General features: G+C 39.4%; 1 protein-coding gene and 1 long non-coding RNA gene across 2 annotated transcripts; one reads left to right on the forward strand and one right to left on the reverse strand.

The window, feature by feature from the left end:
* Positions 1-3,118: 3,118 nt before the first annotated feature.
* Positions 3,119-11,181, reverse strand: LOC136320507 (uncharacterized). The gene is made up of 3 exons (XR_010728349.1): positions 10,886-11,181; positions 5,583-5,718; positions 3,119-4,018 (listed from the first exon to the last, which is right to left on the reverse strand). It is a non-coding gene; the product is annotated as an uncharacterized lncRNA (long non-coding RNA).
* Positions 11,182-16,272: 5,091 nt separating this feature from the next.
* Positions 16,273-88,448, forward strand: SESN3 (sestrin 3). Its single transcript, XM_066248194.1, has 10 exons — positions 16,273-16,616; positions 60,170-60,235; positions 62,798-62,995; positions 64,422-64,604; positions 68,657-68,893; positions 69,559-69,733; positions 75,374-75,492; positions 76,741-76,931; positions 78,928-79,072; positions 80,687-88,448. Exons 1-10 carry the CDS (start codon positions 16,539-16,541, stop codon positions 80,771-80,773), a joined length of 1,479 nt encoding a protein of 492 aa, XP_066104291.1. The 5' UTR covers positions 16,273-16,538; the 3' UTR covers positions 80,774-88,448.
* Positions 88,449-130,444: the final 41,996 nt, after the last annotated feature.

Consider the following 130,444-nt stretch of genomic DNA (forward strand, 5'->3'; position numbering starts at 1 on the left):
TCTTTTGTTATTTTTATCACCAGGACTCACTACTTGGTAGGGGTCCAATAAATAAATGAGTGAATAAAAGAATATCTGGATAGTATATATTTCAAAGTGTATTCTTCCAAATTTGCAGCCTTCCAGAATCTCACAAATTGCTGTTGTGATTCCAAGCTTGCAATTCATGTAGGAATGCATTAACCCAAGCCAACATTTTATCTTTAAAATTACTGTCTTTGTTATACCACGCACATAAATACTGGAAGTTTCTTCTTGGTAACAAGGTACATTTTACATTTGCATAAAAATGTTTTTACAATTCTAAGACAATTTGGGAACTTCTGTTGGTAAAAACATGTTCACTTGCTTTCTAGTTAACAAAGTCTAATACTTCCAATCATTTCATCCAACAAGCTTTTGAGCACCTCCTTGGTTCCAAGTACTTGAAGTACTCAGATGAATAAGAGGTGTCCTGAAGATGCTCAAAGCCTGTGTGGACCACAGTCACATTCAAAGTGCTTGAAAGTTGAAGTATAGCCTGTTCTAAGGGTCCCATCACTCTCACCTCAGTCCTACAAGTTGATTCCTTGCAAAGCCCTCCCAATAGAAGAACACTACTTCATCTAAATTCTGAGTCTACAAGTTATACTCTTCTGTACTTCTGTAATGATATCCTACTCCCAAACTTTCTCTCATAAAGATTTTTTAATTTTATTCATCTACTTCCCCTTTTAACGCATAGACAGCCAACATATTTCACAATAATCTTTCTTTAACATATATGAAATATTTCTGTCTCAGTTTCCTCATCACCAAAAGAAGGCTATTGAGAATTTGGGAGAGTGAATTTGGAATATCAAGGAGAGAAACAAACAGGACAAATGATCCCTGAGGGAACACAGGAAAGCCAGTACAACTCCAGGGATTTTTGAGAATAGAGAGGCTTTTTCTTTCTCCCTGTCGACTTGAAATTCTCCTACCTCACCTACATCCTACTCATGCTAGTCTCTCATGAAAACACTAAGACAAAACCAATCCACAGAATTTTAAAGTTTTTAAAGATCTTCAAAACTCTCTACTCAGACATAGGTTAACCATGAATTTAATGAAGTTTAAACATTAGAATGAGTCTCTAGTATTGGTGTCTTTTAAGTCCCTGAGAGAGACCTCAGCAACATGTTCATAAATGGTCAGATTTTTAATTAAATTCCAAAAGTAAGATATTTTAACCATTGTTGGTAAATACAACAGTCTCTTTGCCCTCTAATTCACCTCCTTTAAACTCTCCCTCTTTCTGGAGAAATTGGGGAAGTGATGGGTATTTTTGTTGATCTGGCTAAGGGGAAGTTGAAATGGAGATACTTTGAGCTTGGGTTTAGTGAGTTATATAGATATGTGTGGTTCAGTCATTTCATAGTGTGGTTGTTATTTAGACTTGTCCCAATGTAAGAATGGGATCTAAAAATATTTCCACTGTCCAATAGGCCAATTCACCAGCATCATATCACAAAGACGTAGGCTGTTTCATGATGCTAATGTGTCCTGGGGCACTCAGTACTAAAAATGTATGCTAGGGGAAAGATCAAATAATCTTTTTATTCTCTCCAAAGAAGGTAATATTGCAAACATCATTGTCATATGAAGAGGAAATCAGATTATGCAAAACATAAGGGAAAAGTAATATAGGGTAGTGTCAGATAATTAATAAACATTTATTCATTGAGCAGCAAGGCGGTTGGCAGAGTTCTTCAAATAAAAAAATAAAAACTCTCACTTTAAGACTAAAAAAAAACCTCAACATTTATTTATTTGGATTTTTGTGGTGTTTTGGTATTTTCAGCTTTTAAAAAATTATTTTGATTTTGTTGTTGATCTTAAATAAGTATTCACTATCATAATTAATTTTACATCTCTAGTTTTATATGTTTTTCTTAAAGAAGGTTCTCATATTATATAAGCTTCAGGGCCCTTAAAACCTAAATCTGGCCCTGATTCTTAACTGTGTCACCCTCCATATTTAACAGATGAGGAAACTGAGGGTCAGTATCACATGGTTCACAGCAGTACTAAATTAAACCCTAGGTCCCCTGATCTTGTCTATTGCTATTTCTACTATCCCACATTATCTTACTTTTGAGAAGTACCTCAAAAATCAAAGATTTCCACTCTGGGGGGGGGGGGGGAAGAAGCAAATAAAAAGAATTCCCTGACCATGGTGTATAATAATAGCAAACACTTAAATAGCATTTCTTATATGGTAGGCATTATTTTAAAGTGCTTAATATATAACTCATTTAATCCTCTAACAACTCTATGATTAAGTAATATTAATACACTCATTTTTTTTTACTATCCTTATTTTTCAATGATGAAAACTGATACAGAGAAAAGTTCAGTGCATCAAGGTCACACAATGTGCGGAGAACATAACATCCTTTGTATTTTGGCAGCTAACAGCAACCATTTTTTTTTTTTTTTTTTTTTTTTTTTTTTTTTTTTTGTATTTTTCTGAAGCTGGAAACAGGGAGAGACAGTCAGACAGACTCCCGGATGCGCCCGACCGGGATCCACCCGGCACGCCCACCAGGGGGCGACGCTCTGCCCACCAGGGGGCAATGCTCTGCCCCTCCGGGGCGTCACTCTGTTGCGACCAGAGCCACTCTAGCGCCTAGGGCGGAGGCCAAGGAGCCATCCCCAGCGCCCGGGCCATCTTTGCTCCAATGGAGCCTTGGCTGCGGGAGGGGAAGAGAGAGACAGAGAGGAAGGAGATGGGGAGGGGTGGAGAAGCAGATGGGTGCTTCTCCTGTGTGCCCTGGCTGGGAATCGAACCCGGGACTTCTGCACGCCAGGCTGATGCTCTACCACTGAGCCAACCAGCCAGGGCCAACAGCAACCATTTTTTTGAGGACTTCCAATGTTCTAGTCACTTTGTTGAAAACTATAGTGTATTACTCATTAGCATTATTATTCCACTTAACAGATGAGAAAACTGAAGCATAAAAAAAATTAAGTTGCCCAAGGTCACGTATCTACTCAAATCCATGTCTGACTCCTGAGCCAGGGCTATTAGCCTGTACAGGATAATACCCATCACAGAGAACACCCTCTAGGTACTTCCTTCCAATATTGCCACATTTTCAGCTCCTTTCTCCTAAAGTCCCAATGAGAATGGAAATGTAGACAGAGTTAGAATAAGGAATGGGGATAAAGCATAAAGAACATAATAGTTCCTTTTTAAGAGATCTCTCTTTCTCTCTTATACACACACACATATGTGTGAGGGTGCCTAGTTCCACATCTTGATACTCCTTGCACCTGACCTGTCTTCAACTTTTGATGTCATCTGGAAATGACAAGTTTATTTTACATTCATATTCTACAATAAAGTTAAGTGACAATCAGCAGGTCAGTAATTTAGATGGTGGAACACATTTATAGAAGTGGCAAATCCTTACACATGTCAATAAATAATGTAAATAAAGTGGCAAAATGGGGTAAAGCGGCCAAGGGAGTGACAGAAATCTTGGTAAACTGGAAATACTTGTTTAAACCCAAACTGCAGGTGCCAGGCTCCCGTAGACAGTTTCCATGGGGCAGTGTGAGCCCAACATGACCACATCTCACAATTTTACAAAAGAAACTAGAAATCCAGATTTTTGGTGTGAAATCTCCTAAATTGCAAATATTTTAAAGTTACTTCATTTTTTTAAAAGCACTTTGTTGGATAACATTGTGCAGGCAGGTCAAACAACAACAAACCCTGTAGGCCTATCATTCACAATCTTCTTTCTATGAGAAAAAATCTGAAAACTCAGAGTTCCTATTCAGGAAACTCTGAAATGGGAAGTTGACAAAACTGGCAGAAACTTGGATCTTGATGGAATATTTGTCCTTTGAGAAATGAGCTATGGTAAGACTAATTTTCTTGGTGGAGGTGGGTGATTGAGGGGGTGGGGTGGGCGTGGGCACCAAAGCAGTGGCCTTTTGGTATCAGATCTTCGGTCATTCCTCCTTAGAGTAATACTGGTGTTGGGCCCTGGGAAGAAATAGCAGGACTTTAATTAATATCTCAGAGGGAGCAACAATTTACAATTGTGTAAAGTGCAAATTTCTTTGTGCACAAAACAAATATCTGTCTTTGTAAATTTGTAAATAATGTAGCACTTTGCCTGGAATTCAAGCCCTTCGGGTGTCCCAGGAGTGAGAAAAAGAAGTCTGAGGAAGCAGAATGTAAGAAAATGACCTATTGTCTCAAGAAATGGAATTTTAAAAATATCTTTAGTAATTTTTTTTTTCAATTGAATCCTTAGTTAGAACTATAAACGGGGCCCAGTTCTTAGGTCAGTAGAATGAAGATATCTAGAGAAGTAAACAATTTCAAGTCCAAAAGTCACAGCCTGCTGTTAACAGGGTAACTTTTTTCAAAAGTGCTGAACATAAAATTTTGCCCCCAACCCTGGGTTTGTGGCAAGAACTTTCATTCTATAAAAGAGATAGCAAGCTTGGTGCCACAGTAATTATTATATTCAATGTCAGAGAAGGAACTGGTAACAGAAAAGAACATTAATGTCTCTGCATCACAGCAATAGACATCACAGCAATGAATTGAACATTCACAAATGTTCAATTCACAAATATTGGGCCCCTTTTATAAACTTCTGTAGCTATTCTTGAAGAGATGCTTTGGACGACTAACGTATGGAAAGTAAGGGCCAAACTCATTATTTTCCCCTACCTTTCTCTGTGGGTTGAGCTAGGAGTTGAGAATACAAAGTGAATGTATCTGCCTTTAAGAGGTTCACAGTCTAATGACAAAAAATAGAATTTAAATCAATCATTTCAATACCGAGTTTGATGCCAAAGAAGAAATATGAGAAAGGCACCACAGACAATTTGACAAGTGCTTGACTATTCCAGGAGATCTTTCAACAGAGGGAAATCATCAGGAAGAAAACATTAAAGAAGAGGTGAGTGGATTATTGACAGGCCTAATGTAGGAGAATGACAGATCAGATTTGTGCTTTCAGATGCTCTCCAGTGTTCTTATGCATTGTGAGATGAGTGCAAATTGGCTAAACCTTTCCACGAGATATTTTAGCAAATTACATCAAGAGCCTTAACATTTATTCATGTCCTTTCTGTTAGAAGTTCCATGTCTAGGAATCAGAGATGCTGCCAGAAACTTACATATGAGGAAGCTTTCTAAAGCATTATTTATAACCATAAAAATATAAATAAATAAACCAAAAACAACCTACATGTTCAATAATAGAATAATGGTTAAATAAGTTATGATACATCCAAGCCACGTGATTTCATGAACTACTTGTAAGGGGGGGGGGGAATTTTTAAAAAATATTTCTTTCTTTCTTTTTTTAAAGCATTTACCATATTTTTCACTCCATAAGACACACTTTTTCCCCCCAAAAGTAAAGGGCAAAATGCCTATGGATCTCATGGAGTGAAAAATACAGTATTTTATTAAATATTTTAACATACCATTTGGTTCAGAATATTTTTTTTCTTATTTTCCTCCTTAAAACCCTAGGTGTGTCTTATGGTCAGGTGCGTCTTATGGAGCAAAAAAATACGGTACTTACTGATTTTTAGTGAGGGAGGAAGGGAGAGAGAGACAGGAACATTGAGCTGTTTCTGTATGTGTCCTGACCAGGGATCTAACCAGCAACCTCTGTGCTTCAGGATGAGGCTCTAACTAAGTGAGCTATCCAGTCAAGCCTAAAAAAAAATATTTCAAGACAAACAAAACTGATTTTTTTAAATGATGTAAACCATTTAATAAAATATTATCCTAACTTAGTAATAAAAAATAAATTAACAGGTAGTTCTCAACATTGGTTGCAATTTACACCCATATCCCACATTTGTGAAGCTCTTTCTTATTTCGACATACCAGACAACAAAGGGGTGGAGTTTCTCTTTGCTCTGTGTGAAATCAAGAGAATTGACTTTTGTTTCCTGTATGAGGAATAGAACCAAAAAATAAAATAAAATGAAGGTACTATAGCCAAGCGACTGAATTACTAAAATCAAGGAGTTTGAGGTATGAGAAAACAATTTTATTCTTGTTCTAACTAGCCTGGGAACTTAGACTTTTGAATTTTCCAGTCCTACATCAATGCCTGGATATACACCAAAGCCCTAGATAACCCTCCGATTGTACCCTGAAGGACTAAGGAAAGAATCTTCATGTATCCAGACCACCAGTCATGTAGAAGATTACCGTTTTGGACTAATCCAGAGGCTAAGATTGCAGGACTGATTCTTCTCCAGCATGTACTTTTCACTTATGTAGAACCCTCAGCTTTTCTTTCTACTTTGGAAAACTCTAGGCATTGCCTTGTTGTGTTTCTATAGTAGTTTGCAAATCCTAAACTAAGTTCCTTGAATAAATCTTTATCATTTATTGCTAGCAAAGTCTCCAGAGTTTTTTTTCAGTTCATTTGATATATATGGCATCAGTGTCATGGAATCTGAGGAAGGCTCTGCTTCAATTCTGGTGCCCTTAGACTGGATGGAGTAACGTAACTAACTGTTTGAGACCTTTGTGCTCCCTTTTGCCCCAACTGCTCTGGGACTACAGTGGCGAGTTCTCTCAGTTCCAAACCTTCCTGCTTCAGTTGAGATTCAGAGCTTTTATTCTTGGGTCCTCTGGTACTGATTTTTTTGCAACGGGGTGTCCTGTTTTTAAGTCTGTTATGAAGGGGTAACTCCATTCTGGATTGCTAGCTAGATTTATGGTTCATCCACTGCTTAGTATTTTTAGATGGATTTCTGATATGAGGGACAATTTGGAATCACAGTGACCACTCTGGGGATTTTTCAAAATCCCAAAATGAGTATATTTATGTACACAATTAGAGAATCTTAGAAATGTTAAACAAGCTGAATGAGAAGCATTTTTCAATTAGTACTTAGAGGCCTCTAAGAAATTAAATGCCTCTAAAATAGCCTTAACTGCTCTTTTATCTTCTTGTCTAATCCTGACAGATTTGGGGAAATTTTATCTTTCTTTCTTTTTTTTTGTATTTTTCTGAAGCTGGAAACGGGGAGGCAGTGAGACAGACTCCTGCATGCCCCCGACCGGGATCCACCCGGCATGCCCACCAGGGGGCGATGCTCTGCTCATCTGGGGTGTAGCTCTGTCGCAACCAGAGCCAGTCTAGTATCTGAGACAGAGGCCAAGGAGCCATCCCCAGCGCCCGAGCCATCCCCAGTGCTCGGGCCATCCTTTGCTCCAATGGAGCCTAGGCTGCGGGAGGGGAAGAGAGAGACAGAGAGGAAGGAGAGGGGGAGGGGTGGAGAAGCAGATGGGCGCCTCTCCTGTGTGCCCTGGCCAGGAATCGAACCCAGGACTTCCACACGCCAGGCCGATGCTCTACCACTGAGCCAACCGGCCAGGGCAGGGAAAATTTATCTTTAGCACAGAATCTTCACCCTTTAGTAGGAAAGTCTAGCTAGTTATATATACAAACATTTTAGTACTTTCTCTTGTGCCTTTTAAATAAAATGAACCAACTTAGCCAAAATAAGTTAAAATTCTACTGGCCATTTGGGAAAATCTTTGGCTCTATCCCTCAAAGGCCCTCCTTAAAACAGAATCCCAAACCTCTTAGGCACAAAAGAACACATTCTCTCATTGACAATTGCAGATTCTAAAAGGCAAATTGACTTTAAAATTAGTCCTACAGGGTCCCTAAAAGAAACGTTGGTCATCTGAGCAGGTGCTTTAAAATTTCTCACTATTTCTCCCTCATGAAATATAGTATTTCAAAAAATTTAATAACTCTATGACTAGAAATTTGGTGAAATGAGAAAATAAAAATTCAAAGCTTAATAGGAATTTTTTCCTCCCTTAAGCCAAAATAAAACTATATACCCAGAGGGAAAGAAGCAAATTAGGAAGATGTAGTTGGATGGGTAGATCCCCAAACTTCATGGTGGTTAAATTACAATCCAACTCTTTGGAGGAATTGAGGAGCAACAGTCTTAATCTTACAAATCTTTGTGAAACCAGAAATGCAACTCTAGAAGCAGTTCAAAGCCTATCTATCTTTACCAACCTCAATTCCTCAGACTACAGAAAAAGAAAAGAAAAAACAGAAAACAAGGGTTTTTTAAAGCACAAACTGCTGCTCCAGCTCCAAGACTCCTTGCCAAGGGCAAATACAAATCTTAATTGTCTACTCCACAAATATTAAGAAAAAGCCTTTAACCTTAACCATCTGAACAAATAAACTTTACTGTCATAAATTAGTGGATTTGGCCTTATTGTACCTACCTCATGGCTGAAATTTTAAAAACAAATCTCTTGGGTATCTGTTTATATCTGTCTGTATGTTCACAGGTGCTGTATGCTACTTTCTATTTTCGAATGATATTGCTAATCTGTAAAAGCTGTTTAATTGTCTTGTGTTTATATAAAAATTCTCAAAAATATCATAGAAATAACCCACATGGTTTTTCAGAATCACTTAATCTGAGAAAGTATTTCATAGTAAAGCTGGTCTGAGCTTGGATTGGTTAAATAATGTCTTTAGAGTTATCAGAATTAAGTATAATACTTTTATTTTACCTGGGATTACAAAAAGAAGTTCATATTAACTCTATTACAAAATTTGTCAGCAGGACAAACAGCTTCAGATAATAATTAGTCAATTACTATTATTGCCTGATATCTGATGGAGTTTTCATAGGTAATCTAAACATGATTATTAAGAATTAATAATCTAAGTAAATGTAAGATAAAAAGTTTTTCAGTTGGTATTTAGAGGCCTACAAGAAAGTAAATGACTCTAAAATAGCCTTAACTGCTCATTTTCTAACCATGACAGCTTTGGAGAAAATTTATCTTTAGCATGGAATCTTCATCCTTTAGATAAAAATGTTTTAGCAATAATTATATGTTATATATACTTAAAATAGTTTTCAAAAATCTTTTGTTAACTTGAAACTTTAGTTTTGCCAATTATGTTAAGTAAGTTAAATTCATTGAATATTAAGATCATTTCCAAATAAGGTAAAATACTGAAATACTAATTGTTGTGCTAAATAAGTCTATGTTTATCTACTTTTGACTTCTTATTACAGAGAAACTGTAAGATAAATTTGGATCTGTTCATAAACATGGTTTGTGTTTTGTGAGGAAGCATGTTTCTAAAAATCAGGAAATATATTTGCAAGTAAGAGACTTTGTTTCTAAAGGCTATAAAGTGTATTCCTAAATTTGCCAATCTAAAGAATGCTAATTGCCTACTTTTTAGTTGTCATTAGAAATGAGGCTTTTAAAGATTAGGAGTTCTAATTAATATGGAAGAAAATAATGTATTTCAAGTAGAAAAAGGTATAAAGCATGAAAATGCATTTTTGAGAAAAAGAAAAGAAAATGGTTTGTTCTAGGTGGAAGAGGGTACAGGGAAAATAAATGGTGGACAAACACTTGACTTGGGGGGCTGAACACAGTACAGTGTACAGAAGATGTGTTGTAGAATTGTGCGCCTGAAACCTGTATAATTTTGTTAACCAGTGTCACCCTAGTAAATTCAATTAAAAATAAATTAAATAAACTGGTTATTTCTAATGAGTAAGAAGACACAAACTAAGAGGGACAAGGAAAGGTGTAGATTGTGAAAAGAAATCTTGGACAAGAAATTTAATGTATGATCAAGCCAAGTAAGACTGAATGAATTTGTAAGAAGGATTTTTTAAAAATAAGCTTTAATAACAATAGCATACTAAAATAATATTTTTTCATCTGCCTAAAAAAAAAGTTTCTTGGACTATTGGTCTGTTTCTGATAAGATATTGTGAAAAGTTTTCTGCCAAGAAAGCAGAGTTTCTGTGTTTTATTAAAATAATCTTGTGTGTTTTATGTCACCTTAATCAGGCCTTCGATTAGTTAAGAAAACTGAATCTTCTCAATGGTAAGAACTAAGATTATTTCTTTGAAATCTGTTATTGTTACTTTGATCAAATAGGTAGTTAAGTATTTTATAATAATTTGAGATTCTGTTTAGCGAAATGTATAAACATTAAGCTTTCTCTATGTATGTTCATATAATGTATGTTATAAATGCTCCAGAAATTGTGTGAAATTTCTGGAATTCTGATATGTCCTGGCATAAGATGTTTGTCATCAAAACTGAGGCTCACATTAAAAGGACTGAACCTGAGTACCAAGGAAATCCCCTAGCTAACTTTCATGCAAAGGCAGCAGCAACAAAATCTATAAAGATCATAGTATATGTCCTGGCTAAGTAGTACAATTGATTAAAGCATCATCTGGATGGTTGCGGATTTGATCCCTAGTCAGAGTGCAAGAATCAAGGATACAAGAATCAACCAATGAATGCATAAATAAGTGGAACAACAAGTAAGTGTTTTCTCCCCCCCCCCACTCTAAAATCAATCAATAAAAGAATTTAAAAGAAAAAGATTGTGGCACATGTGGATGAAGTCCATCCCGCTTCTACAGAAACGACTGAGTGCCAGACTTTTGCTATCTTCATGTCCTTGTAACGTAGCAACAATCTGTTCCTAAATCAGAGAAATTAAGATGGGCAACTATGGCTGTAAATTAGAGAAACAGTTGGTGCTCTGGGAAACCCAAGGCAACTGCTTGGTTCCTTTGAGCTCCCTGGCATACCCCATTTTTAGTTTTGCATTCCTTCATCCAGCACAGTGCATTTAATCTCAGTGTGGGTTATCAATTTTTTCTTGTTGTTATGTGTATGTTTTCCAGATGGTTTGAAGTCTTCCTCTGCTGCAAGGCTGATGCCCTCACAGTGGCAAAGAAATTATTAAAAAATGTGTTTCCCACTTGGGACATATCGTCCACAATTCTTAGTGTTCAAGGCATCCAGTTGACAGAGAAAATCATACAAACCTTGGTGGAAAGCTTTGCAAACTTCCTGGAATTATCACTGGCCCTATCACCCTGAATCATCAGGCAAGGTCAGGAGAAGTAGTGGAAAAATTGATTTCACAAAACTGTTAACAAAAAGATCAAGATCAACAAGAATTAAAAACATGGGTCTGAATGAACTGATAAGGATAATTACACTTTTTATGACGTTTTGTTTGAAATATTTCTTTAATCTTGTTTTTCACATACAAGAAAACCTTTTCTCCTAAGCTACCTATAACTTAGAACAATTTTGTAAACTACACATTGTGAGCAAAATTGAAACATTTATCTTTTTCTCCTTACCTCCAAAATTCATAAACTTTCAGTGAGTCTTCTTATTTTTACAGCAATATTGTTATTTGTATAAGTTCAATAAGACTCTATTCTCCTTATAATAGGACATAATTGGAAACTGGTTATATTACCAAGGCTTTGACTGCAACGTCATATTTGAAAAAGACATGCACAGACTTAGATATGACCAGAGAGCTTTAAGAAGCTAAAACTGTCTTATGGAAGCCAATAAAACCCTTGGAAATATCAACCTGGTATCTTGTTTATTAAATTCTCAGCAGCCTTACAAAGTGAGTAAGATAGGTCAGTTCCTGGCAAGTGCAGGAATCTTAAGATATTTTGGAGACATTAAGCAAAAGGGAACTCGCCCAACTCTATAGATATTACAAGCAAAATGTGATGACAAATTCTTACCCTAGCTTTTCTGGCCTCAAGAAGCCTTTTAAAATTCAATCGAAAGATCCCTTATGGAAAATTCCAGCAGAGTAGACACTTAATAGAATCTATAAGGCTATTATTTTTGCAGTTCCTATGTAAATAGCAGGTTAAGCTTATTAAAATTAGACCTATTTTGCAAACAATTTAGTATTAATTTGGCTATCTTTGGTAAAAATGAGTGATTTTAGAGAGAAAATTTGTTTTAATAATATACCTTTGTGGATATTAGATTCCAGTGCTATTCATTACCTTTTAAGGCTTGCTCCTACCGGTAGATTAAGATAGAGATCCTGAATTCTTTTGGTTGTCCCCAACATCTGGCTGACTCTCCAAACTAAATTTCCAACCTTTCTCTCACCCTCCTGACTTGGAATCATTGACAACTAAAACTGTCCTTTTTCCAAAATCATGCCAGCTAAAGTGGAACAACTTCATATAAACTTTTCCTATATAGACAATATTTATGTCTGTTGCAGAAAGATCATCAGGGCCATTCAAACTGCAAACCAGGAGAATCTATAAGATTGTCACTGCCTGCTTTCACTCCATCTGAAGATGCTTCAAGCTAGATATCTAGAAATTTTCTCAACTTGTTGCTTTCAGAACTCAGAAACTAGAATTATAGATTACTTCAATCATTAAACATTCTTTTTCTTTTGTCTTTATAGAGGTGTCTTTTATTAAATACCTGATTGATTGTACCATAGGCCTCAGTTTGGGAGCCTACTGCATCATTGACTCCTGAGATGAGAAAAAAAAATGTTTAATTGAACTGACCTAGTCTCAAGACTGAGACAGGTTTTTAAAACTGGTATATAACAATAATGTCTTAACCGGTCCTTTCCCAATTCTTCAATCTAAAACGACACAAATACTGAGCCTGCTATAAATTCATATACAGCAAGCATGTCTCTAATCCATATACCCCCTCAAAGGTACATGATAAACTCAAGGAAGGTATTGCCACTTTGGCATCAAGTGACTTTAAAATGTTTTGTTTGACCTATGATGTTTTCTGAGAGAAAAATCCTGATCAAAAGGGGAAAATCAAGAAATAGAGTGAAGAAATAAAAGAGAGTACTATAGTCAAACTGCTAAATAACTAAAATCAGGAGGTTGAGGTATGAGGAAACAATTCTATTCTTGTTCGAACTAGCCTGAGAATATAAACATTTTTGAACTTTCCAGTCCTGCGTCAATGCCTGGATATATAGCAAATCTCCTGATAGCCCTCTGATTACCCCCTGAAGGACTCAGGAAAGAATGCTCACGTCTCCAAACCACTTCACGTCCAGTATCCAGACCAGTGGTCATCTAGATCAGTGGTTTTCAACCATCCATCTGCAGACCGGGGCTGGTCCACCAAAAATTTCATGCCAGTCTGTGAAAAAAGTTAACCACCCAGATGTTGTTTAAAGATTATGGACCCAATGATAATAAACTCTATAATCTTCATACAACATCAGGCTGGTTAACTCTTTTGTGGACGCACACAAAACTCCTGGTGGACTGGCGATTGAAAACCACTGATCTAGAGGATTACAATTTCACACCAATCCAGACCCTACGATTGCAGGCTGAGTCTTCTCAAGAATGTAGTTTTTACTATAAGGACCCTCAGTTTTTCTTTCTTCTTTGGAAAATTCTGGTTATTGCTTGTGTTTCCAGTTTGCAAACCCTAAGACCTTTAAATAAATCTTTATCATTTATTTCTAACAAAGCCTCCAGACTCTTTTTAAGTTGGTTTAATAAGTGTGATCCAGAATTTATTTGGAAGTCACTTATTCTCTAAGTCCCATTTCCTTGATGATATCCAGGCTAGCTAGGAAAAGAAGGGAGGCCAGGTGAGGAATGAAAGAGAAAGAAAGGGTCCAAGAGCTAAAAACTTGTCATTGAGAATGGAGAACAAGTATGATAGGGCCAAGAATGTGAGAACCAGAAGAAAGAGTTGGTTGCTGTGAATTGAGAATAAGTTACTGGATCAAACATTTCAGGGATGCAACATAAACATATATATAACAGTTCAATATAAGAAATATTGCAATGCAGTACATGGTTAACTGTCAGTAAATGGCATTATAGACAATTAATGACATAAAAACTTGGGGATGTTGGGTGGACAGAGCCATCAATAGGTCATATACATATATCTGACCATGTATCAATGAAGATAATCCTCTAAAACTTACCCTTAGCAATCTTTTTAGAGGGTATAATTGTATAGGGATGAACTCTCTTGGCCTTTCTTTCTGAGATATTTAGTTACTGAAGAACTTAAAGGGCTTCATTGTTAAAGGGTTTTACCTTTTCAGTAAAAGAAAATGTTATAAAAAAGAATGTGATAGAAAATAATTTGAAGTTAAGATACTATTTGAAAAATTTCAATCTCTTCACACACACAAAAAAACTCACTTCATCCTTCAATTTCTTCTCTTCTTTAAAATGTATTCACATAAAATCTGTTTTTCAAGACAGAACCAGTTGGGAGTATAGGCCAAGAAATGTACCACCAAATGGAGACATATATGTGTTTTAGTTCTGAAAACTTGGGCTTGCTAACTTTCTTCCTAAATTTCTTGGGGTTTTTTGTTTGTTTGTTTTTTGCATTGAAGAGTGTGTGATCATTTCTCTCTTTGCTGAAACTTTTTTGCTTTTACAGTTTCCCCTACCTAAATTTTAAGCACCTTGCCCACACTATTGCTATTCTAGGCCATATATTCTAGTCTACACAGCATTAAGCGACCTTTAGCTTTCACTAGTTTAATAGATCAACACATTTACCCAACCACATAACTTAGACCTTTTGGGGGTTTTCCAGTCTATTTTAATCTATTTCAACCCAACACTGGCAGGTTTCCACTTCCTTTGTTCCTTGTGTATACTTGGTTTATGCCTCTTGGTCTCTAAAACGGACAGAGAGGAGGCAGCTGCTGAAAAAACTGAAATTGGCAGTTTTACCCACACAATTTGGTCTAATAGCTTTGATATGCTAAACTTGCTAGCTCCTCCCAGTGTACCTTTCTGATTCTGCATCACAACATCACACTGAATTCCAAAGGAAATCAGGGTAGTTTTTTTTTTTTAAATTAAAAACAAAAGAGAGAAAAGCAAACCGTTCTTTTAAACCTTCACAGCTTCATTGTGCGAACTGCGTGCCTTCACAAATCTGCGTACACTAGAGACCTTTAAAACAGGAGAAGCCAAGAATACTGATCGTGTTCTAAAGAACGAAAACAGGTGATGTCATAACGCACAGTCCTGTGTGATTGCAGCCAAGGCCGAGCGAGGAGTTGGGGCTCCAGTGAGCCTACAGTTCCGTGGCAGTGGGTGAAGCAAATTATCTCCGGGGCCCCGAGGATACGGTGAGGACTGGGCACCAATCAGGCTCTAGCTCCGCGCCTGCCTTTGTTCTCACTAGGGAGCAGGTTTCGCGGCGTCTGGCGTCGGGAACCCGCATTCGACCCGAACGCGCGTTGCTGGCTCCCTCAGGAGAACTGGCTCCCCGACTAGCCTTGTCCCCCTCCCATCCTGTCAGCCAGAGCTTTCCCCAATTACATCTGCCTTTTCTCTCCGGAGCGTGAAGGCAAAAATCCTGACTCACCATTTTTAGCTTTGGAAGAGGCCGGTCCAGCCCAATAGTTTAAAAAAGGCAATTTGTTCTCTGAACCTTCCTTCCCAAGCAGGGCTGTGCATTCTGAATGTATCTGACTAGCTGCTCCAGAAAGCACTTTTGATGAGAAAACAAACCTGTCTCCTTGGCCCTTTAGTGCTAGCCAAATAAAAGAACTTTCATTACTGAGAGGACTGCGAGAAGGGGCTTCTCTGATAAAGACGAAACAGCGAAACCAGAGGTTTTGTATCTCACCCCCCCCAATAACTGATTAATGCTGTAAATATGCCTTAAATATCCCCTGATCTCCGACCAAGCCTCAGGTAACTGGTCTTTTGCAAAACGAGGCTCACGATAAATGATGCATAAAGTTCTTAGAGCTCCCTGGATGCAAAGTGCTACGTGACTGCAGTCTTTTTTACAGCTAAGCTAACATTTGGGCTGAGAGAAAGCTTAACCACTGACGTGATGGTATGAGCATTTTAGCTCCCCATCCCCCCGCCACCTTCCCAACCTTTCTCAAGAAATCAGGAAATATTTAGTTCAGTTGTAGATCCACCAGCGAGCTCTTGCTTTCACCTCACCATTTCTGCAGGGACCTAGAGGGGGCGTGGCTTGCCTCCGGGGAGGGGCTGGGCTTCCCGGGTAATTTGCATGCGGCACACCCCTTCCTCCTATTGGCAGAATCGCACAAACTGTATTCCCACCCACCCCACTACCTAACTAATCCGCCATCTCCCTTTAGTTCCGAGCCTCCGAGATAAACTTAACTTGCCCGGAGATTCGAGGCGTCCTCGGCCTCTGTGATTGGCCCACCACCTCCCAACCTAGCTCTAGTTTCTCATTGGCGGCGGGCTAGAGCCCCGGGGGTGTGGCCGGAGCTGTCCGATTGGCGGGAGGGGGCGGTACTGAAGCGTGGAGGTGGTGAAGGTGGTGGGCAGGCGGGGGCGGGGCCGCACTGAAGCGCTGCGGCGGCGGCGGAGGCAGCGGTGGCGGCTACTCGTCCTAGCCTGGCGGGGGCGGGGGTCTGGAGGATGGGGGCGGGAGGAACAACGGGCCGGTAAAGAGCAGCAGCCGCCGCCGTCTCCGCCGTCGCTTCGGCAGCCGCCGTGGTGGTCGCCTCGGACAGCTCGCTAGCGGGCCGTCGCCTCCGATCCCGATATCCCGCCGGAGGAGGCTGTGTGAAGCACGGCCGGCGGCGCGGGGACGGTCTGGCTCCGCAGCGGTGCGGGCGGCCGCAGTGACAGCCTGGTCCCGGCCCGCCTCCCGTCCTCGGTTCCTGCAGCCACGATGAACCGGGGCGGCAGCAGCCCGTCGGCCGCCGCCAACTACCTGCTCTGTACCAACTGCCGGAAAGTGCTGCGGAAGGTACGGGCTCGGCCTGGGGTCGGCTGCAGAGGGGCGCTTCCCGCCGGCCGAGGCTCGGGCTGCTCGTCCCGGGGTGCAGTCGTGGAGCGAGGCTCCGAGGGATCCCGGGGCACCTTCCCTACCCCGAGACCGAAAAAGGGGGCGTGGGTTGAGGGTGAAGGGATAAGACTTATGCTGCTGCTTTTTATCTCCGTTGGGACAGACCGTAGTCCCGAGGGGTTGAGGATATATTTTTTGTAAGGTGGGGGGCAGTGTACTGTTTTTTCGGCTCATCTTACCTAACCTGCTCCGGCGCAGGGAGCGAGGGACCTGTTCCATCCTCCTCCTCTTGCTGCTGATGGAGGTCGGTGTGAAGTCAGAACAGCCTGGTCTGGTCTGGAGGAACCTGGCTCCTTCTGCGCCGTGGCTATCTTCTTGCGGGTGTTTTTGTTTACTGGGCTGCATCTGCCTATCTTGCGCGCTCTCCTCTAACACCCCCTTTTTACAGTCTTTTGATGGTTGTGTAGTGTCTATAGCTCAGTCATGAAGGGAAAATGGTAAAACAGCTTGAACTTTATGTCCATGGGAAATACTATTCGTCCTTACAGTTCCTCAGGCTGGGATTGGGGAAAGAGGAGACTGAAGTGGACGTGAGTTACCCCTTTTTAGCAACCCCCCCCCCACCGTACCCCGTGCGTTTGTCCAGAAAAATCAGAAGCACCAATAGCATATTGCTTCTCAGAGTGACTGATAGAAAGTTTTCCCCAGTATTGTTTAGCTTACTTGGCTTAATCGCTCCGTTAAAGAGGGGTGGGGGTGGGGGAGAAGGAAGATGTTTCTTAACACCGAGAAAAGCTTTTAATCAGACTTTAACGCTAGCCACTGGATAATATTATAATCAGTGTATTCTTTTTCAAACTCTATTTTTACGTTTCATTAAATAGAAACATTAATTGAGGTGCGTCTGTTTGTCCAATACAAATGAATTAAAATTGCTGAGCTGTGCAAATGCGTCGGTACTGAAAGACTAAGATGAATAGGGCACCGTTTTTAGTGAATTTCTCTAAATACAGTTCAGTTGGGCTTGTTCTTTATATATTAAAGAAAGAAAGAAAGAAAGCATGTAAGTAAGCAAGCTCAAATATTTGCGCTCTTTGTCCAAAAACTGTTTTTCTTCCTCTGTGGGTCAGGCCAAGTGCCAATCAAAGTTGTTTTTCAAGCCTCTTTTCCCTGCAGTAGGGCTGCTGGGTGTTTTTTTTTTTTTTTTTTTTTTTTTTTCCTTCTTCTTTTTTTCTATTTCATTTGAGAGCATGAAGAAAGCAAAGGGATTGCAGATTTGAAGTTAATTGGACAGTTAAATGTGCCTTAAATTGTGTTTATTGGGTATGTTTTTCTTAAAGCAAATTTTTGTTAAATGTTCATGTTGAGTATGTGCAGTTATTTTTTTCCATAAACTCTGGGATCATATTACAGTTGATACTTGTTCAGCTCATTATAGGGCAGCTTGTGAGAAAAGTAATGGATCAGAAGTGCAGATCAGCTTAGTTGAATGTTAACTCTTTCACTTCAGGGCCCAATGTCATCTGAACTAGTAAGCTTTTTAAAAAATGGTAATTATTATTTTCTTACTTTAAGTAATAGGTTATGTCTTTAACATGAAAAAAAGTATTGTTTGATACACATTTGATTAAACTCAAGCCTGGTTAAAACAACTAGTTATTTTTTTAAAAAAAAACTAAGGGAAAGAAGAGCTATATTGATTTTGATTTTTTTTAATGGCTCTGGCAATTAGGTATGCTAATAAAGTGTTTGGAGGTGATATTAGACTTCAAAATTTATTTTATTTTTCTTTAGAGAGGACCATGGCTAGGGACCCTTCCTACTTTGCTAGCATTTTTTATCTCTTTCTTCTCTTAGCTTTTAAGAAACTATTTCTATTCACCTAGAAAGAACATCCTCATTTCTAAGTATTATTAAAAGAAAGAGGTAGGCTGACCAGGCGATGGCACAGTGGATAGAGCATCGGACTGGGATGCAGAAGACCCAGGTTCGAGACCTCGAGGTCGCCAGCTTGAGCGCGCGCTCATCTGGTTTGAGCAAAAGCTCACCAGCTTGGACCCAAGGTCGCTGGTTCGAGCAAGGGGTTACTCAGTCTGCTGAAGGCCTGCGGTCAAGACACAAATGAGAAAGCAATCAATGAACAACTAAGGTGTCACAATGAAAAAGTGGTGATTGATGCTTCTCACCTCTCTCTGTTCCTGTCTATCCCTCTCTCTGACTCTCTCTGTCTCTGTAAAAAGAAGAGAAAAAAAGAGGTATATGGAAAATGGGTATTCACCATTTTCATATTTAATAATTGCTATACCAATATTCCAGTTTTTAATAACTCCAAAGGGGTATTTAATATTGATGCATGCAGTAGCATGAAATAGCTTTAGATAGAAATGGCACTGTTTGATCCATTTATGACATGACTTGGCAACATTTGCAGCTTTTTAAGAGTACTATTCTTAAGGTATCAACTGTTTAGCATTTTAAATTTTTCATCATTCTAAAAATAACATGTAAGAGTTTATTTCTAATAAAGAGATGGTTTTCTTTTTGAAACAAAGTATGTAACTCTTAAGTAAAATTCATCTACAGCTCTCAAAATGTGATTCTGTGAATTTATACTGTTTTCCACTTGAAATAAAGTGCTCAGCAATAACCAAGTGAGTCATAGCACTTTGAGTTTTTGTCCAGTGTAGTTAATAATGGAGGAATGAAACTTATGCACACATAGTATGAAGTATACTGTATGCTATTATAATCCTTATTAATGATGAGGAAAGAGTCACCTTCATAGGTGCCTTGATGCCTTTTTTCTAAGTGGCTTAATTTGTTGCAATGTGTGGAATTTCGGGGAATCTTCAAAAGGAATTGCATTCACTTTCACATGAAGTCATTTGGCTTAACCCAGTATCTGAAAATTGAACTATATATTGTATGAGAATTACATTTGTTTTTAGTAGTGCCTCTATAATTTTGATTCTGTACTCCCAAATAAAGAGATTTCTTAAAATATAGAGTATATCTAACTTGATAATCTTAGGTCAGTAAAAAGAATGGAGAGGTAAACCACAGAGGGAAACAAACAAAACTGGCCTCAAATTTGTAACTCCTACTAAGTCGAACTTGCTCTGTTACCAGTGAAATAATTTAATAAAGTTTCTAATAAAAGAGGAAATGCCTGTATTTATTTTGGAAAAGGTAATGAGTTTTGATGTGGTAATACATTTTACTTGAAGAAATTTCAGGAACAACTAGATACATTTTAAAGTGGAGTGCCAAATTGCATTAAGAAAGGTAGGTAACTGCTTGACCTGTGGTGGTGCAGTGGATAATGTATCCAATTGGATAGCTGAGGTCACAGTTCAGAACCCTGGGCTTGTCCCCTACTATGTGTTGATCCTTCTCCTTCTTTCCCTCACCTCTCTCTCTCTCTCCATTTTCTAAAATCAATAAATAAATATGAAAAAAAAAAGAAGAAAAAAAGGTAAGTAACTATTAGTCCACTTTTTTCCCAAAAAATAAAAGATATTTCAATGGACTTTGAGTATTAAGCAGTTAATGCTATTGAAGTAAATAACATCTGCACTATAAATTAGGAGATTTAACTTAAAAATTTTTTTAATATATTCAGTAGTCCCAGCAGTATATGTTTGTTGATTATTGTACTTTTTTACTTTGCTTACTAGTTATTTATTTTGACAACTTTTTTTAAATCTTTTTTTTTTTTTATACAGAGAGAGAGAGAGAGAGAGGGATAGATAGGGACAGATAGACAGGAACGGAGAGAGATGAGAAGCATCACTCATCAGTTTTTCGTTGCGACACCTTAGTTGTTCATTGATTGCTTTCTCATATGTGCCATGACTGTGGGGCCACAGCAGACCGAGTAACCCCTTGCTCAAGCCAGCGACCTTGGGTCCAAGCTGGTGAGCTTTGCTCAAACCAGATGAGCCCGCGCTCAAGCTGGCGACCTCGGGGTCTCGAACCTGGGTCCTCCTTATCCCAGTCCGATGCTCTATCGTGCCACCGCCTGGTCAGGCTTGACAACTTTTTGATGGTTTTATAAGTGAAGAGACTGAAAATCAAATGAAAAATATTGATTTGAACGACATGAATCTCATTTTTCTAGTCACAATTGTTGGTTAGCAATTTTATATGGTTCAGCAAATAGAATGGAAAGCTTTGACTGGATAGATTAGTGGCTATGTTCTAACTTGATTAATCAGGTTTCTTATGTACATAATTTTGATTGTCAAAAGCAAGTTTTTACTTTATTTTATCTTAAGTGAACAAAGCAGAAATTGAGCAGTGTATTTATGGTAGCACTCCATTCTGCAGTGGTTTTCAAACTGAGCCCTAAAATGCTCGTGTTCAAAGATGCTTGAGTTAGATTATGTTTTTAAGTATATTCTAAATTATTTCAAAATTGTAATTTAAAATATAGCTACCCCAAAATATGTTTTATAAAATTTTTAAATTGTATAAAATTATCTTTTTGTTACAAGATGATTCTTGTACAGGACTTGAATTACACTTTGTTCTGCTACCTTTGTACATATATTTGAACATTTTTGTCACTAAGACATTAATGAGAAAGATTGTCATTGATTATGAAGGCACTGATCTTTAATTAAAATCCATTCCTGTGTATATCTACTTACGTTAAGTTTTTACTTGTGAGAACACAAACTTATCAGTAGTTGTTACTTTGTCATGAAAACACATAAAAATAATTGTTTGGTATATTTATGTATTTCCCAGTTCAGGGTCAGTATAAGATTTCATTTGTAAAAGGGATTCTGCTACTGTCCCTACTTCCCCCACCACAAAATAAATTACTAAAGCATTACTGCTAATGTCGTGATTCTGGAATCCACAAAATGTGCTCACAGGTCTTTCATAGACCCTTTAATTTGGGGCAGGTAAGTTAATCTCCTTGAAGCCTAGTTTTCTCAGTAAAATGTTGATAATTTCTACTTACCTTACAGGTAACTTAAGAGAAGTAATGCATGTTAAAATACTTTGTAAACCATAAAGTAAAACTATAAATATAAGAAAGAAAAAGATAAGCCTGTTTATCTTCTCTTTTCTCAAAAATCTTAATTCTTTGTATGTTGTGGCAATATACAGAGTGGGACAAAAGTAGTTTTACAGTTGTGAGTATGTGAAACAGTTTATTCTTGCATTATTATTTATTAATTACTATTTTATTTTCTATACAACCAACTGTAAACCTACTCTCACCCCACCCTGTATTTTCAGTACATACTAATTTGGTTAGTCATTTTTCTGTCCTGTTTAACTATTGCATGTAAGTCAGAGGTAACAATATTATACTTCTAGTTAGAATAATCAACATGCTAAATTTGCATATATGTATTTGTAGCCAACTCCCTCACCTGTAAATAGTAATCCCATGGGTAGCTTTTGGTTTTTCAGATAATTAAATAACATAAAATTGCCGTTTGGACACTTCATCAAATGAAGGAAAGTGGTACTTGGTTTGAAAGACTAAGAATTGAGGGTGATTGTGTTTAATAAAAGTTGGGACAAATCTAGAGTAAAGCAAAGATTTTTTTTTTTTTTAAGCGAGATGCAGGGGGAGAGGGACAGACAAAAGAAAGGAGGGAGATGAGAAGCATCAACTCCTAGTTGCAGCACTTTAGTTGTTCATTGATTGCTTTCTCATACATGTTTTGATTGGGGGGAGCTCCAGCTGAGCCAATGACCCCTAGCTCAAGCCACTGACCTTTGAGCTCAAGCCAGCGACCATGGTGTCTGGTTCTACGCTCAAGCCTGCAGGATGAGCCCAAGCTCAAGCCAGTGACTTCAGTGTTTCAAACCTGGGTCCTCAGCATCCCAGGCCTGTGCGCTAGCCTCTGCACCACTGCCTGGTCAGTCAGCAAAGAATTTTTAATTATATTAACTTAGGAGACCAGTTATGGAAGTAAAAGTCTCTCAGTCTTTTCCTCCCATCTCTTCGTTTTTTCCCTTTTGGAAGACCCCTGGGTAGACCCCTGGTCGGCAAACTGTGGCTCACAAGCCACGTGCTGCTCTTTGGCCCCTTGAGTGTGGCTCTTCCACAAGACACCATGTGCAGGCGCTACCTCGATAAGGAATGTACCTACTGATATAGTTTAAGTTTAAAAAATTTGGCTCTCAAAAGAAATTTCAATTGTTATACTGTTGCTATCTGGCTCTTTTAACGAATGAGTTTGCCGACTACTGACCGGTAGACCATCACAATTTTCAGAGTGTTTTTACATTATTTCAGTTGATTCTCACAAACTGAAAAAATTTAAGTGACATGGCCTTTGTTGTACAACTAGTGAGCTGTCCGTTTAATTCTCATTACTACCTGTATATAAATAAAACAGCATTTCAATTGCCTCCTGCCATATTCTGGTTGCCAGGGAATGTCCCCCAATCTCAACTTCAGCATCTGGGGAATGCCTGTAGTAATCTAAACTTTCCAGGTAATATCAGTTGGAAGTATGAATTTTAGCTACTCTTTGACACGTTATTGCAGACCAACTCAAGGGAAAGGAAGGGAGTTAGCTGGCTCTTTTTATTATATCTGTAACAGTTGTTTGTTAATTCCTTAATAAGATAAAACAGTACTTATCAATTTGATCTTCAGATCATGGAGGTGCCCAAGACCCTTTGGGGATTAAAGGGTCAAAACTATTTTTATAATCATACTAAGACTTTTTTGCCCTTTTTACTGTGTGTAAAAGCATTAGAGATAAAACTGTGCTGGCCTTTTAGTGTAAGTCATGGTAAATAGCGCTAAACAGTAATCATTGTATTCTTCACCACCATACGCTCAGCAGGGAAAAAAATCCTAGTTTCATTTAAATTTTTAAAATCTTGACCCGTGAATGTCTATCTTTTAAAAATATTATGTGTGACAAAATAAGTATATAAAACACTTCTATTATATGGCAAACTCGTCATCTGTAGGGAAAGAACCTATGTAGTTGTTTTAGTTACAAACTAAACTAGCCACTTTTTAAATGTAACTCCATTTTTTAAAATATTTATAGCAGTTTTATTCAAAATTGCCAAAAACTGGAAACTCAAATATCCTTCAACTGATGGTGAATATAAAACAAACTGGTACCTCCATACAATGAGTACTACTTAGCCATAAAAAGCATGAATCTCAAAGACATCACACTGAAAGAAGCCAGTCTCCAGGTATTCTCTGTGATTCTATATATGTGACATTCTGGAAAAGGCAAATCTAAAGGGACAGAGAACAGATCAGTTTTTGCCAGGGGTTAGGGTGGGGCAAATGTTTGACTAGAAAGGGGCAGCATAAGGGGATTTGTTTGGGTGATGAAACTTCTGTGTCCTGGTTGTGGAAGTAGGTGAACAAATGTGTTATAAAACTCATAGAACTGCACATATGAAAAAGTTAATTTTATGTTATGCTAACAAAATTTTTTGAAATGTAACCCCATTTTTATTTAAAAGGACACCTGACCGACAAACTTTGGGTATTTGATTAAAAGTTTCTTTAAAATGAATAATGTGACGCTAAAAGTTCAAGGAACAAAACTGACAATATTTATTGCCAGTGAAAAAATACTAACTTTCAAGGAAATATTAGCATTTTGGGAAATACGTATCTGCCATCATTAGCCTGAAAGCTTCTCAATTCTTAAGCTTTCTTTTTAGGTGGTATTAATGAATGTGATTTTTTGATGTTGTATAAATATGTCAACATTTGGAAGATCTGTATAATTCAGTAATCAGTATCTTCCAAATGACAAATGTATAAAGCCATTGCTATGAGGGCCTTTCATTTTCAGCCATGAGCCAATCAATTAAGCTCAATGGGCATAATCTTTGCCAACTGACCAGTCTTTTTATTACAGACAATAAATATTGTCAGTTGTTTTTCTTGAATTTTCAAGGTGAGTTTACTTACTTTTGAGAAAATGTTTATCAGAATCATACATGGGTAAAACATCTATTCAAAGTGCAAGACAGACAGATAGATTTTAATAAAATGGTAAGAAAGTTAAGTTTACTGATCGGTGTCAGATGCCACAGTGCAACTGACCTTTAAGAAGCTCTACTAGTCAAGTTTTGGTGTGTTATCAAAAATGAATTTTTATAATTATGTTTTTCATTTTCCAACTACATATCTGAGGCCATGTTTTTCTAACTTCAGTCAAAACATATCACAGGAAATTGAATGCAGAAGCACATGTCTTAAAGAGATTTGCAAAAAGTAAATGTCACTCCTTACTGTTTTTGTTTTAAAAAATTTTTATAAAAATATGTGACATATTAACATGTATTGATTATTATTTTTATTATTTTATTGTGTGTGTATTTTTCTGAAGTGAGAAGCAGAGAGACAGACTCCCGCATGCGCCCAACCAGGATCCACCTGGCATGCCCACTAGGGGGCGATGCTCTGCCCAGCTGAGGCGTTCCTCCGTTGCAACCAGAGCCGTTCTAGCACCTGAGGCAGAGGCCATGGAGCCATCCTCTGTGCCCAGGCCCACTTTGCTCCAATGGCGCCTTGGCTGCGAAAGGGGAAGATAAAAATAGAGAGAAAGGAGATGGGGAAGGGTGGAGATGGTCGCTTCTCCTGTGCGCCCTGGCGGGGAATTGAACCTGGGACTTCCACATGCCAGGCCAATGCTCTGCCACTGAGCCAGCTAGCTAGGGCTGATTATTATTTTTAAAAAAATTAAAGTTTTTCTCAGTTTTAGTTTCTAATACAGTAAATATTGACAGTATAAATATATAAACAAAAGCTCTTTAGGGTCTGATAATTTTTTAAGAGTGTAAAGGAGTTTCAAAACCAAAGTATTTGAAAACTGCTGAGCCAGAGTTCCTCACAGCAGTGAGTGGTACATATAAATTGTTCAGAACTCTTGTGACATCTCCAAAAAGTCTTTCCTAATCTTCAAGCTCTTGACTGTCTCCCTCTATTCCCAGGACTGCCGTGCTATCCAAGTACACTGCATCTATTGCACTTAGCATGTTGTATTAGAATAAACAGTATACATATATCGTTACCCTACAAGATTGCCTCTTATTTGGGATCTGGTTAATGGAAAACTTATTTTTAGCAAAAGAGGGTTTGATGTAATGATATATTACATTTATGTGTAGTAACAGTGTATTTACATTGGATACAATATAATCTAATACAATGAAACTTTTCTCGTTTTCGAAAATATGTCCTTCTGATAATGTCTGTTCTTTACAGCCATATTTTGTTCTCTTTATAAGAAACACTTTCAGAAGTTCAGTAGCAAGGATTATTTTGTCATCTTTATGACCATGGGAATGTTTCAAATAAATATTACACCAAATTTGGACAGAGTTTTGATAGGGAGCAAAAATATTGGTCCACTAAGAGGGCCAGGACACTGGCCTTAGCTGTTGGTTTTTTCAGAAATGTAAATTGGCTATTATTGCTTTGACACTCTACCTCCGGGAATCTGCTAGTGTTCTCTAAGGGATGGCTGTTTCAGAGTGTGTAAGGGCATACCTTCAAACTTCCAAGATTCTCTGCAGGCCATTTCCTAAGGTTTATTTCCCCATAGAATTTTGGTTAAGCCTTTTCTTCATCTACCCTTCTCCCCCCAAACCCTTTTCTTTGGAAGTCTCCCAGTGTGAGACCCTGGCTCCCTTGGTGACTGCATCAGAGAATTGTTCGTAGGCCTGGACTACCCATTAGCCTTTAGCTTTTAGATCCACCCAGAAGTGAGTCTTTCATTAGTCTATGGGCCAGGAAATTGACCGCCTCCTGAGGGACACATGAATATTATAGATGTTCATTGATGGGTTGAAATACCTTGTATTTTACTGTTCAAAACTTCTAATAAAGAATGACAGGCATTTAACTTTGTTTCGTAAAGAATGTGGTAAGCATATGAATAAGTATGACAAAGTACAAGAATTGTTGATTTATGACCATATTATTTTCTTGCACCAAAGATTTCTTAACAAGTATAAAATACATACTGAGTAAGACTTATTTTCTCTACTAATTAATAGCTACTTGTAATAGAAGTATAGGTTCTCATTTCTAGACATATATTTTGTTTTTACATTTTCTTCTATTGCAAAAATGGAACTAGTCAGTTGAAGAAATGAAATCTATCTTTTCAAATAATGGAGATATGTCATATTTATCTTATGGTTAACTAAAGCTAGATTTTGTGGAATATTGTAATTGGGACTGTAACTCTTAGTTTTTGAAATGCATTTTATGATACCAATAACAATAGCAGCTTCTCTACTGCCTGTATGCCATGACTGTGCTGAGTAGTTCAGCTCTACTTATATATCACATTTACTCCTCATTATGAACCTATTAAGAATTGTTATATTTTGTGGATAAAGAAACTAGGGCTCAGAGAACTTTAGTTACTTGCTTAAGGTCATAGTACCAATTACTGGCAGACTTTGAAACCTGAGTTTCAAAGCCTGGCTCCTTTTACAGGTATTTACATTGTATTGCTTTATATGATACATGTTTTTCTTTTATGCAAAAGACTTATAAAATGTAAAATTAATGAAACTTAATAGGACCGGATTATTTGAGGAATTAATAGGAGTAATTTCAGATCCAGATAGTTTCTATTTTATTTTTACATTAATGCAAAATTCTCTATCTATAATAAGTCAACTGAGAAACAAGTTGAAGTTCTTATTAAACAGTTTTTTGACCTCTTTAGCTCTCTCTTTTATCTGTATAATTCTGTTATTATGTGACCATTTTTTCCTAAACCCAAAATACACTCTTCCTAATTTCTCAGCAAATTTTGACTTCTTCCTATTGCCAACCAGTCATTCCTTATGTTGCCTTTCCTCTCTAAAATCAATAAATAAAATTTTAAAAGTGACATTGATTCAGTGTTGCTATAGTATCTGTGACATAAGACACTGTATAGAAACATTTTGAGTTAAGTATTATGCCTCTGGAATGGGAACTCTAAGAAAGATTCTGACTTTTTTTTTGCAACAAGAAGTCATATATTCAATATATATATGAATGAAGATAAGAAATAACATGAATGCTCATTTCCACCATTTTGGCTTTCTGTGTTAAAGGGAAAATAGTGGTAAAGGAAGCAAAGAAACCCTAGGACTGATATCCTTCCACAGGCCTTTCTCCACTGCAGCCCCTAAAATAAATACTACAACTGTAGGAGGGTTTCCAGTTTATAAAGGCTTTATGTTGTGGGAAGACATGGTTCTATTTGTAAATTAGAACTGAAAGTTTTCCATGGAAACCTAGAAAGCTATCTAGTTAAGTTCCAGAGTACAATTAATATGACAGATACAGTCAATAAACATTTACTGATTAGCCTGGAAACCTAACTAACCACTAGGTGTATATAACATTGTTTCCAGACGAAAATAAATCCTGAAATCTAAGTAACATTCACTGGTGGCGACCTTTCCTAATTTGTTATACTTCATGCTAAAAAGGGTAATGATTTTGATAAAAAATATTTTTAATATATTCACTCTGAGAATATGTTTGGTTCTTGTTGTGTCTAGTAACAAAACTGTTAATACAGTTGCATTCAGTATTCAGGTGGAAGTTTAAATCAAGAAAGGGATAGAAATTGAGTGATAATCAAGGTGTTAGGATAACCAGGAGCCATCATCAAGCTGGCTTACCCTTGGTTACCTGTACTACAGCTCTGGCCCAGCATTTTAAGGTAGGTGACACATTTTCTGCTTCCCATCATTGTCTTTACGATAACATAAATGAAAAAATAGTCAATTTTAACTCCCTAGGAAGTTTTCTTTTTATATCAAATTAGGAATTTAATGCATGTGAATTAATTTTTGGTATAAATTAATTAAGGAAAACAAGCTCAGAAAATTGACTCCACTCAAAAGGACAAAAAACAAAACAAAATCACCTAAGGTAAGGTACCTTAGCACTGAACCCCAGTAATGTTAAAATTCTTTTATCAAAACTTTTTTGTATACTATATTACATGGAAATAGAAAATTTTTAGTTAGGGTATAGAATACCTACTTTTAGTGTGTCTTTTTTTTTATGGAATATGCGCTATATAGTTAATCTTGAGATACTGTTTTATATTGCGTAGCTATTAAAATAACTACAAGTTCTAATATTCTTTAGGCAAAGTACATTTGTTTGTTGAACAGCCAAGATTAGCATAAACTCATATGTTCTTTTGATTGTGAAAGAGACCAATTTAGTATTTAATGCCCTTAAAATGAAGGAAAATATGTGTTTTGATAAGTGAGAATATAGCAACAGTTCTCACTTTTTTTGGTAAAAATATAGAGATTGCCATTTTATGCCAATTTATGTCTCAATGCTATTACCTTTTACTGGCCTTCATATTCTTAAGAAGTCAAAAAATGTAAAGGCTATCTACATTTATAAGCTAACTACTCACACACTATTTGAATATCTTTCATTCACTTATTCACTCAACAAACATTAAGTGCTTGTACCTGTTAGGCGCTGAAAGAACACAGAGTGCAGACATCAGGGTTCTTGCCTAAGCAGTGTAATGAGTTGCAACATCTGGATCTCACAAAGAGATCATCACGACTATGCCCCTCACTTGCCAGATAGTACAGAACAGGGTTTGGCAAACTTTATGCAAAAAGCTAGATAGTAAATTTTAGGCTTGCAGGCCTGAAATTTGGCCTAAAGTAGTCTCTGTGACATCTACTCAAATCTGCCTTTGTATCAACCATCATCAGTCATTAAAGAAAGGCTATGACTTTGTTCCAATAAAGTGTTATTTATGGACACTGAAATTTTAATTTTATGTAATTTTCATGAAAATTTTTCAGTTTTTTTTTAAATCACTTGAAAATATAAGACCTTTCTTATCTTTCAGGCAGTTAAAAAAAAAAAAAGAGGCAGTAGGCTGGATTTGGCCAGCAGTCCCTAATTTGCTGACCTCTTGGTATAGAAGAAAATGCAGTGAATTTGGCATCAGAGACCTAGGTTAGGAGAACTTTCTGAATTTTGTTTTGCTCATTATTAAAATATAGATAGTAAGAGTACTTATTTAAGAAGGTTTTCTGTGTCATTCTAACTGTACTTATATTGGTGTGCAAAATCAAAAGCTAACTGTATAATAAACACTGTCATTTGTAAAAACTTGCAGTTAGAATGATCTGTCTACATAGTACCTGGGAAAATGCCATATAATTTGGATGGATCCAAAGTAAAACTTTTAAAATCTGTAGATACTGAATATACTTGAAAGCACATGTCAGATCATTTAGCACCATAAATAGAACTCTTTTTACCTCTTTTGAAACTGTCAGACCTTATTTGATTTCAGTAGAAGTGCCATTATATATTATAGAGCCATTATGTATTATAGATTTTCATTAAAGTTACATCTTGACTGTTTTCCAAAACCTAATTTACATGAATGGTTTGGATTGATATGTCATAGTGCAGAATCAGTCCCTCAAAAATATGAATATTTTGTGTTGGTTGGAGTCCCCATGTTAGGATTTCAGAGCTATGTTATTCATATTGTCCTTGAGTCTCCAGTGAAGATAATATATGGTAGTGATGTAAACAGTCTTTGTGACCACAAATAGGCTTTGCAATAGGCATAGTAGTTTTTCTACCATAAATAATTTTGAAGTGTTGAACTCATTGTCTTTTCTGTTAAAGGTCTAATTCTGTAACTAATTTCCTCAGCCAACATTAACATAGTGGCACTCAAGAACTGTGCCATATAGTAAGTGAAACAAACACATACTTAGGAGCTGTCAAGGGTAGGACATACCTGAAGGCAGAGACATGAATGCTGATGTTGGGGAGTATGTATAAGTGGAGGTAATTCAGTGGAAACAGACACGTCTAATGAGCAGAAGTGATGGCTGTCAGTTATTTAAAATTGGAAAATCATTACTTATTCAAAATGTTTAGATGGAGATGAGCTTTAAAAAATTTCAAACTGAGCACTTAATAAGTAAGTACAATATGGAACCATTTACCTGGGTTGCACATTTGTAAAAGTGTCAGTATATGATGTTTCCCATGGTTGAAATCTAATGACACCCAGAACAATGACACAGCCAGGGCGATGTGCAAGATTCAAACCTTATTCAGTCAATCAGAATTTACATTAAAATGAGTATTGTTAACTATGCACTTTAATAATGTGTGGTTCAAAGTATATCTGGTAGGGAAGTCTTTTGACCAACTCTTGTTATGATTACATATATGATTATATATGGGAGAATTTAGTGTACATAACCCATTCATTGATATAATCATTCTTATCTTGTCCTCTTTAACCACTAATTTGATGCACTTGGTTTTAAGAAACAAATTCCCATGATGTATAAGCATCCATTAATGGAAAATAATCTCTTCATTAATGTTAAACTTTTAAAAGTAGTACATGACAGCTATGTGTTTTTCTCTTGTGTCCTTTACTGATGGTGTTTATTAAAGCTATTCCAGAGAACATATTTGTCACAATGGCAAATGGAAAGAATTGATCATTAATGTTTACCTGTATGATAACTCTGCTTAATTTCATATATTTAGAGAAACGGTTGGATTCTTTAAAATATTGATGAAGAAATTAACTTTGAATCCTGCCAACAATGTGCAACAAAAATTTGAACTTTGTTGTGGCAGTGCACATTTAGTAATTTTAGCTTTTCAAAAGACATTGTGTTACCATTAATGGAAGGTAGTCTGATGTCATAAAAATGAAGTAATTTGTCCTCTAGAACTCCCAGCATGCCTATCACTTTTTCAGCGGCAGATCTGCATTTCATGACCATAAAAGAAGAGGAACCTACCTTGTTATCATGCAATGCCATTTCCTTTTATTCTTTCCTTGTAATCATTTTAACGCATTTTATTGTTTATGGATAATTAACTATCTGACAGAGTTGTGGAGTACTTGAAAACTAAAATGTAACGTGATGTTTCCCGTGGTTGTAGATCAATCAATTCAAGATAAGGGATTTCTAAAATAAAGATGTAAATCAGTTGGAAAGTTTGATTGGATTTACAGAAACTTTATACATACTGTTTCTGGAACATATGCAATGTATAGTTGCTTTTCAGTTATTTCTAAGAAAAATTTACATTCAAATACTAAGTTTCTCCTCAAAATCTTATATTAGAGTCTGACCAGGTGGTGGTGCAGTGAATAGAGCATCAACCTGGGATCCTCGAACCCCAAGGTTGCTGGCTTGAGCACTGGCTCATCTGGCTTGATCACAGGCTCACCAGCTTTAGCATGGGGTCACAAGCTTGATCGTGGGTTCATAGACATGATGCCAAGATCGCTGGCTTGAGCCCATGGTCTCTGGCTTGAGCAAGGGTTCACTGGCTGGGCTGAAGCTGCCCCCTTGTCCCTTCCGAGCTCTGCTCAAGGCTTTTCAAGGCCAGTTGAATTCATAGGGGACACAGCCATTTACTGCTGGTCAGGGGTTTATTTTTCTGAATGTCATTGTAACTCACAGCAGTTATCTAACCATCAGATAGCAATTTTTAGGAATTAACTTGGTTTTGATTGAATTAACATCCTTTCGAAATTGTTCCCCAGAGTCTGGAGCTGTTGTTTTATTTAAAATGGTTCATTTTGGGAAAGATGAAAGTAATTTATTAACAGAGAATAACAATTCTGTAGGCTGATAAGTTTTATTATCAAGGACACTGGTTCTTGAAATGTCCTGGAACTAGTAGCATCAGCAAAACCTGGGTGTTTGTTTGAAATGCAGAATTTTGGGCCCATTTCACACCTGCCAAATCAAAAATTTTGGAGGCTAGGCCCAACAATATAAATTTTAACAAGGACTTCAAGTGATCCTGATGCACTGTAAGGATTGAGAGCACTGCTGTAGGGTTATTAACCAAATGCTTCTACAAGTCAAAATCGTATATATCTATTTTATATTCAGTATGCATTGTTAATTGTTTGAGGAAATATGATCAAAAGAGGAAATTGTTTCAAATTAACTAAATCCCTATTCTTTATAGATAATAATGGCAATACCAGCTCTAGAATCGGGGAGATTCAAGATTCTTGAGTCTGTTTTTAAAATATAATTATAAATTGGGACCTTCAAGGTATAATATGCTCTAATTGTAAGAAAAAAATAGTCTTATTTTATTGTTGCCAGATTCTAAACTTTAGCTTAAGGGAAAAAAGAATTGGGCTTGGAAAGCTTATTTATAACTGAAATCAAGTGAAAAGTAAGTGTTTGAGTGCTAATTGGTACACTCTAATAGGCCTTACTATCAGATTATTTTTACTTAAGGATGATTGATGTTTTAAGCTTTCATGGAAAAGAAAATTATCTTGGACTTTTTTTGTTTTTGTATTCCCATTTAAAAAATATTTTAAAATTATGGTTGAGATAGAATATTATATTAGTTTCAGGTGTACAACATAGTGATTAGACATTTATATACCTTACAAAGTGGCCACCCTGATAATAATACCCATCTGGCACTGTACATATGTAGTGATTGCAACATTATTGACTGTATTGTCTATGCTGTACTTGACATCCCCATGACTACCTAACTGGCAATTTGTACCTCTCAAGGATGTTTTTCCCTTAAACAGAAGAAATGATGATGTTGGTCCTAAAGATAGGTTTAGGATTGACACATTGTGGCGTGTTTTTTTTTTTTGTTTTGAGTCTTAGACAAGATTAAATATGCATGTAAATTATGCATGTTCCTTTTCATCTGTAAACTGGTAGCTTCTTTTATGTTACAGTTACAAATGGGGTGTCAGAAAGGCACATCAGGAAGCCTGAAAATTAAACCAAAGGAGCAGATATTATACATAGGCCTTACAGATATCAACGGGGTAAAAGATTACTCTCTGAAAAGAAGAGATTGTTTCAGTTAGTTGCAGTTTTGTCTAGAATAATATTACTATTTGGTTGCATTAATTTTGAGGTAATGGGAGTTTTCCTCATATTGCCTCTAGCTTTATATTAAAATTTAACCTGTGTTGATCTTACTCATGGAGGGTAATGACTGTACTACATCACACCCCCCAACCCCAATCTCACATTCCCTTATGTGTTAGGTGTCCCAGAAGCGTGTAGTTACTTAATTCTAAACCATGGAGAGTGGAGGTTTTCTATTGACCACTTTTCTACCCTCCTGTGAGGACAGAACTAATGTAGTACCTTAAATAGAACTGTCTCCATGGCAATGGGCAGTCAGCTTTTGACTTTGAGACTCATAAAAGGAAATTTTAAAATGCATTTTCATGGTCTAAAATAGCAGTATGGCAAAAGTAAGGTGTAAGAATATTTCCTGTCAGTTTTCACATGACTGATTAAGCTAGCATAATATGTTTTTTTTAACATAGCACTTTTTATCTGAGTATTTAAAAAGCTATACTATAATTCCTTTCCTTAATTAATGAATGGTAATTATTATCTTCAGATTAATAGAAAACGTGAGAAGCTCAGATATAAGTTGAGGATTGGGTCTCATGCCTGAGATAAAAGGCTGCCTAGCTCTGTTTTAATTTTATTCCCATAAAGAATAGAAATACTGACAAAATGATGGGTCATTCTTGATTTTACAGGGTGTGACAAACATAGGGTTATAGTTGTTCATATGAAAAAAAATACAATTATAAATAAACAACAATGCAAGAATAAACTTTCGCATACCCACAACTGTAAAACTACTTTTGCCCCACATAGTATTTAAACAGTTATCTCTGGAACACTGGAAGTAATGACAAGACTAAAAACAAAAGTTTAACAATTTATGCCTTTTTATTTTATATATATATATTATATATATATACATATATATATATTTTTTAATTTATTTTTTTTGCTAATCACTTCCTGCAGTTTGGGGTCTACAGATCACTTAAAAGGCTGCTGGCCACCCGCCTCCCTCGTCCCTCTTGCTTCTTCTACACCCACTTAAGAGGCAAAGCCCATGGCTTCTCCCTGCTGGGCCAGCAAGCCTTCAGTAAAGGTCAGTGCTGGTGCTGCAGATTAGGAGCTAAAACATTAGAACACATCCTTTGTAATCTTCTTTTGTTCTTTTATATATTCATGTCCTCCTTGGACTAAGCTTTATCTCAATATAAGGTTAATTTTCAGTTGAATCATCTCTCACCTTTAAAGTATCAGTAAATGCTTAATACTCTGATGTTACTGTTAATGAGGGAATTGGTTAAACAAACTATGTGACATAAATACAGTAGAGTACTGGATAACTCTTAGGATGTAGAACTATGTATAGAAGATAACAGATGTCCTTAATAGCTTTTTTCCCTAAAGGTGTAAGTTTTTTCATTTTCATGAAAAAAAATTTATAACAATAATTTCTAGGTAGTGAAATTTGTGGAGATTATTTTTACCATCTACTTCTCTTCATTGTCTTTTATTTGTTTTAACAATAAACATATATTTTACAAAAATGCAAGAGCTAGTTCTGTTTTGAATTAATAGAGTAGAATAAAGAAGTGAAGGATAGTGCACAGAGCAAATCCAAATGAGATGGTAATTGAGATGGTAAATTAAGGACACATGGAGATAAAAACAAAAGCTCGTAGATTTAATAGGCTATCCATAGATGCGGTGGGTAAATTGTCAAGGGGACAATAATGTCTGTGTAGGTGGCTAATGAGAGCTCAGATGTGTAGACAGAGATATATATATATAATCTGGAAATGAATGAAGATAGTATAGTTGTCTCTCTGTAAGATATTCCTTTATGTTATAGCAATCATTCCAGGATTTCTTTTTAGGAACTAGAGGTTCTTAATATTTAATTAGAAAATTACTTTTTTCTCTTTAATTTTGAATTTTAAAAAAGTTACAATTTATTTTTTTATTCTTATACTGTATGGTTGATCAGACTATAAATTTAAGGGAGTTGTCAAATATATAACTTGAACTTTATGTTAAGCTAGAGATAATATCAATTAGAACCTGCAGATAGGAAAAGATGGTTATTTTATGAAATAATGTTATTTTACAGTTAATATTCACTTTCAGGTATTTTTGAATAATGCAAAGGCATGCAGAATATGACCTAGCTTTTAGAGAGCTTACTGTGTGGTTGGAGAAAAAGATATTTTCTAAATAATTATGAAGGGAGGTCAAAATAGAAAGTGTATACCCTTTTGGTTTTTTATAGGTATTCATAGATTATTTGTTTTTAACAGTTGTGAAAGCCTGAATAAAATTTTAATCATGTAAGTATGCTACTTTATACATAAGTGGTCTGCTCCCCTCCCACCCGTTGTTTGTTCTTGTGAAGAGTATTAAGTCATAGAAGCCCCTCGGGGCCCTCCCTGTCCCCAGCACCTCTTATTTACTAAAGTTCTCTGTTTGCAAAAAACAAAAAAACAAAACTATGCAACTATCATATATAGAAAAGGATGGTTAAATATTAAATACTTGTTTTTTTAAGGCAAGAAGTGATATTTATTACTTCCTGCATTTATAATGTTTTTAAATCTAAATTTTAATTATCAAAAATGATTATTTATTAGAATATAGCCAATTAGTTTGTAAATGTGTTTCCCACTTCAGTAGCTTTATTTTCCAAATCTGCTTTCCATTCTAAATTGTCAGCATCATTTGTTCAGCAAAATATTGAATTAAGAGACTACTGTGAACCAACTAGTAGTTTTCTAAATCTAATCTCTATAACTCTTTTCTTTAACTTGTTGGATAATATTTAAACATTTTGACTAGTTACACTGTACTTTATGAACTCAGTGTTGCATAATTCTAGTACCAAATACCTATGTAGTAGGTAATACACTGCTGTTTTAAGAGCTTACAGGTTTTAACTGATAACATTCTCACTAGCCTCCTGTTCGTTCACCCCATTGGTAAGGGAAGTATTCCCAATTTGAGTCATGTGGATGGCCAAACACAACACCCAAAGACGGACAGATAAGATCAAGAGTTTATTAGTTACGTGGACTCACAGGAGAAGAAAAAACACTGCATGTCACACAGGGCTATGTTGAGGTTGCACTCAGGAGTGAACAATTGGGGGCTGTGGGAGGAGGCTTGGTAGCATCAAGAAGATGAGGTACCCCATGGTTCCTGTGGGAAGCTGTATTGACTTGTTTGGATAATTTTATGAGCTAGTAGGGGACTGAAACCTGATACTCAATTATAAACCTGGTTGTCCTAACAATAAGGAGGCTTGTTGACCAGGGGGGCTGGCCTTATCCACTTGGGCAGAGTGGGGAGGAGACTTCCAGTTAGATATTTTGAGATCTTCCCAGTTTTATCAGATGTCAAGGCAGAACATACAATGAGCCTGATTTGGGGGCTTTCTACCACACTCTACCCTATGAGGCAGATACTATTATTATCCCCATTTCCTACATGAAGATATCAGGTGCACAAGTGAACTTGCTTACAACTATGATGGCTGCTCCCTATTTTTTATGTGCTTGCTTTCCCTCAACTAGACAGACATTCTCAACATCCAGAAATAAAATGAAAGCATATAGAAATTCAATGTTTCACTTCCATTTCTGTTTCATAAATATGTAGAAGTAAACTACCTTACTGTTTTTATTACTAGTTGTTAGAAATTTTTACCCAAGTACCCTGATTTTATTTTCATTTTCTTTTATGAGGCTATAAACTATGCTACAGATAAATATATTTGCATTTCTTGACTGAGAGTTGCTAAATATAGTCATTATCAGGAGAGGTGGTAGATTCAGTTTTCCTGTTCTATGAGTCTTTTAAAGACTAAATGAATATTAAGATAATTTGGATTTTATTATGTCTAACATGGAGGGAATGGTCTATTGGTCTTTATTTCTAAAATTTCTATAAGTAACTTAGCTATTTTTTTTTTATAAATATATAAAATACTTTTTTGGGCCTGACCAGTGGTGGCACAGTGGATAGAGCAGTGACCTGGGACACAGGTCCCTAGTTCGAACCCTAAGGTTGCCAGCTTGAGTGCAGGCTTGTCAGCTTGAGCATGGGTTTGCCAACTTGAGCTCAGGATCATCATATGATTCCAGTGTCACTGACTTGAGCCCAAAGTCACAGGCTTGAGCAAGGGGTCACTAGCTTGGCTTGATTCTCCCAACCCCCGGTTAAGGCCCATATGAGAAGCAGTGAACAAAGAAAGTGAAGCAACTACAAGTTGATGCTTCTCATCTCTCTCCTCCCCCTCTTTTTCTTCCTCCCTCCACCCTTCCTTTCTTTGTGTCTCTAAAATAAATAAAAAATATTTTGCTTGTTTATTACAACTTTGGAATTTACACATTTGATTTGTCATTATGGTTTTTAAAACATACTTTATATTCTTGGAAGTAATTGATGATTATCTGAGATACTAATTTTTATTCTAATGATGTCAGAGCATCTCATTTTTCTTGATAAAATTGGTTATCTTTTTCTGCAAATTGGGTTTTTAGGTAAAATGCAAATCTAATTATAGACTGTTTAAATTAACTTTTTGGTTTTACTTTTTTTAATATGCCAAATCTTTAATATAAGGAAGATAAGAATTTATATACTGATATATAGAATATTATTTATCATGAATTATATGATAATTAAAAGCAGATTTTCTACAGTTTTTTCTCATACCCTTCATCTTGCCTGAGAACTTTGTCAAAATAACTTTTTAAAAATAAGAACAGTTTAACCTCTTTATTAAAAAGTCTTGAGTCTGGTACATAGGGATAACTTCTTCAGTCTTCTTTTCTGTCTTCATAAGAGCTGTGCTTAAATGATAGAGGGTTAGACTGCAGCGTGCTGTCAGCGCTGCTGTAACACTTATGCAAATTTGTTCCAACTGAGACATTAGAGAAGGATTTCAGCATAATGGTGAATTTTGCATTTGCTTATGCACAGTTTCATCCTGGAGAATTACTTGATGAATTCAGAAAAATGCGCCCAGCCCATCTGAGCTACCTAGGAAAACTCGAAAGATAAACATGTCCCTCAAACATCTACCCTCTACCTCAGTTCACACCAGTGTGTTATGAGCACCATCCAACCACATTGGTGTTACAACTTGCCATCCAATTTCAAATTATACTCTTTCCACTGCTTCATAACTCACAAGCTATAGCCTTTCCAATACCCACTTCCACAAGCAATGTTCAGGGTTTTTGCAAGGTAATATGCCATGTTTATTGTAATATATATGTATTTTTTAGCCATTTAATAGTATAAAACTGTGGTACCATTTCTTATTAGATTCCTTTAGTAAAATGTGAAACTGATGTAGCTTTTAAAGAGTTATGTCCTTAGTCTCATTTTTCCCTTAAGCCCTCTGGTTTCATTGCATGCTTTTGCATAGTGTAGTGATATTCTTAGGGGCACAAATGTTGTGTTATAACACAATGAGTGTAATTGAAAAGATTATCCTACTTTTCTAAATTAGCCTTGAATTTTAGTTACTTCATTGTAATAGTGTGATTGATTTAGTAAATGTACTAAAATTATATGTGATATATTGGGTACAGAATTCAGTGATTTTTTTTTTTTTAAATTAAGTCTTTACAAGTCTTAGATATCTTGAACATGTGCTGTCTGTGAGGGCTCTGATGGGGAATTGAAATGTAGATGAATTCGTCCTCTACATTAATAATTAAAAGCATTATTTATTGAGTTTTAAAATTATGTTTTGGGGTTAAGTTATGAGGCAAAGGAAATTACAAAAATGTGTAAAATTATGATCCCTAGTAAATTTGTATTTATGCAGATACATATATATGCTTAGAAAAACATGGCCTGACCTGTGGTGGCATAGAGGATGAAGTGTTGACTTAGAACACTGAGGTTGCCAGTTCAAAAGCCTTGCCTGGTCAAGGCACATATGGGAGTTAACGCTTCCTGCTCCTCCCTCCTTCTCGCTCTCCCTCTCCCTCTCTCTCTCTCTCTCTCTCTCTCTCTCTCTCTCTCTCTTCCCCCTAAAATGAATAAATTACAAAAACAAAAAACATTAGAAGAATAGAAACCACCGTTAACACTGTTTTTTGTATGGTAAAATTATAAAATAATTTTATTGCTTATTTATACTTTTCTTCATTTTCCACCTTGAGTATATATTATTTTTATAATCAGGAAAAAAACCACATAGACAGAAAACACAAGTGGGTATGTGGAGGTATATAGTACTAACAATAACAACACATTTCTTAATGAAGCTCTTAGGAAAATGTAATTCAGAATGGATAGAAATTAGTAAATCTTGCCAGGAATTTTATCTAAAACTTGACGAGGGGGCTACTTTTCATTTTGTGTGAATTATATTCTTAACATAGTACTAGATTTTTTTCTTCATACTTTAGTTTCTTACATTTTATGAAGTTGAGATGCCATCCTCACTTTATGAAAGAATAAGTTAGGCTTAAAGGAATTAAATATTTACCTGCTGTTTGGACACTATAATACACTATTACCTGTTTAACATATTACTTTTTTCTGTTTTTTACTTTTCCTGGGACTATGTGTTAGGAATAAATGTTACTTCAGTGCTTACCAATGAAATTAAACTGGGGCTTCTTTCCCATTTAGGATTCTTATGTGATGCTTAAGTGTTTCCTTTAAGAAATCCAGTATTAGCATTAACATAATATAAAAGAAATTATTGCTATCTGGAATGCAGAAGTCTATTGGTATGCTAAAATATTTTTAAATAGTTGCCAACTAAATTCACATTTATTCAAACTGTTATTAAAAATAATTTTATTCACATCATGTATGAGTGTCAACTTTGGTAAATTCACTTTTGCTCTTGATCATAACATAAAATCACCATTAGATTAGTCTTTAAATTCTCCAAAGGCTATCATTGGACTAGTTTTATTGATTTGGAAGTGTATCTTGTCATATGAACTTAATCCTTAGGTCTTGAGCCACTCCTATTATTGTCCTGAAAGTACTCAAGAGTTGCTCCCACTGTAATACATTCATCCTAGACTAAAATTTTTTGCTTTAGAAGGTAAAATTAGGCTTTGAAGAGCTAGTGATAAAAACTTATGGGGAGGATCTACAACTTCAACCCTTGCTATTTGGATGCTTCATTTGGGAACCCAGCTGCCATGCTTGGAGGAAGCAAAAGCAGCCCACGTGGAGAAGTGAGGCACCCAGTCCTCAGCCAGCACCAAGCGCCGGCAGCCAACCCATATGCTCTGGTAGCTATGTTCATGTTTGGTATGTTGATGATCATATGGCTCTTCTTTTAGAAGAGAAAAAAAAATCATTTTTGAAATTATTTTCTAGTGAAGAAACAGTTACATTTGAATGCCTGATTGAATTCCCTAAAACAAATTATTGAAAATTAAAACTCACTAATATATATAGGCCAATATATACAGCCCTAATACTCCTTAATGCTGAAGTTAAAATTCTATACTACATTTTTAATAGAAATATCTGAAAACAATAAGTAGTCAATACATTATTTTGTGAGTACTTTAAAAGTCATTTATTATAATAAGTCATAAAGATTTTTAATCTTATAAAGATTGTTAACAAGATTACTCAGCCTGACCAGGCGGTGGTGCAGTGGAGAGAGTGTCAGACTGGGATGCAAAGGACCCAGGTTCGAGAGCCCGAGGTCATTGGCTTGAGAGCAGTCTCATCTAGCTTGAGCATGAGTTTACCAGCTTGAGTGTGGGGTCACTGGTTTGAGCGTGGAATCATAGACATGACCCCATGGTTGCTGGCTTGAGCCCAGAGGTCACTGGCTTGAGCAAGGGATTACTTGCTCTGCTGTAGGCCCTCCCCCCCAGTCAAGGCACATATGAGAAAGCAATCAGTGAACAACTAAGATGCTGCAATGGAGAATTGATGCTTCTCATCTCTTTCCCTTCCTGCCTCTCTGTCCCTGTCTGTCCCTTTCTCTGTTTCTCTCTCTCTCTCTCTCTCTCTCTCTCTCTCTCGATAAAAAAAAAAAAAAAAGACTACTCATTATTTACATAAAATAGTTCATAATCATTCTCTAATTTATTTGGGAGAAAAGTCTAGAGAAAGAAGAAAATCATTAAGCATAGATCTTTACAAGAAATGTTTATTTTTAGAGTACAGTATGTTTTCTTTTTCTTTTCTTTGTGTGTGTGTGCAGCAGAGACAGAGAGAGTCAGAGAGAGGGACAGGTAGGGACAGACAGGAAGGGAGAGAGATGAGAAACATCAATTCTTTGTTGCGGCTCCTTAGTTGTTCATTGATTGATTTCTCATATGTGCCATGACTGGGGGGTACAGCAGACCGAGTGACCCCTTGCTCGAGCCAGCAACATTGGGTTCAAGCTGGTGAGCTATGCTCAAACCAGATGAGCCTGTGCTCAAACTGGTGACCTCGGGGTCTCAAACCTGAGTCCTCCACATCCCAGTCCAGCGCTCTATCCACTGCGCCACCGCCTGGTCAGGCTATGTTTTCTTCTTTTTTTTTTTTTTTTTTTTTTCATTTTTCCTAAGCTGGAAACAGGGAGAGACAGTCAGACAGACTCCCGCATGCGCCCGACCGGGATCCACCCGGCACGCCCACCAGGGGCGATGCTCTGCCCATCCTGGGCGTCGCCATGTTGCGACCAGAGCCACTCTAGCGCCTGAGGCAGAGGCCACAGAGCCATCCCCAGTGCTCGGGCCATCCTTGCTCCAATGGAACCTTGGCTGCGGGAGGGGAAGAGAGAGACAGAGAGGAACGCACGGCGGAGGGGTGGAGAAGCAAATGGGCGCTTCTCCTGTGTGCCCTGGCCGGGAATCGAACCCGGGTCCTCCGCACGCTAGGCCGATGCGCTACCGCTGAGCCAACCGGCCAGGGCAGGCTGTTTTCTTAACTGGATCATTTTATAGAGGACATGTAGTGTACAACATTGAAAAAACCTTACGTATATTTAAAATTAAAGTCATTCTGTTATTAAAATATATAAATTATATAATAGATACCTATAATATAGGTCATTTTAATCTTAGTTTTATAACATTTTATGAAAAATTCAAAACCTAACTTTATCAATTTATTTAAAAATAATATTTTAAACTAGTACAATTAAGGAAAGGTCATTTTAATGCATTTTGGCTATTTTGCTTCTGAAAACTTTCTACCAGCATTTAGAAACTAAAAGCATTGCACATTAACCAGAGAATGTTAATGTGAGAAGGTCCTTGGAGATCATCTTTCTCATTTTTCAAATGAGAAAATTAATGCCTCAAACTGATCAAGGACTCTCAGTGTTGGAGAAAAGAACTCTGGTTTTTAGTACCCTTTTCATAATATCACCATGCTGTAACATTTATTTACATCATTCTTGTTTATTGTTGTTTGAGGTATCTAATTTTAACTAGTATGTAAGCTTTGTTATTTAGCTTTAATACTTTCTGTATTCTTAAAAGAGCTATTACAGGAGCTTTTTAATAAGAATTCAGTGCATGCATACTGATTGGTTGGTATTTGATTTGAATATGTAGTTTTAACTTAGAATGTGTAGTGCCTACTGCAATGCTCTGGTTCTCATTTTAATGCTTAAAAATTAGTAATGCTTAGGTTATATAAATGATCTTGTTTATTCTGAATTAACTAAAATCTATGGATTTAGTATACTAACATTGAAGCCTAAAGTACAGGCTATTCTTAGTTAAAATAAGTTTCTTAAAACAGAATGATAAAGCCCTGGCGGGATGGTGTGGTTGGTTGGAGCATCATCCTGGAGTGTAGGGGTTGCTTGTTTAATCCTGGTTCGGGGCACATGCAGGAAGAGATCGATGCTCCTGTCTCTTTCTCCCTCTCCCTTCCACTCTCACTGAAATAAGTAAATAAAATACATTTTAAAAAATAGAATGATAAAAAAAGAAAGGTGTACGAATAGCACCTGTATGCAAGCTAATCTGGGAAAAGGGAGGAGCTATCAGCAGAATGACAAAGTAAGTCTTTTTAATTATTAGAAGATAATTACTTTCACAGATCTTAATTGTAATATAATTATAACTTCCTCCCATCAAAAAACTACACTTTGAAATTTTGTTGCCAAAGCAAAAATTAAAAACCTATGATGTAATATAATTCTATTCAGTTATAATTTTGTGGATGTGCATGTGAGGGCGATCTGGCTGCGACATCTGTCACCCCATTGATCGCCAGGGTTTATTCGGCTGATCTGGCTGGCTAGGCAGGTGTCCCCTTCCTCCCTCACTGTTCCATGTGCGTCCCTCCTGAAGCTGCGCGCTCGGTTGAAGAGGACGACTTTCCCCGCTAGAGGAGAGGACCGTTCTTCGGTCAAGGGTATACGAGTAGCTGCGCTCCCCTGCTAGAACCTCCAAATAAACAAATAATTGTGTGGATGTGTGTGTATTTAGGACTGACATGGGTTCAGGATGCCAAGAAACAAAGTATTTAAAATAACTAGTATCAGTAATATATGTAAATATTCTGTGATTAATCAACATTTATTGAACACCTGATTTGAATTGATCATTGAGATGGAACAGTTCTTTTATAATCAAATTAGTGACAGTTAAAGGCATATTAAGGTATAAGCAGGTATTATACGAGAACCCAGAAAAGGGGACAACTAACTGTAGGTTTGAATGACCCAATATATTATATCATATAAAATTAGGAACTGACTTGGGCCTTATGAGATTAGTTAGCAACACCTTAATAAATATGAAGAAGAGAATGTGGCATTTTACATGGAAGTTCAAGGACTAAGGGACAAAGGCATGAAAATATGCAAAGGAGTCTTTGGGAGTCAGGAGATCAGTGTGGCTGAAATGAAGCGTTCATCTTGGAAAACTACATACGGCCAGAATGTTGTAAACCTTACCTTCTTGTTTCTACTGCCTTTTTTCCATAGCTAGGGATAAAATAATATACTTAACATGGGGTGACGGTGGTGGAAATGAAAGCATGCTAGAATCACTGAAAGAAACTTTGGGAACAGTATGTGAGATTACCTAGTATGTAATTGTTATTAAATGTTGTTAAATGTTAGAGTGTTATGCGTAATAGGAAATTTGGGTCTTTACAGATTAAAATAATGAAACACTTGACTCTTGCCAGCACTTTTATCTCTCTGAAACCTTTTATGCTTGTGTTCTTCTATATACCTTCCTAATATATCCCTGATTATTAGCATCAACCTGAATCCAAGCTGCCACATTCTCTTTCTTTTATATCAGTTGATTACCATTATTCATTCAGTCAGTCATTCAATTCAGAATTCTGCAGGCATCCTGGTCTTTTCTCCCAACTTCATCTAGTCAGTCACTCAATTCTATTCTGTCTTCTAAACAGCTCTCAACATTATTTATTTTCTTAATCCATATTGTTTAGTTAGTTAACCCAAATCTTCTCTTCCCTAGAAATTCTACTAGCATCCAACAGGTTTTAATTTCCTCCAGCTTCCTCCTCCCTAGTTCATTTTCTACTGATACCAGAAATATTTTTTTTAAGTCTCTCTTTTAAGTGTAGTCCCTTCTCTTTTGTTTGCTTGTTATTGTTCTTCATGTTGCTGACTGGGTCTGTTGTCCTATAGAATATTTCATAATCTGGATATTTTTCTTAGTTTCCTCATGTTGTCATTTTAATTTGTTCCTCTCTCTATTTCCTCTGTTTTAATTTGAAGTTTGGGCTAAAGGCTTGATTAGATTTAGGTTCAAATTATTTTGGATGCATTGACATTTTTCTTATTTTTTTCTTGGCTGTATTCATGGGTTAGATTCCTAGTGGTGGGATTGCTAGGTAAGAATACATAAATCATTTTTCTAGACATTGTCAAATCACTATTCATGAGGGTTATTTGATTTTGCATTCCCCACCGTTTTTGAGAGTGCTTGTTTCTCTACTATCTTATCAATAAATATGTGGCCTAACTTGGGTTTTTGCCCATTTGATATATAAAATGTATTTAATTTGCTCTTTTTATGAGTAATTTCTTCTAATAATTGCCCTTTTTTTTTTCGTTTTTCTATTTGGTTGTTGGTTTGTTTGTTTGTTTGTTTGTTTGTTTTTTGTCTTTTAAGAACTCCATTGAGGTTTTAGCCATTTTCTGTGTTAAATTGTACAAATAATGGAATTTGCTATTTTGCACAGATTTTGCTTATGGTATATTTATACCATGCAAAGGTGGTTGTTTTTTTAAATTGTGTGTGTATATAGTTGAGTTACCAATTTTTTATTGTTTCTGGAGTCATAATTAGGAAAATTCCATTGGTTTGTGAGTATTCAGGTGCCAACACAACTCTTAATTATAAAAATATGTCTTCCTATTAGTAGAGCTAGCACTCCTCTTATGTTGCTGCTCTTCTTCTTCTTTTATTTATTTTTCTTTTTTTAAGCAAGAGAAAGAGGGACAAGGACAGACAGGAAGGGAGAAAGATGAGAAGCATCAATATTTTTGTTGTGGCACCTCAGTTGTTCATTGATTGCTTTCTCATATGTGCCTTGACCAGGGGGCTCTAGTTGAGCCAATGACCCCTTGCACAAGTCAGTAGCCTTTGGCTCAAGCCAGCGACCTTGGACTTCAAGCCATCAACTTTTGGGCTCAAGCCAGCAACTATGGGATCATGTCTATATGATCCCATGCTCAAGCCGGTGAGCCCGTGCTCAAGTGGGATGAGCCCACACTCAAGTCTATGACCTCACGGTTTCAAACCTAAGTCCTCAGTGTCCTAGGCCGATACTCTATCCACTGCACCACCACCTGGTCAGGCTTGGCTCTTCTTTCATGGGATTTTCTTGGTTATTTATGCTTGTTTAATGGGTTGAAAGTTTATTTTACAGAGAAATGAGCACTTCCATAAAAGTTCTATAACCATGTAGTAGTGACAAAAATAAAAATTAATTTTTCTTAAGGGTGTCTTACTATGAAGGTTAAATGTAGCAATCTTTTTTGCAAAAGACTGAAATCATGTACAAGTATACATAACTAAATATGTCAACATTTGGAAAACATGCAGAGTTCAATGAGTCAGTATTTTCTAAATGACTAATGCAGGGGTTGGGAACCTTTTTGGCTGAGACAGCCATGAACGCCACATGTTTTAAAATGTAATTCCATGAGAGCCATGTGTACGTTACGCATTATCCAATAAAAATTTGGTGTTGTCCCGGAGGACAGCTGTGATTGGCTCCAGCCATCCGCAACCATAAACATGAGCAATAGGAAGTGAATGGATTGTAATACATGAGAATGTTTTATATTTTTAACGTTATTATTTTTTTATTAAAGATTTGTCTGTGAGCCGTATGCAGCCATCAAAAGAGCCACATCTGGCTCGCGAGCCATAGGTTCCGGACCCCTGGACTAATGGTTAGCATTATAAACTCATGAATGGAAAAATGATCCATTCAAATTACAAGATAAGCCAATGGATTTTAAAGTAACAGAGTAAGAATTTTCTGATATGGCTTCAAATTCCATATTGCAACAAGTTTTAACAGTTACCGCTTGTCAAGCTTTAGTATAGTACCCAAAAATGTCTATAAAATTATCTGAAAAGGCTATCAAAGAACTCCTCCCTTTTCCAACGCTGTATCTTTATGAGGCTGTATTTTCTTCATGATGTACAATCACCACAACTACAACAGATTGAATGCAGAAGGAGATATAAGACTTCAGTCCTGATATTTGAACAAATCTAAAGCAGTGCTACTCCTTTCAGTAAACTTTTTGTTTTAGAAATTACAGTTTCAAAAAAATTTGTTTGTATAAACATGTAATGTTTATTCTAGTTTTATTTTTAAATGAGTTAGTAAATGTTTCAAATTTTTAATTTCTAATATGGTAATTATTGGTAGATATTACATAGAATTTGTTGGGGTCAATAATTTTTAACAATATAAAGAGAATCTGCAGGGAATATAGTGAATAATACAGTAATTACTATGTCTGGGGCCAGGTAGGTACTAGAATTATTTATTAAGGGGATCACTTCATAAATTATTTAAATGTCTAATCACTATGCTGAACACCTGAAACTAATATAATATTTAATGTCAAATATATTTGAAATTTTTAAAAAATTATTTTAAAATAAAAATAAAAGAGGTTCTATTATCTAGAAGGTTGTGAACCATCTATTAAATAAGAGTAACAATTTATGGTTTTAATTGTGATTACAATAGGTTTTTAAGTTTACCTGCGTAATTTTGTGTCTTCTGTTTATAGACTTGAAGGTTGTCAAAATAGAGCAGAGATGAGGTTAATGAGGATGCATAGTACTGATCAGACCATTTTCTATTCCAGGGAGAAATTAAAACACAACTGATCTTTTCAAAACTAGAAACAAAAACTTCTGTTTTTCTTTTACATTTTATTAAAACTGAAGTTTAATATAATTCATTGTAAAATCAAACATACTTTAATTTGCTCAGTTGTTGAGCTCCTGAGAGGCTGCATGAAAGGTATGTTCTCAATTTAAATAAGATCCTGCGTTCTTGTTATTTCTGACTCATCACTCAGCATGTAAGGAAGTATTGGTTTCAGATGGCTAATATGCTTATGTTTTATAAATCTCTAGAAGTCAACTGTACTTCACCGATTCCTCTCAGCGGAGCAAGTAACCTGTATTTTGTCAGTGCATTTTGAAAGACCTAGAACTATTCTGTCTCTCTGTTTTATTAGCATAACCTCAAGGCCTTTTGGTTTTGTTAAACCTAGGTGGTAGATGCTGAGATTTGACTTAAAAACTCTACTTTCCCATCATCTACCAAGGGAACTGCATTCACAGCATATTTTTTTCTTCCTCCAAAAGATTTGTAGCTATATATGCTAAATAATATTGGAATGTTACATAACTGTAATTATCTCTAATGAGAGTCTTACTTTCTAAAACTCCCAATTTTAATTTCTTTTAACCTAATTGGAACATAATTTTAATAGGTAAAGTTTCTAAAACTTCAAGGCATGTTTTTATTGTTACACAATACAGAACTCTGAAAATTCTTTGTATACAAATAAAACCCTTCTTAGTACTTCTGAGTGACCTGGGGAGAGATCTTATAATTATTGGTAAAAATGTATATTGTCTGTATACTAATAGGGAAGTACTGAGTTAGGTAGTTATTATGGACTTGTATTATCTTAAATAGAAAAACTTACAGTTCTCTCCTCATTTCCCTGGGCTTTAGTTCAAAATTTTAATAGCATAGTCAACAAGTAAATTTTGTAATTCTGCATCTCTGAAGAAATTCTCATCACCGAAAAGCTTATTAGGAACCTTCATTGCTTAAGATTAGCGTCACAGCGTGCAACACTATTACTGATTTCTAAGAAAATAGTAAAAATTATAGGAAATTTCAGGTATTTCTTGTTTTAACAACAGAAGAAAAGGAAACATCACATAGGTAACCCAGAGGGTACAAGGAAGGTAGTGATTGATGTCCAGAACTGTGTTTGTTAATTTAATTTATTAGTGTTTCTCAATAAGAACACAGAGAACTGCCTCAGGTTCACAGGTTACTGTTTTTCCTGCTGAAGAAAAAGAGATGGAAGAGCCTGTACCAGACTCCTGTCTCTTTAATTCAATTTGACAAATACATGAGTACTGTATCTGTTATTTTCATATTGCTGTGCTATAATGCTACATCTATTGTGTTAGAAATTGATCCTGCTCTTTAAATAGCTTGTTTATGGTTCAAAAGAAGTTATAAGATAATGATATATGTTATTAGTAATGAGAAAGAGACACACAATACAATAGTGAATCTTGAGAATAGGTTTAAATTCATAGAAGAGCTTGGGAGTTGGTAGGAATGAATAGAGACCTAAGGATTTGGTATTGGAGTTAGATCTTAAAAGAAGGATGGGAAGAATTCCAGTGGAGATAAAAAGGGAAGGCAGAGCCTCAGGAACACAGAACAGACCTGCCATATTAGAACTACTGATTTTCAATTACAGGTGAATGTAAATTGATTGATTTATGCTACTCTGTAGCATTACATGGGAAGTGGGGGGAAAAGATGTGTTCTTGACTACTTGCCTCTGGATAGCACTGGACATGACAAGAGTTTCATTTACTTCTAGTTCAAAGGATTAGCTTCTAGTATCATAATGGTGTAGTTTAGAAAGTATTCTTCTAGCCCCATATTTGTTCTTAGTATTTCCACCTTTGTAGGCCTGTGTCATCCTGTGGTTGTACAAGGTATGTTTGGTCCTTTTGTTTTAAGAGGTTTGCTATTCCATAGTCAGTGTATAAATATAAAAATGTGTCTGCACTTTGAACAGGTCCACCATATGTTCTAATGAGTAAAAGGAATTATTTTACTAGACAAGGGAAAGCTCATTAGAAATTCAGCTGTACTGCAGTGCAGATTTAACTCATTAGCTGCTCTTTGCAATATGGAGATACATTTTTAATGCTTTCAGTGCTAAAATGAGACCTGTTCATCTTTGCATTCCTAACTGCATCTACCACAGCGAATAAGTACTGCTGTTTTCTACTAGGAATAGTGGCGCTTGTGGCTGCCATTTCTGGAGTATTCAGTAAATGTTTGTCTATCTTTAGACCCACAGTTGGTAAAACAAAATTTACCTAACAATTTCTACCAAATGGCAGAGGAAACATTTTTATTTTTTACTGAGGTTGCTTAATTATGGTATCTCATTATTATCTTGGAACTCATTTTTTGAAAAGTGAAGTAGAAAAAAATACTATTTATTCAAATGACCATTATGTAAAACTTTTAAAAATGGATCAGAACTCTGACCTGTGGTAGCGCAGTAGATAAAGCATCAACTTAGAATGCTGAGGTCACCAGTTTGAAACCCCAGGTTTGCCCAGTCAAGACACATACAAGAAGCAGCTACTATGAGTGTATGCTTCCCATTCCTCCCCCGCCTTTCTCTCTCTCTCTGTTCTCTCTCTAAAAATCAATCAATAAAATCTTTTTTAAGAAATGGACTGCACACCTCACTTTACCTCACACCGTACCCCATACTAAAGTTGGAATACTCAAAGAGGAGCAAGGCACTATCCTTACCCACCTGGAGCTAACAGCTTAGTTAGAAGGAGGAAGTAAACATTGTTGAAATACAGTTGATAAATGCAATGCTTTTAGTGGACATGTGTTGAGATTTCAAGTTAAAAGTTTTAGTCAGCATGTATTGTTGGAGAAGGCTGAAATCCACACTATGAGTAACAAGATCTTTGCAATGTTCCTCAAGTGACTCTACCCAAAGTTGGAACTGTTGCAGGAAGAACTTGATAGCCTTCGTTTTAATAGCTTAGTCAAAGGAAGTGCACTCCTGAAGCCTCAGGCTCTTACAGTGAGACAGGATTCCCCAATTATGAAGGCATATTTTGAGTGTCATACTCTGTAGAACCTGACTGGGCTCCTAATCTCAGTGATACTTTGCACCGCTCTGACACCCCAGTAGTAGGAGAGATGTTGGTATGATTTGAAATAGTCTCACCCTTGGTGCTATTGCCATTTTCTGCTTCCAGGTCTTTTCTCACCAAATGATCTTACACCTCAATTATCACAATACTATGAAGCTGAGTACATGTTTTAATTTAGCATAGGAGAATTCACAATTTTGGTAGTTAGCCTTTAGACTATTTTGGGATGGTGAGAACATTATATATATATTTCAGGTGATGACATTTAAATTTGAGTTTACTTTAAAATTACCAATCTATTATAATTAATTTAAAATCTTTTTTTTTTTATTTAGGGGTAGGGAGTTTTTATCTATGTTCTGTTCCATTTGCCCTTCTTTTCTAAAATATGTAATGTCATCAATTTTTATAAACCATTGATTATCCCTGACATTATCTGCCAAAGAATAAAGAGATGGCTGGCATCAGTATAATTTCATAACACAGAGCCACCTGTTCATCTCTGCTCTTCTTGCGGTGGTTTCTGCCAAAATGGAGCATTTATAAAGCATGGAAGGAGAGCCTGACTGGTGGTGGCGCACCTGGGACACTGAGGTCCCAGGTTCAAAACCCCAAGGTTGCCAGCTTGAGCACTGGCTTATCCGGCTTGAGTGTGGGGTTGCCAGCTTTATCGTGGAGTTATCAAAATGATCCCATGTTTGCTGGCTTGAAGCCCAAGGTCACTGGTTTGAGGAAGGGGTCCACTGAAGCCCTCTGGTCAAGGTACATGTGATAAACAATCTATGAACAACTAAAGTGCTGCAACTACAAATTGATGCTTCTCGTCTCTCTCCCTTCCTGTCTCTTTCTCACAAAAAAAAAAGAAGAATCGACAACTGAAATTTACTATTTGTATTGATAATTTCAGTTTGCTTAATTATAGTCGCACTTCAAAATTTTGGGGCATGCGTTTCATATTTAAGATATGTTGTAGTTAGTGTGTTAAAATAGAATGTTGTAGCGTGCGGAGGACCCGGGTTCAATTCCCGGCCAGGGCACACAGGAGAAGCACACATTTGCTTCTCCACCCCTCCGCCGCGCTTTCCTCTCTGTCTCTCTCTTCCCCTCCCGCAGCCAAGGCTCCATTGGAGCAAAGATGGCCCGGGCGCTGGGGATGGCCCAGGCGCTAGAGTGGCTCTGGTCGCAACATGGCGACGCCCAGGATGGGCAGAGCATCGCCCCCTGGTGGGCAGAGCGTCGCCCCTGGTGGACGTGCCGGGTGGATCCCGGTCGGGCGCATGCGGGAGTCTGTCTGACTGTCTCTCCCTGTTTCCAGCTTCAGAAAAATTAAAAAAAAAAAAAAAAAAAAAAGATAAAATAGAATGTTGATGCAATTAAACTATCTTCAAAGGATATCTTTGTGGTGGGATTAGTATGCCTAGTGGAGTCAAATTTCTGCTGTTAGAATTTTTTTTGATATATTGAACAGATTTTTAAAAAACTTCTGTCTCTAAAATTAATTGCACATATTACTCTCAACAGTCTCAGAGATAAATTAATAAACACCTTTTCTATTTTAATGAATAGAATGTGTTTTTTGCTTTCCCATTTTTAATAAACTAAAGAAGTAAAAATTAAATTTAATAATTTATTTGAAAGTAGTAGCTTAAAATGCAGCAATTAATTCTTTTGGGGAGGCAAGTAATTTGCTGATTACATAGAAAGACATAATTTTAAGAATACCTAACTTCTAACTATCTTAATTTTCTATTGGGATTAATTTATATAAAGTGATCTAGTAAATTGCTTAGCTGTTAAGTGTCAAGCAATTTTCTAGATATAATTCATCTTTATCCTTTTAGTGTTTTGGTTTCCAACAGATAATTACTTAATAGGTAAAATCTCAATCAGTGTATTTCAAGCATAGCTTCTTACAGCTATAACATATCTGAAGAAAGAAACTTTCCTTATGGTAGCATTCTTGAGATCAATACCCTTGTAAAATAATCTCTTTAAACACATAGAACTGACACACAGAAAGCACCAGTTCCTATTTTATAATAATAGTATTTTTCTTGATTGAAATTATGGGATTTTATGGAAAAAAATTTAAGCAAATTCTGTGACTATTGTCAAAGCTATTTAAAAACTAATAAATTCTGGCCAGTGGTGGTACAGTTGATAGAGCATCCATCTGGAGCACCAAAGTCACTAGCTTGATCCCAGGGTTGCCAGCTTGGGTCCGAGGTCCCCTGTTTGATCCCCAGTCAAGGCACAAATGAGAAGCAATTAGTGTACGCACACCTGGATGGAGCAATGAGTTGATGCTTCTATGTCTCCCTTTCTTTCTCCTTCTCTCAGAAAAAAATATCAAAATTACTATTTAAAATTTTTTAAGTTTTTATACTCCCTTTTTATTTTTTAACAGTAAGTTTAACATTTTAGAGAATATCTTCTTAATGATTTGAATGAATATTGTCATCAAATTAATACTGAAGAATGGTATGTTCTACAACTTGCCATTGTAATTTGTTGGGTTTTATTGTTTTTTTAGTTTTAACATCCAAATCAATTTTTATATCTATGACATTACCTTAGTACATGTTTATTATACTTATGTTCACTCCTGACTTTTAAACCATTCTCTGTTTTTGTATTATCCTAGTAGCTGGAATCAGAACTGATTAATGCTATGAAGCAGTTCTATACCATAAAACCTTTGGTGATGATAGAAGAATGCTAGACTTTCATTGTCCATCATGGTACCCACTGGCCACATGTGACTGTTGCACACTTGAAATGTGACTAGTGCAATTGGGGCACTAAATGTTTAACTTTAATGTTAATCAGCTCACGTTTAAAGAGCCACCTGTGACTAGTGGCTCTCATAATAGACTGTGCAGCTAAAAAACCTCAGGATGATTAGAAGTCATTGTACAATGTTCGCTACTGGTCTGATCAAAATCATGAGTTCCCAGAATAAGAGGCTGACTCTATACCTAAAGAGAAGAACTATGGCAATATTTGTCTTCCAGTCAGGGCAGCGACAGGTTGTTCTCATTTACTGAACAGCCCTTGAAGTATTCTATTAGAGTAGCATCTGTTGAGGAAATATAGTTTTTCTATTTGAAGTGTTTTGTTTTACATTAGGAAAAGTTAGCAGAAGAAAAATAAAAATAAGACCTTATTTTGTGTTATGCCTTAAATATTTTTATATTTTTCAGTGTTGTCCTCTCAAAGCCTCCTAACAAAAAGGAAAGCCAAGACCTATAAATGATACTATTCTCAGTTGTGAGGGGGAAATTTCTCAGCCTGAAAGAAACTCTTATGGTGGAAGTGTCTGTTGAAAGGATGATAAAGGTTTAGTTGGGAAAAAGCAATGAGAGGATTTGGCAACTGAACAGACTGCTAAGATAGAGTCAAAGATAACTGCAAGTCAGAGCCAGGGTTACTGATGTGTGTGGGGGATTTTATAATTTAAAAGGAGAGAGAGCAGGAACAGCTGGTCTGGGGTAGCCGGTTAGTTTTAAACATGTTGATTTGAAGGTGCTAATAGTACAAAAAAATGATGTCACAGGCAGTTTAAAATGCCCAGAGCCAGACTGAAGAGCTAATAAAAGCTAGCTCCTAGATAGATGCAAAAGATTCAGGAGTCAGTTGCATGACTTGCACGTTTTGCTGTCACAAGCCCTTTTTTACCCACTCTGCCCTCTTCTCCCAATAGAGAGTCACACCAATTCAGTCGAATTTTGTTTGTGTAAAGATGATGTAAGCCATGGAAGAACACTCACTTGAGAGAATGACTGTTGATGAAAGATATGTAGGGAATGTATAGGAAAAGTGAGAAAGGGGACAGAGAAGGTGGATCGAGTGGTTCAGTTTCTGGAAGCCTAGCAAGGGGAGAGTTGCACAGAAAGAGGCCGGCCGAGCTGTGCAAGGAGGTGGAGAAGGTTGGTGATTACACAGGGAGCATCTCAGCTGAGATCAGAAGAGGGTGCTTACATAAAAAGCAGCGAGTAGTGCTTGTCAGAGACAGGGTGAGGGATGAGGAGCTGTTGTTCAGTGGTATAACGTTGCAGTTAGGAAGATGAAGAGTCCTAAACACCTGTTGTACAACATTGTGCTTACAGTTAAGAATTCGGTACTAGACACTAAATTGTTAAGAGAATAGATTTCATGTGTTTTTACCATAATTTTTGAAAAGAGGGAAAAGTAGAAAAAAATCCTTGATATTTTTTTGGTGACTGTAATGTGAGCAGAAATTGAGACAAGGATTCTTTGGAACTGACATTTTTTCTTTCTCTGCAATGCCTCTATCTGGATTCACTCTTAATTTGGTTGAGAGAATTTCTGCAATTACGTTAAAATGCTTGGTTATGGGATTGAGTAGGAGTAGCCATCAAAGCAATAACTGCAGAGCAGTCATTTAACATTTCAGAAAGACACTAAAATGCCTGAAGATGAGATTTAAAAAATGATCAAATAAGTGCAGAGCAGCCCTCCCTGGTAGAACCTTCTGCACTGGCAGATGGGAATGTCTGCATCCCCCATGCAGAAGCTACGGGCACATGTGGCTGTCATGATTGCGACACTGTGTTTTCAACTTTAATTTTAATTCATTTAAATTTAGTCACGTGGCTGATGGCTACAATATAAGGCAACACGGGTATGGAGAGTTCAGAAAAGTTAGTTGGGGTATGAATAAAGGAGGAATTTAGTCCTGATAACTTTGGGTTTGAAATAAAGGCTGAGCAAAGGTATCACAAGGCATTATTACAGGAGACCAGAACTTCAGCTTATGACTTTAAAGTGACTCTTTTGGATATGATGCAATCCTATTTCTTATGTATTTGATCTTACCAACTTTAACAATATACACAGATAGAAACTAGATGGAGAGGAAAAAAACTTTCAGTAAAATGAGTTTACAGTAGAACTTAGTTGCTTTGATCACTTTTAAAATGGTGTTTTTTCACCTCATGTAAATATCCAAAGCAGCCCACTGAGACCATGGCAGAGTCCTCGCCGGAAGAGAGGATCATTAGGCAGAAGCAGGGACGAGGCTGATCATTTCAGTAGTGCTGCCATTTTAAAAATGCAACTGAGGACATGTATATGATGGTGAAACTTCAAAATGCTGTAGTTTTTCCTTCTCTTCAGTGTCTAAAAAACTCTTAGGGCACGCCACATTATCTCTTCCCTGGGCTCTTGCAGTAACTTCTTTTCTGTGTGTGGGGGGGTTGGTGGTGGGGTGTTTGGTGTGAGGATAGGTGTGGGTATGGGGGGGGTGTCTCAGGCCCTGGACCAACATCACCCCAGAATTGTATTATGGAAAATACAGACCATATCCATAGATCCACTTAAGAAGTTTTACTTCAAGTCTGTATATAATTAAGTTTCACACACATTTTACTATGCTGGTTTTCACTTTTGGAGTTAAATAGTTGCATGGACATTTTCTCAGCTGATGGAAACAAATTTGGTAAAACATTTTTCTTAGCATATTGGCACAAAGAACTTTAAAGGTATTTGTAATCTAAACCCCAGTAAATTCACATCTGGGAATCCTACTAAAAAAAACTAGCCTAAATATGACAAAATATACCCCAAGATCTCTTTGTACAAAGATATGCAGCATAGCATTATTTACAATAGTGAAAACTGACAGTACACAGCTTTAATGTTCAATGACGGAATTAATGAAGTAAATTGTAATTGCTAGAACTATGTCTCCCTGTGTCACTTTCTGTATGCATATACTGTGGAATATATCATATGCTTTATGCAGTTAGTTGTCGGCAGGTTTGCTGATCTAACTCTTGTGCCGCCACTGTACCTAGCACAGTGTAAATGTTCAGTAAACGTTTGCTGAATAAATGAATGTTGACACAAGTGAAAACAAGTTTCAGTTGCTTATCAATTGATGAAAATTAAGAAGTGTTACATTCTTTTAAGTGCAATAATGTGCAGTTCATTATATAATGAAAATATGTTTCAGATTTAAACATCTGCTATTCCAGAAAATATTTTTGTAAGCAGAATAAAATTGTCAAACATTTACAGGTAAATTCAGTTGATAAATGTATTAAATAGTGATTTTTTATAAATAAATCATCTTAGTAATAAATCATTCTGCATCTCCAAATTCCCTTTGTACACTTTTCTCTCCCTATATTTTCTGTGATTTTATGTATTTTTATATATTTTTAAAATTTTATTTATTGATTTTAGCAAGAGAAGAATGGAGAGAGAGAGAAAGAGAGAGAGAGAATGGAACATCAATCTGTTCCTGTATGTGCCCTGACAGGGGATTGAACAAGCAACCTCTGTGCTTCAGGATGATGCTCTAACTGAGCCATCTGGCCAGGCGATTTTATGTATTTTTATAAATACAATTAAAAGATTCCACTTATCTCCCTATTGGCATTTTTCTCCACAAAGGAAATCTTATCCTTTACGACAGCATTGATGGACCTGGAGAATATTATGCTAAGTGGAATAAGTCAGTCAGAGAAAGAGCAGTACCACAAGATTTTACTCATAAGTAGACTCTAATGAATAAAATATATTAACAAACAAAACAGAAACAGACTTACAGTTACAGAGAACAGACTGACAGCTATCAGAGAGAAGGGGGCTTGCAAGGCTGGGTGTAAAAGGTGAAGGGATTAAGCACACACACACACACACAACACAAACCCCTCATAGACAACAGACAATAGCATGGTGATTACCAGAGCAGAAGAGGGGGTGAAGAGGTGGAAGAGGGTAGAGGGGGATAAATGGTGATGGAGGGAGACTTACTTGACTTGGGGCGGTGAACACACAAAATACAATATACAGATGCTGTATTATAAAATTGTACACCTGAAACATGTAATATTAATGTCACCCCCAATAAATTCAATCTATAAATAAATAACCTATGATTTGTCCTCAAAATCAGTTTCTCTGTCTACTTTGTTCATTTAAAATGATCAGTTATAAAGGGAATTGCTTTTCACATACTAGTGCATTAGGCTATATTTTAGAGAGTATTTGAAATTTTATTTTCTATAACTTACAGAGACTAGCAAAGAGAAAAATTTTATCTTTTAAATTATTTTTCTGAGTAAATCTGAATTATGGTGGATATAAGCAAGAAATTACTTTTTTTGACATGGAGTCCTTTCATGTACTTGGCCAATAAATTGAGATATATCTGTCATCACTTTATAAATATAATCTAAATGCCTAGGTCTTTCTGAAAATTTAGCGGGTTAAGATTAATATTGTGTAATATATTTATTTCCTAGAGCCCTGAAAACTGGTGATTTTGTGCTGTGCCCATAAGGGCAGTGACCGAGTCTGTTTTGTTCACAAGGTACCACACTGTTGATCAGAGATCTGATTAGGCTTTCAGAAAGTCATTGAATGTCTGGCTGCCTACAGGTGCCAATTTGTTTTGTGACTGCTTCCTGACAGAGTAAGGGATTTTAGCAAGTAGTTTGTGTTTGTTAGGTTCTTTGTAAGGAACAAAAAGACTCATTACTTTGTGCAGAGAGAAGGAAGGAGAGGACAGGAAGGGAGGAAGGGGAGGGAAGAGAGCCCTGTATAGGCTTCACTTTCTCTAGTGAATCCATAGAAACTCCAGTGGGTTTCCCCTTGGAAGCAGGCACCTGTTCATGCTTACTCTGGTGGTGCTTATTTTCTCTTTGCTCCTGCTTCTGATTGCTATTTTGTTTCTCTCCTCTCTGTCAGGTTATATTACCTTCATATAATTCTAGTACTCTATATAGTTACTTGTAGTATTCCAGAACCTTACTGGTCCAGCTGATTACCCTCAACTCTTATTTAGGCAGAACTCTTTCATTAAGGCACCCACAGGCTGCAGATCAGCTTCTATGTTTATTGGTCTAGTCCAGAGATTTATATATAGCCCTTGCGCCACAAGAATTTTTAAAACATGTAATACCTGTCTATTTAGTTAGGGGCACTGACCTCTTTTCCCTTAGATTGTCAGATACTAAAATGACAACAGCCAACACAACAATAGCCGTCCATTGTGAATGGATCAACATTATACCTATTTTGGGGGGATCAGATTAGCAAAGAATATATTTTTTTTGGTGTGTCACAGAATTTTAGTACTTAGTTTACATGTGCCATAGATGAAAAAGGTTGAAAATTGCTGGTCTAGTCAGCTATGGCCAGGAGACAAAGGCATGTGAAAGAGAAGGAGCCACAAAGCTCCCTCCTCAGTTCCAAAGCTTCCTAAGGAGGGCTTGGGAGCATCTACAGCTTAATACACTGTTTGCAGTAGACACCTGTCCTGTGCTCTCTGATGTCCCACTGGGTGTTTATAATCTTTGTAAACCATGGCATAGCCCTATTGTTACATTAGGGTTTTGGAGAGCTTCTTTTTCAGAACTTTAAAGTATTACTTTTCTGATAGAACTTTTAAGTGGCCATTTTTTCTGTCTCTTCTGGCTAAGAAGGACGTCAGAGCCTGAGATCCTCCCTCTAACTGTTCCTGCTCCTCAACATGCCTGTGGAGAAGGAAGTTAGTCTCTGTTTGGAATTTTTGTGGCTTACAGATAATCACACTTACATGGGAACACCAAAATATTTTTAAATAAAATTTAAAAAAAATTAAATTATAAAAAATTCGAACAGATCAACATATCATTGGCAATCTACCAGTTGTTAATAGTAAATGGAATAGTAATTTAACAATGAGTATTGTTGCATTCTCCCATTTCTTAGGTTAAATTAACCTCTACTTCTCCAAGTTTTACATTTTTCTTACTTAAAGCTTCAAAACTTTATATTTGATATGCTTATTCCTATTGTATTAAAAAAAACTCAGGTCAAGCCATTGCTTTGGGGAGTTGCAAGTAATTTAATTATTTGAATTTAACCTTTCCTTTAGTTTTCAGTGTGAGGTCTAACAATGTACAAGTTTGCTATTAGATAGGAGGTTGCTAGTTTTCAGTCATGTCAACTGTGGACTAACTACAGTGCTGTAGGAAATGACTGAGGAAGTGACATTTTGGGAGTCTCCTGTGCACCCAGCACTTTGGTAGGAGCCTGACCCCGTTATCTTATTCACACAATGGCCCAGTGGCTTTTCTTTGATCCAGACCTAACTCTTACTCTGATTTTAGATAATTGTTTGTTTTAGTACCTTTGCAATAAATTTGCACCAATTTAATTTTTCTTAGTCATTAATACATAATATTTTTCTTTTAAAAACAGGATAAAAGAATCAGAGTATCTCAACCTTTGACAAGAGGACCAAGTGCCTTTATTCCAGAGAAGGAAGTAAGTTTGTCTTAAAATATATAGAAATGTGATAAATAGTAATAGTATCAAATAATGTCTCCATTTTTAATATAAAAGTAAAAGTGTTTTGCTCTTGTTTCTTATTTATATGGCAGAAAACCACAGAGATTTTTTTCAATGTCTCTTAAAAGGGTGGGTGTCTATGTAATAATCTGCTTAAAATAATAGAGTTAGGTAGTAGTGCAAGATTAGAAACAGATTTTTAGCATATTTGATTTAAAATAAAACTTTTCTGAGCAAAGCTGCTAGCAGTAATAGAATATTAACCTGAAGATTTTAGGTTTTAAAATGGTCACTTTCATGGTGATTATAGGTTACACGAATATTAAGATATTTTGAAATGAAAAAGTAAGTTTCCCAACTAAACCTGTTAAGTTTCCTCACTAAACCTGTTATTAAACAAAACATGGTATTACATCACTAGTAGTTATTCTTTTCATTTGGTTCTAAGTCTTGATTGCAGAGAATCTCTGGTACAATCTGTACCTCCAGTGAAGGTGGGGAGTCAAGGCAGTGAAATGCAAGAATGAAAGGTTGTAAAATGACACAAAGGAGATTAAAATCAAGATTTGTGCCTATTATGTGCACGTACATTCTCTGAAGATCACAGCGATACATAGGATCTTCCAGACTCCTAGATGCCTCTCAATACACGTAGGCCAAGAAAAGTTTGGGAACCACCAATTAAGGAGTTTTTATCTACTTTAAGGAGTTGTTAACTCATATTGAATATGGTTATATATATTAATTCACTGTGTATTACAAAGAGAGCATTTATCTTAAAGCACCAACATGATTCCCATGTTATTCTGAAATTGTCTTAAAAGAAGGGATGAGTAGAACTGACATTAAGACATGCCCAGGTCATTGCCAAAGTCAGCAGTTCCTTCACCTTTATTTCACTTTTTAGTGACCTTGCAATTTAAATGAAAATATTAAATTAAAACTAACAGTAATGTTTTAGGAGCTCACTGACTAATAGCTGATCTAGGTGGTAACCATGTGTTAAGAGAAACTGTTGTGCTAACACCTAATGCCTGTTTCTCGCATAGTGCAAAGCTATTCTTAGCAGAGTAATTTGTGTGTGTGTGTGTGTGTGTGTGTGTGCATGGATTTCCTGAAACAATCATTTTTCACAGTATATATTTGAAGATAATCTGATTTACAAAAGCTACCACTCTTTTCAGGATCCGTTGCATCATATAAATCATATATGAATGTGTATGTTAGGTATCAGGCAAGTAGAAGAAACTTCTGCTGGAGAAAACAACAAAAACAACAAATTCTACCCCTAATTATATGTGGTTTCATCTGGATCCTATTGTATTTTTAATAATCATCTTGGTCCGTACAGTTGACTAAATGGGTAAATAGATATATATCATTATTTATTTGTTTTTATAGTGAGCTAAGGGGAAATTGCTTTTTTACACCATTGTAATTAACACTTCCTCGCAATTTACACTTTCAAACATTATATTTTCTTTGGTATTAAGTTTTTCTCAGTCAGCAGTGCCTTTAGTGTAACTGATTTTAAGGAGAAACTGTGGCATCAACAGAGCTTCTCAGCAGTGTGGATCTTTGGAAAGACCGATCGTCTGGCCTTTAAGAGGCCTGGACTCTATATGAGGCTCTGCTGCTAACTTGGTGCACTAGCTTGACATTAATCTTGGATCTAATGTGAAGAATATATTCCTCTTAAGTCTAAAACTCTTAACTCTAAAATGTCAATAAATAATTAACCAATACTAGAAATATGCATGTCATTCCTATTCCCACAGAACTGGGTCCTTCTACAAGGTGTAATAAACTCTTTACATCTTTTGAGCCAATTCTGGATATGATGCCCAAGCTCTCACTATGTATAAAACTATATATAAATAACCAGTTTTTGAGTAATCTTTATTGATTCCCTAAGATGGAGGATGTCCATTTTAATAATTTACCTTGTTTTTATCATTAACACGATGGGCTCAAAATAGCAGTGACAGTATTCTAGTGTTATTAACTTTTCAATTAACACTTTCCTACAGGTTGTCATAGTTTCCTTTGTCCCCAAAAAGACTTCAGAAGGCCTCTTTTTAATGTTGAATAACAAGCAGTGAATCAGACTGAAAATATTTTTCTGCAGATAATGTGGTCAAATATCTTCATAGGCTATTGAGATAAAATTATAAATGTATGTAATCAAATACCACTGCTTTTGCCTCACCACTAATTGGTGTGACAGTGGCCACGCAAGCAGGCCCTGAAAATTTAGCCTTATGTTCCTGGCAAAGCAGATGGAAGCTTCTTTTCTCTGATTTCATAGCTGTGTGTGTAATGTTTGATAATTTGACATTTGTTGTTTAATAAATTGTGGTACCAGAGCCAGAAATGAGTGGTGCTTTCTTTTTTATTTCTGTTTCCCATATGAGCAACTGTGTAGTTCGAGTGTCTGTTAATATCAAAAGAACATTCATTTGTTTCAATAATGATGTAATTTTTGCAAACCAAGGATGCGTTTACTTCTCAATAATTATCTTGTTCTTGGTTGTTAAGGTTGCACAAGCCAACACGGTGGATGAGCGAACTAACTTTCTTGTGGAAGAATACTCTACATCTGGTCGCCTGGACAACATCACCCAGGTCATGAGCCTGCACACCCAGTACCTGGAGTCCTTCCTGCGGAGCCAGTTCTACATGCTGCGCATGGACGGCCCCCTCCCTCTACCACACAGGCACTACATCGCAATAATGGTGACCTGCCCTCGCTTACTCCTCCTCGTCTAGTGTTAGCTGTGTGGGGTGGAGAGCTGAGGACAATGTTGTGGATCTAAGAAAGGGAGAAATCTCTGGCCTTTTGGATATTAGGTCCCTTCGGTACATTCTGAATGCTTTAAACCACTTAATGTCCTGAAAATTTTTCATTTAATTTTCACTAAAATCATTTTCCATATTTAATCTCTTGTGATTTAAAGACGCTTGTAGGGGGCCAAAGTAATATCCCACATGTTTTTGGTTTTGCTCTTGATATCTTGTTTTTATTAATATAAAACAAGTTTTGACATTTTATTTAGTCATTTGATCTTGAAAATAATGACTATTTGGCTAACTCAGAGGAAAGTATCAGTCAGCACCAATGGGGACTCTGGATAAGAATTCTTAAATGAATTCTAATACTTTTAAGTACCGTATTTGTACTAGTTACCTAGTTAATTTGAAGGAGGAGAGAATTATAAATTGGGATGATGGGCAGCAGGACTGGGAGAGTAGAGAGAGAGCGCTACAGTTGTACCATTACCGAGAACAAGAGGAATAAGAACATGATGCAAGTGCTGTAGTTTTGGAGATTTAGACCAACGGGGCTGGCAGAGCTAGCAGTTAGCTGGGAGACAGCAGATTAGTTTTGCCAAGTTCAATTTGATTGTCTTGTTTATGCTTCACTGAAGTTTTAAACACAAAAAAGGGCAGCATTCTATGTTTTATTGAATAATGAACTTGACCAAGAATATAATGTTAGTTTCAGGTTTTGATGACAGTAAGGCTGAGAGCAGACCCAGAAACTAAGAAAGAAATAAGATACAGAAAGCAGCACAAAACAGCCCTATTTTACTGAGAAGCAGCCCTGAGGAAAGGAGCGGTGAAAAGTTTGCTTTGTGCAGATTTACCAGATTGTCAGTATCAAAACTAGTTGTGAATGCATAGGAAGGAAGAGGGTCAGTGGTCTTCAGTTTCTTCTCAATACAGTGATGTGCACAGAGAAGACTGATGTCATATTTACACAAAAGGCAATAAGAAAATTATCTAAATGATCATGCATTCCAAATTGGTGAAAGACAAGAGATTTTATTGCTTTAAATAGAATACAATTGACCATAATGAAAGAGACATGTATTTTCTTAAAAAGAAAGTGGCTTCTAAGTTGACTTGTGCCAACTTCCAAATGAGGAAGTAATTGGCTTCATGTGACAATTTATGTGTTTATAGAAGCTTATCAGCTTCATGTATTGCTTCAAGGATCTATGGCATCATTGTGTTGGAAGTTTAGAAAGAGGAGAATTGATAAGAAAAGAATTAATGGCTATAAAAAATTATTAATTCCATCTATATTTTTGTTTAGAAATAGTACACTAAGATAAAACTCTACCATGATTGTTTTATTAACTAACTCTTTGTGTTTTAGGCTGCAGCTAGACATCAGTGTTCTTACTTAATAAACATGCATGTGGATGAATTTATAAAGACAGGCGGTATTGCTGAGTGGTTGAATGGTTTGGAATATGTACCACAAAGACTGAAAAATCTTAATGAAATAAATAAGCTGCTAGCACACCGACCCTGGCTGATCACGAAGGAGCACATTCAGGTACTGGGTGTTTCTTTGAAATAAAAAAGATATTTACTAATGATTCTGAGTTAATTTTTTAGTTAAGTATTTTGTGTAAGACTTAATTTTTAAAATTTGCATCTGAGGAACTTGAAATATAAAACAGGATATCAATATATGTAGAAAAAAATTGAGAAAGTCTATGGGTTTAATTTAAGTATGAGTGAATGCTTCTATTTAATCAGTAATTAGCTTCTACAAGAGCTTAAGTGAGTAGCTATTAGAAAAGTTGATTTCTATTTTCATGCAGTGGGTAGAATAAGACACCTCCGTCCTAGTCTCTACGCTGTTACTCAAAAGATGGTGACCTTTAGCAAATTAACTTCCATAGGCCTCACTGGTTCCCCTGCTATAAAATAAGGGGTTTAGATTAAATGAGTTCTAAGCTCTGTTCTAGTTCTAACATTTCATAGTTTTAAGGTTTTCACAAAATGATTTTGCAAATAAAAAGTAATTTGCCAGCTGGTGTGTGAATGCTTAAATGCTTCTGGAGGCTAGAGCTTGGATGAGAAATAGAGTTGTGATTGACTAAAGAGATTGACTACAAAAGGAACTTCCCTGAAAGGCCCAGGGGTGAGGTTGTTATATAAAACATCCTGCACACTGTGCTTGGCACTTGGTAACTAATAAATAGGAGCTGCCACCTAAATTAGTATTAGCACAAGCCCTAGGTTTTTAAAATCTCTGATTCTAATGCATTGAGATGTCCTTTTTGTTTTTAATCCTTGTATTAGACTACATTTTTGTTAGTTATTTGCCCAGGTAAAACCACGCTTCCCTTTTGTCAATCTCGGTATACTCAGAATCTGTGAAGAACAATTCTGTCCTGATGTTTATGATCTGGTTTGAGAATATATTAGTTAGATAAAGGAATTACTCATTTTTTTGTGTCACATGTTAATTACTTTGTGTCAGAAACTTTGATGGGTCTAAAAAAATAGACACTGCCCTTGGACATACTTGGAGTCTAGAGGAAGAGAGACAGGGAGATGATGACAGTAACCACAGCGCAGTAGTGTATGAATGTATGATAAAGAGATTGGGGTCAGGAGGTTTCCCAAAAGCGGTGACATTGAGCTAGGTCTTGAAGAATGATTGGGAGTTTTCAAGTAGAGGAGGACATTCCAGACAGAGAGCAGAGTATGAAAAATGATGACATGTTGGAAAAGTAGCTAAGTAATAGCTCCAGGTTACTGAAGTGGAGGAATGGTTATGTAAGGGGGAGGACAAGAAATGGGAAGACTTGGGATCCTATTGTATGACCCAAGGAATACTGTTTTACAGAATTTGTGTTTTATCCTCAGAAAGTTATGGTTTCCAGAGTTATGTTATGATACCTCACAGGGTGCACAAGACAGTCCTTTACAATGTTAGGAAATGTATGTGTGTGTATGTATATTCTTATGTCATTCTTTTATACTTTTTGTTTTATAGTATTAGCATTATAGTACATATATATAACTAGTCTATATAAAATGCTATAGTTTATAAGTACATACTCATTTATAAATAAATGTATATACTATCAGAAGATGGGCCCCCAATTTTTACTGTCAGAAATATATGTGCTCAAAAGAGCTTAGAGATCACTCTGATAAAGACTCAAGACTCATGAAAGGTGACCCGCCCTGATAGCTTGGTTGGTTGAAGCATTGTCCCAAAGTGCAGAGCTTGCCAGTTCAATCCCAGGTAAGGGCACATACAGGAGCAGCTCAATGTTCCTGTCTCTCTTGCTCTCTCTTCCTTTCTCACTAAAATCAATATATAAACATTATTAAAAATAAAGAATCATGAAAAGTTTTGAGCTGAGTTGTAATATGAGCATATTTGTTGATGCAGAAGGTAACTTACCAAATGGTACAGATGAGAAGCAGTGAGGCCAGTCATAAAACAGTTGCAGCAATCCACCTGAGAGATGAGTTTTTAAAGCCATAGGATGATGAAGGGGAGGGGTCAGACTATGTAATTATTCTGCATAAGAATTACCAGGACTTGATGACTGGCAGAATGTGAGGGTGGAAAAAGGGATGGGGCAGGAGAATCACTGTAGGGGTTTTACCTTCCTGACTGGGCAGAAGGCAGTGCCATGAGAGGGAGTTCATACACAGTCCCGAGAACTGAACACTGTGACATCCATGTAGTGATATCCAGTTACTGGAAGAACTACAGGTCTATAGCTCAAAGTAAAGGATAGAGCAGAAATAAAACTGGGTAGTTATTTACAGACAAGCAGAGGTCAGGTTGAAGGAACAAGTGACCCATCCAGGGAGAAATTGTACAAGAAAAGAAGATCTTGGGTAGAATGGAGCAAGCTGGCACTGAAGGCAGTTAGACAAAGAAGGAGGCTGCTAGGGAAATGGAGAAAGGCCCATTTCAGAATAGAAAGGGTTCAAAAAATAGTGAAATTGCTGAAGCCAAGGGGAATGAATTTCAAGAAGGAAGTAAGGAAAATATAAATTCTGCAGAGATCAAATAGGATAAGGACTAAAAAGACATGGTCAGAAAATAGCTTTAGGAGTTTGTGAAAGAAATCAAATTATAATAAATAAATTAATATGAAGTGAGAAATTTGAAATGATGAATACTGGCTATCCTTTCAGGTGTAATGGCAATCCAGCAAAGAGTGGCACAAGCTTTGTAAATTCTACCGGTCTTTTTAGAAAGCTCTTGGGTGGTATTATCAAAAGCTGTAAAAATATTATACCTGTTGCCCTAAAAATCCTTTCAGTAATTGTTTCTAAAATGTAAACAATCCTATAGCATAATGTTGCTTTTTATAGTAATAAGTAAAAATAATTTAGAGAAAATTTGCCTGTCTGACAGTAAGGGAGTGGAGAAGCATTCTGTACATCATTTGTGGACCATGTAGCCCAGGCTTAAACAGTAATATAAAACTGTAGCCTCTCAAAATGAACATGTCAAAATGTTAAGTTTGAAAAGCAGAACAAAATAGATGTACTATGATTATATAATTATGCTTATAAAAATAAAGGAAGATATGTAATAGTTATATTAAGGTGATAGAATATGATTGAATTTTCCTTTTCTTTTTCCTGAACTTTCGGTAATATATTCTGCCTTTGTGTGCATGGGCATGTGGGTGTGTAGTTAAATAATGAAGAATAAAATGAAAGCAATTTTTTGGTTTTGGTTTTTAGCTATGAAGTGAGCCAAATGAAAGTTCTAGATTTGGAGGGAGCAGCAGGACACACACAAACACACACACACATATGCACACACTCACCAAGAAGTAGAGACAGATAGAAAGTGAAGAGAACAAACACTGTTAGGAAAGAATCCCTGATGAGTTACCAGATGGACTTGGCCCTTGGAAAAAGTGGGGATGAAGAGATTGCTGTTTCTCATGGCTTTACTGTGATTCCATCATTCAGCTGGCATATCAAGTCCAGTAGCATATGAAAAAGTGCTTTGAAATTTGTTAAGTTTTTATTCACATGTGACATAGGTAGTATTCTACAGTGTAGGGTCTTTCTCCATCAGAGAAATTACCTAAAACTTAACAGTGTTGAATTACTGAATTAGATTTTATGTGGTTTTATGAATGGTTGTGCTAGGTGATCTTTAATGCTCCTTCTAGATGTAATGTTCTTGGATTCTTTAAAATATCTTATTAAAATAACAGAATAGTTCTTTAGAAGCAGAAGTTCTATTATATTTAAACACACACATACACAGGGTGGGGCAAAAGTGGGTTTACAGTTTGAGTACATGAAACAGTTTATTCTTATATTATTCTGCACTAATTATTGTAGTATTTTCCATAGTAACAATAATAGATATATATGTGAATTTAGAAGAAGCCGCAACAAAATTATATTCTTAGGTTTGATAGTTTTAGAGTAACATTGTTTGACCAAAGCCATATCTTTAATATATGAAATGCTTTTAATTTAAGTTTAATTACTATAAATAACACATATGAAATTTGGTAGATTTTCCATGCTTTCTAAAATTGCTTTGTAGCATTTTATGATTTTCAGTTTTACTCTTGATTTGCTTTCTCATTTCAGAAACTTGTCAAAACTGGAGAAAACAACTGGTCTCTGCCTGAACTGGTGCATGCTGTGGTCCTGCTGGCACATTATCATGCTTTGGCAAGCTTTGTTTTTGGTAGTGGCATCAATCCAGAGAGAGATCCAGAAATCTCCAATGGATTCAGGCTAATATCAGTCAGCAATTTCTGCGTTTGTGACCTTGCTAATGACAACAACATAGAGAATGCATCCCTTACAGGCAACAACTTTGGGGTCAGTTTTCCTAACTCACTTTACTCTTTTGCCTTTAAACTTCCTAACAGTAAAAATAAAAATTTCACCTGAGTTTATTCTCTGATTAAACAGGATATATATACTTGAAATGTTTTAGCATCATTTTTGTTACTAGAAAGTTTTAACCTATACCTGAAGTTCTGAGTTATCTCAAAAAGGCTTTTACAGCAGATAGATATTAGTACAAATCACAAAAACTAAAACGATGCATTCTAGTGATATCCTGGATTTTTAATGTTAGACCTTTGAACAGTAGATCCTAGAACAATGTATCTTTGGTCTATAAGATGCTAGAGCAAGCAATAGAAAATATATCTTATGACAGCAAAAATTTTAAAATTTGAAGCTGTATCATTAAAAAAAATAAACCATAATATAATTTAATATATGCCAAATACTGGAATTCTAGATTAAATATATCTATATTTACAAATTTGCTATATTTATAACAAGCAAAAACATCATACTTCTGAAAATCTTTGAATCTGTCATGTAATTTTCTTTGAAATTAGTAGAAAACCCACTTAGAAACTTAAATACAGTACTTAATCCTCTGTACATAATAAGACAACGTTGGGGGGGAGGCGTTTACTAGAACAATTTTTTAATATTAATAACACCAACATTATTTTACCTGGATCCAGATTGTAGATTCTTTAAGTGAGCTGGAGGCCTTAATGGAAAGAATGAAAAGGCTTCAAGAAGAAAGGGAAGGTGAAGACACATCTCAGGAAGAAATGACCACTTGTTTTGAGAAGGAGAAGAAAGAAAGTCTTTTCGTTGTTTCTGGAGATACTTTCCATTCATTTCCTCATTCAGGTGCCTTTTTTTCACTGTCTTTTAATTGTTCTTGGAACCCTGACAGACCACCTTTGGTATTTTCAATGTGGATACGTAGCAATGATTCTGGTACCATGTTCCTCTTGATTCATTCTCTTTCTCTGCCTTGTAGATCATATACCTGATGTTTTTGCTGCCTCTCTTCTGTTGTTACATCTTTGAATAAATTTCAGATCCAGTTGGGAGAAACTTCCAACTTTGAGGTCCATACTCTATCCTGGATAAAATGTTATTCAAAGATCAGTTGCTTATAAAGTTAGATAGGAATATTTAATTCAGTCTATCTACTTTTGTGATTTTTTAATGATAAGTGACATCCCATTTCAATAGATAGAATTTTAAAAAAATAGCTTTGCTTTTTGTGTGGGTGGGGCGTGTGTAGGAAGATTGTTCTCATGCTGCTGCTTTTCCAGATTAGTTCTAAAATTACATTGCACTTGCATTTCTTTGGAGAAATCTTTGGATTTTATAAAGATGTATTAGTTGGGTCATTTTCTTAGATTGAACTTGGAGGAATGTTATACATATTTAAATATAGGCTTCTTCACTGTAGTCTTTAAAACACATTATTATCTAATACTTCGAGATTTTGAAATAAGGGAAACTTTTTCAATTAGAACTAAAAAGATATTGAACATCACATAGTAAATGTTATTAAAATAGCATAGACTCTGTAGAAAGCTTAAACCCTTCTAAGTCATCAATCTACGTAACAGTTATTTTTAAGATAGAGTTGTTCCATTCTGGTTTATAGGGGTCTTCGAAATGACCAGTCTTAAGACTAGTCAGACTCATCAGTCTCATAAATTCTGAAAGTGATTGACCATACTTGTTTGTTAACTTCTTTTTTAAATGAGAGAAGGAGAAATAGAGAGACAGGCTCCCTCATGCTCCCCGGCCAGGATCCATCCGGAAACCCATCAATGCTCAAGTATCAAGCTATTTTTAGCACCTGAGGCTGATGCAGTCACACCAACTGAGCTATCCTCAGCACCTGGGGCCACGCTCCAATCGAGCTACTGGGTGCAGAAGGGACATAACTTGTTTGTAAACCTTAAACATAGCATCAACCAATGGCTCGCAGAAATTTTACCGGGAAAAACAAAAACCCCTTTAACTATTTCCCCTGTTGCTCTTTTTTTAATGAAAGATCTTGTCTACAAAATTGAATATATTGTTACAGTTTCTCAGAGCTTCTAACCAGGAAGAAATCCCCCCAGAAGAAACTTGGTGTTGTAGTTATTTGTTTATTATTTCATTCCACAAAAATTTATCAAGTACCCCATATAGTCTCAGCACGATGGTAAGTAGATTTTCAGCCTAAATGAGACATGGTTTTCCTACTTTCTAGGAGCTGTCATTGCTTGTGGGGAAGAAAGAAATCATTACAAAACAGAGTAGAATATGTAAGGTTTACGAGCCTAGAAGAGGACCTTGACACCAGTCCTGGTGGGGAGGAACATGGACAGAAGGGGTTCCTAGAGGATGACTTTCTCCAACCATTTGGCTCTAAACTAAACCTTAGAGTCTTGAGTGCAGGGGAGTCAGGCAGTGCCTGGGGACGGGACCTGGTGGTAAACAGCATCCAAGCCTGAGCCAAGGCATGACTAAGGAAATAGGATGTTTGCTTCAGGAACAAATGGCTATGTTGTTAGGATATAAATCATGAGGTAGGTGATGTGAAAAGGAAACTGTTTAGGTAGATGAGTCTTATCCTGATGATCTGATCTGTCTAACCATAAGGAATATATTAGCTGCCATAGTTTGGACATTTGGAGTTGAGATGTCTATAAAACATCCCGTCTGGAGCTGTCTTGCACAGAGCTTCTCAGATGTTACTGGGTATGTGTGTTACTGGGGAATTTGGCTGAAATGCAGATTTTGATTCAGTCCGTCTGGGTAGGACCTGATAGGCCACACTGCTGTCACAGCTCCAAGTGATACTAATGCTGCTAGTCTGCAAACCACACTTGGAGTAGCAAGGGTTTGGCAGATAGCCAAAATTCAGGAGAGGGCTTCAAGCTCAAAATAAAGTATTGGAAATCGTCAGCATATACCATACTTTTCGCTCCATAAGACGCACTTTTTTCCCCCAAAAGTGGAGGGGAAAATGCCCTTGCATCTTATGGAGTGAAAAATACGATATTTTATTAAATCTTTTAACACACCATTTAGTTCAGATTTTTTTTTTTTCTCCTTAAAACCCTAGATGTGTCTTATGGTCAGGTGCATCTTATGGAGCAAAAAATACGGTAATTAGGGGTTAAAATTTAAATGTTGATTGTAAAAATCATCCAGCGAGAACAAATGGGGCAAAGAACAATAATGAGCCTAGGGTAAAGCTTCTAGGTAAACTCCTGTTTTAAAATGTAAACATTTTTGTTAAGGTTACTAATATCTATTTGCTTTTAGACATTACTTTTTAAGAGCTCTGAGATCACTAGAGCTTAAAAGATACAAATGTTCTATTTTTTTAGGGTTTTTTTTTATACTGAAAATCTATTCTGGATCATAGTCTCTACCTTCTTAGACCCTTCAGCAGGGATTACTGCCTTCTAAGTGAATTTTTAAATAACAAGTCTTACACCCTAGCCAAATATTTTGTTCTAATTTTAACAGAAGAAGTTGTATCATCTGTAAATCATTTGAGGAAATAAATGATTTCATTATTTACTCTTAAACATTCTCAGTACTAAATCTGCTGGCCATGCAAAGATAACTTAGAAAAATGACTCCATGCAGTGGCTACTTGAGTCGTTTTTAATAAACACTTCATGGTTTAAAATAGAAATAGAAATTAACTTTTTCCTATAAAAAAATGTCTTGGTTTGACCAGTGTGCTAAAGCATTCTAGATTCCATGTAGAAATTCCAAAAATAGTTTTTCAAGTTCTTTGGAGAAATTATATGTTTAGAATGTTACCCAGGAGTGGTATTCTATAGCTTGGTAGCAGAGTTAACTAGTATTTATTGTTTTTTGTGATATTGATTAGAAAGGTGTTTCATTACTGTAATATAACATTTTCTGTATTTCTTAATTGTTACTTCTTTGGGGGAGAAGAATGCAGAATGTGTGCAAAATACTAGTTGCTTTGAGTTCAGACTTTGAAATATTTGTTTAGGTAGAATTAAAATGAAAGCTGTAGATTTGTTGATCAGAGCATTAATTTTAATTTTTTTAACATTTAACTTCTTCAGATAAATTTAGGGAAAAGATACCTGTGATTTGAGTGATCTTTGTACATTTCTTTCAGTGGACGAAATTGTCTAGAAAACACGTCTTGGTTGACTCCAAATTTAAAAAAATGATTGAATGGATAGTATTTGTAGGATAAATGTTTATCTTATCCTGTTAGTTACTATTTATGGTTTATTTAAAGATGTTTAAAAGTCATATGACAACATTAAAGTTTATATGAGCAAAACAAAAACTAACATCAAAGTCAAAGGGACCAGCTAAGTAATAGTCAACTCCAGCATCGATATTTGGCAGATGAAACCACCAGGGTGTACAGTATGGAGGAAGGATCACTTCAAGAAAGAAAATGTTTTACAGAGCTTAGTTATCACTCACTGTTCTTGGTTTAATTTTACTTTCACTCCATAAAACTCCTAGCTTCACAGCAGCCTCAGCAATCACATTTTACAATTTTTGCTTCATTTCCATTGATTATATGATGGACTGAATTAATCAAAGCATAACCTCATTGGTAATTGTTAAGAGATAAGTCATGAAAAACGCCACTTACACAGAAATTCTATTTACCCTGAATAGAGTGCTGGAGCACAAGGAGACAGCAGAGTGGTTGGCTGATAGGCTAGGGAGAGCCTGAGACTTCTCTTCAGAGAACTGAAACTCACTTCAAAGCTTCAGAGCAGTTTCAGTAGTTGAATGTTTACAAGTTATTCACATCATCTCAAACTAATCCACATTGCATTTCTTACTGATGCTCAGTACTGGCAATGATACTAGTAACTTACAGTTAGCTTACTTATTTCTTAAGTAGGTGTTCCTGTTAATGAAACAAACAAAAAATAAAGAAGAAGTACACATCACTGTACCTGGTCTATAGTAAGAACTCAACAAATGCAAGTCTCTTTATGTGTAATAAAGAAGTTAGGTAAGAATTTCAATAAAATACAATATTTCCTAAGCTGGGTAGGCTGGGCACTTGATCTTTCTTGCCATTATCATGCACTCTAATTAGTTCATGCTAGTGACCCAAAGAAAGGTTAAAACTTGTGAGAAAAGGATACTTTGTTGAGAGGCTTCTCATGAAATAGCAAAGATTAAAGATAATGAATACTAGTCTACCAGATCTTTTCATTAAATTACTGTTCTATAATTGCACTTGTTTTTTAAGCCTATCAACACTTTCCAATTAAGAATTATAGTTTTTTATAATGCTATAAAATTATTTTATTAACTATTTAGCATTTATTTATTAAATACTAAATGTATTTAATATTAATCAAAATATTAAGAAAGTATTGTTCTTTGCATGGAAGGAGCTTTTTTCCCATTTATTTTGAAAAAATGTATGTTTATTTTTGAGAGCAAAGGGTGGTAAATAAAGGTTCATTTCCTTTTGGTCATTGAAATCAGGAAAAAAGTAATTATAAAGACTAACCTAAAAAAGTGAGTTAAAAGAGAATTATATTTAAATCAAATTAACTCAACATGCATTGGGTTTTTATAATTTCTCAGTGAATTTTTTTTAAAGGTTTTATTTATTCATTTTAGAGAAGGGGGAGGGAGGGAGGAGCAGGAAGCATCAATTCCCATATGTGCCTTGACTGGGCAAGCCCAGGGTTTGACCTCAGCATTCCAGGTCAACGCTTTATCCACTGCGCCACCACAGGTCAGGCCTCTCAGTGAATTTTTAATATTATCGAGTATGCAGAAGTTAGCTGTCTTAAGATATTATTGTAATAATGCCACTTTGATAACATTGCATTCATAATCTCATCAGCACATTGTATGTTATATATCTTTTATTTTCATGTGGACAAAAAACACACAAATCTTAGGTGTAAACTTAGTGAATTTTCACAAACAGAGCCTTCCTGATAACTAGCAGCAAGTTAACTGAGAATAACAGTGTCTCCCAAAAGTCTACTCTCCTCCCTGTTGTGTTCCCTTCCCAGTCCTTCTCCCTCTGTGCCTCTCAATAAACTAAAAGTAAGCGTTCCCTGTGAATACATACAAATGCAGCACCATCTAATTTTAACCAAATCTACATTGATATTAAATTCAATTAAAGTGGTCTTTCCCTTCACATCTTCCCTTTCCCCACTTCATACCAAGACAGATAAAAAAACTGAAGCTTTATACTCAAAGATCTGTGCTATCATTCTTTTCTAAATGAGCTACTACTATTTAGGTATTTCAATTTGGTCAATTTTTTGACTAACTACAGTTAAATGTTAAGATGGCCATTACTTGGTAATGAACTTGTATTGAAAACTTCAGCAATAGATATTTTATATGAATTTAAGCCAGGTAGTCAGTATTGTCATTTGGAAATCTGTGGAAAAGCTAAAAAGTGAAGGGAAATGGAGGCATTTCATTGACTTATGTACAGTTTCTTAATGCTAGATTGATTGTTACTGTCTTTAGATTTTGAGGATGACATGATTGTAACATCTGATGTCTCCCGATACATTGAAGACCCTGGGTTTGGGTATGAAGACTTTGCCAGACGAGGAGAAGAACACTTGCCAACATTCCGAGCTCAGGTAAGAGAGGTCTTTATTTCAGGGAAACTAAAGGGCAAATACTGTTCAATGCTGAAATGTAAATACATTGATTTCTAAAGAAATTATTATTAGCTCAGTTTAATAGAGCCTATAAATATTTTTATTTAATCTAGTTTTCAGCCTAGTCTAATTTGATGTCCCAATAGATGGATTATTTCAACACTTTCCCCGCTAAGAAGGCAAACAACAACACACACACAAAAAAAAAACTGCTTTATTCAGCTACTTCCATTATTACATAGTAGTTGTATAATATTCATACCATTTTGGGGGAGGAACATAGCAGGGAAGTGATGTATCACATTTATAATAATAAAAAAACATTTTGCAATAAGACCAGAAACCAGTAGCTAATGGTTTTAAGAGCTATTCCCTCCCCAACTCTAGAAAAACATAGTCACAATGGTGATGTGACCCCTAAAGGGAGTATAAATTTGAATCAGTACAAACTTCTTTGCACCTGTTTCAGATGATGTACCAACTGTTCATATCACTGAATAGGTTTGGTCACATGGGAATAGTCCAAGATCTTCTGGGGTGTTTCCAAATACGGGGGTAGTTTGCATAGTACTTGACCGCAGGAAGTAGCCAGTTTATAACTGACATGTTAAGGCCCTGGCCGGTGGCTCAGCGGTAGAGCATCGGCCTAGCGTGCGGAGGACCCGGGTTCGATTCCCGGCCAGGGCACATAGGAGAAGCGCCCATTTGCTTCTCCACCCCTCCGCCGTGCTTTCCTCTCTGTCTCTCTCTTCCCCTCCCGCAGCCGAGGCTCCATTGGAGCAAAGATGGCCCGGGCGCTGGGGATGGCTCTGTGGCCTCTGCCCCAGGCGCTAGAGTGGCTCTGGTCGCAACATGGCGACGCCCAGGATGGGCAGAGCATCGCCCCCTGGTGGGCAGAGCATCGCCCCTGGTGGGCGTGCCGGGTGGATCCCGGTCGGGCGCATGCGGGAGTCTGTCTGACTGTCTCTCCCTGTTTCCAGCTTCAGAAAAATGAAAAAATAAAAAATAAAAAAATAACTGACATGTTAAACCCTGAACTTCATTGAGGAAACGATATGGCACTTCAGTCTACACACTCATGTGAAGGCTTGTTTGTAATGCCAAAAACTTAGAAATAAATTTGAAATATCTTCACTTATTTGCTTAAGTAGTTATAGTTAATAGAAACCTACAGTTTACTTATATGAAGAATGCCCATTTTGTAATGTATTTATTTTATTCTTTTAGGACTATACTTGGGAAAATCATGGGTTCTCCCTGGTGAACAGACTTTATTCTGACATTGGACACCTTCTTGATGAGAAGTTTCGCATGGTCTACAGTCTCACCTATAACACTATGTCCAGCCATGAGGATGTTGACACAACCATGCTGCACAGAGCTTTATTTAACTATGTTCACTGTATGTTTGGAATCAGGTATGTTCCTTGTGGAGACAGCTTTATATATTCCTAAATGAAAATTCTGACATGAGTCTTACGTCTGTCCTGTTTAAGAATGTATAGTGCTGGGGAGAAAATATTACATGTGGGCTTCTGATTTAAAAAAAAAAATTCTATTTGATAGAAAAACATTATTCTATAGTTAGCTGTTATGAATCTTAACATGCATATGTAAATCCAGTATTATAAATAATTTACTAATGAGGGCAAAAAATATTAGGGATCATTTGAGATATGATAAGATCAGACTCAGTTTAAGAATCCTTCATGGAAGAATTAGAAGTTAAAAACCATATATTGTATTAGATCACTTTAATAAATGCTGGTTTGTTAGTTAGTTTTGAAGGAATGGTAATTAGGGTATAAATAAAACTAGGGTAGATTCTACCTTCATAAAGCTTGCATAAGTTCACATAAGAACACGTCAGTGTAAACTAATAACCTCTAAATTTTAAAAATTAGCATTGAGAGAACAGTGAGTGAGATTGAATGGTCCAATGAGGAAAGCTTTTTGTTTGTTTGTTTTTGGAGAGTGTGCCTTTTTGAACTGGTTTTTGAAGTCTTTTATGGAGATACATTTGCAGAGAAAGAAAGCCCCCAGTTATGAATGCATTCAAGTTGACCGTGTACTATATCTTTTATGATATGTATTAGGAAGCCTTTAGGAAATGGAATTAGAATTTAATTTGTTAAGCGAAGTAGTTTTTATCATTTTAACTAAAAAAAAAAAAAAAAACAAATTTCCTGGGAAATCAACACTGTTATAATTGTAAATAATAACTGCTTATTTAATATCCTACACAATAAATTGTCACAGAACCATCACATTTTAAAACATAGATATTATACATATCTAATTAAGAAAAGTAAACACCAATAGAATTTAATTCTGTTGTGTTAAATGTTTATTATACTCATGACAATTAATAACAAATGTTATGGTGATTATATTTATCTATGGGATGCTACTAAATAAACCTTATATAAACTCCTCAAGATACTGTTTTTTAACCAAGTTAAGTATGTTCGGGTTAGAAATTAACTGGAAATCTAGAAGGGAAATTCCACAAACCCCAGTTACTGCATTCCGCCCCCTGTCTGCCTCTGCACCCATTCACTCTGGCTCCTCTCGTCTTCTGAAGACTCTTGTTCCAGCCATCTCTCCTCTCCAGCGTGATCGCCTTTACTCTGTTTATTGGATCTTTGCCATCAGTATGTAAACATGCTGTTATTTCTCTCATCTTTAAAAAAATTGTTTCTTCATCCTTCTTTTCCCTCTGGCTGTGGCCTCATTTTTTTGCTCCTATGCACAGCAAATCTCTTTGAAAAAAATTTTGTGTATTTACTGTCACCATTTTCTCATCTCTCATTCTCTCTTGAACCTACTACCGGATCAGGCATATACACCTCCTTTGCTAACACAGCTGCCCCCCCAAAGTCGCCAGGGACCTCTGTACGGCTGTTGCCGATGGTCAGTTTCCACTTATCGTCTTGTTTCCATTAGCAGCACTGGGCACAGTTCATTACTGCTCCTTCCTTCAAACACTTGGCTTCTGCTTAGGGTTTTATCTTGTTCCTTCTGGTATTTGCTCAAATGTCAGCCTCTCAGAGAAGCCTTCCTGCGCACCCCATCTAAGCTCACAGCGCCTCTCCTAGCCCCGTTTCATTTTATCTCCATGGCAATTATCACTTTCTGACATACCATGTGTATCTTCTTAATGTTTTGTTTTTATTTTCTCCAGCAGAATTTAAATTCCATGAGACCAGGGATTTTTGTCTATTCTGTTCGTCAGCAGTATCTACAAGAGCACATGGAGATGTACATGGCTCATAAAAAGCACTCAATGAATATTTTTAGATTAATTAATGAGCTTTGCTATTTAATTACTAGACAATAAATGTCTCTAGTACAGCTTTAGAAGTCAGAAATTTTGATGTTGTGATTATATAGCTGTTGTCATATTGCTCATAGGTATGATGACTATGATTACGGAGAAGTTAATCAATTACTTGAACGAAGCCTGAAGGTTTACATTAAGACAGTGACCTGCTATCCTGAGAGAACTACCAAGCGCATGTATGATAGTTACTGGCGTCAGTTCAAACACTCAGAGAAGGTGTGTTTTGTGACTAAACATTATACCATAGATAGATGTTCAATATAAGAAGTAATGATTGTGAAAAATTATGCATGAAAATATTAGTGTTGTTAAAGAAACAGAAGTGGCATTTTCTGGCCATCTTTTGTGCAAATATTTTCAAATTCAGTTTTATTGAAAACTAAATTTTGGTTTTTTATTTTGTCTATTGTGGTGTACAAAGTAAAAGTTTAGCATTGACCTTTAAAAATTGGATCTGAATTGGTATTTTTGAAGTACATTTGGGAACTGTCTATCATTCTAACAGTTAATAAAAATCAAACCTACTGAGATGTTAAGTGTAATTGTGTCTTGGCCCAGAGGGCATATCCTTTCAGAGATTTTTTAACTGTAGCCTTTAGAGTTAACCTATTAGAACAATAGTTTCTCATTCCAATTTAGTAATTTTGTATTTTGACAATATAATGCAGGATCTTTGAGTTGAATATATTATTATATAAAAATATTTCTTTGGATATAGAGGAATCATTATTTAATAATTAATAAATACCAAAGATCTTTACTAACGTTGTAGTGTAAGAACTGGCCTTAACTGCTAGGCCTTCTGACCTTTTAGTCAGAACGGTTTATCCCACTGTTTCCAAGCTTGAGAATAAAATATCTTTTCAGGGTCCTAATATTCACTAAATAACAGTATGACCTTGACAGAGAACGTTATGGCCTCAATTCCACACGGGTTTTTTTGAAGTCTTAGAGCCAGCACGCACCCGGTAAATATCCATTTTCTCTCCAGGATCTTTCCTGCGGGAGCTTTATGCCCTGTTTATATGTTGGCAGTGGATTTTTTTTCTTTACCAGGTTACATCTAGAAATTCTCTTCACTCAAAATATATCTAACAATATGTCCAACTTATCAAAAATTACCAAAATAATTTAAATATAATGTCATAATTTTGTCATTCATTTTGAGAATGCATGAGTATTCCTTTTAACCTGTCAGCTGAGAAGTAGTATCCCACGAAAGTTAGGTGCTTGTTCACAAGCTATTTCTAAAAGACTCTAGAGAGCTACACACCTAATGAGAGTCAGACTCTCATCACAAACTGCTGAGAGCTTCAGATGTCCTTTCAAGTAAACAGTAAAAAATATTTTTAAGTTTTTCAAGAAAGAAGCATAGGTTACAAGAAACATAGGGCTGATTTTTAGCCATATAAAGTTTTACAATGGAAGAAAATATAATTTGTAGAAAAGTTGTAATTTATAAAAATTAGTTTTACTTTATACCCAAAAGATTAATTGTCTCTAAGTAACATATTCTAACAAAGCTGTTGGAATTGTTAAGACTTTAGGGGTCATCTTTATCGCTTACCAAAGCCATTTTTATAAATAATCTTCTTACGAGTGTTACATCATGTACATGCATGACTGTGCCCAGGCATGTGTGTTTGTACCTATGTCTACATACACAGAAATACCTTTGTGAATGTCCACCATATAAATATATATATATTTTTATGGGAACACGCATACCTGTGTTCCCAGGAGCTTTATATATATATAAAGCTTTATATATATATAAAGCTTTTCAGTTGTAAATAATGGTCAATGGATTGACAACCCTTTCATTTCTAGGTTCACGTCAATTTACTTTTAATGGAAGCGCGGATGCAAGCTGAGCTTCTGTATGCTCTTCGCGCCATCACTCGCTATCTGACCTGAAGCAGCACCCAGGGCACATGTCGTCCACGCGTACAGACCTTTCCATACTGATATACATCAAAAGCTGTTTGTGATGGAGCATCGAAAATTATTCAATTCTCTGTGTCAAAGTTTAGCCGTTTTTTGGGGGCGGCTGTAATGTGCAATGATGTGTTTTCTTTTTCTTGATGCTTAACAATACTAACAATGGCAGAAATAATACTGAGGAGCACTACTTTGCATAGTTTATAGTTGGGTTTTTGAAAACTGGTCATAAATCAGGAACCTGGTTTGTTACTGCTTCACTTCAGCGCTTTGGGGTTTGTGTATATGTTTATTTCTCTCCCCTACTTTTTTGTTGTTGTTAAATAAGGAAAAGCGCTTACAATCTGCTCCAGCAATTCTTTATTCAGATATTGGAATTCAGCAAAGAATAACCTCCTCTGGTCATTCTCAACTTTCGTGTTGTGTCCCTAAATCTGGTAGAGGAAAAGCATGCGCTGTTGAACTAAGCTGCTTACAGGACGCATACCTGTGTTCCCAGGAGATGATTTTGTCAGGCACTGTTTTTCTGTTTTTTATTTTGTTTTGTTTTTACTGCTATAGATGATAACGTGAAATGTGATACAGCCATTGTCCATAATTTAATGTGAAATTAATCATGATGAATTCTATAGCATGCTACTGAAATGCCAAATTCAGCTATTTTCTTTCTCTTCTGAAGCAGAAGTTTCAGTTTCCGCAGCAGATGTACATATTGAGAGTGGAATTATGCACAGCCCTTTCCATCACTGACAGTACCCTCAGTCCTCCTGAGTAACCAGCGCCCCGGTGCTGCTCACAGTCCTGCAGCTGGCGCAGTCAACTCGCAACCACACAGGCTGACCAAAAACTCCCTTTGCACATCTTTCTTTCCTCAGAGTGTTTTCTATATATCAGTAAACAGAAGAAGGTTAATATACCTGTATTCCTTTCCTATTAGGCTTTTAGAACTTACTTTCTTTTCTTTGCAGTTGACCTCTACATAGAACTTATTTTCCATGGTTTTCCTTATAATATGTTAAACAGTTTATTATTCAAAGTAAAAATTGTGTTTCTATGCATTAATGTGATTGAACAACAACAAAAAGAGTGCAATATGTTAAAAAAATACCAACTAAACTTTTCCCCTATGTCACTGCAGAAGTGTCCTTTAAAACAGAGCCGTAAAGAAATTTGGTTCAGATTTCTTTATTGTACAAGGCTTTTTTTTTTTTTTTTTTTTTTTTTTTGCCTTCCTGGGATTGAACAGTGTTCCTTTCATAATGCCAAAGTGTCTTCTTCCCCGGAAAAATCTCTTTGGTTGACTGGTTAGAAAAAGATGATCAAGTCTTAGGGGAGGAATCTAAGCATCCAAAAAGTCACATTTTTGCATTGGTTTATGTTGCTTGATTAGACTATCTTCACAGAGCACAACATTACGTGTTTATAGCTTTAATTTGTGTTACGTTAATGAACCAGTGAAGTGCCTAAAGAGATGCTTACAGCTATCCAGCAGGACACGACTGCACGGCTTAAACACTTTTTGGTTAATTAACGGTGACTTGAATTGTACACCACCATGCTAATTTTTTTAAATGGATCCATTTTTTTCATAGTAAATAATACAGTTACAATTTTTTTGTTAGAGTTGCCACAAAGATTTCATTTTAGATTTACTTGTTATATAGGACTTAACTCTTTCTCTCTCTCTTCCTCTCTCTCATGAAAGAACAATGGACTAGTGTTTTGTTAAATCATTTCCCCCTTATCATTCTTTTCTGGTATCATACAGTATGTTGCTTTCTTTTATATTTTGTTCCAGATAAAATAGAAAGATGACTATAGCCTATTAGCATAAAGTAGTTCTGCATTTTTGGATTCCAGGATCTTCTTTGAAAACTTCCATGTGAGGAAAAAAAATGACTAATTTTTTAAAGACAGGGTGGTTTATTTAAAGAGATTACTCAAAGAACTCGTGCCAGAGGTCTTCTGTTTTGTTTATTGCTATGCCATATTTTGGTTTTATTCAATATTACATTAGATAGCTGTGTATTACAAAGAAAGTATGTAGGAGAATGGCAAAACCCAGATAACAACATAAATGTCCATTTAACTTCCCTTACTTTTGAACTTTCGAAGATATATTTTATTCTTGACATTTGTTTGTTTTTTTTAAATAGAATTATTTTCAGTTACAATGCCTATAGTTTTGTGCAGGTAACCTGTATTCCAGGTTGAGAATGATTTTTATATATTGAAAAGGAGGAGAAATTCTCACAGAACACCATATGAGCTTTAGACCAAAAGGGGAAACAAGGTTGAAGTAACTAAAATGGCCACTTAGTTTTGTGTTGTTTTTTTTCTTTTCCTCCCCAGAAATGTAAGTAGTTGTAGTTTGGGTTATGGAAATACTAGTGCCTTTACTAGATCTCTTTCCTAGCGAAGTTTTTTTGCAGCTCAGCATTGATCTATCTTATCACTAATCAGGAAAGTAAGTTGGCTTAGAACTCTAAACACAAACAAAACAATATACTTATGAACCTCAGTGAACCAGCCTAGAAAAACTGACTTCTGAAGGTGCAGCAGCGCCACTCAGACGGGCGGGCACAGCACTCCGCTTGTGAATACCATTTTACAACGAGTTTGCTGTGAACTTGATCTAATGCAAACTTGAAATTCTGATGCGGTTTTCCAGGGTGGTATTTTTTCAGAGTATTGAATTTACTATGTAGTAATTTATAGTATAGCTTTTTATATTAAAATGTGATATTTTTCAAAGAGCTATCTGGTTCAATTGGTGAAATGATGTGATTATATGAGATGTTAACCTATACCTTGGTCTCACATCGTGCCAAACTGAAATGTGCAAATGTATGTGGAAAAAGCACATGTGAATGTGAATTCTCTAGCTCTGTTGCTTATGATGTTAAAAATTAGTCTAGTCATCCACTGATGTATATGCTTGATCGATGTCTATTAACTTCTGAATTTCAAGTTTTCCCGCTTCGGTCATAGTTCTTAATTTCTCAGATCACCTTAAAAAATATCTAAAGACTCTCCCATCTGAAAGTGAATCTGTTCTTGAACCTCATCCCTTGGCTGTGGGACGGGCCCAGCAGCTGCCTCATTGGGTCCTTAGATTAGATCTCTTCAGTAGACACATGATGGTTACAGGAAAAAAGGCTTTTGAGATGGGACTGCTTATTACCTTCCTCACCTTTTTTGAACTACGTATACTGTCTCAGTCTCAGGAAGAATCTTTGTCCCACTTGGGGTACTTCTTAAATAAAATATGGCTAATGTGGAATCTAGGGCATGGGCTTGGCCTTTAGTTGTGGCTTTAAACCCAAATAAAGGCCACGCTTTGCAGGGCAGCTGTGGAACAGAGAACTCAGTGTAAGCTTTATAGCAAAATCATATTTGAAGCAGAACCCCTATTCTAATTGTGTTAGAGTCTCCTAAAATTTTTCAGTGCTTCTAAAAGCTAATTAAAATTATTCCAGAGCTAATTAAAATTATTTCCACCTTACAGAGCTTTTTTTTTAATTCAAAAGTTTAGATTTTTATGCTGCAGCAAAGTAAAATAATCAGCAAACTGATCAGCAAACCAAGATCTGTACTTAGAAATAGTTCACCACTTTAATGCAGAGTGCGTGCATGTATGATGGTAACATTCCTTTAAAACTAAGGACAATTCATCAGGGAAAAATAAGTTTCAGTGCATGGTATAAAAGTGATTTGCACTGTACTAGTAAAATGAGGTTTTTGTTTTATGTTGTGTTTAAAGACAATTCTAAATCATTCCTCTGAAAAGCAAGATCTTAAACTCTTTATCTAATAGGACTTTTTCTTTTATGCCAATAGATGGTCTTGCATGGAGTAAACTTATGCAACAATAATGTTATATAAAGAGTATATAAAATTTCCTTAGTAGTATAATTCAACAGCAAGCTGAAAGATGTGGCTATACTGTTCAGATCAAGTTTTAAGTTAGCTAATGTGTATAATCACAACTTATTCTAAGTGGCCGTCATCATCCTTATAATATTCCTCTGGAGACTGAGAATCAAAATAAGTAGTCTTTCCTCAAAGCAGTACTGTAACATGAATGTATTAATCTCAGTCAACAGAAATGCCCCCTGTATGTGGCTCTTATTCCCATGTTAATGCGGCTTAGTTAGCACTGTCTGTTCAGGTGAGACTAGAACAAAAATAGCAGGGTGAAATGAATAACAAAGGTATAGTGTATGTCAAGGCAGAGCCTGGTGAGGAAGGAAAAGGTTTTCAAAGAACACATGGAACATAATTTCAAGATGTGGCTGTCCTCAGCATCATACACTTAATATAAAGGAACATTTCCCATTGTGGGAGCTCCTACCTGCATTCAGTCCACCCTTCCTACCTGCTTTCTCTTCCTCCAAGTGCCTCAACCTCAACACGCTCCCTCTCATCCCCTCCCCGCAGCCCATCTTGGTCTGAATGCCTTTCACAATCCACACCAAGCATCACCAGCCACCTGCCAATAGTCACCAGCATTTACTTTTCTGAGTCACTTTTTCTCCATTCATTAAGAATATGACTTGATCCTAACTCCCTCTAAATTCCAGCACCATCCATCTATATTTTGGCTAACCGTTGCCCCAGATTTTACTCAGCACCAGTGTAACCCTGTCTATTCCAGATTGTTCTACCCTTTCCCAGCTGCCAAAATATCTTGCTCTCCTCTACCTCATCCCCAAAGAGCCTATAAATTCAGAGTATCCAGCCTTTTCATGGATTCACTCTCTGTTGTTCAATAATACTACTTCCATAGTTTAAATAAATCATAGAAGATTTTTGCCTTCTAGTAAAGTAGGACTCTATATTTATACATGATACAGAAATTGAACTATTTCTACCATACAGAATTTAGCATCTAACAGAATTTAAAAGTGATTGAATTGCCATTCTAACCTGGATCTGTATTAGGTAATAAATACTGGTATTAGTCCAAGTTATATGAATGTAAAGCTAATATTCTCCAGCAGTCCAGATTGATCTGTAACCCTTGAGTGGAACAGGAAATTTCTGGCATTCAAATGTGTGGTGTTTCAGACATTTGTTTTATTTGGTGGTATTTGGGCCTTGAAACACATTTCTAATAAAAGGATATATGAAAAGCGTGTTTAGGTGGTCTGACTGGATCACAGAAGCTCATTTAATTATAACATGTTTAAAACACCACAAAGTTGACTACACAAGGGTTTGATCAAGCTTTCCTGGGTCAGATGAAGCTTCTCACTCCCATACCTACCCTGTTCTCCTGGGGGAGAATGTATGGGATGAAAGGGAATGCATTGACTTTGTCATCTTTATTCCCTGGCTGCACTTAGGTACACCCAGACAGTATCATTGAGGAACCGGAAATGCACAGAGGAGGAGGAGGGAGCAGCAGTTCTTCCTCTCGGGCTCAGTGTAGTTCACAGAAGAAAACCTGTCAGGTTTCTGACATGGGGCATGTTTATCTATAGATGGCTGTCTGACCTGAAGGTGAAAAGACCACCTAGTTTGGAAGTATCAATTATGATGGTCCATGGTGCTCTCTGGATGCTTTCCACTCCCATTCACAAATAACCCAGCCTGACAGCAGTCTAGTACAAACCTTGGAGGGCCTGGGAATGAATCAATGCCTAGTTAAGATAAACAATAATGGAGACTGAAGGAATGGCTTTTATTAAATCAAATGTCATAAAGTATTTGTTGTAGCTTTAAATTAATCATGGCTACACCACCCTGAGGTACAGAATTGAAAAAGGGAGAGTTATGGGTTGAGGCAAGAAAGACTATCTGATTCTCTACAGTGCTTGTGGCAATTTTTGAAATAATGAAATGCATACTAGAAATAGCCTTTAGGACAAGCACCTCATCTTACAGCTCATAGGACAACATCAAACTTTAGCAAATCTGAATATGATAAATATAATTTTTTAGTATGTAAATTTGCAAAACCATCTATTTTCTTCCACCCCTCACTTTAACCTCTGAGAAGTGAATGTGCTAATCTTGGTTAGCTGGGTGTATGTGTTATGACACTAACTGAATGAAATGGAATATCCATCTCTTTCTTAATCAGTCTTCACAAATTTTCTACTGACTTCCAAATCTGATAAGGAGGATTAAAAGATAGGATAAAGGAAACATAGAAGTTGGGTAGCCAAGTAGTTTCTCTGGTAATGTTGAGACTGTTTTCTCCTTTCTGAATTTTACTGGTTCTCTAAAATTAAATGGTACCCTTGTTCATCAAGGAAAGTTATCCAAACTCTATATCTAATACAGATATTTCTTTTGCATTTATATATCTTCCTTGGAAGGAAAATACAAATTTTCCCTTTCTCCTCCTCCTCACATTTACTCTTTTCAGCCTGAGATTAGACAGACACAGAAAGCAAACCACAAGCCAGTCTGGCATCTTTGTGCTAATAGAACAGTGACACCCACAGGCACAGTCTGAGCAAGGTGACAAAGCCCTGTCAGGTGGACTTGGAACATGGCCTTGCTGCTTGGATTAGCTCCTTCACACCTGAAAATAACTTTTCTGGTCATGGAAGAACTGGATGTATCCTTTAGCTTATGAAATAGGATTTGAACTTGAAATCTCTTTTTTTAAAAAATCCTGATTTTGCAGGGCAGCTACATGATGAATGTATATATTAAGAATTTGTAGCTGAATTGCACATAAAATCAGATTGCCAACTTTTTGACTTTCAATTTTAGACTTCATTTTATCCTTAAGTTGTGAGCGATATATGTAGCATGCTGTGAAATGTCTATTATAGTTCTTTAATTCATCAGTATTAATACAAAATTATCTTTTGCGTTCCTTGGTACTTTTTATTCAATGTAATCAGAAGCTGTGATGTTTTGCCTTTGTAGTCCTGTGCTTTGTTACTGTAATTTTTTTTTACGAAGCACGTGACTTTGGACTAATGTGAGGCGGATGATTTTTAAGACTGCTATATATACATATATATAACAGTCTGTATTACTATATAAGGTTTTCAATTAGAATAAGCTTTTATCAAATAGATTATTGATGCAATTTAGGATTTACACAATTTTCATTGTCAAATGGCAGTCTTATATTTATAGTTTGAAATCTGAAAATAGCAAACTTGATAAACAGCCACTTTAAACTTGTTCTGGCAAACCAGACCCTGCTGTAGATGTAGTAGTCTAAGGTAGTTAACCATATAAGCCTTTCAACTCATGCCCTCCACAGGAGTCAGCAGTTAAGGAGATTATAGAACCCTTGAAAGCTTTTTGTATGTATAACTAGGTTTTATTTTTCTTATGTTGCTGATTTTACAATTCTGACTAAAGCTGACCTGAACGGATCAGTTTATGTGTAATATTCTAGTGCTTTAATGCCTTTTTTTTTTTGGAGGGATGGGTAATATTATTTGAACAGATGCAGAAGGAACTGTTAGTGGGTCAAGACAAACACATTTGAAATAAAGGAACTGTGTATTAACATGTTAACAATTCATAACTGCACTTTTTAATGACATTTTGAAAATCTATTTATAGGTACAGAACAATGGGTTTTGTTAAACTGTATCACATTTATACTTGCAAAAATTTATTTCATTGTTATCAGTAGGAATTTTATTGGTTCAATAAAATTGGCAAAACTGAACCCTGACTATTTGCTTTTGTATATAGATATATTTCTATTTACATTGGAGTAGCATTCTTGCCCGGGTTTATTTCTGCTTGATAATTGAGACTTGCTTTCTAAATGACATCAGAATTGTAAGTCATTTTTTTCCCTTATTTTTTCCTGACCCACAGTTTTCTCATGGCGTTTCTTATATTCACTCAATATAGTAGTAAAACATTGCATTATTATAAATTGGGCAAAATATGTAGTTATTGTTACCTTTTAAAATATCACTTGTGATCTCAGCAAGAGAACAGTTCATTTCACTATTGTCTCGTTACCAAAACAGAAAAGAAGTGATATAATTTCACAGGAAATTGAGTTTTAGACAGCTTTGCTTACCCACAGGCTGGCACCTGGAATTGGCACAGGGAGGATTGGTACTCTGTCTTTCTGATAATTCACCTTAATTCAGCCTGTGTTTTCTGCTTAATGATCTAAATGATCATGTGATCAACATGACATTTTACTAAAAATTAAAAGGATAGTCCATGTTGCCGACCAGAAGTTAGATAACCTTCCTCTCTAGCTAACTTACCACATGCATAACGTTAAAAAATTTATTTCCTCCCCCCTCCAGTCCTGAATGGCCCTTTGATTTGAAAGATGGTCCTTGAGGGTCAGCATTTGGTTTAAATGATGATTGTCATTCTCACAAAGTGGCTATGGCACAGGCCAAAACTTGTAGGTCTAAAGGAGAAGGTGCCCAAACCACTATATATAACTGGTACCTGTCAAAGGCTAGCTGCTTCTCCCAACAATAAGCCTGATGCACAGCACAATCAGCAGTTAAAATACTACAGAGCCTGGCCTGTGGTGGTGCAGTGGATAAACCTTCGACCTAGAATGCCAAGGTTGCCGGTTCAAAACCCTGGGCTTCCCTGGTCAAGGCACATACAGCAGGCAAGCAATGAACAACTAACATGAAGCAACTATGAATTGTTACTTCCCATTCCATGCTCTCTTTTCTCTCCTGTCTCTGTAAAATCAATGAAGTATTTAAAATAAAAGAAGAAGAAGAAGAGAAGGAACACGAGCACTACCTCTCTTACCTAATAAATTTTTTTAAAAAATACTACAGAGATGTTTGCCTGAACATGTTGATCAATGCCACCCCATTAAATTTAATTTTCTAAATAAAAAAAATTTTTAAAGACTCAGGAAATCTTGAAAATGCATTTAATCTTGAGGACCATTCTACTATATGGTGGAAGTTACCAACTCAAAGTCATAGTATCTAATGCAACAAAACTTACTGGGAGTTGAGAAGAAAGTCTGTCAGCCTTGGGAAATGTCTCTTTTCCCACGATCTCACATACTTTGCATGTTTCAAAACACAGATGAGCCCAAACCTTTTCATAGAACTCTTTAAAAAGAATTTGAGGCAACAAGTTTTAATACTCTTTGCACTGGCCTGCTCCCAAAATAAACATCAATGAATCCTCCATCTTTGCATCAAGGTGAGACTCAGGAGGTCTCTCCTGGTGGCAGTACTTCTCCCCACCCACGGCCTGTCTGCTCAGCGGAGGTGTGAGTGCACCCTTGGTACAGCACAATCGCCACAGCTCCTCTGACACCCATCCTGTTGCTGTGCCGCCAGGTCTGTGCAGGCTGCAGCCAGGTTTTCACGGGTACAGGGGGAAAGTCCCTCTTGTGGCTCTGGACTGCTTTCGTCTGGTTTCCTGCCCCGGGGCTGCTCTCAGTGTGTGTGGCAGGGTGCCAAAGGGAACTGCCTTTGAGCTGAGCATGCAGAGCCAGAAGTGCCGGAGTTAATGGTTAATGGTTAATCCCTGAGCAGTGACTAACTGGAGACAAAGGATGAATGCTTTCTTCCTTCATTTCCCCAGGCCACGGTTTGGAGACTCCCAGGGCCTGGTGGGGTTGAGTACCAGTCCAAATTTATTGACCTCCCTCCTTATTTCAGTCCCCTGTCCTCTGCCCCTGCCCCCTAGGTTTCAAATCAGTCTTGGTCTTGGGCTCTGCTGCCCTGGGAGCCCATGCCAAGGTAAGGTAGTGCCGGGTATGGGGTTAGAAAGCAGAACCTAGAATAAATTCAAATCTGAGCACCACTGCTGCTAACTAACTACCTGACCTTGAACAAAGCACTTAGTATTGAGGTTCCTTTGTTTACTCATCTGTGAAATGTAGGTAACAGTGGTAAGAAAGAAGACATAGCCCTTGTCCTTAGGAAGGGGGAGGTGTGGGTAAGGAGAGGGTATGCTAGGTGACATCTGCCAACACAGAAAAGAAGTAATAGCTTGTAAAATGGGGGTCCTAAAAATAGCCATCACTTATCAAGAACCTTTTAAATATTAAGAACTTTAAGTACATCATTATAGTAACTCTACAAGTGGGTATTATCCCTATTTTAGAGAGTTAGAAATACAGGCTTAGCAAAACTAAGTAACTTGAGATCAAACAAGTGGAAGGTTGAATGCTCTCAGATTTTTCTGACTTCAGTAGATATTCCTTTTCCCTTATGCCAAGTAAAGAAGAGAGTAGTGCACTTGAGCTTGCTGTTATCAATGATGGTTTTTAAAACAGGTTAGAGTGAATCAGGCACCAGTAGGATATCTAAGATTTGGATTTGCAGAGTCTGAGGGAACAAGGTATTTCGGTAGAGAGGACAGGGGGAGCAAACACCCGTGGGAACCCCAGTGCCTATGTGTAGGACTTACAGTAAGGGGTGAGTTTGTAGTGTCATTTGGTCAGACTGTGCAGGGTCTCAAAAGTTAAGCTAAAATACTGGTATCTATTCATTTGCGAAAGGAGAGGAAAGCCACGTTCAGTGGGTTTTTTTTTACCACTGGGATGGATGTGCCAGAGTCTGACTAGAATTTCAGGACAGGAGAGAAACAGGATCTGTAAGGTAATTGTGATGCCTCCTTTGGAATTTTCATGGATAGCTTTAATAATTTCCTAAATACTTTTACATATCCCCTTGATCATGAACACCAGGATATCCTTGGTAAAGCATGAGATGCTCAAAGCAAAGTATTGACATACAAAGCCTTACCTTCTCACATTTGTGCTCACAGACTTTTCTAATGCTCAGGACCAATCCAAGAGTCTTCAGAACTTTGTGCTTTCTAACTTCACTTCACCTAAACAAATGAAAGTTAGGTGATGGGTGTAGATTGTTTGCATCGATAGCATCAGTGAATATCCTCCCTGCCTCCACACCCTTTGGACTGTAACTTAACTTCTCTCATCAAGAGGTGAGTCTCCAAAGAGGTGAGTCTCCAGTTCTTGGAATAAGGATTCATTCCGTGACTGGAGCTGTGGTGGAAGTGGCATTGTTCACGATGTAGACTTAGCTTTAAAAGAGCTTCCACGCTTCCACTGTCTCTCTTAGAATCCGGCCATGCCGGGACTAGCCTGCTGGAGGATGAGTCAATGGGGGCAAGCTGAATTGCCCCTGGTATTTTGGCAGAGGCCTCAGACATATGGGAAAGTCCGCCAAGGATCAGCGAGGTCAGCCTACCTGCGCCTGGCTGCTGACTCACGGGGGCGCCTCACCAAGCTGAGTTCAGATCAGCAGAATCACCCAGCCAACCCACAGACTCCTGAGGTAAACTGCATGTTTGTTGTGCACTGCTGCTGTGGTGATGGATAACTGATGTCATGTAGATACAGCAGGAGGCTGGCACTTCATAGAGAATGGGGAATGGGAAATTTCTTCCTTTTATATCACCGTCTATTAAAGAGAGCCTTGAAAATAGTCTTGGGGAATTTTTGTTTATCTCTAAACTAGAGTAAAAGTAGTTGGTAACTTAATCAGCCGTGTGTGTGTGTGTGTGTGTGTGTGTGTGTGTGTGTGTGTGTGTGCGAGAGAGAGAGAGAGAGAGAGAGAGAGAGAGAGAGAGAGAGAGGAGGGGGGAGGAGAAGAGATAGGCTCCCGCATGCCCCCAACCAGGACCCACCCAACAACCCCTGTCTGGGGCCAATGTTCAAATAAACCAAGCTATTCTCAGTGTCTAGGACTGATGCTCAAACCAATCAAGCCACAGGCTGTAGGAGGGAAACAAGGAGAGAAGGTGAGAGGGAGGGGAAGAGAACCGGATGGGTTCCCTGACTAGGATTGAACCTGGGACCTCTGCACGCTGGGCCGATGCTCTATTCACTGAGCAAATCAGCCCTTTAATCAGCCCTCTTTATCCTCAGAATGTCCCTCTTTGTGGGATGAATATATCATATTCTTGCTAAGCTTGTTCTTAGGTCTTCATCCTCAATATTTTGGATCCTAAGCATGATTATACCCATAATTGGAATAGTGAGTTTAGGACCCAAACTTTTGAGTATATAAGAATCAATGAAGATCATGTTAAAAGTCTAGATTTATGAAACCACCCTCAGAGAGTCTGAGTTAGTGAGTGCAGGGCAGAGACCAGGAATAGTTATTTTTTAAAAAAACATCCTGAGGCCTGACCTGGCAGTGGCACAGTGAATACAGTGTTGGCCTGGGACGCAGAGGACCCAGGTTCGAAACCCCAAGATTGCTGACTCGGGTGCAGGCTCATCTGGCTTGAGTGCGGGCTCACCAGCTTGAGCGTGGGGTTGGCTTTAGTGTGGAATCATAGACATGGCATCATGGTTGCTGGCTTGAGCCCAAGCTTGCTGGCTTGAGCAAAGGGTCACTGGCTTAACTGGAGCCCCCCAGTCAAGGCACATATGAGAAAGCAATAATGAACAAAGAGGCGCAACTATGAGTTGATCCTTCTCATCTCTCTCCCTTTCTGTCTCTCTAAATAAATAAATAAATAAATAAATAAATAAATAAATAAATAAAATTTAAAACCCACACTTGAGGCTGTGGAAAGAAAAAAAAAGGAAAGAGAGAGAGAAAAGAAACCAAACCACAGATAAGTGGACACAGGAAGTCATGATGGGATTACGAATGGGGGTAGGGACAAGGAAAAGAAATATTTTTCTCCTGCCTTCAGTAAGGGGTCCCTGCCATGCTCTATTTCTATCTCAGGTGGCATTTGGACCAAATGAACAGTTCTCAACTACGCTGCACCTAGAATCCCCTGAGGACTTTAAAAATGCCGGTATCTTACGATTCTGATGAAGTGAGTCTGAAGTGCATATAGGATATCTGGTTTTAAAAAGTTTCCCAGCCCTGGCCAGGTGGCTCAATTGGTTGGAGCATCATCCTGATATACCAAGGTTGTGGGTTCAATACCCAGTCAGGGCACAAACAGGAATCAACTAATAAATGCATAGATGGGATCAATGGGAGGCAAAATTAATAACACCTCTCACCAAATAGATATCTTCTTAACAGTGGAAAGAATTGCAGTCCTGATTTACCAAACTGACCTGTAGATTGAATGGAGAGAAAACAGTTGGATTAGACAGATATAAAAAGGTATTCTCAGCTGCTTCTAAAATCAAACATTGTGACAGAATCTTAGAAGTGCCAGGAAGGTGAGCATGGAAACATGACCGTGACACCTAGGAAAAGAAGTGTCCATGCTTGCTTGCGAGAACGAGTTTGCATATGGAAGTCATTCTAGATTTCTCTGTATCTATATGCACTGTGACACTTAAAAATGGCATATGAGTTACATAATACCTTTTGTAATTATTCTTCTCCCTATAACTTTGTGGTAACAATGCCTGCCTGGTATTTCAGCTATTTCTTAAATGCAGGGATCCTGTGTAACATACAATAATCATGTGAAAATAAGACCTAGGGGGATTTTTAAAAAACTAAATTGACTATGGTAGATCACAGTCTAAGCCATGGTTCTCAAAACCTTTTCTCTGTGCCTCAAAATCTACAGGGAAGTTTTAAAAAATAGATATTATTGGAAACCACCCAGACTTACAGAATCAGAATGAGAGGTAACGGGTTCATACAGTTTCCCTTCTTACAAGCTCCCTATCCAAAATGTTATTCTCTCAGCACCACAGCAGTCTCCTGTGAGAACCACGTTTCATTTGGAAGCAGACCCCCTTAGATGACATTTCTGCATGTCCTAAAGTTCACCTTGCCTGCCCCCCACCCTTTGTTCCATATATGATCGGGAAATCAAAAAGGGTTCACATCTTATTACAGCAGCAAATGAAATGGAATCCAGAAGAAGCTACATCACATCAAAGTTGTAACCCCCATGGGGAAAATAAAATGTCCATTATAAACCTCTGTGACAAACTACTCCTGAACTGGAAATTACTGAAATGGAATTTCTCAATCAAAAGGCAAAAACACTCAATGCTTTTAATACATATGTCTGGATTGCTTTCCAGAAAGGTCATGCCAACTTACACCTTGCCTGTGTGTGTGCAAGCCCCCCCCCCCCCCCCCCGTGGTCACAAGCACATCAGACAAACTGCATCTCCTTTATGATTTCTGCCCAGTGCTGGCCTTGGTGAGGTAGAACAGAAATGCTCTGCCTGGACCCAGGACTCAGGGAGGGCAAGGCTCAGACAGCCGTGGGACTTCTGAGCGAGAGAAAAGGACTCTTACCACTCCACTAAAGCAGAGAGATTCTGTGTGGTGTTGAAAAGAAGTGTGGCTACCCAGGCTGGAAGGGATATAGCAGCACCGAGGTCCCCTGCGGCGCAGCCCAGGGCTGGGAGGTGCTTCTCACAGGGCCAGCCCCTACAGAAGGAGCCCATCTGGACCGAGACTGGGGCTGATGTCCATGGAGATAGTCCCCAGATGGGGTGCAAGGACTGACTGAGAGGGTCGGAGGTCAGCAGGGCGGCGAGCTCCAGGGCTTCAGAAGGCCCTGTGCTCTGACTCCAGGCAGGAGGCACGGCAGTGACAGAGCCAGGGGAGCCCTGAGCCCCTCTCTTTCAGCTTCCTGGTGCTGTCATGGGGCTTCTAGCTGCTCAAGGCTTTGCCCACCCAAGTTCTCCAAAAGGAATATGTCCCTCCTTAAATGACAATAAACTCTAACCAACTGCTTCTGCTGAGCACCTTCTATGTAAAACAGGATTCTATGACCAGCACTCTTTCTACTCAGTTCTGCCTGTGGCCCCAAAAGGACTCAGGAGGTGGCAAAGCACTCCCATATCCCAAATGAAACGACAGTCCATGCATTTAGGTCAAGCAAAAGCAAAAACAAACAAAAACCTGGCCTCCTTGTGAGCCTTACTTCAACCCTACTTACTCCTGGCTGGGAAAGACTTGAGCTGAAGAAGCAGGAAGAGGTGATTTCATCAGGAAGAACTGTGCTTTGAGTCCCAGCTCCCTTCACAGAGACTAGGCTGAGGCATTTATACATGGCCTGTGAAGGTTAAAGAACCCACAGACTGGTGTTCAGCTTCAGTCTAAGAGAAAGAAAGCACACAGGCTAAATGTGGTTGAGCAGCTCTCAGTGTCAGGACAGCGCGCCCCCCCCCCCGGGGGGCGGGGGGGGGGGCGAGTAGCAAAAACTACACAAGGATGTGCAAGCCCTCTGTAGGCCAAGCAAGGAACTGAAAGGTAATCCTGCTGACGCTATCTTGAAGGGACACTGTTTAAAACAGGGGTCGGGAACCTTTTTGGCTGAGAGAGCCATGAACACCACATATTTTAAAATGTAATTCCGTGAGAGCCATACAATATGTTTAACACTAAATACAAGTAAATGTGTGCATTTTATGTAAGACCAACACTTTTAAAGTACAATACATCTCTGAATTCTTTTTAATAACGTTGTTATGCTGTTGCTAACCAATGATGAATAAAGTACTTCTTAGCATTAATGTGACTTCTGGTGCTGCATGGTTTTGCTGATGATGGCTTTGTAGTCTGGTTGATAATGTGGAGAGGTTAAGCTTCATGCAGGCATTAAGACTTCCATTCGTTAAATGTGATTGTAGGTTGGTCTTAACATTCTTTAGATGTGAGAAAGACTGCTCATATGCATACACAGAGCCAAACATTGTCAGTACAGCAATACTCACATGCTGCAGTATGTGATATGTGATGGGAAGCACGTTCCAAGTTTTGAAAATCAGCTGGTCTGTGGTTTGAATTTTTTTCATTTCTCCCCACTTGTGTTTGCTCACCAACTCTGCTTGCTGTCATGCACGTCTTTCCAAATCTTTATTCAGTGACTTGAACTTATTCACCCACATGTCTGAGGCCTTCAGGTCAGCAGCTTGTAGCTCAAAATCTCTGACAGAGACACCGGGGATGTAACTCAGGTCAGCACTGTCCACTGCACACTCGTGTGGATGGGTGATGAACTTAAAAAGACTAGTGCACGGATGAAATTCTCCAAAGCGCACTTTGAATGACTGCAGGAGATTAGATGTGAAACCCGCAAGCTGCTGGAGATCAAGATGTTGAGCAGGGTCACTTGCTGTGCATGCATCTTTAAACTCTCCCAGTTTTTCAAAGTGTAGTAAATGACCTGTTTCAAAGTCTGTGAGAAGAGTTCCAGCTTGTTTTCAAATGCAAACACTGCTTGTTGAAGGGATAAGACTGTATTTCCAATGCCTTGCATTTTCACATTGAGCTGGTTCAGATGTTCAGTCATGGCCACGAGATAGCAAAACTTCAGGAGCCACTCAGTGTTAGCTAACTCAGGATGCTCGATGTTTTTCATTTCAAGAAAAGTCCGGATTTCACTCAGACAAGCCGCGAAACGGCTGAGCACCTTCCCTCTTGACAACCAACGCACATTGCTATGCAGAAGCAGACCAGGATAATTATTCCCAACTTCATCCAGCAGTGTTTTAAACTAGTGATCATTTAAAGCTCAGGCAACAATAAAGTTGACCACCTGAATGACCAGCGACATCATCTCACCAAGCTGCTCGCCACACATCTGAGCACAAAGCGCCTCCTGATGTAGGATGCAGTGAAAACTTAGGATGGATCTCTTTTCATGTTCATAAAGAAGCGCTACAAATCCGCTGTTTTTTCCCACCATGCACGGAGCACCATCAGTACACACCAAAATAAGTTTATCCATCCGTAGATTTTTTTCTTTAGCGAACTCAGTGAAAGACTTGAATAAATCCCCTCCGCTTGTTGTCTGTTTCATAGGCAAAACAGCAGGACTTTCCTCACGTAGTGTGTCACCGACAGCATACCTTGCAATCACACTGAACTGGGATGAATGGCTTATGTCTGTTGACTCATCCAAAGTGAAAGAAAAGAATGGTGTTGCATTTATGTCCTTCACTTGTGTTACCTCAATTTGATTTGCCATCATGATGGGACGATTGTGAACAGTTCTTGCCGACAGAGGCATGTCTTTTATTTGTTTATCTTGTCCTTATCTGAAAAGTCGTCAAAAAGTTCATTGGCAACATCAAGCATGAATGCTTTGGCATACTCCTCATCTGTGAATGGCTTTCCATTTCTCACAATTGCTAAAGCACCAGCAAAGCTAGCCGAATTCCAGTCACCTTGTTGGGTCCAAACACGGAGTTGCTGCTGACTAGCTTGCACTCTGCACAGTAGCTCTTGACATGCTTTCTTCCTGCTGTCCCCTGCTGGATATTTCGATGCAAATGTAGTATGGCATGTGTCAAAGTGCCACTTTATATTTGACCATTTCATCGGTGCAATTTTATCATTGCATATTAGACACACTGCAGAACCTGCTCTCTCCACAAAGGCGAATTCCTCTGTCCAGTCCTGCTGAAAAGTACAATACTCTTCATCCTTTTTTCTTTTAGCCATCTTCTTCATCAAAAGGGTTTCTGCAATTAGCTAGCTGACTACTTGATTAAAAGGAGGGAAATTTACTTCCTGACCTCACAACGACCTGTGTACGTTATGCATTATCCAATAAAAAATTGGTGTTGTCCCGGAGGACAGCTGTGATTGGCTCCAGCCACCCGCAACCATGAACATGAGCGGTAGGAAATAAATGAATTGTAATACATGAGAATGTTTCATATTTTTAATGTTATTATTTTTTTATTAAAGATTTGTCTGCAAGCCAGATGCAGCCATCAAAAGAGCTACATCTGGCTCACGAGCCACAGGTTCCCAACCCCTGGTCTAAAAGAAAGGGAGGCCTGCTAGAGTGAGGTGTCCTTAGCACACAGGCCAGACGCTGGGGGATCACAGGAGGTCACCTAGGTTGTGCATCTATTGCGTCAGTGCACTGTGTGGTCCGGCTCTGGCTTTTACTGTAGAGTAACATAAGCCAGGGGTCCCCAAACTACAGCCCGCGGGCCACATGCGGCCCCCTGAGGCCATTTATCCGGCCCCCGCCGCACTTCCAGAAGGGGCACCTCTTTCATTGGTGGTCAGTGAGAGGAGCATAGTTCCCATTGAAATACTGGTCAGTTTGTTGATTTAAATTTATTTGTTCTTTATTTTAACTATTGTATTTGTTCCTGTTTTGTTTTTTTACTTTAAAATAAGATATGTGCAATGTGCATAGGGATTTGTTCATAGGTTGTTTTTTTTTTATAGTCCGGCTCTCCAAACATCTGAGGGACAGTGAACTGGCCCTCTGTGTAAAAAGTTTGGGGACCCCTGACATAAACTATAGAAAGAGTTTTCAATTGTGTGCATGTAGGAGGGAGAAGGATCGTGACATGATTGGATTTGCATTTCAAGAATATCCTGGCTGGACCATAAAGAATGAAGGAGGCTAGGAGAAGTGGGAAGGGCAGGTAATAAGCCAGTCAGGATAAAGGGGTGGGTAGTGCGGATGGGGGTGGGGACTGCAGAGAGGGTGAGAGCAAGACGGATTTGGGAGAAAAGAAAGAGGTGACAGTAATTGGATTGGGGGGAGGGTCAACAATAAACCGGAGTCAGGACGACTCCTAGGCTCCTGTTTTGGCCATGTGGCTGTCCGATGGAGCCATTACTCAGAGAACCTGGAAAGGGGCCAAGTAGAAAGAAAGAACTTGGCCTTGGACACGGACAGTTTGAGGTGACTTTAAGAGGTACAAAGATGTCAAGTAGGTGAACTGAAGCTTTTTGTACAGGGTGAGATGGCTTAGGAAAAAGAGTGAGGGATGAAGGTAACTGTTGGTCAAATAAGTTTGTAAATATGATATATGTTTGCTCGCTTATAGTTTGCACTGGGTGTGGGGGACAGGCTGTAAGCAGGCAGGGTGGTTATAGCCTAACGCTTAGTTTTAAGACTAAGCTTTTCTCCACACCCTTGACTGATTGCATAATGTGGGGTGGGGCACTCTCATGAGGAATCCTATTATGCCTCAGATAAGTGACTTTGTATCAGAGACTTCCTTATTTGTATATTGGATTAAAGGTTTTGATTTCTACACTATAAAATGGGGGCAGACTGGGAGCTTGCTCTCTTGGTTCCTGAGATTAGCATTAGAGAGCAGAGAGCAGAAAGAGGCCATGTGGCCAGGAGAAGCAGCCAAGATGGCAGAGTGTTGAGTGAGAAGCCAGTTTGTGCAGAGTTTGTGCAGGGAGAAGGAAGGAGATGGGGAACAGAGGTGAATAAGCCTGGTGAGCTAGAAACCTTTGATTCTAGGAAACTCAGATAAGTCAGTGGCTTTGGGAGCCCTGAATGGAAAGGGAAGTGTTTTCCCACTGTGTGTATTTCTTGCCCACTGGGTGCAAGCTAGGATTAAAGCTAATGGCCCATCAGTTCGTGGCTCTACTGTTTCATTAACGTCTGTCCAAATCTAATGCAAACCTGCATGGGCCAGGCGGCTGTGATGGTGGCCGTGGATACTGGCTTTACAGTAAACTAAGAGCCAGCCATGCAGGACTTGCCGTTTAAGGCCAGAGAGAAGAGGAGCCACCAGTGCCAAGGAAGGAGTTGGGGAAGGCACAGCCACTAGAGTCATGTGCCCTATCTACTACCTACCACGGAATAAAATAGACATGTTCCCTGCCTGCCTGGAGTTTATAGTCAAGTGGAGGGGCAGGGACATTAAGTAAGAAAGCCACAAAATTACAGAACTATACACTGGAATAAATGTTATAAAGGGAAAGAGAAAAAGAGTGAATTGTGGGGCGGTGCAGGGTTCTCTGATTGACATTTCTTCAGAGCAGCTCATCTGCATTGGGACCCTGTCCCAGGACAAAGGCCCTGGGTCCCCTGGTGATTTCTTAAACCTCTGGTGCTGAAGACAGCAGTAACTGCACAGTGAACAGGGAAGGGGGGGGCTGGCCCCTGCTGTCTGTGCCTGCTACTCACTGGAGGATGCTCTTCCTTCCCCAGCTGCTCCCCAGCAGGTGCTAGGCACACAGACTCAGTGCGTCCCCACAGTGAGTGTCTACCAAAAGAAGAGAGAGGACCTGCAAAACTTACCCAGGGCACAAATGCCCAGCCAGCTGCAAAAGGGTGCGAGAGAAGGTATCACGAGCCCTGGCCCAACTGGAAGATGTTTGAACTCTTGTCCAAGGCCTGCAGACCTGCACAACCTGGCCTGTGCTGACCCCTAAGGGAGCTAAGCCCTTGCTCAAAGCAAAAGTGACCCCTGAGGGTGTCAGATACCACTCAGCCCTGCCAAGCAGTCTGCAAGGAAATTCTAACTGGGTTGCTATGGTGGTCTTCGTGCTAAGGGCACCAGAGGAGCAGATGGCTAAGCCTTAGGGATACAGCCCAAGAGTTCCCTGCCCAATCTGCCTGCCACACACCCCGGACTGAGGGTGCATTTAATCCCCCAAGGTCCCCATCAGGCTCATTATTGGATTCCTTTAATTTATATCTTTCAAAATAAACAGTATCGTGTTCTCATACACTCCCTTTTAACGAGGCAAATGGGAAGCACCGTGAAGGCAGCAGCCTTAAACAACAGCCTTAGACATTGTGAGAAAGCACGAAGTCCTGGGTAAGAGCTCAGGCTCTGGGGTCAGACAGAGTCAGGTTCAAATTCCAGCTCTGCCAGCTCCCGTCTCCGCCCCCTTCTGGTTCAGTGAGGATGGGCACATCACCTAACTTCCCTGTGCCATCCTCCTTCCCTTTACAGAATGGGGAAAATAGAACCCACTTCCCAGGGCTTGTCGTGAGAATTCAGTGAGATGATTCCTGGAAAGAACTTGATAATAAACGCAGTAATGACAGTGCTGGTATTTATTAAGCACTCTCAGTACATCACATAATGTCATGGTGAGTTACATGAATGAGTTAATGTCCCTCCACTTGGAACTCAAGGCCTTTCCCTGCCTGGCCTGGCCGCCTTTCCAGGCTCCTTTGGTGCTTTTACGCCCTCCTCAATCCAGATGCAAATCTTCGGCTGCAGCCAAGCTAGCTCTGCCCCTCCCTATGGCCACCACCTTCTCTATTGCCTCTGACCCGCACCTCCACCCATGTCCCCCAAACTCCTACTCATCTCTCAGGGTACGAGCCAGCTGTCAGCTGCTTTTTGCAGCCTCCACGGCCACATCCAGGCAGCCGGCCGCGCCTCCTCTGCTCCCACACACTTCCTCCACACCTTCTAGACAGCAGCAGTAAACACAAGTGCCAAGCGCCATGATTAAGTGCCGTTAACTATTTTAACTCATTACATTCTCACAGGAGCCCTATAATGTAGGTTTTATAATAAACTCCATTTTAGGATGCAAAATGTAAGGCACAGAGAAGCTAAGAAACTTGCCCAATGCCACACAGCTCCTGAGCAAGCGGCAGACCAGTGCACTCACCAGGCCTTCCGACTCCGGATGTAGAGCTCTTAACCACTGCACTACACTGCTTCTAATGGGCACAGGGGTCCTAAGTTCACCTCCTCCATCCAGCAGGGAAAGCCAGGGACTGTGTCATTCATTTCTGCATTCCCAGCTCCCGGCGCAGTACAAGCGCACAAGCACACGCCAACTCCCTCCCTCTGTCCCCCAGGCACTACACCCAATGATTTAAGGAAAAAACACTAATCCAGTACAAGTCATCCCTGTGTCCTGATCTCCTTTGCTCTCTGTGCCTGCTTTCTTATTAAGAATTCCTGCTCTGAGCCTGACCTGTGGTGGCGCAGTGGATAAAGCCTTGACCTGGAATGCTGAGGTCACTGGTTCGAAACCCTGGGCTTGCTCGGTCAAGGCACATATGGGAAGCAACTACTATGAGTTGATGCTTCCTGTTTCTCCTCCTCTTTCTCTCTCTCTTTCTGCCCTCTATCTAAAAAAAAAAAAAAAAAAAAAAAAAAAAAAAAAAAAAAAAAAAAGAATTCCTGCTCTGAGTCCTGTCCAAGGGCCTAGTCGAGTCTCTTTGAAGCTGATGACTATAAAGAGCTTCTTCAAGTTTATTTTTTATGTTTTTAAAGCTACTCCACCCCCCCACCCCCCCATGGAGAAGTTTAAAGCCTGATGATTAAAAAAAAGACATCGCATGACAACTTTTCCCATTAAAAAGGAAGGGTCTCCATTTAAAAAGAAAAAGACAAAAAAAACCAGTGTAATAAAAAATCCCAAAGGTAAAGGGGCTTTCAGAAGGTTCCTCCCCTGACTGGGCAGCTCCTGGAGGCAGTGGTGGAGCAGGAGGAAGTCCCCACGAGGGAGCCCCAGGAAGGCAGCGCTGGCTACAAGGCTGGCTACAAGGCCTGCAGAGCGAGCCGGCCCAGCTCCTCCGGCTGCTCATCATGCGGCAGCCAGAAATAGCTGGAGAGGCCAGGAATCATGGTGGGGAGCGCAGGGAGGGTATTTGAAAAATCTTTGGAGTTTGCAAAATTGAAAGGTTGCCCAGTTGGCTCTAGTCTCTTTCTTTTTCCAAGCCTACCGTCTAATTCATATATTTCCAGGATTCTTGCCCTTTCCCCGTCAGAAGTGGATCACATCTGGGGCCAACTGGTCCTTTGCCCTGAGTCATCCATGTTCCTCTGGTCTTTTCCTCCCTTAGAAACAAAAGGTGGAGCTTTGCCAAGATTAGATGGTGTTCCTTTCAAAGCCCCAAATCTGGCTCAGTTCAACACGCGCAAGAGGAGGCCTTCAAAGGTGCTACCATTCATTTTCCAATAAAACAAAACTTTTTTGAGTCAAGGCCAATAAAGAACTAACATCTTCCAAATTCAGGTTCTAATCATCTCTCTAAAAGAAAAAAAAAAAAAGGATTTTTAAGCCAATGCTTAAATTGTGCTAAAGTTCTCAGATTTGAAAAATGCTTGAAACTAGAATTGGGAGGTGATCAGGGTGCAGCAAGGAAACGCAGGGCGGGGAAGCACTGGCTCTGGCTTTGCTTCCAGTTTGCAGTCCCTGAGCTCGTGAGTCTGCGCGATCTTGGCCCTCCTGATAAGTACACACTGAGTACATCCTTATACCAAAACTCAATATAGAATTTGGAGGTTCTGCATATGACACAGGCTTACTACATTAAGTGATTCGCCATCTCAGCAAGAAGAGACCAACGATTAGCAAATATCTGCATATAAAGGACTTGGCCCATTGTAGAGACCTCTCAAAGTCACTTCCTGCCTTCCCTATGGACCGTTGGGAAGGAAAATGAAGTGACCACGAGTGCTACCCCTGGGCAGAGAGGAACGCTTTGAGCATGGGAAGGGAAAGATCGCTGTGGACCTGAGCGGCCAGCAGGACTGACATAATGGAAGATAGCCAGGGATGAGATGGGCCATGATGAGTGAGAACTAGCTGGGGTTGGAGGGGAGGGCTCTCATCGAGCCTCCCAGGCCAGGTTCAGTGGTTTGGCTTAGCCCAGGTTTCTGATAGGAAGTCAATTCTGAAAGCCATGGTGTGTGTGTGTGTGTGTGTGTGTGTGTGTGTGTGTGTGTGTTTGTTTCCTTTTTGCTTTAATAGGCACTTACTATAGCTAGTGCTCGACTTACGACCACGATTGGTTCAGGCAGACTGGTCATAACATGATTTGGTCGTAAGTTGAGTAGGCTATATGTACAGTACTGTGAAATGATGTTATAGAAATCTTTAAGTTGCCTGACCTGTGGTGGCACAGTGGATAAAGCGTCGACCTGGAAATGCTGAGGTTGCCGGTTCAAAACCCTAGGCTTGCCTGGTCAAGGCACATATGGGAGTTGATGCTTCCAGCTCCTCCCCCTTCTCTCTCTCTCTGTCTCTCTCTCCTCTCTCTCTCTCTCTCTCTGTCTCTCTCTCTCTCCTCTCTAAAAATGAATAAATAAAATAAAAAAATAAAAATTTAAAGAAAACCCTTAAATTGATTATACCGGCAAAGTCTCTTTAAAAAAAAAATCTTTAAGTCAAAGACAAAGACAATTTCCTCTTGGTAGACATCTTGGGAGGGGTTTGATAAAAAATATCCAAGACACAAAACACAAATTGCTGTACGAGTCTGGGATAACAGTTGAAACAGTGCACGTGGAGACGGTAGTGCTGCTGGAAGCTGGTTCACACTGTCGTACGCCCAGCTGGGCAATGCTTGCGCTGCCAGATGCGGAGCAGTCGTGGCTAGTGATTGTGGTCGTAAAGTCGAATGGTTGTAAGTTGCATAGGTCATAAGTCAATCAATACCTGTATATATTTTTAAAACCTGAATTTAAATGTCTGGGGTGGGGGGAACATTTGCTCTTCCATTTTCAGTTTAGCTCCATGCCCCATTTTTCCTACTGATCACCTAATTTATACATTGATATACCTTCCCAGACCCTGTAGAAATTTGAATTTGTGGCCCCAGCCCTACAGGTAACAGGGAAATTAAACATTATCAGAATGATAGAAATGGTGCTTCAGAACATCACTTGTATGTAAGATTATCAGATAAAGTATACAAATATATACAAAGTTACATTTGAATTTCAGCTAGACAAAAAAATTTGATATATGTCCTATACAACAAATATTATTCATTATTTTTTAAATTTCAAACTTAACTGAACATCCTGTTCTGTCTTTCCCCAAACCCTACTCATGTTGCTTATATCAAATTAGTAGGGGGAAGGAGAGGATGAGGTCAAACACGGAGGCTGTGCCACAGCCCCAGAAGGAGACGGACAGTATGTTCCCAGAGTGGGGCAGACGTCTGGATGGGAGGTCAGAGACGGTCTGAAGCAAGAATGAGCAGAACGTGCAGCCTGCTTGAAGATGTAGGCCAAAAGCAGAAGAGTAAGCCCAGACCTACAGAAACGCAACTCATGCTCTAGCTCGGCCACTTAATCAGATAAGACACTCCCAGCCTCGGTTTCCCCATTACTGCCTCATAGTGAGTCGTGAGGAGTAAAGAGATCATGGGAATGCCATACAAGTGCTACACAGTTTTTATTATAAAGGCCCCAGCCCCATTATTTTCTATATGTACAACTGTGAAAGCCATGTCTCTTCCATGAGGTCATTCTCAATCGTTTGGAACATAAGGGTAAAATGTCACCTTGTCCTGTGTCCCCACACCATTGGATTTGTGCAATTCCCACTCTTTCACATGGGCACTTTTAAGTACTCAGAGTTTCCTGTCATTGGCAATCTGGATGACCTTTCCTCTGCTTTTTTAATGAGACATTGCTAAAATGTTTATTAGGGCAGAGTTAGGGACAGAGCCCCACAGCAGAAGCTTTGACCCATGCCCTGGCCGGATAGCTTGGTTGGTTAGAGCACTGCCCCGAAGTGTAGACGTCCCTGGTTCAATCCTGGGCCAGGGCACATACAGGAACAGCTCAATGTTCCTGTCTCTCTCTCTCTCTCTCTCTCTCTCTCTCTCTCTCCCCCCCCCCTTCCTCTATCATTAAAATCAATCAATAAATTTTTTTTAAAAATTGGTTTAAAGTAAGCCGGACCAGAGGTGGCGCAGTGGATAGAGCATCAGCCCAGAACATTGAGGTCCCGGGTTCAAAACCCTGAGCTTGCCGGCTTGAGGAGGGCTTGAGCCCCTCCAGCAAGGCACATATGAGAAGCAATCAATGAACAACTAAAGTGAAGCAACTATGAGTTGACGTTTTTCATGTCTCTCTTCCCTCTCTCCATTCCTATCTCTCTCTCTCTTTACAAATAAAATAAGCTTTAGGCCCTGGCCGGTTGGCTCAGGGGTAGAGCGTCGGCCTGGCGTGTGGGGGACCCAGGTTCGATTCCCGGCCAGGGCACATAGGAGAAGCGCCCATTTGCTTCTCCACCCCTGTCCCCCTCCTTCCTCTCTGTCTCTCTCTTCCCCTCCCGCAGCTGAGGCTCCATTGGAGAAAAAATGGCCCAGGCGCTGGGGATGGCTCCTTGGCCTCTGCCCCAGGCGCTAGAGTGGCTCTGGTCGCAGCAGAGCGACGCCCCGGAGGGGCAGAGCATCGCCCCCTGGTGGGCGTGCCGGGTGGATCCCGGTCGGGCGCATGCGGGAGTCTGTCTGTCTCTCCCCGTTTCCAGCTTCAGAAAAATACAAAAAAAAAAAAAAAAAAAAAAGCTTTAAAATAAGCTTTGATCCTTTGACCTCCCAGGTGACCACAGTCCATGACCAAACACCCCCTAGGTCCCATGTAACGTACCTGTACTGCACCTGGTTTCTCTGTGCTCAACCATCACGCAGAAGCCTGCTCTGCAGAGACATGAATCCCGGGGCCCTGAGACTGACCCTCGCCTCTGCCACTCTATCTCTGTGACCTGAGACAGGTCGTGTGGCTCCTCCATCCAAACTTAAGATTTCTTTTCATTATTTGATGTCCTTTTGTTTTATTTGCTTTTTCTTTTCTTTATTCCAATTTTATATGACTAGTGCTTACACTGAAAGTGTCAACCATTTCTCTCTGAGTCACAAATGATAGAGACATAAGACATTTTTCACTTGCCTGAATTTCTTAAAATCGCTGCGCCCCTGCCCTCAGGGGGCTCTGCCTTCTACACACACCCCAGACCGGCTCTGACCTGGACGCTGCATCTTTTCTTGGCCTCTGTTGCCACCTGCAGGATAATTTAGGGTGACTTCAAAGACCCTGGATGGCAGAGGATAAAGAAGGCAAGAGCAGTGGGAAGTCTTCAGGCCTCGCCAGCTCTCAAGAGATGTCATGAGGCACAACCTCATCACCTCTTTGGAGCTCAGACTCCAATTTTTAATTAGGCAAGTCTCTCCTTTGAGCCTATATCTTTATCTCTAAAACAGTATTTGATACCCATAATATTGCCTTGATAGAGGTTATTGATGGGTCATTTACTCATTTATGTATTCATGAAGTTAACACCATGTATAATACAAAAACATGAAAAAAAATAAGTTTTCATGCAGGAAATCACAGTTTTACAGTGGCATCAGTCAAACCCGCAGGAAACTGTCAGTTTGTTGTGACACTTGCTACAAAAAAGGGATGAACAGAGTGCCATGTGAACCAAGTGGTGACTAACCCTGTGCAAGCAGGGAAGGCTTCACAGTAGAAGTGACATATGAGCTGGACTTAGAAAAAAAATTGTAGTTCACTAGAATTTGGAAGAACGCAGAGGAGTCGTTTGCTGTATAGAGAAGAGGCGAAGAACATTCCAGAGAGAGGGAGCAGTGAACCAGATGCTTCGATCTAGCTTGCTTTCGGGATCTGACTGAACTTGCAGATCCTCAGTCAGGCTTGATAAGAGAGAAGTATGAGGAGAGAGAATTTTGGCAACTCAAAGCAGGTGGGCAGCCACTCGCTTTACCTATGACGAAGCCCAGCCCTGGCATCAGTCTAGGGCGTGAATGAGAAGGAGGCACTACAGTGTTGGGACCAGACCACTCGAGTCAAGATCAGGATGTCTGCTTCAGGACCCAGGCTCTGCTATCCACTCACCGCGTGACCTCGGCTAAGTTAGTCATCTGCATGACTCAGGTACCTCACTACCCTCCTCAGAGGGTTGAAAGATACAAGCAAAATCATGCCCAACACAGACATGCTCAGAGGTGTCAGCCACGGGTATTACTATTAGATAGGCACCTTCAGAAAGTTATTTTTCTTCCCCAAGCCTACTTTTCTCATCTATAAAACAGGAATACTGTAATACTGCTTTCCCTGTAGGAATCAAGAATTGTGAAGCTATCATTTTTATGTAAGCTATAAAGTTCATATAAACCTGAGTTATAAATAAGAGCTGAGAATAAGATAATCAAACCTACAGTTTTAAAACATACTAAGTGCCTATCCTTTGTAAGCCATTTTCACTCTCATCACCTCATTTAAGTTTTCATGACAACACTTTATAAGGTAAGTATCAATTTATGTTCATAATTAACTAATGAAAGGGGGAGTGAAAGAAGTTAAGCTCATTCACTTAATAGAGGTACTGTACGTGAAGCCATGAAGTACAGAGGATCATGGGAACTATAGCTGAGCAGAGGGAACAGATGTGAAGTGGTTATCGGTGGCTCCAGGCTCAGTGCTTAGACTTCTCTGTCCCTCTCAGTCTCTCCAGGCTCATGGCTTTCAGCACTGCCTGCTCATATCCCAACAACCTCACATTTCTAACTCCAGTCCAGCCCTCTCTGGACATGCTGGTCACCATAGTCTACTCCTCTCCTAGCTTTTCTAACTGACACCTCAGATCCAAAGTTAAGCTTTTCTCCACCATCTTCCAGTTTCAGTCAGCAGCAACTCTATTCTTCCAGCAGAATGGAGTTCTCTTCCATTCCTCTATTTCTTTCACACCCCACAATTAAACCGGAATCTTTTTTATTCTCCTTTGATAAACATATCCAGAATCGGACCACTTTTCTCCACCTTCAGCACTGCCCCCTGGCCTGACAACACTTTCTCTCACCTGAATTACTATCTTGGCCTCCATTTTGTTCAATGACCTCTTCAGTCTATTCTCAACACAGCAGCCAGTGTGATCCCTGAGAAAGTCCATCTGCTGCTGAAAACCCACCAATGGCTTCCCATCTCTTTCACATTAAGGCTAAAGTCCACAAAATGGCCGCAAAGCCTTATACAACTGGCCCCCTTCCAGCAGGCATCATTTAGTTTTTCTATTTATTGCTCATTGTCTGACTACAAGCTTGGCAAGGGGTCATTTATTGGCACCTAGAGGGCACTTTATAAATAAGTGTCCAATGCATAAAATGATTACACAAGAGTTCAGTTGCATAGTGGTAAGTGCCATGAACAAGATGTACTGCTGTAAGAGGCAGTTTGTAAGGAGAGAACCAGAACTCCAGCTGACTCTTGCAGCTTCAAACGCAGAGCTTGCTCCACCAGAACCGTGTGCAGTGGAATGCCTGGCACAGAGTAGGTGCTTTTATATACTAAGTGAACTGGAATCTGGGGTCGCTTCAGAAGACAGGGAAAGCCTTCTCTCACCCCCTTTCAGAGACTGCCTAGCCACCTCTCTCTCTCTCCCTCTCTCTCTCTCTCTCTCTCTCTCTCTCTCTCTCCCTCTCCTTTCCTCCCTCCCTCTCCCTACATGTGCCCATGCACACACCCACATACTGTGCTTCCCCTCCTGCTTCTGCTTCCCCTTAGGTTGGAGACTCTGTGGCTCCTTAAAATGTAAACAGTTCTCAGGGGGAAAGAATAAAAATACAGTCACCAGGACACAGCCAGCTCAAACTGGCCTGCTAGACACAGATGGACAAGGACTCTCTCCCCTAACTGCAGGTGAGGGAGAGAGCCAAGAGGAGGAGGAAGGACGGCACCATGGGTAGGAAATGGCTGTAAACCAGGAAAGTACTTGAGTCTCACCTCACCGTGGAGGTAGGTACAGGAGATAAGCCTGGGGCGCTGGAGAACTTGGAATAAGGTTGCCCTCTGCTGGTGGATCTATGAAATCAGCTCACAGTGGCAGAGAGCGGAGATAGTTGTGCAGGAACAGCTCTACTAAATTGTAACACGTCTTAGATGTGGCGCATCACAGAAAAGGAGAGCAACGGGTCTAGGTAAGTTTGGGCCCTGTTGGACTCATGGAAAATTTTTGGTCACTTTGAGATGGATCAACAGACTGTCCGAGCCAGACGCCACCGTAGTCTTGATTCACCCAACTCCTCTGCTCTGAGTTCATGGCCTCCCGTAACTTCGCCTGCCCCGGCCTCCTCTGGGACTTGACTCCAGGGACAAGATGCACTCCACAGGAGGACGCACAGGTGTGGAGCCTGGACAGGCTTTTCTCGGAGAAAATTAATAAATGACCCTCGACCTGGTTAGCACCACCCAGCCCTCCGCAGTTGGGCCGCAGGGCGAGGCGGCCAGGGGTCGAAGGCGCCCACGAAGAACAGGCCGGGATGGGGCACAAGAGGCGCCCGGACCCAGAGCCGAGCGCCGGCCTCCTGCGGGGCAGCCGCCCTTCCCAGGGTGGGATTGGGGCCCACGGCGTTCCCCAGAGGGGTCAGGGAGACGCAGAGAGTACTGGAGAGTGGGGTAGGTGAGAGTGCATTTCTCTGGGAGGAGTCTAGGCTTCCTTCTGACTCTCAAAGGCTCCCAGCCCGAGGACGGAGAAGACCCAACGCCGAGAGGTGGGACCGGTGGGACGAGCCCTGGCCTCTGCCGGCCTGTCTGCTTCTTAGGGCTCATTCTCCCCGCAGCAGCGAGTGTCACCAAAGATTCAGGGAGCAGGTGGGTGTCGGGACAGGGTTGGGCCGCCGCCGTGGTATCCTCCACCTGCTGCCCTCGCAGGGCGGACCACCTGAGGCCGAGGGGGCGGGGGGTTGCGCCGGCGATCTTAGCGGAAAAAGATTCTTTCAAACCCGATACCCTCCCCTTCCGAACCCAAGCCCAGCGAAGGGCGCTGAGGCAGCGGACAACCCCAAACACAGCCCTCCCCACCCGACCGCCCCACTCCCAGCGACACTCTCCCCGCCACCGCCCTCCCGCGCCCGGGTGTTGTCATGTTGTCACGGGAGGCTCTGGGCTGCCTTGTGCGTAGAGACAATATATAGAATTTTTTCAGGGTCGCCTGCTTTCAGGACTGAGGTCCGTAGGGTCTGGAGGAGCGTATAAGTGAGGTCAAGTTTATCCCCATTTCGGGCCTGCGTGTCGTAGGCATCAGTATCTCCTTTCTGCTGGAGGGGGGGCGGTGCGGGGAGGCTCAGGCTGTCTGGCTGGGAAAGGCGCGGGCGGTGCGTGGCCTGGCCGCCCCCTGGGACCTCAGATCTCAGTGCAGCCACACCAGTCCAGTCCAAGAAAAGGAGTGGCTTTCTCCCCTACCTATTCCGAGGGGAAATAAACAGCCTCTGGTTTTGTTTTTTGTTTTTCCCTTGGAGGTTGGCCGCGGTGGGCTGGACGGAAGAGTTTCCTTGGGGGATCAAACATGCCAACTCCCCAGGCCAGGAGTGTAGTCAACGCCTGGCCTAGCCAACCCTCCCGGAGCAAAGCCCCTTTGGGCCCCGAGCCCCAGCTCCCACCCCATGGACCTGGTGCTGACCCTCCTCACCTGCCCCACATCCTTGGTGGCTTGGTAGCACTTATGGTCACAGTGTGGCTGTTTTGGGGACCCTAACTCCTAGCCTTTGCCTCATCATTTGGTTCTTAGTGGACAGTGCCTTCTACTTGTACCTCCAGAGTGCCCCTCTACCCCCCACACCACTCCCCCACCCCACACAGACATACCAGCCTAGGCTCTGGCTTGCCAGCCCTCCTTTAATGCACAGCGGGACCTGGGGGGACCTCTGCCCTCTCATCTGCTCTGGAGAAAGGCAGAGCCTTGGGGTGCAGTGGATAATGGTTACCCTCCCCTCCCCTTAAGGAACTACTGGCAGCATCCACAGTTGTCCACACAGGCTAGAGCCTACCCCAGACCAAGGATGAATGCCAAATGCAGAAGCAGTGAATTCAGGCTGTGAGGTCACTATGGGACCACAGACAAACAGTACAAACTGAATGACTCCTTGGGCACATATTAGCATGGTGGTGTTGGTTATTGGGGGGGGGGGGGATGCAAAAATGAGTCACTGGCATTCACAGCTCCATTAATTATATACAAAGTGCTTTCACCCCTCCCCTCTCTTGCACTCCTCTGTTTGCATTGGTTGTGACCACTTCTTGCTAAATGACTCAGTACAGATGGGAAGTTTAATTTGAAGGAGGACTGTATGCTTCATAGGTACCAAGAGTCATCAAATAAATTGAATTAAATAAATTAAAATAAAATGCTCAGGACTGATCCATGCAAAATTTGCAATATTTGATGGACCCTGAATGTTTAGATCAAGCAAGAGCAAGGCCAGGGTAATATATCATACATGGGGCTCATGGGCCTTAGTAACCTTGAGGCAGGTGAATCAAGTGAAAAGTGGGTAGGTTCCATCCTCACTTAGAATCCTGGTTCTTACACTAGCTGTTACTCAATCTCTCTAAGCTTCAGATTCATCTTCCTTTTTTTTTAATTTTTTTTTATGACAGAGACAGAGAGAGAGGGACAGATAGGGACAGACAGGAAGGGAGAGAGATGAGGAACATCAATTATTCGTTGCGGCACCTTAGTTGTTCATTGATTGCGTTCTCATATATGCCTTGACTGGGGGACTACGGCAGAGTGAGTTACCCCTTGCTCAAGCCAGCGACCTTTGGGCTCAAGCTAGCAACGATGGAGTCATGTCTATGATCCCATGCTCAACCCAGTGACCCTGCCCTCAAGCTGGTGAGCCTGCGCTCAAGCCAGCGGCCTCAGGATTTCAAACCTGCATCCTCTGCATCCCAGTCCGATGCTCTATCCACTGTACCACCTGGTCAGGCATCATCTTCCGTGTGTGTGTGTGTGTGTGTATGTGTGTGTGTGAGAGAGAAACAGAGAGACAGACAGATAGGGACAGACCAGAAGGGAGAGAGATGAGAAGCATCAATTGTTCATTGAGGCACCTTAGTTGTTTATTTATTGCTTTCTCATATGTTCCTTGACTGGGGAGCTACAGCAGACTAAGTGACCCCTTGCTCAAGCTAGTGAGCCAGTGCTCAAGCCAGATTAACCTGCACTCAAGACAGCAACCTCGGGGTTTCAAACCTGGTTCCTCTGCATCACAGTCTGATGCTCTATCCACTGATCCACCACCTGGTCAGGCATCATCTTCCTTTTGTGTGTGTGCGACAGAGACAAAGAGAGACAGTGACCTTGGGCTCAAGCTGGTGAGTCTAACTCAAACCAGATGAGTCCACACTCAAGCTAACGACCTCAGGGTTTTGAACCTGGGCCCTCCACGTCCCAGTCTGATGCTCTATCCACTGCTCCACCGCCTGGTCAAGCTCATCTTCCACTTTTAAAAAGGTATAATTATTTATTTTGACAGGGTTGTTGTGAAGAGTAAATGAAATAACATATTTGAAAGTCCCTGATGTGTAAGAAGTATTAGTAAATGTTCATTTTATTGTTGAAAATACTACCACAAGTAAAGTGAAAAGTGATTCTTGTCCTCACATGTCAAAACCTCTGGAAAGACCCTCTATCAGAAGTCCTTGGGCACCTCAAGCAGGACCAGGAGATGTTAGAAAGGAGACAAGGAAGGTGAATGAGGACTAAGGGCTCAGGGACTTATTTCCTTCTTGGTCTCTCAGTTTGAGTGAGGGAGGAGCAAGCATGGTGTTCTGGCAGCATAAATATGTTTTCACAACGTTTTATTTTTTGAGAAAGAGAGAGAGAGAAAGAGGGAAGCACCAACTCATTGTTCCACTTATTTGTACATCCATTGATTGCTTCTCATATGTGCCCTGACTGGGGCTGGAACCGGCAACCTCTGGGAGTGGGGGTCAAGCCAGCAACCTTGCTGCTCCCGGAGGATGCTCTATCCACTGCACCACCAGCCAGGGTTCTATTAGCCGCATTTTTAAAATTGTCCCATTTTCTGATAAATTCACCCAACTGTAGTCTCCTTTCTTTCCTCCTCCCTTCAACCCTTTTTTCTTCTCTCCCCTGCTTCTTCCCATAGCCATTGGATCTCAATTACTCCTTTTGAATGTCAGCTTTGTCTGAAAAGCTTGTATACGGAGTAATTCATAGTGTTGTGATAAGGATTAAGTAAGTCAATATATATTTAATAAATCAGTCCTATTTTCCTTAAGTTATCTCGTCTATCCCTCTTCCCTGTTGACTTCTGATTCTCCCTGCTTCTCCTTCTTCCCGTTCTTCACTGACACCGAAGGCGAGGCCGGGTCAGGCACAGACGTGTGGAATGGGTCTGGGAAGTGTGGTTTCTTTATTCATTTCTCCCTACTTGGACACTACGCTTTGGAGATGACTGTCATGATTGGCTCTTAACATCTTATCAGCTAACAATCTCTCACCACTGGGCTCTATGAGTGAATAACTCTTGAATTACTTACTTTCAGGAACTCCTCATTGGGTGTGTGGTCACCCCATTTGGAATCCTAGAGTAAATAAATTCAATACTGTAAGTTGATTCAATTTGAGGCCATGCCTAAACTCAACAACATTAAAAATGTACCAGCCTGAGCTGAGGGCTCCTTGGGCAGGTTATAGAGGGACTTGAAATGTTCATCTTCACTCTTTGTTTGGGCTTAGAGATCTGGCTTCTCCTTCTGAGGATTATCTGGGAGTCAGGGCCCTGAATATCCTAGACTTCTGCAGGAAATCCCTCCTGGCCCAGAGCTAGGGCTGGCTGCCCCTACCCATCAGCGGCCCCTCCCTCTGTGACACTGCCTCCCTTACTAGTTCAATCTGGATGGATTGCTCGATCCATTTGTTCATAGGGCAACCAGTTACTGTGATGCCTGCTTTGAGGGGGTGGGTGGATAATAAAGGTCCAGACCTTTTGCCCCCATTCAGGACTACTCTGAAGAGTTACCCCAGCTGCAAAGCTTCCCATGGACCTGAGGAGTTATTGGTACTGACTACATCCTAGCCACCTTCTCCTTTGCCTGATCTTGTGCCTTTCCCTTTCCCCACAGGTGTTTCCCCCAAGCACTCGCAGTTAACTTCCTTCATGCTAACTACACGTCAGAGCCCCCTTCTGGAGCCCGGCCTGCAACAGGAAACATGGAGACACATGGAAAGTGGGCCGAGACGTATCTGTTTCCATCCTCGCTCTATCGTTCAGTGGCTGAGTGACTTTGGGCAAGTTACTTAACCTCTCTAAACTTCACTTTTCATCTAGGGGGAAAAGATTATTATGAGGATTAAATGAGCTTCTGTATAGTGTAGAAGTACCTGTACCACTGAAGGTGTTCCTTCAATAACACCTCTCATGCATGACACCTCAAATCCTACTAGGACTTATATTTCTAGTTTATACATATTACTAGATTTTATGTTTGTATAGTCTTAAAAATTATACTACATGTTTTAAAGGGGTGACTCTTTTATTATTAAAGTTTTAGAACACTGTCTTAAGTTAAGCATAATAATTAAGAAATCAGAGGGAGCCTGACCAGGCAGTGGCGCAGTGCATAGAGCATCGAAATGGGATGCCAAGGACCCAGGTTCGAGACCCCGAGGTCGCCAGCTTGAGAGCAGGCTCATCTGGTTTGAGCAAGGTTCATCAGCTTAAACCCAAGGTCGCTGGCTCGAGCAAGGGCTCACTCACTCTGCTCTAGCTCCCCAGTCAAGGCACATATGAGAAAGCAATGAATGAACAACTAAAGTGCCACAACGAAGAATTGATGCTTCTCATCTCTCTACCTTCCTGTCTGTCTGTCCCTATGTGTCCCTCTATATCTGTCACAAAAATAAATAAATAAATAAAAATTAAAAAATCAGAGGGAGTATAGGTTTGGTTCACTGTGAATAAGCAAGCTAACCATATGACCTAGCTAACTGTTCTAAATGTTTTCACCTATAGAATGGAATCTTGACAGTGCACACGTTATTTTCCTTAAATGCCTACAACCATATTTCCTATTTCAGCAGCTCCTCTGAAATGGCCTTGCATGCCCTATGAATAAAGGCTAATTTCTGCTCCCTTGCAACTGGGCTGGCCTCAAGACTTGCTTGACCATAAGAATGTCCCAGAAGCAATGTTCTGGGACTTTCAAGGCTAGCCCATGTGAAGCCAATTCATTTTGCGCGAATCTCTTGTAATGTTTTCAGTTGTAACTCAGCCACCATGCTGTGACAAACCCAAGCTTTGGAGAGGCCATGGTGTAGGGGTCCACTTAACAGCCAATATAAAGTGCCAGCAAAGTGCGTGAGCTGTCTCAGATGTCAAGGCCCCTTTGGGCCTTCAGATGTTCTGACTACAAACCCATGAGACCCCAAGAATGGCCCCACTGAGCCCACTCAACCCACAACCCATGACGGATAATAAACTGTGGGAGACTGCAGGCTGTCAAAGCCCTCGCAGTTTAAGGCTTAGCCAAAGGCTAAGCTCTTCTCCACACCTCCATATTGACTCTAAAGCTGAGTATTTGTACTCATCCTATTCCCCCCACTTCACTTGCTTGCTTAAGTTGCTAGAAGCAATTTACATGCCTTTTTTCTCACCCTTTGTTTGTTCTGGTGTTGGTTGATTTCAGTTCTGCAGGGAGGAGGGTTTTCTGCACTTGGGAGAATTCTTGGGTTGCTTTGGAAATGTGATTTTGTATCAAGAGATATTTTTGATTTGCTAATGACTTTGCTCTGCCCTCTAAATAAAGCAGTTTAGGGGTGGAGACTCACTCTTGCAAGCTAAAGGCATTGCAGAGGCCTCCGGATCCCATCCTTTTTTCTATGTTTATTTCTTCATTCCGCATTGTTCTCACTCAGGACCTGGACAACTACTAGCCGTGCTGATCCGTGGCAGTAAACTGTTGTTTTAAGCCATTAAGTTATAAGGTGGTTTGTTATGCAGCAATAGAAACCAAAACACTGCCTTCCAGGGTTGTTGTGAAAATTAAATGAGATAATGCATACAAACTGATTAACAAAGTACTAGTTAATATTATCACACTTGTAGAAAAGGGTGAGCTAATTACATGGGAAGATAAAGCACGAGTACAGATAACCTGAAATGCCGGTGGCCAAGGCTAAGCAGGTCCGCACTGGATTCCGGCAGACGGTAGAGAAACTGTGGAGCCGGAAATCACTGAGTCATTCCTTTTAATAAAGTCTCAGAATGGTGGATAAGCACACGGGCAGGGGAAATCTGCTTCTCGGGCACATAAACAGCAAAAATGGCCCCTCATAGTGGCAGGCAGACAACCACAATTCCTCATCTCTCTCTAGCACAAGCACCCATAGCCTTATATAGGCCATACACACGTGGCGCTGCTACGCACCCACGCACCAATCAGGCAAAGTGCTTACAGCCGGTATCAGCAAGTAACTCTAACACAGCTGCCCTGTATCCACAATACTAAGCAGGCATCATTGGATTCCATATTGAGGGAGCACCTGCCACATGCCAGACTTTCTATGTGATCATAAAATCTCTGGGTAGAAAAGAATCTTGGAATTCTTCTAGTTCAACCTCTCACCCAGTGAAGACATTCCTTCTTGAAGGTTTGTTTAATGCAACAATTGTTTATTAACCCGGCTCTGTGCCAGGAAGTGTGGTGGGTGTTAATGCTGGGAAGAGGGACACAAAGAGGACTGCGACACAGTCCAGTGCCAGGGGCCAGCAGACAGTTTCTGCAGTGTAGTAACTTCAGAGAAGAGGGACCATTGCTCCCTCATCGAACGGGGTGACTCATTTCACTGTTGGCCAACTCTGGTAGATATTTTCTGTGCACCAACTTGTATTTTGGGTGGCAGCTCTTGGGTTCTTTGCCGTCTTGCACCATATCCTGTGGCCAGCTACTCACACATCCACTCACCCAGCTCTGCCCTGACCTTTGTCGAGGACGGCGGGCTTTGCCTGCCACTTGAACACCAGCCTGCAGGCTCTTTGAAGGCAGTGCCTGGGTCTTGTTTGTCACTGGAGCCCCAGCTACTAGAGCAACCAAAAAAAAAAGAGATAAAAACAAATAAAACAAACAAAAAAGCATCCCATTATGTGTGGGTTCAAAAAAAAAAAGATGTCAAAGATTCCTCTAATTCAAACTCATTTCCAACAGCAGCAGAGAAAACTACCAACATAAGCTTTCTCACACTACGTTTCTCATAGGCTGGGGTTTTAATAGGTGGGTATAACCAGTTCTTCAAACCCCGGGAGCGTTCACTTTGAGTTCACTGCAGCCTAGCAGTTCACAAGCCGTCCCTGTTTCCCACACATAGAGGTGTCTGGGCTTCTGAAAAAATATCTTTAAAAATGTTTTATACATCATGACCTTTACAACAAATCTAGGGGTAAGAAATTTTATTTTAAATGGTAAACATGAGTTCTGGGTCACATTTGAGAGAGCCTTTGTCTTCTACTTTCCACAAAAGGAAAAGCTGACCCACCAGAGCAGAGCATACGGCCCCTTGAATTGGTTCCTTTTCTCCCAGCCTCACTCACTGCCGAGCAGGCACTGGGGCAGGAGCCACGTGCATGAAGAGACCAAAGCTTTCTCCCTTGCCTTACAGTTTGCCTTTAACCATAAGGCAGATCCTTGCTCCTCATTCTCTTCCTTCTTTTCTGAAAACGTTATCATTTATTTGTTTGTGTTGTCCCTCTGCATGATTACAATTGTAGTTTATATAAATCACAGTGCAGGAGTCCCGGGTTCGATTCCCGGCCAGGGCACACAGGAGAAGCGCCCATCTGCTTCTCCACCCCTCTCCTTCCTCTCTGTCTCTCTCTTCCCCTCCCGCAGCCAAGGCTCGATTGGAACAAAGTTGGCCCGGGCACTGAGGATGGCTCCATGGCCTCTGCCTCAGGCGCTAGAATGGCTCTGGTTACAACAGAGCAATGCCCCAGATGGGCGGAGCATCGCCCCCTGGTAGGCATGCCGGGTGGATCCCGGTCGGGCGCATGCGGGAGTCTGTCTGACTGCCTCCCCGTTTCCAACTTCAGAAAAATACAAAAAAAAAAAAAAAACACCCAAAAAACCCACAGTGCAGCCTGGTCTGTGGTGGCGCACTGTATGAAGTGTCAACCTGGGGTGCTGAGGTCACCAGTTCGAAACCCAGGCTTGCCCAGTCAAGGCACATGCAGGAAACAACGATGAGTTGATGCTTCCCGCTCCCTCCACCCTTTCTCCATCTCTCTCTCTCCTCTCCCTAAAATCAATAAGTAAAATCTTTTTTTTTTAAAGTTCTCTTTAGAGGATAAAACACAGTATAAGACTCTTATTTAGCAATTTATCATATTTTTGTTACTATGATATATTCATACCATGGGAAAGGGGACAGTCTGTTTAATTAATTAGCTCTAGAGCTAGGGCATCCTCTGTACAAAATCACCCAACTTTCCTATGGAGGAAAATGCAGGAAATCAGAAGAAAAAAGAAAAATTGGTGAAAAAGGGCAGAGCTTTACACAGGCAGAGGGTGAGGAATGTTTCCAGAAGCTTCAGAGATAATGAGGACCTCTTCTTGGGACTGGGGATAAACTATCTGATTAGGATATTATTCACTGAAGGGAAAAATATTTGTGTGATGAAGGTTAGGATTAAAATTGTTTTCAGGGATAAGGTCTGCTTACAGTTTTTGGTAATTAAAAAATAAAACAGATCCTGGAGTTTCTTGACTAATTGGCTATATTTTCATTATATTTGAATCATTATCTCCCTCAGTGGAGACGGACATAGTTTCTCATTATTGAACTATGATTTTTTCTTTCCTCTTTTCACTGATTTAGTGAAAGTCAACCCCCTAAGATTGTTTTTACTAATCCTTCAAAAAAAGCAATACCATGTCCTTACATAATGTTAGCATTTGGAGAAATACCTAAATAATGCTAATGTCTCACAGTGAGTAATTCTGAGATTCATTCCTTATGTAAGTCTGCTGGAGAGAGATGTGCGTGAAGGATCAGATCGCCTTCCTGATCATCCTTGTCCAGCCTGACAGCTTTGAATGGGAGCCCCGCAGGGAGCAGTGTCAAATGCTTCTCTGGGCAAGGACATGGCCCCAAGGGCTGTGGCCTGTGAGCACTTGCAACAGTATCACAGACCTGTAGCTGGACTCCACACCCTCCACTCAACACCCTGCCAGGGGAGTTAGGAAGCAGGGCAGGACAGCTCACAGTGCTACTGCATAACAGAGAATATATAGCAGTGGTTCTCAACCTGTGGGTCGCGACCCCGGTGGGGGTCCAACGACCAAAACACAGGGGTCGCCTAAAGCCATTGGAAAAATACGTATTTCCGATGGTTTTAGCCGCTGAGAAGCCGCTACCGCTACCGTCAGCAGCAGCGCTATTGTTGTGGACGTGCGTTCCAAACTGCATCCGTCTGGGGCCTAAGGGGTGGGGGAAGCGGGGTGGGGGGCGCTCCACAGTCCATAGTTACCTGTGTCCGGCATTTGCTGACGTCATCAGTGGGCAGGTGCAGCAAGCGCCGGAGGACAGAAGCCTAGGAGGCGGAGAGGCAATGAGAATACATAATGCATATCAGGTATTTACATTCCAAATCATAACTGTAGCAAAATTACAGTTATGAAGTAGCCACCAAAATTATTTTTTAGTTTGGGGTCACCGCAACATGAGGAACTGTATTGCAGGGTCACGGCATTAGAAAGGTTGAGAACCACTGATATATAGGAAGCCCTTCCTAGGTTCCCAGCAATGGGCAAAGCACTTTTCATCGTCTTCTTACTCTTCACAACACGATAACTGATAATAAATGAATAATTATCCAGGGTAACACTGTTCTGGGAATGTGTAAGTAAACCAACTAAGAGGCGAGGACACTTAATGAACTGATCAATCAGAGGATAGACTTGACCACGGGTTCCCTGAGAATAGGTTCTTCAGCAATTTTATCTCTGCAGACCAATGCACTAGAAGACTTGCTAGATTGCTTCTGGACAGTAGCTAAACAGGTGTCAAGGTTGAAGGGAGGAAGAGAGATTGGTTTACTAGTAGAGCAAGGAAAATTGCAAGACACAAAATCACCCTGAAAGGATTGTGGCCATCAGGATGCTGTTGAGAGCATTACAAAATTGGGTATGGGGTTACAGAAGCTGACATCTAAGGGACCTTGGCCATTTAGAAGCATTTGAGACCTGCCCAGTGTGACAAGGCTTCCACATTCTGGCTCATCTGGCCAAAGTCCTTCCACATGCAGTGTTCCCTAGTCCAGTTTTTTCAACCAGTGTGCCGCAGCACATGAGTGTGCCGTGAGACATGGTCAGGTGTGCCGTGGGGAAATTAAACATGGGTCCCCAAACTACAGCCCGCGTGCCAGATACGGCCTGCGGAGACTATTTATCTGGCCCGCCACCAGCCGCCTCCATCCGAACATAAATATTCCCCTCACAATCCCTCCAGCTATCAGCGACAGGAAGAGTGGAGGCACAGGGAACGCTCACTGACCAATCACCTTCTAGGATTCATCCCGACCACTAGCGATGAACCAATAGTAGGCCGCCTCTCATCCACACCCAGGAAGGTCCCCGCTGGGGCTGCCGTGCACTTGTCATTGTGTGGCCAGGGCGAGTAGTTGAAGCTGCTCTCCTCCCCATGGTCCCGATTTCTAATCCTGGTCAGGACTGGAGGTAAATGTTGCCACCACTAGATGAAGCCTCATCCTCAGCTGGTTATGTCTATCCTGATGGTGTATATAGATATTTGACCTTTTTCTTTTTAAAAGAGGCCCCCACAGAGGTGTGATATACAATGCATCACAATGTTATCTAACTTTAAAGCTAAAGTTTGCTGATCTTCCTTTGGACAGTTTTTGGTTATCTGTTGCCAAGGAGTTCCCCATTCTGGCCAACAAAGCTATTTTGACATTGCTCCCGTTTTCAACCACATATCTATGTGAGCTGAGCTTCTCAAGCTTGACTGCGATAAAAACTAAAAACAGAGAGAGACTGAGAACTGTTGAGGAAGAGCTTCGTGTGTGTCTTTCTACCATTCCTGCCAGGATATCCCTTTTGTGTTCATCGAAACAGGCCCAGGTTTCACACTAAGTGAGTATAAATACATTTAGCAACTATATTATTAACTATATGTATAATATGTACTGTGTTAGAGTGTCATTTTGGTTGGTGGTGTGCCGCAGGATTTTGTAAATGTAAAAAATGTGCCGCGGCTCAAAAAAGGTTGAAAATCACTGCCCTAGTCAGCCTGGCGAGCAGCCCTCAGTCGCTCTCCCGAAGCACCCAGCCCCCTCGCTGAGAGTATCTGCAAGAGCTTACTGTGGGCTTTGCCGTGTGGCCCGGGTACTGCTCCCAGGCGCTACTGGCGGTCTCAGGAAGAACACTCAGTGCGCAAAAGATCTGTTGCATCTGCAGGAAGGCATAGTTGTAGGTACAAAGAGCAGCCAGTGGCACGCTTCAAGTGGAGCTGTTTTTTCTCATGTCTGTACATAGGCAGCTTTACAAACTTCAAAGGAAGCAGCCTGGTCAGCTCCAACCTCTTCCCTGACTGGAGTCCCCTTCCGCCTATGTGCTCATGTTTGGCACCAACTGCACAGCTGACAGCAGGCCCTGCCAGCAGCATGACGTCAGGTATTGTGTATATCATGCTCACAGTGACCATTCGCAGACTGTTGTGCACAACGCCTATGTCTCCCCTTTTGCTGATCTGCACAAAGTTACTCTCAAACATGAGAATGCGCTAGGACACGACAAACTTGCCCTTGCCCCATTGCCGCTCCCGCGTGGAGCCGCGGATCACACGCAGCACGTGGCAGCTTTGGGCACTGCTCTGTGATTCCTTCGTGATGCTGCTCAACTCTTTTATTAAGACTGCTGCACATCCTCTCAAAACTTCTGCCTGGATCTGAACTGGAGGCCCCACTGGCCACCTTGAGCTCCATTGTGACTACATCCCTCACACACAGCACTGCGCCTCACCCCCACCACTTCCCACGCGGGAAGCTACAGGCTCCTCCTGCAAACAGCCACCCCACAAAAACAGAGTATGAGGCCTGTTTTTAGTTTGTTTCTTTAAGGAGAAGTCAAAACTCAAAATATCTGTGGTTCAGATGTAGTCCACTTTATAAATATCAGTATAATATTTTTTAAATGGCATCATTATATGTCATAAATGAAGCTTTGATTCTATGAGGTACTATTATAGCTGTCTACCTTGAACCCCTCTTCCGTCTTTCTTTTTAATTTTATTTATTTGTTTGTTTGTTTATTTTTTACAGAGACAGAGAGTGAGTCAGAGAGAGGGATAGACAGGGACAGACAAACAGGAACGGAGAGAGATGAGAAGCATCAATCATTAGTTTTTCATTGTGCACTGCAACACCTTAGTTGTTCATTGACTGCTTTCTCATATGTGCCTTGACTGCGGGCCTTCAGCAGACCGAGTAACCCCTTGTTGGACCCAGCGACCTTGGGTCCAAGCTGGTGAGCTTTTTCTCAAACCAGATGAGCCCGTGCTCAAGCTGGAGACCTCGGGGTCTCGAACCTGGGTCCTCTACATCACAGTCTGATGCTCTATCCACTGCACCACCACCTGGTCAGGCTTCCGTCTTTCTTATGACATCTAACACCACCATCACATGGGTCCATGACCCAGACTGGGTCAGTCATCTTACCATATCTTCCTGACGACAGTGATTGGCCCAAGATGGAATGTACTCAGTTGGGCCAAAAGAAGAAGAAGAAGAAGAAGAGGAGGAGGAGGAGGAGAAAGAGAAAGAGGAAGAAGAAGGTGGTAGAGGAGGAAGGGAAGGAGGAGGAGGAGAAAGAAAGAATGAACAAAAAAGAAAAGAAAACTTTCTAGGGGTTTTTCTAGCCAGAGCTAACAGAGAACCCCCCCCCCACACACACACACACACACACACTGGATATGTGTCCATAGGGTAAACATCTGGAGCTGCCTGTGACCACGCCCCTTGCTGTATGAAGAGAGACCATCTAGACTCTAGCGGAAAATGAAGACGACACAGAGTAACACAGTCCTGTCATTATGTGAGTCCCTGATATCAAGAACCCTTCACCAAGCTTTTGTTACATGATCCAGTAAATTTGGGACTAGGCTAGCTTGAAAGGGGTTTCTGTTGTGTGCAACCAAAGCAATCCTGATGAATACGTTTTGCCATCTTGAAATACAACGACAGTCGACAAGTATTCATCAATTTCCAACACATCATCATGATATTTGATTGACAGAGATTACATAGGTAAGAAGTGAGTCTTAAGAGAAGACAGGGATACACTGATAGTGTCCAGTAGCAGTGGTACTTCAGGGAACACTTGCCAGGGCTATGCAGAATTCTCTGTGTTGATTTGGACACCACAACCTGGGGTATGTTCTCAGATTTGAAAGCATGGGTGTGGGCTCTGGTGAGCCTTAGAAGTTATGTGCTCTAGAAAAAGAGGATTCACATGAGGAGACCTGAGAGCAGGTTCAGGGCAACACCACAGCAATAGTTAATTAATGTACACCGAAAAATAGAAATGCTATGTAGACTGAAATACTTCCATTGATATTTTAATACATTATGCTCTTAAGGTACACAGGAAATCAAAACAATCAAAAGCCACTTCTTTAAATTTGCTGTGATAAAGCATTGTGTTCAGTGGACTCTTGCCATAGAGGTAAACCAACATAGGAAGGCAGATCATGATAGAACAATATAGAAAAAAAAAGATGTTAGGTAAATTGAGGTTTAATGATACTGAGCTAAAAATAGCCTGATATTGTTATATCAGAACAGCAAGATAAGATGTCTTGCCACACAATCAATTAATTAGCCAAATTAAGAAAGTAAGGAGTCTTTTAATTAACCAGCTGCGTGGACCGCATGAAGAGCTAAGTCGTTCAAATCAATTAGTGGGGAACAGTTTGGGACTAGCTTTTTCTTTTTTTTTTTTTTTTTGTGTATTTTTCCAAAGTTGGAAACCGGGAAGCAGTCAGACAGACTCCGCATGCGCCCGACTGGGATCCACCTGGCACGCCCACCAGGGAGCAATGCTCTGCCCATCTGGGGCATTGCTCTGCCACAACCAGAGCCATTCTATTGCCTGAGGCAGAGGCCACAGAGCCATCCTCAGCACCCGGGCAAACTTTGCTCCAATGGAACCTTGGCTGCAGGAGGGGAAGAGAGAGACAGAGAGGAAGGAGAGGGGGAGGGGTGGAGAAGCAGATGGGCGCTTCTCCTGTGTACCCTGGCCGAGAATCGAACTCGGACTCCCGCATGCCAGGTCGACGCTCTACCACTGAGCCAACCGGCCAGGGCAGGACTAGCTTTTAAAGGGAAAATTATATACTGAGTGAGGAATGGGGAGGGGAGGAAGCATAGCAGTAAAACAAAGCAATGAAACAAGCTTTCTTGCAATGTTTATCTATAGGGTTAATTCAGGGAGAAACATTCTGAGAACACCTGCAACCTTGCAAAGCTAGCCCAAGGCCACAGTCTGGGAAACCAGCCTCAAGGCCAGGAATAGGGAGTCTTTTCAGAAAAAGTAAGTTCTGCTAAAAGTCTCTTTCTTTTAGAGAAAGTAAGTTTTGCCAAAAATTATTCATGTTAAGAGCCTTTCTTTTCTACACTTCAACCATTTTACAGGGCATTTATTTACAGGACAGGTGGTATAGCCTAAAGAATTAGAAAGATTCATTGTTCGAGTGGCCAACCCTTCCTCTCTCCTGGATGGTGCTCCTATGGGCATGGTCAGTGTCTGTCTGAGTTTTCCTCCTCTACCATACCCTGGCTCATCAACTCTTATTCTTCTGGAAGTGCTCTTTCTATATAAATCTCACTGCACCAGATGGGATTATGATGGTGTGGTGGGGTGGCTCGCAACAGCCTCAGCGCAGGCGTGTGCCCCTCTCCCTGACTCTGCTTTCAGTGACATCACACTGGCAGCATGCAGTCAGCTGTGGTGGGAGTGTTTACATTAGAGAAATTAGCAAACATTACAAATCAGGGTTTATTTTCCCCCCAAATAAGGTAGTTGTTCATTAACAAGCATACCACTGGTTATTAGTACACCAGGCCCCACAGCCTTGTTATTTCTTTCAGGTGTGTATTTTTACCCTCATCCATTAGGGGCTCATCTATTTGACACACAGAGAGCAATTTTGGGTGCTCTTTCGTAAAGGGCGCCTCGCTTTGTCTCCAGCCCTCACATTAAATGACTCACCTGAGTAAGACTCTGGCCCTCTGTGAAGTTGGTCTGGGAGAGACACCCCTGACCCCTCAGCATGATGCTTCTCACCATGCCTCTCACCCATCAAAACTCCTACTGTGGCCTGACCAGGCCGGTGGCGCAGTGGATACAGCATCGGACTGGGATGCGGAGGACCCAGGTTCGAGACCCCGAGGTCGCCAGCTTGAGCGCGGGCTCATCTGGTTTGAGCAAAAGCTCACCAGCTTGAGCCCAAGGTCGCTGGCTCGAGCAAGGGGTTACTCAGTCTGCTGAAGGCCCGCAGTCAAGGCACATATGAGAAAGCAATCAATGAACAACTAAGGTGTTGCAATGCGCAATGAAAAACTAATGATTGATGCTTCTCATCTCTCCATTCCTGTCTGTCCCTGTCCCTCTCTCTGACTCTGTCTCTATAAAAATAAAACAAAACAAAAAAACAACTCCTACTGTGTGGTATAGTTGTTTCAGCTACTAGGAAGGAGTCTGTAAAACCCCTTACTCTAAGTTAGTATTGATGCAATGCGCTAATTAGTCTCAGACTATTTGTATTTTCATAGGAAACAGAGACAGTTTAAGGGAAGACAGCCAAAGGATGAAATTTCTAGAAACACTGTAGACTGTGACTGGAGTTATTTGGGAGCAAGGAGCATTAGGATATTTTTTAAAACTATTTTTTACATTGAATTTAGAGAGGGAAGAAGAGATGGAGAAAAACATTGGTCTATTATTCCACTTATTTATGTATTCATTAGTTGATTCTATACTATGCCCCCTGACAGGAGATTGGACCTGCGCCCTTGTCATAATAGGACAACGCTCTAACCAGCTGAGCCATCCAGCCAGGTAGGGTATTTTTAAATGCTCTCAGGTTGGCTGCCGCCTAAGGGTAACCCTGCTAATTAATTGTGCAAGTCTGGAAAGCAGTGTTGATAATAATGATGATGACAACGATGATGTTGATGATGGTTCACTGTCCTTCCTGATGGTGTCCCAGGGGATTCCTCTGACTTTTGGTAACCCACAAATAGACATAAATTGATAAAACTTGATTAGAATCTCTGACTCAATGATATAAAAGTCCTTGCCGAAAAGCAGATTACCAGAAATTTGCAAACACCGTACAGATGGTCCTGTTTTGCAAATATACCAATGATGACATACGGAAAAGGGGCAGTAACTCAAAGGAAGTAAACTCAGGTCTTCTGCGTTCCATGAGCACCCTCCCTTTTTTTTTTTTTTTTTTATAAATTTTTATTAATGTTAATGGGATGACATTAATAATTCAGGGTACATATATTCAAAGAAAACATGTCTAGGTTATCTTGTCATTAAATTATGTTGCATACCCCTCACCCAGAGTCAGATTGTCCTCCGTCACCCTCTGTCTAGTTTTCTCTGTGCCCCTCCCCCTCCCCTTCTCCCTCCCTCCCTCCTGCATCCTCCCTCCCCCCACCCCTGGTAACCACCACTCTCTTGTCCATGTCTCTTAGTCTCATTTTTATATTCTACCAATGTATGGAATCATGTAGTTCTTGTTTTTTTCTGATTTACTTATTTCACTCCGTATAATGTTATCAAGGTCCCACCATTTTGCTGTAAATGATCTGATGTCATCATTTCTTATGGCTGAGTAGTATTCCATAGTGTATATGTGCCACATCTTCTTTATCCAGTCTTCTATTGAAGGGTTTTTTGGTTGTTTCCATGTCTTGGCCAGAGCACCCTCCCTTTTGACTAGCCTGCTGTTCCCTCACCTCTGGAACTGCCGCTGCCCTGGAAATTTATTTATAGGCGCAGGAAGCAGGATAGCCCTGGATTTGTCTAACCAATAGGTACCTGGAGGACGCATACACTTGAGAGAACCTGAGCGAACACTCCAGAAACATAATCTCAGGAGCTGCTGCCTGGTGTCCTTGGGGATGAATGAGTCAGCGGCAGGCCTGGGCTGGCTTTAGGTTTGCAGGTGGCCCGGAGAGGTCTGGGTAGCTTCTGCCAGTTCTCAGAGGCTCCCTGTGTCTTCACTCTCTGGCACCTGCTTCTCATTTCGCTCTTATTGTTTTATGACTCATATGGTATCTTTGTTTCCAATGCATAATATTTGAGGGATTCAGCTGACTCATACAGGAGGAAAGCAAACTGGCAGGAGGTGGGTGTTGAGCAGTCTGCTAAAGATGGGATTTATAGAATTTAAAGAAAATAGGACTTAGGGATAAGTATGGGGCAGAAATCTAAGGATCTTAAAGTTCAAAGCCTTCTCAGAGCATAATTAATGTTCAACATCAACCTTCAAATCCAATTTCTGGCTAAGCCATTTACATTTTCTGGATGACTGCTTTACTTTTCATTTATATCTACTCACCTTTTAAGAAATGAAACATGCAACGTTTAAGGAAATAAAACCAACCCTGGGGGCTCCTATAAAAATAAGTCTTTGTATTTCTTTGACACATTGTAGTTTACAAAGCATATTGTCTCATCTGATCCCTACAAATATTTTAATTACCCACATTTTATAGATAAGGAATGAAAGCTCACGAAAGTTTGGAGACTTTCCCCCAAAGCATCATAGGAGAATGAAGACCCAAACCCAGGTCTACAAAACTCAAAGGGCAGGCTTAAAAACAAACAAAACCAAACCCCCAACCCTTACCATAGCTCTTCATAGAAACAAATTTGTGAAGAATTCATTGATCGCCTGACCTGTGGTGGCGCAGTGGGATAAAGCGTCAACCTGGAACACTGAGGTTGCCGGATCGAAACCCTGGGCTTGCCTGGTCAAGGCACATATGGGAGTTGATGCTATCTGCTCCTCCCCTTTCTCTCTCTCTCTCTCTCTCTCTCTCTCTCTCCCCTCTCTCTAAAAATCAATAAATAAATATTTAAAAAATTAAAAAAAATTTACTTTAAGAATTCATTGATCTTGAACTTTATTTTTCTTCCAAAGATGCCAGAAATTCTGAAAGTTGTTATTAGGACATGGCCTCTCCTATAACACTAACTCTTAGGGATGGTTCTTGATATAGGGACTTCTAAGTCACAGTAATACTGAAAAATACAGTAATGGATGGAGCTTCTCTTCATAAAGTTTTTAAAAATCTGTTTTATACTGAATATTGGTCCATCTCAGTGAGCGTACCCTTTTTCTACCCAAAAGAGAATGAAATACTCCCTAAAAAAAGATAGGAGTCCTAGACTCCTGCTGTCAATCAACATCTAGGTGACTGTGGATGAACTTGCTGACACACTAGTCAATGCATTCAATATTTGGGAAGATCAGATGAATGTCTGTAGGCAAAAGTATTTCTGAAAACTCTAAGGTTCTATATGGGTCAGCCTGCCAACTTCAGATGAAAAGGAAACCAATAAACTTTTTCAGATGGGCAAGGAGTGTCCAAAATTATCCTTGTACTTAGGAAGGGCCTGTAGACATATGAGGATCTTAACGAAAGCTAGTTCAAAACCTCTTTAGGCATCACCCTCCTCTCTCCTCCACTATCACCAAAATAATATATACATTCTCAAAGCCCTTTTCATTAAGCATGAATTACATTCTCCCATACTTTGAAAATCATGTAAGTTTAACTCTGGGCGGTTGCATGGGCCAAAATCCTCATTACCTTTGTAAACTTCTCCCCATCGCACAGGAGCCTTCTGATTGTGTTTATTGTGCCCAGGAGAAAGGACTTCTCCTGGTTGGGGCTTTCTGAGCATCTGTCCATAGGGAAGGCATTCTAGGTTGGAAAAGTGATCTTTCTGGGGTAACTATTTCAAGCTAGTCGGTCCTAAAGGATCAAATCTTAGAAACCCAGGAAGTACCGCATACACGTATCTGTTGGAGTGGGAGACAGAAAAGAGATGTCCAGCAAGGAAGCCAGGAGGAGAGTGAACTTGCCAATGAAAAGGGTGGCTCAGGAGCTAAGTCCAGGAGCCCTGAGCATCTGCCAGCATGATGATTCTTAATGTTTGAACCAGAGTGATCCATTAGATGGATCAAGTCACGTCAAGTAAGTAGAACTCTTATTATTTCTTAATCATCAAAATCATCTTTTATCTGATTAGTGTGGATTCTTCATTATAAAAATAATCTCATATTTAAAAAATTATTATGTAGTCTTCAGAGATAGCAGTTTTATATCTTACTCAAGTCTGCAAAGTCAAAACATTACAGACTCAGTGAGATAGCCATGAATGGCACTGAGGACAACAGAAGGGCCTCTTGGAGACTGTGCCTAATGAATGTGGGG

This window comes from Saccopteryx bilineata, chromosome 1 (genome assembly GCF_036850765.1).
Source record: "Saccopteryx bilineata isolate mSacBil1 chromosome 1, mSacBil1_pri_phased_curated, whole genome shotgun sequence".
Taxonomy (NCBI): domain Eukaryota; kingdom Metazoa; phylum Chordata; class Mammalia; order Chiroptera; family Emballonuridae; genus Saccopteryx; species Saccopteryx bilineata.

Bases quoted from the DNA above. Each gene is read 5' to 3' on its own strand.
- SESN3 (XM_066248194.1), top strand. From the start codon at position 16,539: ATGAACCGGGGCGGCAGCAGCCCGTCGGCCGCCGCCAACTACCTGCTC. The intron at 68,894-69,558 runs GTCAGTTTTCCT...ACCTGGATCCAG, and splicing joins TTACAGGCAACAACTTTGGG to ATTGTAGATTCTTTAAGTGA. The intron at 75,493-76,740 runs GTAAGAGAGGTC...TTATTCTTTTAG, and splicing joins TGCCAACATTCCGAGCTCAG to GACTATACTTGGGAAAATCA.